Below are 121,582 nucleotides of genomic sequence, written 5' to 3'. Positions count from 1 at the left end.
CTGGGGACCTGGGCCCTGCGCTTTGACCGCTCTGTGGGGACAGCACTTGGTGGGGCTGGCAGTTGCTGTCCCTTGGCCTCCTGGGACCTGTGCCTCATTGATGAGGGGGCACTCTGGCTAGGCTTTCCTCTGCCACCTTCTGGATGTATGCATGGTCATCTTTGTGGTGGGCTGGCTAGGAATTTTGCTCTGGGGTGGTGGCTGGTCTCTTGGGTCCTGGAAGCCCCCTGATGTGCTTCTAACATATATGCTGATACATTCACTGTGTGGGTGTAGTCACGAATAACTGCATTTATGAAATGTTTCTTCTTTGTGCTGCTGATGTTTGTATTGTACGGAGCCCCCTGAGGGACATGTGGGGGTGTTAAAATTAATCGTTTCTACAAAACATCGTGATGCAGATTTGGACGATTCTGCATCGATGCAGCAACAAAACATAATTGATTATAAGTAATGTCATGTATTTATTCTGCTGCCGCTTCTGTGTGTGGCCTGATCTAGCCTGCTGAACAGTTTTGCTGATCAAGGCTGAATCCGTTTTAAAACCTTCACTTAGGTAAACTTTAAAACTAAGCAAACATACAGAAAATATATCAGTATTACAGGAAATACATTCATTGTCTCTGGGAAAGCCCGTAAAATTACACATGAAAATATGTAAAACCCTTAAGACTAACATCTATGGAATTGGCAAGCTAGCGGTAAGCTTATTCGAATGGACTAAAGGTATTCAAACAACTTTGTCCATGAATAAATATTTACCTCAACAATATTCTCTGTGTTCAATTAGAAATTGACTAGAATACTTGCAGGTAAATGTTTTCTGGCTATAAAGGAGAACATCAAAAACATCTTAACTTCCATATTCTGTCTGAATTACTACAGAAAGACTGAAGGGACAAAACACATTGCTTTCCCGCAAGAAATTTTGATAACAATGTCACATTTAGGTAATGTTTCTAGATTTTCTGGCAATGGAAAAGTAAAGGTCAATAATGAAGTTGAAAATAACATCATTGTTTACATGTGTATGATGTTTGTCAATATCAGGACATTCAGACTGATTTTTGAAATCATTTTAAATAAACAGGGAGTTTATAATTTTCTAACAGCTTGTACAGTAATTAATGATAAAGAAAGTAGCAATGTGCAGCAATAAAGAAAACTGAGACTGCAACACAGTGATGCATCATGATGCATCATCATGATGCATCACTGAATCAAATCAAATCAAATCGTTGACAAGATAATCTTAATCATAATCAAATTGAATTGTGAGACCAGTTAAGATGCACAGCCCAAGGGACATGGGAATTTTTTATTTATTTATTTTTAATGTGTTACCTCACATTCCCTCTGCAGTAATCCCCACCCCACTGCAGACAAAACTTCTAGTGGAGTATGAGTTGACCAAAACAAACAAACAACAAATTGAACAAAATAAATTTTTTTTTTTTCTTGTTCTTGCGGCCTCGAGAACAAGGACAAAGGCCTTGCTTTTTGCATAGTATTTAATAAGTTTAACAAGGCTAGAGTGTGAACAGCCTGTTAAAGCTGTGAGATACTTCACAGTAATGAAAATGTATGGAAATTGGAGTTCATTTAATAAATCACCAATAAATCATGTCAACAGCACTTTACAGTCTAAACACAAGAAGCCAAAACAGTAAACCAGCAATGCTTGATACTAGCTTTGTCCCAATTCAGGGTCTGCTCACTTCGAAGTGCAGGTTCGTAGGCTAGTGGTGCGCCAAGCACTGTCCCATTTGGAAGATGCCTCTGAAACCACCCTAGAAACCCAGACTCCTTTTGGCCCGTAAGACTACTTGTGGTAGATCCTTCATGGCCTCTTTTCTTTTCTCCCCAATTTAATTTTGCATAAGGTGACAGCAAATGAGCAACAAAGCTCCGAAGAGTACTTTTTCGTTTACCTCACTTTAGTAGAAATGGGACAAAACCAAATATATTAAAAATGTGTTTGTTAAACAGTGGCATTAAAATTGTGTGAGTTTTATTTATCTGGACCTAGTCTAATGCAGTATAGTTTCCCAAAGACAAATCAGTGGAAATGCCTTTTATGCATATCAGTGAATCTGTGCACATGGATTGCAAAACAGAGCACAGTTAAACTGTGTGCATGCATTTCAAAACATAGAGCACAATTTAGTAATCCATGCGCACGGATTTCCACCTCCTTTTTTTTTTCCCCCACTGACACTTGATGGGCTCCGTACTCAATGGGCTCTGTAGTATTGCTTAGTAACACAAAAGAAAAAAGTAAATGTACCTGTGTCCCCTAGGGGGCTTCATAGTGTTTTTGTTTTGTTTTGTTTTTTAACCTTGTTTAGTTTTTATAGGTGCTCCTGATGATTGTCAGCTTTGTTTATCATGCTGATGTTCCAGGTGGATTTCTGTTTCCTTTCAAGTGTAGCAGCTGGTTGTCTGTTTTTTCTTTTTTTTTTCTGTTTAGACTGAACAGCTGATGCTGTTGCTGCAGTCTGGGGTATCCTTGTCTCCTTTTTCTCCTCTTCACTCTCCTTTCTTTTACCACTAACCCCCTTGTCAGGTCCAGCATTAATATGTAAATTCAGCAATAGACTAATTTAAAAATAAAGAAAAATATTTATTATCAAGAGGGGCCTTTTATCTATAAAGCTCCTCTTGTCAAAGCAAATTTTTTCGGCACAACACAGCAGCCAGACCATCATTCAGCTTGCTATGATGCTGAGCAGCACACGTTTTTTAAAAAAGTATAACTTTATCAAAACATTGAACCTTCAACCAAAATTAAGACAAAATTAAGTCTTGCAACCTGCAAAGGCTGAGTAGCAGAAATCCATAGATTTTTTTATGTTTCAATATCTGCAATAGGCAAGGATATTGAACCTTATATATAACCAGCAGCCTTGGATTTTATGAATGATCTGAAAATAGCATATTTTGCAGCTATTCCCTACTCAATTTCTTTTTCTGATTAGCTAATTACTTGCGCATGGAGTCTTTCATAATAATTTTAAAAATCTAAATTACATTTTCCAAACTTTTGGGGAAGTTTTAAAAACTGATTTGCATCATGTTATGCATATTTATAAAAGAAATCAAAGCCCTATACAGTGTCTGTATATTAGATGTCTGGCTCAAAATGAAGAACTATGTGCTGTTTCTGTGGACTCCTTGGCCACGCTGACGTTATTGTTGTTGTGAAGCTGTCAACATTAAATATGGAATTGTTTAGCTGACAATTACATATTGTAGGAGGTTAGAGTAATAAATAGCTTGTATTCATGAGCCCCTCTCTAGACTAGAGAGCCACAGGCGCAGTCAAGCATATTTACTTACTGAAAAATGGAAAACTGGGAAATGGAAAAAAGAGAAAGAGTTTTGTTCTTTTTTATGTTGAAAAAAGATGAAAAGACAAAGGGATCACTGTTGATAGAATTTATAAATACAGCTTGTAAGCAACATCAGTAGCTATAACTGGATATCATAGTTGCTCTTTAAATGTAATCTATTCTCAATTGTACTGAAGCTTTACTAAAAGAAAACAGTAGTTCCTGTGTTTTAATATATTAAGACACAAGTCCATTTGTAATTGTAATAGCTGTATTGATAAATCAATATTGGTGCTGAGATTCTGGACCTGCTTTTGAGGATAATGGTCCGTTTTTAAAGGTATTCAGTCATGTTCTTCTTATATATAAAAAATACTTAAAGGTGAAACATTTGGCACATTCAGCAACTTATATGTTTTTTTTTTTATTTTTTTTTTTATCAATCTACAGCCAACAAACCTCCTTGCACAAAGTGATAAGAACTGGACAATTTGATACTGTAGAGCAGGACTATTCAATTCGGTCCTACGAGGGCCGCAATCCAGCAGGTTTTCCATGTATCCCTGCTTCAGCACATGTGCATCAAATTAAATGGATCTAACAGCCAATCAAGTTCTGCACAATGACTAATTAATTTGAGTCAGACAAGTCTCAAATGCAATGTGCACGCCTATTCTCATCTTTAAGACTGCAGAGATTATAATTGCAAATATCATTAATCTACTGAGATTTCTTTGTGTTCAGTCATATCATTTTACCAAAGGCTATGGTCATCAGCAAAATAAATCAAACCTTGCTACATGGGGAATCCAATGCAATGGAGGTTAATCTTGCTGGCAACTGTGTTTTGCTGATTTTAGTTGAGCAAAAACTCTACCTAGTGTTTTAATTAACTTGTGAAGCTTTACATTTAATCTCTCTCCAGTCTATTTATAACTGTCTTTTTTTTGTCATAGTAGGATCATATACAGAAGAAATTTGGTGAGCTTTCTCATTTCAGTCGCTGTGTCACTTGATATATGAGACATCCCCAGGCAGCACCCCAGCCTTTCCAGTCAATCAGATATGTATGCAGGAGATCATAGCTTGTTGTGGTGTGCTTCAAAAAGGCCAGCCTTTCAGACCTGTCACGTTGTTCAGTACTGTTCACTTCTGTTTTTCAAGACTGGCAGCAGGAACTGTCTCATATCAGTTCTGCCACTGAAAATATATATATCCTTTTTTTTTTGCTTTGAAACTGAATTGTAGAAATGGTATTCAAGGCTGCACACACACAACATTCAATCCATGTCTAAACTGAGATGTCACATTATTTGCTAACCATCTCGTTCATTACTTTGCTACAATTTCCTGTTTTGTGTGTAAAATGACATGCCAGTTTTTGACTGTTTATCACGGTACCTCAGAAACGATGGGGAGGGAGGCCGTGAGTTCTGCGCGGGGCGGGGCTGCGGAGATGTCCCACCCCGCTCACTGCACAGCGAACACGGAACTACTGTTAGCGCTCCATCTCTGTACAGAGAAGAGGCGTGAACGTATTCTGGAAAACCAAACACCTAATCATTTCTGGGCTGACTGGTGTTTTATTCGTCGTTAATGTAAGTAAACACGTAGCTTCAATAACTATAAAATAGCTTTCTAACTGAGTAATGTCAAAGTAGTCCGTGAAATAACAGCACCGAGACCTATCAGCTGTCATGTATCCTAACGTTGACTGACTAGCTAGCTAGCTAGCGAGCCGTAGCTGTCCTGCGGAGCAGCTGCTGGGCTTGATAGCTAAGAATTAACACTAACAACAAGGTATACAACTTGTGAACTGACGTGGGAAAGGTAGAATATTACTGGTTATTAAAGAGGTAACCGCTAACCTTGTATTACTGCTGGCTCCTGGCAACGTTCTGCTAAAAACAAAACACTGGGGTCACTGTGTATCATTGGGAAAAGTTCAAGGGTTCACTTTTCTATTGCAGTTTATCATATCTAACATTAACGTTACACTAAGAATCATATTATTATTATTATTATTATTATTATTATTATTAAATGATCTTTCTTAACCTTCGTCAGCGTTAGCTTGCACTTGTCAATGCTTATGACCCCGACATGTGGCAACTTGGACATCAGCTACACCTCACATGGATAAGGACAGTATCCCTCCTTTTTGCCTAATTGAGGTGCTTTCTGCGTTAGATGCACAGATAGTAAGTAATAACTTAACGATTAAGTATTTTTTTTTTTTTTTTTCACAGAAAACTTACTAGGGAGTCTTTGGCCATCATTAGTTTATGTCGTCGATGTTGTAATTTTGCATCTGGCAGAACTCGTCTCTCATTACCTCTTAGTAACAACATTTTAAACATTTGTGTTTATAAGATAATTATCCCTGTTGGACCATAACAAATAGCTTTCTTGTGAGTCATTACACTGTCACTATGGACAGGCTTTGTATTATTATTTTCCAGAATCTGCCCATTGTATTTGATGGTGGGAAAACTTTGTGGTAATAATGCATGCCATGTGGTAATGGCACATTCCTAACTATTTTTAACTGTCAGGTTTAATTCATCAATCACTTTGTGAGTTGTGAAATTCATAACAGCTCATCATCTCAATTTATTTAGATTATAACACTTTCTAATGTTGTGTGTTCCAACATACCAGATGGTGTTTTATAAAAATCATTTGGAAAAAATTGCTTTCAAAACTTACTTGGAATGTTACTGAATGAACCATCCATTTATCACAGTCTACCTTTAAACAATAAGATCAGTAGAATAAAACGAGGTTCTTTTTTAATTAAAAATTTTAATTTTAAATTTGCCATACCCACTTTGGAGGAGCGAAAAACTATCTTTCCTCTAAAATTGTCCTCACTGTCATTGACAACTGTTAACTTGATGATTATTGGATTTTGTTGTCTTTTAAAGACATAGCTCACAGACCAGTGTTGGACATTAATCTTAAAAAAATAAACATTGGCAAACCATGAGCGGGTAGTAATTAAATTCGCCATTCATGCAATTGTTAATATTTTTATTTGGTTTCTAATAGCTGTCAGCTAGCCATATATATATATTTTTTGCCTTTTGGAGGCCTTTTCCAGTCATACCACACAAAATTCTATCCATCTGACCCTAAAATCCCTATTCATATGTGTTTTGCTTATTACCCATCAATATTTAATTTCATTGTGCTGTGTAATATTACATCCCATTTGCTATCATCTCTGTGGATTGTCACGATCTGACACAATTACATCTAGGCCTCTTTGTCTGTTTTCATTGCTGTGATATGATAAAGTAGTTTTTCAGCCTTTCTCATTCATTATTTGTTGTAGCCACATTCTTGCACAATCCATTATCTTGTGCAAAATGTAGAATTTAAGGCAATCAAAAAAGGCTTCTGCACTATAGTTGACAGGTTGGTGTAGTTGCCTGCACTTATTATGACAAATGTGCCTCCTCATTGAGGGAATATTATACTGCATATCTGAGTGCAAAAAGTGGTTTGGTGTCATGTGAATAAAATCATAAGTGGATGTGTGTGATGCTCTGTGTATAACTATCTACCAGACAGTTTGTTGTGACTACCTGGACTTATCCTTGATTTGTGATTCAAATGCTCTAAATTCCTCTTGCTGTTTATGTCAGTTTACTGTGCCTTCATGGAAGATGCCCTGCAAGGGACTACTGTAATGAAAACCACAGACAACTTGTGTTGTTCATTACTGTGTTTGGGTTTCTGAGATTAGATTGAATTTATCTGACTTTTAGTCATACCAAACTTTTCTTGGTGAAACAGTTATATCTCATGGACTGTGGTGTTGAGTGAGTGTTGAGAGGAAATACAATGATTAAGTTGCATCATACCATTCAGGAGCTTACTTGTCTAGCAAGCTCACAAAGTAACATGAAAAGTCTCACTTATTACAGTTCTCAGATGCATTGCATGTGTCGCATTATGTGGTACTTACTCAGTTTGCAGAGGTGTTGAATCATTGTTGAATCATTGTTTGTTTCTCTCTCTGTTTTAAAGAAAGTTTACACAAAATCTGCCCAGATTTTAAACAAAGTTGATGAATAGAATAAAAAAATTTAGGTGTGGATCGGATCATTTTTGTTAAAACTATGAAACATACAGTTGGTGTTGTTGGAGGAGGCATTGAGTGAGCTTATATAACTGTGCTACTTAGTTATCTGACCGAATGATAAACAGTACTTTTTAAAACCGTTCTTAAACCAACAGGTATTTATAGAGCACTCCACAATGCTGAAACAGAACTAAGAAAATAAGTTTGGATGAGCATTGCCACTGATTTATGAAATTGATTCAGTTCAGATTCACAAGGTCACAGGGGTTGACTTGATTGTTTGTAGTTAAGCATACATCTGTCAGAATATCTGTTTTGCTTTGATATCAAATAGAAGACCTACAGGCTTGCATGACCACTTGAGACTAATGGGAGAAAGGTTTCACTCATGTCCATAAAAATGCATATTATTAAAGATAGAGCTGAGGATTTAATATATGAATGTTATTACATTTAAGAATAACCATGTTAGATTTTTTTTCAGTGTTACTGCCCCATTAAATGAAGAGACTGGTGCTGCACCAAGAGTGTTTCTTACTTTCTCTTTACAGTCCAACACTCCCAAAAGGACATTTTTGCACACCTTAGATAACTTTTCGATAATTAATTTCATCCCCTTAGACTTTGTTTCAAAGCTCGTGACAAACGTTAAATACTTTAGCTTTATTTAGCTTCAGCAGCTGGTAGGTAAGATTTTAAGAAAATAAGAAAAACGGTTCTGTGTTTTATGTTTGTCCCTCTGCATATTGTGTCTTATTTTAGCTCATCTGGTATATGTGTGTATGCATTTTTGTTTGGGAAGAGATGAAGAAACTATTTACCATTAAAAATAAAACTTTTAACCATCAATTAGATGTTACATCACATATAGAAAACAAATTATCTTAAGTTGTTATTGAGGGGGAGAAATATCTAAAAAACAGCCATAATTCTTTATTTTAATTTGTAGAATGAAATGTCACATTGGAAGACCTTATAACATAGGTCACAGTGATTTAATTTCAGCATGTCATTTCCAAATTATTTATATCACACTGTACCTTATACTTCTAAAATGTGATATGTATTCTATTCTATTTTATTCTATTCTATTCTATTCTACAGTCATTTAGCAGACGCTTTTATCCAAAGCGACTTACATTTGAGAGTAAGAACAACACAAGCATGAATTCAAACAAGATGGGACGTCATAATTTAGTGATAGTCAGACTGCTTTGAGTCCAGTTGGACCCAGGTGCTGTCATGTATATGTCAAAGAGACGTTAAGAAATATTTATGTATTTACTACATAATCAAGTAAAATGTTTGGTAGGTACTGTATTTCAGAGAAAATAGATTCTGCTCAAGCCTGTTGTTTAGAACATAACTATACTAGCTGTATCTTATACTTGCAATTTTCATTTAGATAGTTGCATAAGTTTTCTTCTTGCAGGATTATGTAAAATATTTGTTAACAATCATTTTGCATCAAGCTACAAAAAGAATGTGCATGCTAATTGTTCTTTCAAGTCCCCGTTGTCATGGGCTGCTGGACACTCCAATTAGCATGTGCCTTGTCTTCTTTTTTCTTCCTGCTGAGTCCTTTTGACAGTTGGTGCCTGAATTGTTAATAGGTCATCAAGTGTTGGAAGAAATTGAGGCCTTGGTGATTTGAACCCTTCCGTCCTATAGTTTGAAAGGTGCACACATGGGAACTACAGATACACACCAGTAGCCATCTGCTTAATTGTTAATCATATTTCCGTGACACTTAGGAATTAAGTGGCATTATCGTTGAAAAAGAAGTTCTGGAGCTTAGCTGCACCGTTGGAAATTGGTTTTAGCTTTGCTGGATTCCAGGACTTATGCACTGATTTATTAGTGTAGTTTTACCTGTTAAGTTTGAAGACAGAAATCAGAAGTGTTCTTAGTGTTACCTCCTGCTTTTAAATTTTTATCTATCTCAGATTGGCTGGGAAATTAGTAAGCAGTAGTTGTTCGCATGCTGGATTCATTATGTTCACATTATGCACTTTATGTGTTTGTGGTTTGCATTGACTTTTTATTTGTAGCATAAGCTATAACAGTTCAGTAGATGAGATATATTGATTAAAGTAGTTCATTTTGTGGCATGTAAAGCTGAAGCCACCATTTTTTCCATATAATCATATTTAATCATGAATTATTTTAATGAATTTTGTGTTGTGATTGTAAACTTGAAGTAAATATTTCTGAAAGAGAACTAGACTTCACATTATGCTAAAATGTATAATTTGTGAAAACCTATATGTTCAAAAATGTTACTGCAGGAAGCTCCTTTACTTATTTTATTTAGAAAAACATCATTTGCAGCATCAAGTTTGCAAATTAAATAATGAACAAAAAATTAAGCCATATTAAATCTGAAGTGAAAAAAATGGAATTATTAATTCAATAAGTATTCAATTGGCCAAAAATGCAGCAAAACACACTTTTAAATAAAGCAAATTTTATTATTTCAAATTAGAATCTTCTACAGAGATTTAAGGCTGGCAGAGGAGCTAAAATAGTTTCATATACAGTGAGTTGTCCTCAGCAGAACACATCTCAGCTGAGCACGTGCAAACAGCTTCATGTAGCTTGGATGGACTTGACATACCTGTATTGTTTTGAACCTTAAGCTAGTGATAGTGAAGTATACCAGTTGCCTGATTTACTGAGGTGAGTAGCCTTTGTTGTTGCTCACATATCCAAAATTTGGTTTTGTTACGTTTCGGGTTCACACTGTGTACAAATGATGAATTTCAACTGTTTTATCATACCTATGCTCTTCTTCCTATAGGATGTTCCGCTTGCGGGTGTTGTCCGCAGTTTCGGTGGGGTTGGTGCAGGCGTCCCGCCGTTACCACAGTGGTGCAGTGCGAGGGACCAGCAGGAGGAGGCTGATGCTGGCAGCCTTGGCTGGGGTAACTGGTGTGTCTGCTAGCGCTGGACTTCTTTGGACAAGGTACCCTTGTGCTTCTTTACACTGCTGAGAGGGTAATAATGGCCTTTGTACACTGAGCTTAAAAATACTATATTTGTCTCTCAACAGGCAAATTTCAAGCAGGCTGGTTTGTAAATAGCCCTGTTACAGACTAATGACCTGCCCAGCTTGTAGCCTGCTTGTTGCTCAATATCAGCTGTGATAGTATCTGTGTCTATTTAGCAGTTAACTAGTAAATAGTTAATAATAGTTAATATTTGACAAAAGAAATGAAAATTTCTTTTGTCTTTAAACTCATGTTTGTGTAGATTTCTCATCCTATTAAAAATATTCTTGTGAGTGTTCTTGAACAGGTGTTTCCCCCATTAGAATAACAAATATGAGCTGCACTCAAATAAAATTTGGCTTTTTAACACATGCCAACTTTGATACATCATTTCCCAGCGTTTTTCAGGCTCTCTGTTGGTAAGAGGGCTGGTGTTTAGCTAAAGCACAGTGTTAGAGAAAGTGCCAAAGGCAGAACCCTTTGGGGATAGAATAACTGGGCTGCAGGATGCAGAGTGATGGATGGTGCCTAAAGGCATTTTAGATTGATGGGATGAGACTGTTCCAGGCCTTAACCTTAGGCTTCATTTTCCTTGTGTCGCATTACACTGAATTATTCAGCCTTACTCAGACAAACCCTGCTATTTATTATTATTATTATTATTATTATTATTACAATTGAGTCAGTAATATAGTCAAGGGGAAATTTGTCAGGATAAACCTCTCAGCATTGTTCATTAGAGCTAAACATAGGGTACAACATGATCTCTCTCATCTTTTGTTTGTTTTAGCTCAGTTTTTGTATTAATCTACAGCCAGGGTGTCTAGCTCCAGTCTTCAGTCCTTCAGGTTTTAGATGTCTCCCTTCTCTAACACACCTGATTTAAATCAAATGCTGCCCAAGCGTTGTAACATACCTCTTTAATTCTCATTGACAGCGCAAAGCACGGAGACAGATTGCAATACTTGACAATCTTCTGTTAGAGTTAACAATCTAAAACTTTACCTAAGGTATTGATTTGTTTCTTATATATATGTTTTTTCCTCTTTAAACCAGAGCATACGCTGATGCAGGACCCTCTGTTCAACACTCTGAGCAAGCAAGTCGAGGGGAAGCTGATTTTGTGAAAGATACAGACCCAGAGACAGACTCAGAGAAATCGTTGGAGTCCAGCTGTGGAGATGAAGATTCAAAAGATGAAGGTGGAGAGGGAAGAAAAAAGAAGCCACGCTTAGGATTCCGTGACCGCAAGGTAATCAATAAACAATAAACCTACAGCTATTCAGTCAGTCACAAGAACGAGGTTTTGAAAGCCCACCACAATCAATGTCCAATATGCAAACGCTAGTTTATTTTGACTGAATATTTAGAAGGACACACAGAGGTAATCAGCATTTATTTATGTTGTCATAAACAATGGAAATGTACCTCTCTGAGGATTTTATTGCTGAAAATTAGGCTGAAGATGACAAAGGACAAACAGAAGAGAAAACAACAGTACTAGATATAAAATCAAATAAAAAGTTGAGCTCAGTGTCATTACATGATCACTGCGGAGAGGATTTGAATAAAAATATTCCATTTTTCAAAATGAAATGTGGGACATTGTTGATGATAAAATTGCGCACTTACTCTTGCCTCAGCAGCAGGCGTAGTCTGTTAAAGGCACCATGTCAAGAGAGCAAATTTATGCTCTGTGTCCCTGAAGGGATGTACTGTCTGTTGAACTCTATAGTGTTTGTAGTGGAAAATACTAACTTTTAACTTAGTCTTTTTTCCCACCTTTTTTAAAAAGATAATTAATACATATTAAAAAAGTTAAAACATGCAAATTTATATGACAGCAGGGAACATTGATTTTGCATTAACATTTTGTGCATTGATCTTTTTACTTTTAAACTGATCACTTCAATCACAGATGTGGCCTAACATTCTCTGAAAATCAGAGGAAGAAGAAAACAAAGAAAAAAAAATATTGATTTTGCCCCCCAGTTGTGAATGTTTTTGAAAGAGCTTAAATAACTCAAAACTCACAGTAGCACTTTATTAAAGGTGGATTGCTCGCTGTTCTGTCAAATTTTATTTTGTCAAGATAATTGTCTTTTATGTTATTATTGATACTGTCAGCGTCAGTTGAAGCAAAATTTCCTATTGTGAATAGTTAGTTTAGTAGTAGATCAAGTGAATTCTGAAAAGCAAGAAGTCAGAGTATTTCAGGTTCATTTCAGATGAAGGAAAAAAGTACGAGTGCTGTGCTTATGTTTGGTACTCCAAGATATTTGAATCCATAGACAAATTTTACCAGTTTACACCTAAATTGGTTTGTTATGGTTTGTTCTGTCATAATTAAAAAAGACCAAGTGTTTTAAGGTTCAAAACCTTATACATACTCTTTACTTCTTGCAAAAACTATAAGTTGTAATTGTCCCTAAGCAGCTTCTTAGCCTTCTAACATTGAAATACTTGATGTCCATAAAACAGTGGATGGCCACATGAAAATAGAAAAGTGTTTTTCTCATAGGTCTATTTTAAAAGAGTCAAAATCTCATAAGAAGAGCACCTCTAGCTGTAAAGCATGAGGTCAGCCATTCATGCAGTGGGCTTGTTTTGCAGCCAGTGGAACATGGAGAACCTCATCTATAGAGGGAAGATTTATTTAAATACCAGCACATTCTGATAGCCAATAAATCAGGGCCTTTTCTTCCATCTACCAGAATAGGTAGATGGAAAGATTTAATCTCTGATACAAAGTTCTGATAATATAAAATGCCGAAACTTTTCCTTTGGGTTATTGTTGTTTAAAGCTTCCAGAAATGGAAACCAAAAAAGAAAATCTTGCATTAAATAATAAATTAATGTTAACTTTTTTTTCCTTTGAAGACCAGCACATCTACTGCTCAACTCTTAACAGTATCAGAACTGTTGAGAACATTTTACATGTTTTTGAAGATGCTTGCCTCTGCTGAGGGCACATTCCCTACGATTTCCCCATAGACTGTTTTGGTTTGCATGTAATCATGGCGACATTCCTGAAAAGAAATTGTCATTGGATTGGATTCTGTAGCTCTCTTGATTATCATACTCAACTTTATGACAGCCTTAAAACATTGAAGTTTACAAGGCATTTTACTTTTTTCTTAGGGAGTTGCTGTAGTATATATGATCCCTCTGTGTCACTGAAATAACACCCTGCATGAATAAGCTCTTAAACATATAATGCTCTGTCAGTTTCCTAGCTATGCAGCATCTGCTGGAAATATTCTGCTGAAAAGCGGATGGTCTTGTCCAAACAAATATTGAGATAGTTAATGTGTGTAACAGAGCTGAATAAATTAGTTTTCTCCTTCCTAAAACAGCTTGACATGCTACTGATGCCATGCAGTTTTATTTATGCTGTATATAGTGTACAGCTGTGATAACCCTGCAGTCTTCCTCCAATCAGAGTCACCCTGAAAACACCTGACTTCCTGTTTTGATTATGTGGTATATCAGTCAGAAGGTTAACATACCTCTTCATCAAAGCTGACAACTTACTTTCCTCTTACTCTAATCATCGCTTCACTCTGTTTACACTGAGCTTTGCTTTGGAGAGGGTGAAATGAGTTGCTACATGAATGGTCGAAATCTTGCTGGTTCCTTGATCTTGATGCCTTTTTTTTTTTAGACTTATGCTCAGGCCTAATGTGTGATGCTGGTGTCATTAATCTGCTTCCTGTCCACTTGGCAGGTGATGGAGTATGAGAACAGAATAAGGGCTTATTCAACTCCAGACAAGATTTTCCGTTACTTTGCCACACTGAAAGTCATCAGCGAGCATGGGGATGCTGAGGTCTACATGACACCCCAGGACTTCATACGCTCCATCACACCCAATGAGAAGCAACCTGAGAGTAAGTTTCTTTCCTCCCTCTTGCATCACTTCTGCTTCATCTTTTAAGATTTATTTTTTATGATTTTACTCATTATTTATCACTGAAGTATATAGATGCTAGATTTGAATGTATGGTAAATATAATCCTGTACTTGATCTAAAATTTATACCCAAATATAGCCTGAACATGTTGTACAGTATGTGACTGTACTCTACATGTATGCAGATTGTTTATTATCTATGAAATTACCAGTTCTAATACTTGCTCCCTCTGCCAACCGTCCAGCTACAGGATTCCAAAACACACACTTGGCAATTCTAGACTTTATGATGTTTCGTGGTGTATTAATATCACTAAGTATGGATGTATGAGGGAAGGGGAGGGGGACAGGCTGCCCAATCATGCTGAGTTGACCCTGAGCAGATTTCAAGCGTCACACATAGAGGCAGCAAGAGATATTTGATCTTCAGCCATGGGAGGTGTGCAAAGGCTGGGAGCTTAACTTGGCATAAATGTCTTCCAGCACTGCTCTTGCAATTATTATTCAACAGCAAAATGGAGTTAGATTTCTGTGACAGCTTATTGGATGGAAATGCATTAGTCTCTATTATAGACTTGCTGTTGAATTCTCAGTGTGGGAGGTTTGTTACTTCTGTATCATTCATTGAAAGTAAAAGAGCAGAGACTGCAGTTAACACTTAATAATGACTTATCCTGGCCTGTCACGTTGATGCTGGCTTTCCTGCTCACCCTAGCACTTCCATCTGTTAATCATGTTGAAGGCTTGTAGCTCAGCCCCTACTAGTCCTTTACTCCTGTGACCCTCTACTTTTCTTCCCCACTTTCTCTTTTATTTTTTGCCCCCAAACTAGAGGTTATAGTTCTTTTTCTACTAGACAATCATTTCTCTCATCTTAACCCAAGTGAGTGTAACCAGTCGAACTGTTAAAGAAAGGACAGTGGGCTCTCAGCTGCCGATAACAAACCGATGCATTAATCTGCTTTTACCATTTTTAATGCTCAGCAGACTTTCTGGCTCATAGGTGTTGAATTACCTCTAGAGGCACAGAGATGAAATAGATAGAAAACCTGCACCCCATTTTAAAGATTGGAACCTTTGAAGATCACAGTATAATAGAAATCCCCACAGTTAGGATTTCACATCAGCTGACGCTCAAACAACACTTCCTGGGGTGATTCAGTGGCTGCGTGGTTAGGGTGCATACAGTTTGACTAGGATGTTGCCATGAAAATAATAGCTGCTGAGTAAAACTGTTAGTTTATTTAAAAAAATTGGCCTATAATTTTTTTTTCTTTTTACAGTTTTATTTTAATCACCCTTATGTAGCTCTACTTGGTTGAAACAAAATCTCAAATAAAAGATTAATTGTATTCAGCAACAAAATCAGCTGGTAACACTTGCAAAGAAATTTCTGACATTTGTTCACAAAGTGTGATAAACCTGCAGAGCAGGCCACAGTGAAAGCTTATCTTTTTTAATTGTGTGTGGTTCAGAGAAGTTGTTACCAGGTATGTAAGGATGTTTAATGTTTTTTTTATTTAAATAAACCCAGTCAACTTTAAAAAGTCATTTTGAATGACCATTTGAATAAATCCAAATAGTTCACATTGTTGATCTTGGTATATGCTGCTTACCGTGACCTATAAAATGAATCAAAGCTTCAGAGCTGTGTCATAACTGATGATTATGACAGTCAAAGTTGACTGCTGATGACTGTTAATGTTGAAGGACTGGCAAAATGGAAATGGCCTGTTAATGACTGTTATTAATCTCAAGCATGATTATCAGAGGTTCAGTAAGGACACACAGTGAATATAATTTGCTCAACTTCATGATCACTATAAATCTCAGTGCCCCGTGCATGTGACTAGTGTTACTCACATTGACTTTTACAACATTTCAGTTTAATATTCATGTTTCTGTTGATTTTCTCCTCTTCAGATCTAGGCCTGGATCAGTTCATTGTGAAGCGCTATGATGGGAAGGTAAGAAATGGGTGTCTTGTTTGTGTAAAAGCCAGAGGAACATATTAGGTAACACAAAAGTCTGCAGTAGGAAATTGTCTATTTACTTTTATAGTAAAGTCTTGTCAGGTTTTTAATTCATTTCAAAATGATGTGGGGGGAAAAATGGTCCCCCCCAAAGGTTGTATTTGGACAAGATGTTATTAGAGTTTATTTCTTATCCCACTGCACCACCTGCCAGTAAACCAGAGGGGCTTATTCACCAACATGACCAAAAAAATTACTTTAAGTATCAGTTTATTCAAAACAGAAAAAAAACACAGTTCTCCTCTACCATGCAGAGAACTTCAGTTTTATGTTCTGACATTTTAAAAGCTACTTCTTAAACTTTTAGTGCAGTATGACGGGGATGTTTGTGCACCTTGTGGCACTTAAAGATGATTTATAGAACATATCTTCTCAGTGAAAATGAATTACTTACTGTGGATTACACATTACTCTTAAGCATTTTACATTGGGTTCTTCTTCTTTGCTAAATAGTAGTTCCAAAAAGCTCAACAAGTCATTAAAAAGCTTAAACTAATTGATACTTTCTAAGAAAGATTAACAGTAAAAGATGAAAACAGTAAGTTGAAAACATATCTGTAATGAATTTAGCTGTATGCTGAGTCCTTCTAGTCTGCACAATTGTACATTTCTTTGCTTTTTAAGTTTTATGTTCAAAGATAGGTTTCAAGGGCATTGAATGTTAAATATGTTTTAAAATGAAAGCAGACTTATTTCTGTATCTCCATAGTCGTAAAGCATTCAGTTATTTAAACCTAGAAAAGCCTGTCTCTTTTACGCAGAACTAAACTTGAGAGAAACTACTGCTAGATAGAAGCAGTTAGTGACTGTGCTCTAAATTATTACATTTCTCTGTTTACCATAAAAAAGAAACCATAAATATAAAGCACCATCATCATTATTACCATTAATGTTTTCCTTGATATTGATTTTAGGTTCCAGTGAGCATTTTTTATACCCAGTCACTAACCATTCTTATTTATTTCATATTAGCAAATCACAAGTGTGATAATTTCACTTTCTTTTATTATTATTAAAAACAAATCAGTCCTAAGGTTGGTATGAGTTTGGACCTCATCTCCATATTGATAAACCACACCATGTGCAAGAAGCTTAAGAGTCAGCTTAAGAGTACTAAACTTTGTCAAGTTTCTCACTCCGTTTTCTTCATTTGCATTTCAGTTTTTTGTCTAATATCTAGTGGCCAATTCTCCAGAACTTTTAATCACTTATACTTAAAGTCTATTAATTAAATAGCTTGGCCTACATGCTAATGAAAAATAAATGTAAGATTCTACGTCAGCCCAAAATCAAAATTGTGCACTCCTCCTTTATGGCCCTTGTCTGCTTATGTAAATGTAATTCTTATCTGTTGGCCACATGTTTCTTTATTTGCCTAGTAAATCTCTGGAAACATGGCTTTTTTCCTCTCTGCATTGCATTTATTTTTGGATGTCTCTGGAGATTCTCCTGTCATGGCCAGAGGGGCACGAGTGCTGCCCAAACTCTCTTTGCCCAGACACACATGCCCCCTTCTACGTTGGTTTAATGGGCTTATTTAGCTAGTTGGAAACAGAATAAATCATAACTGTTTCCTGCCAAATAGCCATTAAATCTAGATCACACAAAGCTGAATACTGCAAGGAGTTAGCTTCAAATGAAATGGTCACCACATTTAGCTGCACAGCCTCAGCGGTGTAAATGTTAAAGTAGTTGGAGTGTGTTGAAAGTGTAAAAAGGAGTGTTTGAGCTGTGAATGGGGTGGTAATGGAAGCTAAATGTTAATGATAGAAGAGTGCAGTATTGTGAGTATAACACGAGAGTTGTTTAAAAAGACCCGTGTCTCAGTTTTGATTTTCATGTACATTTGAACGCAGTTAAATGGATTCCAATATACAAGTGTAGTCATTGGAAATTACTCACTAGCCCTTACCTGCCAACACTAGTTTTCAGGATCAGTCTGTATGTAAGACCATCATCACATGCCTTGTATAGTTGTCAGTATTGACTCAACTTGTTTTTGTTCTCCTGAATTTTGTAGGTTTAGAGCTCTGTTAATGGGATTGTTCAATGTAATCAAAAATTATTACACTGCATTTGTTCTCTGCTGATAATTTACTACATCTCTGTGATTTCTCCTCCCACCGTCATCAAGTGTGCATGCTTTTAGCTGTAATAAATGTTAATGTGACCTCATCTTGCCATTGTTAACTGTTGATTACTTTCCCGTGCTCTTATCTGCCATCAGCTCATTCCCAAATCAAGTAATCCCTCCATTTTCTCTCTCCTCTCCCCCCATGACAAACCATCTTCCTCCACTCCCCGTCTCTCAACATTCCCAACTTTTTCTTTGTCTCCTCCCCAAATCATTCTTTCTACTGCTCCCGTTTCTCCACCCATAAACTCCCCGTCCCTCCTTCTTGTCCATGTCTCTTCTAATCCTCCTCTGTCTCCCTCCTTCCTCGTCTCCTTGCCGTTCTGCCCTCCCTCCCTTTCTGCAGGACTTCTGGCAGGTATGGGGTGTGTGCCGAGCAGCATGTGTGCACCTGAATGAAAAACTGCACTTTTGTAGCCACCACTTTTTCTCTCTTACTCCTCTTTCTCTTTACTCTGCTTATCCTGACACCTATTTTTTTAGAACACACCTCCATAGTTATAAAGGGCATAGTTGTTCGCTTTAGTTAGTTCAGGGGAATGGCTGAATATGTTTTTTTTTCCTTTTCTTCATTTTATTTATTTATTTTTAATCACATCTCAGCTTAAGCAAGTATGAAGCCACTTTTAATTGTGGCATCAGATAAGTTTATGACTACTTTGGAAATACAGCAGCCAGCTGTACATTTAAATGTATAGATTTTCTGAAAAGAAATCATGGACTGCTATGTAAGTGCAGTCAGAGGATGGAAGTAGGAAAAAGAGTACCATTAATGTATTCATAGATAATAAAAAGCATTTTTTTGCAAGGTTATGTAAATTATTGGGTTTTTTTATTAGCTTGTCAACAATTTACCAAGCTGCAACAGTTCATTAAACTGAACGTGATCTAAAAGTAGTTGTCTTGCAAATTTGAATATACCCCTGCTTAATTAACTTTTTTAACTAAAATTGAATAAAAAAGGTGGTGAAATTAGTGCATATTTATCTGTCATTCATACAGTTACTGAGATGTCTTTGTATGGAAAGAACACATTTCTTTGAGGAAAAACCTCTTCTGTTGTTGTCATGGACCTCCCCACTTCTGCGCTTTCTGTTATTTGAATTGCTCATATTACATAAAAGTTCATTAATGGTGTCCTAGTTTCCAGTAACACACCGATCTATGAGCTTCATCTACTCAATGATTAAACCTGTAAGCAGGTCTGAATGCATCTGTCAATCAGAATAATGAAAAGATAAGCCAAGCGCTGCAAAGGGCAGGTTAAAACCTGCTCACCCTAAAAGGAATGGGGAGTGTCATAAAGTGAAGTAAGCATACACCCCAGTGTGTATTTATGTGAGAGACTTGAACTCTGTATTGTTAGCTGACATTTGTTGGATATCTTCCAAGTGTCCTTTGTATAGCTTGTTGACAGCAGCTGTGTGCTATACTTTCCCTGCTGAATTATTGAAAGTGAAGACTTTAAGGGATTATTAATTGCTGCAGCACTGCTACATCATTTACGCTATTGTAGTTAGTCCCCCAAAGTTAAAATACAACTATGTTTTATGTTTAAATTTAGATTATTCACTGATATCAGGTTTTGAAAGCTGAAATACAAACCAGTTAAAATTGGCCAATCCTAAATTACAGCAGTGCTCTTCCCCTGCACTCTCTTTGTCTTGCTTTACAAGGACACCTTTTCTCCTCATGCTTTCATTTCTTCAAAGAAATATCAGCTATAGCTTTCCACATGCTTTGATGCTCTAGTTGTTTTCCCAGCATGCAACTGCTCTATTGCTTGTGCCTCAAAGAGAAAGTAGTTGGTGGGGGCGCCCCCTCTCTGCGCATGGTGGCATCACAGGGTGGGTTTGGACTTGGGAAATAGATCTCTTAGCAAATGTCAAGGCTGTATTGGTGTGCTTGATAACTTTCACAAATCCATCTTCTAGACTGTAAAGATGTTGATGCTGCATGATCTTTGTAAAGCATGGTTTAGAGTTATGGAAAGCAGGACTTGTCTGTACAACTGACATAAATCCTAACTGTTCTACAAGCTGTGGCCCTCTTTCTTTGCCACACAAGCTTTTTTTTTTTTTTTTTTTGTGTGTGTGTGTGTGTGTGTGTGAGCAATCTGCTAAGATGGAGACTGCTCACCTGTCACTCAGAGAGAGTGTGGAGGAGGCTGCACTGATGGAAACAAGTCTCTTTTCACACCAACGGATGCCATGTTCACCCTTTCTGATTTCACAGGAAGCTCCCTTGGGCAGCTGTTGGAACTGTCACTGCTGTTTTTCTAAATATTTTCACACAGTCTCCAATTCTCACTTACTTTCTTTGACCTTTGTCTGTTTTGATGCTTTTAAGAAATATGGATATACATATGCTCTGATCACTTAATCTCTCTTTGCCCTTCTTATCTCTCAGAGGTTGGTTTTACTGTAAGCCCCGCTACCTAATTTGGCTCATCTGTTCCTGGTATGAGGCAGATGCTATTTTTCAATGAACAAGATTTATTTATTGAGTGTTCCAGATTAGAAGCCATTTTTTTGTAATGTGCTGCCTGCATAATTGCAAGCTATTAACAGCACACCTGCTTTGTGGTTACCCGTGGGACTCGAGGTGGAAAGCTAATAATTAATGTTCTAAACACCCACACACGTGGCTGCCCACCTTCACACTGTGGTATTTTGGACCCCAGGTTTACTCTACTGGCAAGCACTTCATTATGAATTCTATTTCCCATTAAATTAATTTTTTATTCTACCTGCCAAAGTGATAACCCCCCCCTAAGCTGTCACATTTCACAAAGTGCCACAGAGGACACTGGTCGATTCATTTCATGTATGCCAACATGCCCCATATCTTTCACTCATTCTACACTGCTGCATACATGCCCCTTTAATTATTTCCTATTATGTGCATACTTTCCAGTTGACCAAAGTCTTTTGACATGTGCAAACATAAGAGACTCATCAAGGGCAGGCATCACTCAAGCATTCTCTCAGACAACACAGATTCATGGACAAATCAAGTAGGAGCAAACTCCCTCTCTTTAGAATGAGTTTTTCAGCAGTTCTCAGCATATACTCAGAAATTTATCTCTTTTCTGTGGCACCCAGAGGAGAAGTCATACTAATATATTGTGATTGATAATAAAGTGATAGAGTAAGAGCATAGAGTATATAGCTTTATCCATTCAGACCATCACTCACCTCCTTCTTTGTCCTAACAAGGACAAAGAAGGAAGTGTAGTTGCGGGAAAACTGGCAGCTGCAGTGTTAGCTGGGGTCACAGATCTTATCTTCAACACAGCACTACAGCCTATACAGAGACGACTAAGTTTAAGCCGCCATCATCTCACAAGCAAGCTCTCTGGATGCACAGAGATGGTGGGGGATTGTATCTAGTGGGCTAGTGGTGGATGGGTAGTGGATATTTTGTTTTAGATGTCTAGCAAAATAATGTGTCTTCAGCAGCTGCTGCCTTTTGTTTATCATGACATAATAGTGCTGGATGTCAGAAAAATGAGCCTTTTAAAATATATTACTGCTGCAATGTAACTGAACTTGTCAGTTATTTGTTATTTGGTTCATATTACATACATTTGACTGGAAGTAACAGGAAATTAAATTTAAGCAAAGACCATTTGTTCAGTCAGGAATGATGATGGAAGCTATAGATATATAAAACAAAAAAAATCTAAAGAACATTTGAAGCAGCTGAAGCATTTAACAACATTTGTGTGCTTCACAAGTCTCAAATCATCCATGTGGAGTGAACAGGAAGAAATGTGGCCCTTCATGTACATGCTTGGCTGTGCTTAATTTGACTTGTAATTCATTTGCTTCCGTTCTGAGTTAAAATTTGGATGTGGGATCTAATTAGCCTTGTGCGGTGTAGAGATTAGCCCTGACCAAAACTTTAAGCCCATCTCTGTGTGCAAAGGAAAGTCGTACATTTCACAGTTCAGCCAGCAGCTCTGTCAGCACTGTGTTTCTGCATCAGCTCACAGAATAGTGGGCTTGAGCAGCTTGTAATCTGGATAAAGCCGGTGGACTTGGCCATAACACGGCTGACACGTGAAGAGGCATATAAGCACATCACTATCCCCAAGGTGGAGAATTATAAAGACATCAGGCTCACATACAGATGTATGTATTCACAGCTGATACTCATTAAAAGACACACAAGAGGAAGGAGATGCTAGTTTACTTAAGTACTGCAGTAATTTATGTTTTCAGTTTGTTTTGGGGAAAAAATTACAATGTGCATTACATACTGACTAAAATGTATTCAGGCTCATTTCAGTAATTGCAGCAGTAGGTTAAAAAGGTGTTATCTCCTCAGGGGGAGATTAATCAAATAAAAAAGAGGATGCTAGTGAGATATAGTCATCAAGAAAATTACAGTGGCGCTTAAGAGGTTGGGAATCCCTCATTTTCTATATTTTTTCATAGATATCACGTAAAACTTAATTAAATTTTCATTACTCAGTCTTAAAAGTTAAACAGAATTTTATTTTATACTTTTATTATTTATTTATTAATAATATTTATTACTTTATTTTTAATAATAAATGAGTAATTAAATTTATTGTTTTATAAATTTTATATTTATTTAGTCATTTTTTGATCAAGTGATATATTCCTTTTGCCAAGCAAAAATATTTGATCAGATTATTTGAAGTTTTTATTAGATTTAGGTGTTTTAAATCATTCAGATGGGAATTAAGTGTGACTGGGCATTCTGTTTTATTTAATGAAAGGAGATTTGCCAGGTTAATTTTCAGAATACACATTTGTTGAAGTGAAATATTGCACAAACAAAATAGAAGATAATAATAGTGGTATGAATGGCATGGTTGCAAGGAAAATGAAACTACTCCAGAAAAAGAACTTGCTACCATCTGCAGTTTACTAATGGTCATGTGTGCATACCAGAATGCTTTTGGAAACATAGTTTGTTGACGAATGAGTCTAAAATAGATTCTTTTGCTGCATGTGGGCCAAAAAGGCTCACCAGCACTGATGGAACTGTGAGTTCTGACTTATATAAGCAAAGTCTAAAGTAAAATATCTGGAGATTAACTACATTTATGAACAAAATAAAAAAGTGGATCATGCAGCTACTCCAAATATGCATGTCTTTTTAAAATAAGTGTTAAAAGAGTATTGTAAAATGGTCAGGTCTTATAAGGAAACCCACCAAGTTCTATACAGAAGGATTTGCACAACTGACAATGGTTTTCTAAAATCTTTATTTAGTTATTGTTGCATAAGTAGGCCACTTCAGATGCTAAAAGTAAGAGTTCCCAAAGCTTGATATAGTACACATCATTACACCTACAGTATGTCTGACTCATCACACATTTAGTTGAGATATTTGCGGCATGATAGCTCTCTGTGAATGACAGAAAAAACAAAAAATATTATCAGCGTATTGTCTGTGAATAAAGTGGGATCTTACAGAAAGGAGAAACATGTTTTTTTTTTTTTGTTTTTTTTTTTTTTTTACAAACTAAGAAAATAATCATGGTTTTATTGGTTCATTATCCTATGCTCTCATTAATATTCCTTTTTATTATCAGACGAATGTGCCATTTGGCTCTTTCCATTATATTTGCACTTGTTTTCCTTCAAGGTGATACAGGCTATTCTCTGTTAGTTTTTGTCCTTTATTCAGGCCAGTGGAACAAGTGAGCTATTATGCCTAATGTGTTCTGTGCCTCAGCTCTGATCATTATAATGAAGCCAGTGTGTTCATGTCTCTTGGTGAGTGTAGCTATGTGTGTGGAGGGCATAGTGCATGCTTACTGAAGTACACACATGCACATGTTTGTGTGCCTTTTTGGTTTCATGGGCTGGCATTAGTACTTTGTCTCACTTAAGCCCAAGAGGACTTACTACATTCATCATTATTCCAAAACCCAGGGGCCAGAACCAACCTCTCACTACTCTTCCTCTTTTTTCTTTTTATCTTTATATATATATGCAAAAATCTGGAAACCTCTAACTCTAAACGCACCAAGAGTTCAGATTTTTCCCTTTGCTTTCTCACTTTGTTGTCCATCCTCTCTTCCAAAACCAGAGCTCAAAAATAAACTATTTTTTTTTCTCTGAACTCCCTGCTGCCCCCCACTCCCTTCTCTTCTTATACCATTAATGCAGACACCATCAATAATAAATGTCACAGTAGAAATCACTACTCTCCATCTTTGCATCCCTGACTTGTAAGATTCAGGATGGAAATAAATTAAGGATACTAATATATTTTATGACTTATTAGTTGTTTTTAGTAATCATCTTACATTCAATGTGTTATGAGGAGGGAGTCGGTTCTTTGGGAAATAATCTAAAAGAACTGTTATGCCATGAAAGGAGTGCCACCCAATTTTTGTATTCATTTATGTTTTTCCCATTTGAGTATATGTGAAAATGTTGAACTTTCTTTCATCCATAGAATACAGCTTTGGAAATAAAACTTAATGGAGTGCAAAAGAAGCTACACATATATAGTACTGGTCAAAAGTTTGGACGCACTTCCAGTTTCAAAGTGAATGGAAGGAAGATGTGCTGCCCTCTATTTAAAATTTATCTGGGCATTATACATGTACACTAATTGAAATTGCAAACTGTAAAAATTCAAGACATAATTGAATTCTTAATTTGGAGTGGCTTCCTCAGGATCTTTTCTGAATGTGTGTGTTTTTTGACTCAAAATGAATGCACATGAGTGTCCTTGTCATTTAAGGCCCTGCTGAAGAAAGCAGAGCCCGCGATGTTGTCTAATAGTTGTTTCTCCCCTCTCCTCCTACTCTGAAATGGACCTCTTTACAGACGGAGGTAACTCCACGTGGGCTCAGAGTGGCCTAGCTCCCACCCCTCCTACCCTCCTTATCTAGGCATGCTTTGTCTTTCTGTTTGGTGGAGTGTCCTTCTACTGCGACGCTGTCTTTCAAATCTTTCCCTGAGTGTGTAGTACGCATGTGATTAAGTTACACTTTCATGCAATGCTGTGAATATACACATGCTAACAGTAAAAGATAAAGTCAACCATGTGTTTGTATGTGTATGTATAGGAAGCTAAATCTCATATGGTTTTCTTTTATGATCAATACATCAGGTTGTGTTTCAGATATGGTTAATCAATAGTGTGTGTGTTTGTGCTACAGTCTTTCATGATGTTTCCCCTCTTTTTATGTCAGTTTCACACTGTGAGTACAGCCTCTGGTGGATAAAATGTTTTACACAAACTAATCACAGACTAATTGTTCTTCACTGCCATCCTCACCTGCCTGTACGGCTTCATGTGTATGCAGCAGTTGCATGACCGTGATAACCTGTCTATATATAATTAATTAATATAATTAACCATATTCACTGGGACTATTTTTAAATTGTGTGTGTAAGAACAATGTGTGTGTTTCTACAATTGGCTGTGGCCACTTTCTGATTTAACTAAATTCTGAGACTCACACACATGTACTTACACACAAACAACATCATAGCTGTAGAAACTCTAAGGCTTGTGCTGAATAATGAGAAATATTTTAATACAAAAATTTCCTTTCTGTGTCCTGGCCTGGATGAGCAGAAAATTGCCCAGGAGAGGGAGAAGTTTGCAGATGAGGACAGCATATTTTACTCACTGGGAGAATGTGGCCTTATCTCCTTTTCTGACTACATCTTCCTCACCACTGTGCTCTCAAGTAAGTTTTTTTTTTTCTTTAGCTGTGCAGACTTTCTTTGTCAACACAAAAAGGAGTGGCCTTTTTTGATGTTGTGTTCGTAGCTAGCTTATGAAGCATGTGGCTTGTTCACTATGATGAGTGGCTCTACCAAAGTTAATGTGTTTCCAACAAGCCGGCTTCTCCAGGGGTGTATCTGAATCATTAGCTGAATCTATGGGCAAAAGGTGTAAATTGCACATTAATGCTTCTGCTCCGAATGTGTCAGTGTTAATGGAAATGAAAATCTAGCTTGACTCCTTCCTCTTTCATAGTTTGAGACCATTCTTCATGCTCTGTTCATATGGAGAGCCTCTTTTAGCTAGACGGACGAGGATTGTTCAAATCTTTTTAACGCTGCTATAAATGTAAGACAATAGAGGTGTTCTTTGCCTTCCAATTGCACGTTTTGACAAATCACCTTGAGCATGTTAAATTGCATGCTTTTTAATTAAGAAAAAATTCCTCCATTGTTTCATTTAAAAGGTGTTGAATATTTGAGTATGTCCCAAACAGTAATGCTCGCGTGGTGCTGGCAGTTAGCTGTTATGAGTTTCTACCAACAAAGGTCTGGAGCAGGTCAAATCACAATCTCTGAGTATTAGGTTTCTGTAACTAGACTTCCGTGGTTTAAACCAAACAGCGTCTTTTGCTGGCAGTTTCAGGCAGCTTTTAGATGTAATGATCAACAGCAGAATAATCAGTTATGCTCATTATTTTTTGCCTTTTACAAAATAATTTAGTTTAAGTCAGTTTAAGTATGTAAAAATTAAAACTTAACAAAAACCTTAAGATTTAATTAAAATAATTTGTTGCAGGAGTTTGGCAGGGGTTGTTGCCAAAGTTCAGAAAGTGATGTGCAGACACATAAATTGGATGAAAGACAGACTTGTGGGGATGTTGCATAGCAGATTATTTCATATAGAAAGTCTGGAGCTTCGCTGTTGGCAAGTGTGAGAATGCCAATGCAGTTATTGTTGCGCAGCCTGAGGGATACTAATTTTCCCTTAGTGGGGCCTTAAGCTCATCCTCTGTGGTGTCAACGCTGAAGATTGTGTGCAGCAAATGTGTAATGACTGAGTCAGTATTGAACTCTTCAGCTGTGTTCCGGGTCGATCCACTGTTACTGTTCTTTCCATATTGTTATGTATTGATTTAAGAATGTGTCTCTGTGTGGATTCATTTGCTGTGGTATCCAGCTCCCCAAAGGAACTTTGAGATTGCATTCAAGATGTTTGATCTGAATGGCGATGGAGAGGTGGACCTGGAAGAGTTTGAACAGGTCAGCAAACCCATTAAAATGTACCAAACACACACAAAGAATGAACATGTGTAAGGTGATTTAATTGAGGAAACCCACATATTTAGTTTGTACTCTTAACATAAAAAAGAAAAGCTTCTGATAGTATTACAGTAACAAGTAATTAATAAGGTACTACTGCTTTTCTCAAAGTGAACAGATGAGCATTGCCATTATGTGAACAACAACCCTATGTCTACATTTTCATCCTGGCTGACATGACAACTCCTTTATCTGTAGGTCCAAAGCATCATTCGATCCCAGACCAGCATGGGTATGCGCCACCGTGACCGGTCCACCACAGGCAACACCTTGAAGACAGCCGGCTGCAGCTCTGCACTCACCACCTACTTCTTTGGAGTGGACTTGAAGGGAAAACTTACTATTGGCAGCTTTCTGGAGTTTCAAAGGAAACTTCAGCATGACGTGCTCAAACTAGAGGTAATGAAAAAAAAAATGTGGATGTTACAGCCTTGCCATATTCTTAAATCATTGCCTTAACTTCACTGTATCTGCTATGGTTGTGTAAAATGTGCAACTGGCAGATGGGAGCAGCTAAAATATCACTTTTCTGTTAAATGGTTCTTACTGACTTAAAGGCCTGTGATTTACTACCACAGCAACTAAGAAGTAAACCCAAAACTTGTTTGTTAGCAGAGGCAAAAAGCCTCATTGGATCCACAACACATTTATTTAGAAATTATTGTAACAGAAGCAGTTCTCTGCGAATTAGACAGTAACATTTTACTCGATTGCTTTGTGATATATCATAGACATATAAAAAATAACAGCGTACTCGTTATAGTAATAATTGATGGTAATTAATGTTTACAGTTGATATCTGTTGAATGTGACTTTTCTGGTGTTACAAGAGGGCCACTTTCTATTGTCTTCACTTTTTGAGTCATGTCAAACATAAATCACAAAACACTCTGAATATCCATCGCCATTACCAGAGGCTTCCCTGTGGTATAAAAAATTATTGAGGCAGTTGCTTTGCTGCAGCCGTGCTGCAGCAGAAAGGTTGTTGCTGCGATGCAGCAGTTCAGCAAAGCATATGCAGGAACATACCACGTTCCCAGGGTGAAGTTAGTCTTAAGAACTGATCTAAGGAAAACGAGAGCATGCAATTAGAATTTTTTCTGTAAATGGTGAGTCAGTGCTGGTCAAACGTTTGAAAATTAATTGTATAAACAATCTCATTTTAAGAGCTACTCTACAGAAACAACTGAGATCTGGAACATTTCATTAGAGAATAAGATCATTCTTAAATTTATTACCACAATAATAATAAGGGTCTTCGTAGCATATGTTAGAATTTGTTTGTCATATCTTAATGGCTCCACAGTGCCTGGAATAAAATAACTTCACAGGTTTATCTAACTACTGAGGCTGTAGCTCACCTAGGGCTATATTTTACCATTCCCTTACTTGTTTTTCTTATGTCTGTTACTTTTATAACATATTAGATTTTTGACAGGTTGTTGTATCTAAGGCAAGATGCTGATCTCCCATCCTAAACAGGACTTCAACTTTACTAAAGTTACTTGATGGTTTCCTGAATCATCCCATCACATGAAATGCCCTCTCTAGAGGTTGACACATTCAAAGAGGGAGGGAGCACTTTGACTGTGAAACATCCTAAGACATACATCTGCTGTATTGACCTGACGCAGCCAAAGCCCACTGTTGTTAAGTCACCCTCCAGCAAAGCATTGTAAAAAATGCACATGCAGATTTAATGTCACCAATGGCAGCTCCATGCAAAATTCAGCTAGAAGCCTGACACCAGTATTTACTGTTTTCCATCTCCCCGTGCAGTCCTTCTCATATTAATTTGTTTGTCCCACTGCATAGCACTTAATCCCTGTCTTTCTCTCCCCCCACAGTTTGAGAGGAACGATCCTATGGATGGCAGAATCACAGAGAGACAGTTTGGGGGTATGCTGCTGGCCTACAGTGGCGTCCAATCTCGTAAACTCAAGCAGATGCAGAAGGGCTTGAAGAAAATGTTTAAGGATGCACAGGTAGATAAATCTGTTTTCGTTCACGCTTGAATGGAAGCTTTCAACAAATTATGGAGTCTCTTTGGTTATATATGATGTTTGATGAATGTTTCAACTATAACTGGCCTATATGGTGGACTGTGTGCCTGAAGGGAAAAGGAGACTGTGCTGGCAAATTGTGTTTGCAATAGCCAGGATAAGAGGTCATACATCATTGAGAGCAGATAGCACATTCAGTGCCCAACATCTTCCACCTGACCAGAGCTCACTAGCACCCAGCAGTCACTGCTTTGTAGAAGAACAGAAGTTAGCCCTACATCCTTATTTAAGCCTCTCTTTTTTTGTCTTTATTGCTCAGACTTTGTCCACCTCCTCCTTTACTCCTCCATCAGCTTCTTTTGGTTTAGTCAAGAATGGTTGCAAAAAACAGCATAGCTCACTTTTCTTTGCAAACAAGCTCATCAGCAGTGCAGCAGCTGTAGGATAGTGAGTCTGTTGTCATGTGTATTTGTGCAGATGTGTTAAACACAGTCTGTTCCTCTCTTCGTTTGTGACGCTGTTCTTCCATGTGTGTAAAAAGTTTCTTCCTCCTTTCTCTTGTCATTTGTGTCAAACTGCTGGGTTCTCAAAAATGCCACTAAGCTGCTCTTGAGATGATAATTAGGAGATTCTTCACAGGACTACAGTTCTATAATGGCCCAGTTGAATTAAGTGGAATCTCTTTTTCTGGGTTGTCACAGATTTTCACACTTGGTTTTTCCATCCATATTTTCCCTTTTTGTTCAGGGAATCACATTTGAGGAGGTGGAGAACTTCTTTACTTTCCTAAAGAATGTGAATGACGTGGACACAGCTCTGAGTTTCTACCACATGGCTGGAGCGTCGATAGATAAAGGTAAACTCACACTTTTTCCTTTAGACATTCTCATTTTCTCCTAATTATTTCCTTTTAGACTAAACTTTTGTCACTATCATCCTCTGCCTCTCAGAGCTGGTAAAGCCCTGCTAACCAGATCTGCTTTCAACATCTATCTTTGCTTGGCTTTGCTCCCAATCCTAAGTCAGCTGTTTGTCATCTGTTTGTCCATCCGTCCAGTCTCCTCTCCCCTTAGGCTTGCAGTAGTGTGCAGATTTAAATTTAAGACCAGCTTATGGATACATGACTGATGACTTCCTACTTGCAGTACAGACTACTGATGCCCTCTGACACATGTCAGCATCATCACATGGCCAGTGAGTGGATGGTGGCAACTGTACTGACCCATTATGCAATGACTGCCCCCTCCCTACAAAATTTAAGACAAACTCTTTTTATCCTTTTCGTATATCTGGTTGATTTGGAGGTGCCCCACAGTATGGGATGATACAAAAACAAAGTTTAAGGCTTGCTACATAGGCATCTGTGTTTTTATATGCAACTGACCCGGTGATTTCATACTTAACGAGAAAATTCTATCCCTGTTTTGACTCCCATAACAGAGCTGGGACACACAGCGAATCCAGCTCAGAATCCTGTCCATCAAACTGAAGAAGGAAATCTTGACGACTCATTTTATTTTCAATTACTTGCATTTTCCATGTCTCCAGTACAGCCACAGATAGCTGTAGTGACCTCTTTTAGGTACAATGTTGTCACAAGTCATGGTTGAACTGGACCAGTTAAATCAGTGTACCACAAAATCTAACAGCCAGCCAGCAGGTTTATACTCCAGTCAAATCTCACATCATAGTTCCTCCAAAACACATCTAATGTGTGACTACGCTGTCTTGTTTCCCATTCATGGTGGGGCTGCTAAAGGATAAAAAGGAATTTTCAGCTAAAAACCTGTCAGAAAAGAATGGCAGATTTATTGGTGAAGTGTTTTAACTTCTCAGTTCTACTTGACAGCAAATGCAACATGGTTTGAAAAAATGAGGGTGGATATTACTAGTCTGATCTAAGTGTGATCTTGAAATCTGCTTCAAATCTAAACTTCTCTGAATGACGCTTTAAAACATGTGGAGGCCCAAACAACTCCCTCTTTCTTTCTTTCTTTCTTTCTTTCTTTCTTTCTTTCTTTCTTTCTTTCTTTCTTTCTTTCTTTTTAATTTTTGCATCGGCAGTAACTGAAGACGTTTATATATTTTCTTAAATCACAGAAACCCATAAACAGATCATGATTTGTATTAATTGAAAACCAGAAAATGTCCTGCTCAGTTTTCAATTCGAATGCTTTTTTCTGGGTATAAAATAAGTTGAATGAGTGATTCTTTATTCATCCCTTGAGGGAAATTACTAAATAAATAGTAACTAAATTACTTGTATTTTCTTCATCTGCCTGAATTAATTAGACTGAATTAATTTTCCTGTCAGATTCCAAACCTATTTAATGTGATAGCCGCACATGAATAAAAACCACTGTAGCATTTGTAGTAAGGGAAATTCTTTGTCTCCTTCATTTATTGCAATGACTTGGCTCAGCTGTAGGCCTCCATATGCTTTCTATCTCCATATTTTCACTGCTGAAACAGCTGCTGTAAGACAGAAGGGTTACTCTGAGGTGATAGTTTCCAGATTTTAGTTTCAGCTGCATGTTGACGCACTAACATGCCATGTTTGTGTGACAGCATGTTTCTGAGTGGCTGTTGAAAACATCAGGCTGCTGAGGGTTCATGGAAAGCTGCCAGGAATGAGTCTGCAAATTATCTGCAACTGTCGTCCGCGCACCGAAACAAGCTTTCTACTCTTCCAGTCTGAAGGAGCTGTTGCATTATTTTGCCGCTCTTTGTTCCTCTCCTTTCATCTTTTTCATCTCATCTCAAATCCAATAATTTCACACCCTTTCAGTGTAGTTTCTCATATGTGGGTGTGCTGTGTGGAGCTGCACAGTCTTTCTGAAAGGTACAAAAGAAGGCCTCTGATGATTTTCTTGGTGTGATTTGGCTCATTTTTTCTCACCACTTGGTCAGACATTTTTAAAAATCATCCAGACTTGTTTTTCATATCTTGCTTCACCCACTTATGCCTGTTGAATTCTTATAATAAAGGCTTCTTATTGAACCTAGCTACGTTTTCAGCAGTTTGTGTTAACTCAGTGTCTGTCTCTCTTTCTTACATTGTACACAAGACCCTTCAATTCTTCCATCTTTCTCTCTTTCCTTTCAGTCAGTCTTGTTCTCAGCTTGATGCCCTGATGCTCCTTCTGCTCCTATCAGCCTCTCTCTTACATTTCCCTGGTGAATGGAAACCCTGCCTCGTATCGATCCAGTGTAGTTTGACTTGTGCACACAATCTGCTGTTAGTGAGTGGACTCGAACGTGTTTGTTCCCACTCACACTTTCATTACTCATAAACAGTGAATTCTCCATCTGTGGTTCTGTCTCTCAGCTACCATGAAGCAGGTGGCCCGCACTGTAGCCAAAGTGGAGCTGTCGGATCACGTGTGTGACGTGGTGTTTGCTCTGTTCGACTGTGATGGTAAGCAGGTGGCAGGTTCATCATTATCTCTCAACTGTAAATAATTATGGACAGCAAATGTGATGCATCTGCAGGTGAAAATTAATTGAAGTCATATCCTCATCTTATTCTTCCTTTCTGTATTATTTCATCATCTCCCTCGCTTGTCTGCCCCCCGTCATCTGTCTGCTCCAGGGAATGGAGAGCTCAGTAATAAGGAGTTCATAGCCATCATGAAGCAGCGACTGATGCGTGGGCTGGAGAAACCTAAGGACATGGGCTTCACTCGCTTGGTGCGTGCCATGTGGAAGTGCGCCCAGGATACGGCCTGGGACTTTGTCTCACCAAAAACGTAATGGAGAGCAGAGACAACACGTGAGAGAGAGAGAGAGAGAGATGGGCGCTTTCATTCTGCAGGTTTCAACAATTCAAACAAAATAACTAATTAAGACTGCAACTGGGAGTGGCGTAATTAATCATTTTTGCATGTCCCTGTAGTTCATGCCATCATTATAGTGAGGCATAATGTGAGGGAAGCATCCTGACTCAGTCTCCTGTCTAAGGCATTATTATGGGTATTTGTATATTTTACAATATACAGTGTATGTTTATTTTTCCATGTTCTGGAAAAGAATGCAGCATCAGCTCTTTAACCATGCAGCTGTTTGGAAAACACTAAAAACACTAGTGTCTGTTTGTACAACAGCAAAATGCAAAACTGGAAGAGGAGTCGGTCTTAATAAAGCTGCATCTGACTGTTTAATACTGACTGCAGACCCTCTGTGATGTTTGTTTTGAGACAGAATGGGCTGCACCTCTTCCTCCAGTCTTTAGCTCCACATCCCTCTGTAGTCCTCTCTCTGTCCCATAAAAGATCAGTAATGCTCATCTTATCCTGCAGTGTTCAAAGTGTGTATTCTAATTATTATTGCTCACTGAAATACTTTATATAAGATGTATGTTCAAAGAAATGTTCTATTAAAGATGTTTTAATATTACGAAGAACTGATGAAGCTTTGTTTCTTAATGACTGTTCGGCTTGACTGGTAAGTTGGTTTGTTGTGCTGCCAAGTTCTCATTTTCACTCTCTAACACAAAGAAAAGAGCACTGAGGGATTAGCTAAACTAATCCATGGGGACATCAAGGAAGCAATTTGTCATGTTTAATGAAATGTGATGTAACATGTTTAGGGAAAAATACACACTTGATTGTATCTATTGGCTCAGAGTTTGTGTGTGAGGGGAAAATTATGGCTCTGTGTGTGTGCAAGAGCAGTCAGCAGTTTTGTCTAATTGAAATGGACAGGATGGGCAGTCCTCTGCCTCTGGTGCCCATTAAAAGATTGTCCTGCAGTCCCCCTCATACACACACTGCTGCACTGGCCTGAAACAAGCTCTCTTGCACATATTACAACTGACAGACGGAAGTAGTGCTCAGGAGTGATAGCTAGGCAGGAGATAAGGTTGAAGGAGCTCTCAACAGCAGTCTTCACCCATGTTTTCTCAAAGCTTATGTATGGCATTACAATAACAGGTTAAAATGATAAGCAGCTTTACATAACTGGTTATTAATTTGATATCATTCCCCATTATACATAGACTAAAAAACAAACACTTTGTATCAAGGCTGGTGGAAATGCAACAAAGAAAATAATTTCTCTGCTTTCAGCAAAACTTAATAAGGCTCTTATGACTGAGTGCAGCTTCACGCTCTACAGCGTACAGCCTCCAGGAGCAACAACAGTTGCATCGTCACTAAAAAATTGCCCAGCAACAGTTCTGCAGTACCGGTTTCTCCAACATCTCATCCATGTAAACCCTAAGCAGGCATACTCTGTCAGATCTGTGCTTGGTGAGCACTGAAGCAGATCTCAATGGGTAACTTGTCAGACTTGAGAGGAAGGCTATGTTTGGGACTGCAGGGCTCCCCACCCCCCTCACAAGTCAACAGATCCTTTTTGTGTAATCAGATTGTGTTTAATCAGAAATATATCCAGCATTCCCTCAATGTGTACACGCATGAATTGTACAGACTGTGTATGAAATGTTCTTATGTAAAATGGAAATAGCACAAATTTTTAATACAATCCTCCCAATTTTCCCAGCTGCAGCCTTTAACAGTGACCATGTCTAAAGTTGAACTGCTTATCCTTAGTGAGAACAGTGACAGGACCAGGTAAAAAAATGCTAAATGTTCTACTAAATCCATAATTAAGTATCCCAGAGGGAAGACTATCTAAATGTAAGTCATTACTGTGAAATGTGTTTACAGATTAATACGTCTAAAACATGGTACAGCTAAAAGGAATAGTGTTTTGCCCCTACATGTGATTTAAAGGTAATCTATATTTAATAGAATATGACATGAACATTTTATTTGAGGTCCATCAACAACTGCTAATATTTTCCAGCTCACTAACAGTACCAATGAGTTTTATGTTTACCTGAGCTGTACATCACATAGAACCCAGCTTTTTTATCTTTTTGGACCAAAAGTAATTTCAGGGCCTTCAAGTAAAGATTATTTCAGTGTCTTTATGCTTTCCAATTTCTATTGTATTTTTACTCCACCTGCAAATTTTAGACAACTTCACTGAAGTTAGTGAAAGTCAATCCTGTTTCAGGAACATGTTAAGATCCTAAAAATAGATGGCATGCAAAATAGGAACCTCTCGAGAACTGCCCCATGACACGAAGGAATCGGGTAACAGTTTGCATACTGTACTTTCTGTTCCACATTCACTGCTGAAACTGTACTTCTGATGAGGTGCACCACTGCCATCTGGTGGCTTTGATATCAGCTCTGCTGTCTGGCTTAGTTCCAGCATCTTTGTTCAGTCTGGATTCCCACAGTGTCCACAATGCCACATATGGTCTGATGACCAGAAATAATAGATTTGATGTCTTTCCTGGAAAACCTCATGTTACTCAAAAGAACACTGAATTCCTTTCCATTTCTGTGCATGTGAAACGGATGCAGTAAACTGAAGATAAACAGAGTCTCAACTTGAAATCAGATCAAAGCTGATCACTTTTGTTAAATCTTTATTTACAATTACAAGCATTAAAAAAAATTATTGTACACAGAAATCCATACCGTAATTTTAAACATGGCTCTTGGTTCTGATTACTTAGATGCCACTGATGAACAAAACAGGAAGGGTTAACATGGGCATCCCAACACCAAAACAAACAAAAATGTCCTTAAGAAATCAATTGAGAACACATCTGAGGTCCTAAAGGGTGAAATGGAATAAAAATGAATAAATGTGGTATAAAACTGTTCTACTTGCAACATTTAGAGAAAAGCCCAAACATTCCCTCTCCCTACGTTAATGTGGCCAAATAAAATTAGACTAACAATGCATGAGATCCATTTCATAAAAAAGAAAGAACTGCTTTTTAACACACAAAGAAGCTGTCAGGATGGATTAAAGTTAAACTATAATAACAGGGCATTCATCACATGATAACCAGGTAAAAGCTAACAAAGGGCAGACATGTTGACCCTGTACCATGACTTGGGGGCCTGCAGCCACCTAGTGGCTATAAGTAATAATTTCACATGAATGTCAACCAGTACAGTCTGATGTTACCACTGTAAACATATTTGTTGCTGCCACAGCTCCACCTAACTGTTTCCTCAAATAATTAGTCTTCACTATGTACTAACAGAAGTTAAATAAATCTCAGCTCATGTTTTCTGATAGTGTGATGTGACAGATTGTTTACAGGTTGGAGAGCATACAACCGGCTCCTGATCACATTGGGTACAGTACAGTTAAAGTCAGGAGGATCAGAGTGAGAGGGTCCTCAGTCACTGTCAAACTTAATAGAGTTGACTGTAGTGGAAATGGCTCCGCCTCGGTAGCTCCCCCTCTTTTTCTTCGTCTTTTCATGGCGGAACGACTTGCCTTTAGTGAACTTCAGCACTTCGTTAGCTTTTTGGCCCCAGTCTCCGTTAGCTCCACGCTAGAATTACAAAGATGAAATGAACATATTTGATAGGGAATTACCTCCACAACCATTAAATTAAGTGCTGCTTATGAAATATTTAAACTAAGCTCACCTTGGCTTCAAACGAATTGTCTGTCAGACGAGGATCCACATCAATGTGATCCTCCATGATTCTACGGAAGGGTACGTTTGAAGACTGAAAGACAACAGAATTACAATTCAATATAAATAAATTGTTTAATGATCTTTCAAGTTGTTTTATAAAATATGGCAAGCCATGGAGGTCTTACCTTTTTATTCGCTTTTGGAAAAGTTTGCGGTGTGGTTGTTACTTTCTTGCTTTTTGGCGTTTTTGATTGTGTTTCTTCCTCTTCACTGTCAGATGATTCTTCATCTCTTTTTCTCTTTCCATTGGTATCTAAGTCCATTAATGGAAACAGATATTTAGTAATATTCAACAACGGTGTACCAATAAACACTTAAAACAGTTCCACAAATTTAGCAAGCATAAAATGCCAAAGTACAATAAGTAACTCTTTCAACGTATGTTTTACATATAAATACATACAACTGACTATAAAATAGCCACATCGTGTTTGAATCATACTTATTGTGGGGGTGGTAGGTGCAGTGGCTGCTTTACTTGGTGCGTCTTCCTCATCTGATGAACTGTCTGAAGAGCTGCTACTTTTCTCTTTAGGTTTAACTGCTGGGGTTGTCTTGGCTGCTACAACTGGGGTAGCAGGTTTTGTTTTACTTTTACTAGTCTCTTCCTCCTCATCAGAGCTGTCGTCGCTGGATGAAGACTGTGTTGGCTTTGCTGCAACCTTTGCTGTGTTTGTCTTGGGAGTTGATGCCTTGCCATTGGTGACTGCAGGCTTAGCTGGGGGGGCTTCAGCTTCAGAATCTGAGCTATCAGAGGAGTCAGAACTGTCCTCTTCTGCCTTTTTTGTTGATGTTGTTGCAGCCTTTGTGGCCCTGGCAGCTGCAGGCTTCTTGACCGCTGCTGTGGCTTGTTTCTTCACTGCAGGCTTGGCTACTTCATCCTCAGAGTCTGAGCTGTCAGATTCAGAGCTGCTTTGTGGTACTGCTCCAGCTTTTCCAGCAGGAGTAGCAGGCTTTGAAGTTGGTGTAGCAGTTTTAGCTGCTGTCGGTTTGGCCGCTGTTGGTTTAGCCTTGGCCGTTTCTTCCTCTTCAGAGGAGGAGTCTGAGTCAGAACTGCTTTCTGCTGCAGCAGATGGTTTAGCTGCAGGTGTGGTGGGTTTTGATGGTGGGATAGCTTTCTTTGCTGTTGTTGGCTTAGCCTTAGCTGGCTCTTCTTCTTCAGAGGAAGAGTCAGAGTCTGAGCTGCTTTCTGCTTTTCCAGCAGCAGGTTTAACAGCAGTTTTCACTGCAGGTGTAGCAGGCTTTGAAGCCGGGGTAGCTGCTTTAGATGCTGCAGGTTTAGCCTTGGCTGGTTCTTCATCTTCAGAAGAGGAGTCAGAATCTGAGCTGCTCTCAGCGGCAGCAGCAGACTTTGCAGCAGGTGTAGCAGGCTTTGAAGCCGGGGTGGCTGCTTTGGCTGCTGCAGGTTTAGCCTTGGCTGGTTCTTCATCTTCAGAGGAGGAGTCAGAATCTGAGCTGCTCTCAGCAGCAGCAGACTTTGCAGCAGCAGACTTTGCAGCAGGTGTCGCAGGCTTTGAAGCCGGGGTAGCTGCTTTGGCTGCTGCAGGTTTAGCCTTGGCTGGTTCTTCATCTTCAGAGGAGGAGTCAGAATCTGAGCTGCTCTCAGCAGCAGCAGACTTTGCAGCAGCAGACTTTGCAGCAGGTGTCGCAGGCTTTGAAGCCGGGGTAGCTGCTTTAGCTGCTGCAGGTTTAGCCTTGGCTGGTTCTTCATCTTCAGAGGAGGAGTCAGAATCTGAGCTGCTCTCAGCGGCAGCAGCAGACTTTGCAGCAGGTGTAGCAGGTTTTGAGGCCAGGGTAGCCGTTTTCACTGCTGTTGGCTTAGCCTTAGTTGTCTCTTCTTCATCCTCTGAGGAGGAGTCAGAATCTGAGCTGCTTTCTGCTGCAGCAGGCTTAGCTGCAGGAGTAGCAGGCTTTGTAGCTGGTTTAGACGTTTTTGTTGCAGCAGGTTTAGCCTTTACTGGTTCTTCATCCTCTGAGGAGGAGTCAGAATCTGAGCTGCTTTCTGCTGCAGCAGGCTTAGCTGCAGGAGTAGCGGGCTTTGTAGCTGGTTTAGACGTTTTTGTTGCAGCAGGTTTAGCCTTTACTGGTTCTTCATCTTCTGATGATGAGTCAGAGTCAGAACTACTCTCAGCTGCTGCAGCAGGTTTAGCTGTAGGAGTGGTGGGCTTTGATGCTGGAGCCATTTTGGTTACTATAGGCTTAGTTTTAGCTGGTTCCTCCTCATCTTCAGAAGAGTCAGCATCTGAGCTGCTCTCTGCTGCTGCTGGAGGCTTTGAAACAGGAGCAGTAGGCCTTGAAGCACCGACAGGTGATTTAGCGGCTGGCTTAGCTTTCATTGGTACTTGATCATCAGTGGAGTCGTCCGACTCAGAGCTAGACTCCGTTGCCTTAGCTGGTTTTGAGGCAGCAACGGGTGCCTTTGGGGCTGCAGTTTTAGTTGAGGGTTTTGCTGGAGCCTCATCTTCAGAGCTGCTTTCTGAATAAAGATCAAAGATGTTGTTTAGACAAAACCCATATTTTTACCATAATAGCTAGGTGAGAAAAATTACATCACTACTGACAAATTTTGAATAATAACTTCAATCAAACTATAATTTGGTTTAAAAAAAGTTCTATAAATAGCATTTCTGCAGTGGTTAAAACCTACTAATACCTACTGAAATGTAGCTTTTAAATGCAAAGGTAAATAAAAGGTATTATTCAGTGGCACCTAAAATGATCCTGTTGTTTCAAGTTTACCTTGGTTTCAGCTCTGACCAGAGCATACACTAGTGCACATGTTGATGAGGGTGCTGCAGTTGCTGCTACAATTCACTTTTACTTTGCAGAAACAATTTTATATCTCAATCTCAAACTGAGAGCAACATCTTGTAGACAAAGACATTTTTCTTGACTGCACAGTTGGCAGTTCATTCTCCGTCCTGTTGTATAAAGCTATGGCCCAATCAAAAATAAACCAATTATCTTAGAAAAAAATCATGTGAATCACAAATACTGTCAAACACACCCTTCAGGAGACAATCCTCTAAAGCCATGGCTTCAGCTTCATCGAGTTAGTAGTAGTTCTATACTGCATCTGAATAAACTGTAGCCCCAGATCACTCAGGGTAAACACGCTACTACTGGTGATGCGAAAGGTTTTAACCCGTTTGGACGGATTTACCAATGCTTAAAAAAACCTGTGAAAAACAACTCTGCTGTAAAAACAGCAAATGAAAGCAGATACACAACTACCAAAATTTTGGTTTATATATTAACTTCTGATATCTCCTAGGGATGTCACATTTATTTAATTTTACAGTAATCGTGGTATTAAACGCTGCGATTAATAATCGTAAAAATCCCTCAGTATTGTTCCTTGTTTTGGTTCCGTGAGGGTTGCAGAAGAGGCTGCCTGAGTAGGACAGAGGATGAGTTTTTCCCTCCAAACAAACGGATTAAGACATCCTGGTCAGACTTTTTAAATTTTGTTTTTGGGCTAAAAGACATAAATGACCAAGGTTTCATTGTGGAGGACGGCTCACCAGCCTGTAAATCAGGACATAAAAAGTTGCATAGAAAGGAGGACATACAGCCAATACGTTTCACCACCTGCAGGATAACCAGCAGCTTTTTTTATGCTACAGTAAAGGTAAATGCACAATAGTTTGGACACTAATATTTATCTAATGTAACACGGAAGTGAAATGTTATTGTGTCATTGGCTGTTTTGTAATTATGTACGACTCAGGTTTGTCTTACAGCGTAACGTGATGTGCTCACTAAACGTTTTGTTATACAGATGAGAAAAAATAACTCTTTTGTGACAGATAGTTTAAGATTTAATTCATTTAATGCATTTAATTCCAGATAATCTTATTGATTTTCACTATTGCAGTATTTATGTCCCTAACAAACAGCAGCTATTCGGCTAAAGGACAGCTGGAAGTCAAAGCTAGCTAGATGTTTTTCCTGTGTTTTTAAAATCTGTCCTCAGGTTGAAAAGAAACTATTTTTATAATGTGGTTTACAGAAAGAAAGTGTTTTCTATTAGAGAAATCCTGCGTTAATATGTAGGATTTATATATTCTTTACACAGGAGAGGAGACTTAGCTGGAAGACTCATTAGTTACTTTGTTGTTATTAGTCATTTTGGCTTGAAAGGATGGAAATAAATACAACTAATAGACATATAAAAAGAAGTGTTTAGATTTTTTACAGTTTTGGGAAATTAATTTATGCATGATAATCGTGCTAACTGTAAAACCATGATTATTTCTTTGACAATAATCGTACCAAGAACATCTGTAATAGTAACGTCCCAGTCTTACCTGAGCTTGAGGACTCATCTTTTTGAGCTGGAGCTGTCTTGGCAGGTTGAGGTTTAGCTGTGGGCTTCTTTGTCTTCTCCTTCTCTAAAGCAGGCGTTGCAGCAGCTGGTTTAGCTGGGGCAGATTTAGCCGGAGTCACTTTTGCTGCAGGCTTCTTAACTTCCTCTTCTGAACTTGATGACTCTTCATCAGAGTCTTTATTGGTAGCAGGTGCTGCCTTAGCTGGGGCAGGTTTGGCTTTGACTGCTTTAGCTGGGGTAACTTTGGCTGCAGGCTTCTTGGCCTCTTCTTCCTCTGAACTTGAATCTGAGAAGGAGGGGAAAAAAAAAGCATGTTTATTTATAAAATATAAAAAATAAAAACACACTTGTTTGACTTTGCTTCTAACTAGGAAGAAAATAAGTGGCTGGGATTCCCGACTTTTACCTGAGCTGTCTGAGCTGGAGTCCTGCTTTTTTGCTGCAGGTTTAGCCATGCCAGGTTTGGTATTGGCTTTCTTTACAGGTGCAGGTTTTGCTGCAACAATTCAAACATAGTCAGTCATGCCATTAAAAAACACAAGCAGCTCAAGATGAGAATGGTGGGAAACCTACTGGCCACTTTGTCCTCTTCATCACTGCTGTCATCACTGCTGTCTGAAGACTCACTGGCCTTGGCCTTGCTGGCAGCTGGCGCAGCAGGAGCTTTCTGGATTGAAGCAGGAGGTGGGACTGCACTGTAAGCTCCTACCAAAATAAAGAAGAGATCAACATCAAGTAACTGAATCTAATCATGCAGTTCTACAAATGGAGTATTTGTTATATCTCTTCATAACTGTCTTTAATGATTTTAATGATCTAACATGACTTTGTGAGGAGGTATTCTAAGACTTTTTAATGCTTTTGATTTTGTTGATGTTTTTGAATGTATTGCATTTTTATTCTTCTCCTGCTGTGAGTGTCTTGAAAAGAGCTTCATAAATAAAATGAATTATTATTATTATTATTAATATGGAGTCTCCATGACTTGCTGGTTTCTGTGACAGTCATCAGGCTCTCCAGCTTTCAAGATGATTCACCACAATTTTGACAAAGTAGGGAAGATTTATTGTGAGTTTAACATGCACATAAGCCAGTAATCAGAATGGAAACTCCAGGGAGTGTTAAAAAGACTGGCAGGAGCACCAATTGCAACATGCTGCAACTCTAAAACAGCAGCTGGAGCCATTCTAAAATCATCCATCCATCAATTTTCTGTACCTACTTAAAATCAAATGCTGGGCTGTGTGTGTGTGTGTGTGTGTGTATGTATGTGTGTGTATGGAGTCTCTCATTTAGAAAGTTATTTTTTATAATGGTGAGGGGGAAAAAGGTTTTGAAAAAAAGTTAAAAAAAAGAAAGAAAAATCCTTACTCCACCCATCTAAAAATGTGTAATAAAACAAAGATAATAAGAAAACCACACCTGCTTTGGGTTTTTTGCTTGGCGGAGCTTCATCCTCAGACGAAGAATCTTCACTGCTTGACTCAGCTGCAGCTGCTTTTGTTACTGCGGCAGGTTTAGCTGGAGTCTTCTAGAAACATGAAAACTTTAGAGCCAACTGTCCACATTTGACTACTACATGTCAGTCAGTTGTACTTGACAGAGTTAGCTCGCCGTCAATTGAAACTGTAAAATAAAATCAGTATGTAATAACACATAGTTCTGGCATACCTTGGCAGGTTGCTCATCTTCGGAGTCTGAGGAGCTGTCTTCACTGCTGCTGCTCTCCTGCTTCTTCTGAGCTGCACCTCTGGTAGGAACAGCTGCTTTGGGTGTGGTGACAGCACCAGTACTTGTTTCTATTTTACAAAAACAAACCCCCCAAAATTTAAAAAAGTATAGTTACAGTATGAGCTTGGTTTATGTTCACAATTACACACACACACACACACATATTTATAGACAGACAGACAGACAGACAGAGTTGCTGACATCGGCCTATAAACCCACTCGGTGCAGGAGCTTTGGCTGGCTGTTCATCGTCAGAGTCAGATTCTTCACTGCTCGAGCTGCTGTCCTTTTTCCTTGTCGTGCCTGTTGCTGCAGGAGGTGGTGGTCCTTTAACAGGTGCCTTTATGAAGAAATGACATTTTAAGGAATATTCATTATGTTTCTGGCAATGACTAGATATGGTCTGAATGTTTAGACGCAGATGTTTCCTCCTACCTTTGCAGGAGCTTTTGCAGCAGTCTTCTCCTCCTCAGAGTCACTTGAGTCTTCGCTGCTACTGGATGCTGCTTTAGCAGCTCCAGGTTTTGCAGACACTGCGCTGGCTACTGAAACGATAAAAAAAAACAAAAAAAAAAAAACAGACTCAAATCTGATAATAAGGTCAAAGGCTGCAGAATTTAGTCACATCAACCCTCTGTGGAAATCATACTGTTGCTACCTGCTGCTGGTTTGATCTGTTTTTCATCAACTTCTTCATCACTGCTCGATTCCTCACTGCTGGAGCTTTCTGCACCAGGCTTTGCTTTTTTGGCTGAAGGACCATTAACAGCGTCAGGTGCTTTTCGTTTCTTGGCCTGAGGTGACCTAGTCAAGAAAAGAAAATTCTGCTATTATATACAAATTTAACAAATCACTTATGAATCTGCAAAGCAAATGACCCTAACCCAGGGGTTAATTTGTTATTCAAATTCCTGAAAAACAGGTTTTTAGGATTAGCAAAGACAATGTCACCCATCCCCCTTCAAATAACAACTGGCAAAAATCTGAATGTCTTGGAAAAAAACAGAAATGCCAGGCAAAGTCAAAATTCAACACAGAGGTGTGTAGAATCAGCTTTTTAAATTCTTGATCAGCTGTTGAGTAGAAGCAAACAGAAGTTCCACACTGCCCATTTGGGACCGTATGTGTCTCTTTTTGTAGGTCTCAAATCTAACAAAAAACCTGACATCAACTGCAACATCTAATTCTTTTGCTTTTTGTATCCATTTCAAGTCCATCCGAGTGATTTGTGATTCAACACAGGAACGTGGAGAGACTGACCTGTGGTCCTCAGTTTATTCCGTTTTTTTTTTTTGTTTTTTTTTGTCAATATCTAGTGATCATTTAAAGGGATTAAACAAATGTATTTTTTGTATTGCAAGTTTTTTTCTTCCTTTTTTTAAACATCTCACTCTTTAATGACACTTGCCTCGCTGAGGAGCTGCATCAAAGTATGAACAGCACACAAACCCACAATTTAAAATCTTCTATGCCTTCTATTCTTGGCATTAAAGCAAGCAATAAAAATAAATAAACGAGTCGTGAAGACAAGAAACTCACTTCACCCAGAAGTTGTAGATGCTGACAAGGCTCTCTTCATTTTGATCTTGCGCATTCTGTAGAGAAACAAATTAGTTAAAATAATCTACCACTTAGACAAAAGAAATGTGTCTCCTTTAATAATATAACTAATTAACATTAATTGTAACAGGTAGCACCAGATGCACAACGTGCTGCCACACGTGCTAATTTCGCCGGGACAGTACGTTGTCTGAACGCTGGTATTTAACCCTCGTGCAAAAAGTAATTGGACGTAGACAGCGCCAACGAATAGCTACTCAACACTCAACGTAGACTACTTACAACTTTGGTCTGTTTCAGGAACTCGTTAGCCGCCTTGGTGAACTTGTTCTCCAACAGAAAGGAATATACGCATTTGAAAAGATCACTCGGCACCGAGTTTTCCGCCGCCATCTTCACCACGCTCCTTCTAGAAAGGAAGGAAGCGCTCAAAAATACGTAATGACGTGAACACACGCCTCAAATGTTGATGGTTTACTCCGTTTGAAAATAGGATTTACTTGCTTTGAAATCGATTAACATAACAGATAAATACTTAATTATGACTTTTATCGATCTGTTATGTTGAATCTAATATTTTTCTAAGAATACTGAGTATTGGTTTGACCTGCAGTCCTGCATATATTAAAAATCTAGTTTCGTAAAATTTAGACAGAGTGAGACCTCTTTAGCTAACGCATTTTCTGGAATTTAGTTTTTCACACGTAATATATTCATATTATGAAAATTAAATTATTGAAGTTGTTAATTTGATATCAAATTTATTTGCGCAAATATCCTATATATTTTTTTTATATATTTATTATTAGTCATGTAGTCAACATAGGCGCATGCTTTACACGTCATCGCAAAAGACCTTCCTTGTCCCTCATGGTTGCTACTGAGCTGAGAACTGTGGTAATGACACCAAGCTAGCGCTAACTGCATTTAAAGTGCGAAACAAAGACGACTCCAGCGGAGCCATGCCACGTTATGAACTGGCCCTGATCCTGAGGGCTATGCAGCGGCCAGAGACGGCAGCTGTTCTTCGGCGGACGGTGGAGGCTTTGATGGAACGGGGCGCTGTGGTGAGAGACTTGGAGAACCTAGGAGATAGACTGCTGCCCTACAAGATAACCAAACACAATCATAAGCACAGCAGAGGGACATACTTTCTAGTTGACTTCTACGCGGCTCCCAGTATTCTCGATGGCTTGTTGGGCCACCTGCACCGAGACGTGGACGTGGTGAGGCCCACTGTGCTGAAGAAAGACGACCAGGTCCCCCAAAGTAACTGCTGTGGTCCTCAGCAGTGAATGAATGTAAGGAATGACAGAGAAGGAAAAATTATACCACAGCTGGTCTAGAACAAAGAATGTTATGGAATACATCTATTCACAAGTGTCCAATTCTAACTGTGGCATGGAGGGATTTAGTGCTAAAACAAAACACGTTTTTTTGGCATTAATGTGTATTTTTAAGACAAGACATACTACTTTGACATTTCAAAGTGATGCTACACATCTGATGATAGAGATCAACTAGCTCAACCATCTCTTAATATTTACAGAGCTGTTTACACAAACTGAAAAGCAGACTGATCAATCTCTGGATTTTAACATAATGAAAAAATTGTTTTTAAACAGAGAATTATTTTAATGGTTTAGTAGTGTTACAAGTTATAAATGCTTGGCATTCACAGTCCTACATGTCAATAGTACTACCTGCAGTGCAGTAGGGTGTAGGAGTGTAAATTTAGTTTTTTAAATAAGCAAAGGCTGTTTTATTAGTTTTACCAGGAGTACTAGAAAAATGAGTGTTAATTACAGTCGGTTGGTAATGGATGCTTGTATTAAGAGTCTAAAATCTAACGTTTGGCTCATTTTTGGCATCCAAAAACTTAATTAACTAAAAGTAATATACTCAGACTTAACTTCAAAGTCATTATAAAGACACAATAATAGAGACTATCAGATTCTGACATTATTTTAAACTCTTTCAATAAAAGTTTATTTAATTAAATAAACAAAAGTACATTGTTGTATTTTATGTATACAACCATGCCTTGAAATGGCTTGGGTATGACAATACATTATTTTCCTTATTCAGTTGATATGCCTGTATGAATATGAATAATATGCCCCTATCCACCAGCAACAACCAGAGTGCGAACCATACCGTGGGCTTAGGGGGAGCCGCTTTTTTGCATTTCCTATCTTTTTTCGGCAAGTAAGAACATGATGCCAGCTGATATTACAGCTTGCCCCACAGAACATAAGCGTACCAATACATAATGGTTAACAACTCTTATGCAACAATAATACATAACAGGTGCAAATGTCCCTTGCAAAAAACAATTTTACCACTACTTTTGCGAAGATCAACTTACATAGTTAATATTCCCCACATATCACACACGTACACAGCGATGCTTGCCATACACAATATAATGAGCAATGATAGTTTCCCATATTGTAAATAGTTAAAGCAGGTCTTACCTTACCTTTTACGCATTTACTTCTTTTATTTTGTATTTAACGTAGATCTACAGGAAGTTTAACTTGGAGCGCCGCCACGCTTCAGTGGTCACAATAATTATAGCATCCATAGTCATACTTTAGGCTACAGTGAATTTGTGAGCAATCAGCATACATTTTATTATCAGTATTATATAGCTCCCCCAACATTTCATAAATCCTGTTTCTAGGGGAGCTCATGTTTCATTAAGGGGAGCTATAGCTCCCCCAGCTCCCCTGTGGTTCGCACCCTGGCAACAACTAGCACAAAATAGTGGTTCGGCTCCATCCTCCAACCTAAGTTGGAGACTGTAGGTGGTTCTCAGCAGACTCCTGCAGGTATTGGAAGTTTCACTGCAACAACACACCTGATTCAAATGAAGGGGTCGTTAACAAACTTGTGCAAAACTTGAAAATAAACTTTTGGAGATCCATTTTATTTAAATCAGGTGTGTTGCAGTAGAGAAACATTCAGTACCTGCAGGACCGGAGTTTGTGACCCCTGTCCTATAAGGTTGATGATTGATTTTACTTATGATATTTCTTCTAATACATATAAAACACTCTATAGTTGTTTTAACAGGGTTAAAAACAAGTATAAAATTACTTTTAGAGAAACAAAACTTACAATACTTTAGTTCTGTGTCAAAAAGAAAAGCCTGTACATTCTGACTGAGTCTCTCTTCAGTATTTTGAGCAGAAACTCAAATCAGACCTACAAAGTATTACACCACAGGGTTAAAGAGCTAAGCCCATTATAACCTCTAATAACTGGAATCACAAAAATGAAAAAACATTCACTTATGTGATGATAAAATGCACATGCCAGTACTGCAGATATTTCTATCAGCATGGATGAAATTAATGCATTAATGTGCCACAACAGTTTGTTAGCATGACAATAATATTGTAATAAATCTACTTTACAGTGGAAACATCATTAGAGGCTAGTTTATAGTGTTATGGGAAACTTTTCATCTAAATGAGATCATATGGGAAGTGAAAACAAGAGACCACAAAGGCCCTTACAAGTATTTTGCAATACATTTTTTATTTCAGTTCACTTTAAGGACGGTCTTAAACATCAATGTTGGATTTTTAAAGCTCATTCATCAGTCAGGCTTAAAATGTTGAGATATGTATTTTTCCCTTGTGTAGCATAATTTTGTGCTGTGTGTACTGTAATTCGACCTCGTGTAATCATTTTCTATTTGTTTTACAGGTTTTCACCGTTCATGTCCAGCCAGTGCAGCTTGATGCTTCCCTTCATTAACACTTTCCTTGGCTGTTTGCTTAAGTTTGGGTGTAATATGTTATAATAATAAAATACTTTTTTTTAAAAAAAAAAAAAATCTTCTTTTTGCAAGTTTTCTTGACTTCCTGTCAGCTCTCTGAATATATTTATATATGTTCCATGTGATGTTTTGTCATGTGATGGCAATTTCTCTTCTTGTTTTCATTCCAGTTAGATGAGGTTTATGTAGTTTAAAATGTTTGTAACCATCCACACTTAATCACTTCCCCCTGAGAAAAATAACACTACCAAATACGCTAAAATTCTATATTGTCCTCATAAGGTCAAATTGCCTGATTTAAATCTGTATTTTCGAGGCACTTTCTTAGGCAGCCAACTGACTTGGCCAGAACTTTCACAAGATAAATGTCAGTGTTTTATGATGCGTTCAAGTAGGTCAACTTTGTAACTCAATGACTTTAGTAGGGACAGTTCAAATCTGTAGTTGTAATAAACATTTTCTATCTTTTTAAAAATGTCTGTTTGAACAAAGGAACGTAACGGACTGACAAAAATAATTATTAGTATAGGTTTATGAGCTTACATTAAGGCTGCACGGTAATAAACGTAAAGTTTCCACCCATACAACCACTCACTGCGCTGCTGGTTGAATTTTTAACAGTTACCTTGTTTGTAAAACGAGAGATAATGTATGTGTCCCTAAAAACGGATTTCAGATACATTTTTGAAGTCTTGATCTTTGACACTATAAATGTTGCTAATCAAAGCTAATAGTCACATGCCTTGCTGAGTAGTCAGCTGACTGAGCCATCATAAAGGCGTCAACACACCACAGCCTGCATTGCAGCACCACCATTCTTCAGGCGACTTCAGAAACCAACTGACACCAACAAGATACTGGAAACAGCGCAGTCATGCTGATTTTCACTCTGCTTTTCGTGTCTTCAGGTAGTATCGACTTTCGTGATAATAATTAGCGGTGTTTTGTGTATTTTAGGATACTTGGTTTCGATAGTTGTCAGGCCAAAAAAAAACAAGGTCTCTGGTTGTATAACTAAGTGCGTTTCATTATCAATACACGGAAGCTTTTCAATGGCGTTAGCTGTGGTAAACAAGTTAACTCAAACGGCGAATACCCGGCTTCCTCAGTGTTTTTTGTCTTTTTTTTCAATTATTTCTTTTAAAAAGCCACACGGTTGTCTGAATTTGTCACATGTCATTAATAACGTTTAATTATTTTTTTTTGTCTATAACCATTTGCCTTTTGAGGATTACTGTTTGCCAGCTGGCCTTTCAGAAATGGCTTTGCTAACATTAGCATCGCTAGCTAACTCAAGTTGGTTTAGCCGTTTCAACGGTATCCCACATTATTTTGGAGGTTATTCGGGCAATGTCGAGATAAACGTAGTCTTTCGGAAAGCAAGCTTACTAATAATTTTAAATTCTTTTTCATGGTGTTTAGTCTGTGTAGCGAAATATTTTCATAATAGACAAATCGGTCATGGACGACCAACCATCCTGTCCTTTGATCAGGACAGGTTGTATTAAGCCCTTTTTTTCTTTTTTTTTTTCCATTGAATGTTATCATGGGCTCTGCTTTCATTTCTGGTTTTCAGTGAGCTGGCGGCGACATCGAAACTTTATTTTCTGTTTTTGTTCGTTTTCCACCCTTTTGAAAGACATGCAATTATCTTCACGGTCACTTCAGCAACTTTTTAAAATGAACTTGTCATATATGTAGTTTCAAATAAAACTGGGTCAGTAAAACATTTCTGCAGCGAAGCTAACAATAACTTAAAATAAACAAGGCTATGTCTATATTATCTAATGTTAATTTAGTCTTGTGGCATTTGGAGTATGGCTCTGAAATGTCATCTGTTTACTTCTTATCGGGGCAAAAGCTGTTTTTTTTTTTTTTTTCACCAGCCAACTGACAATATTATTCTTAGATAATCACGTTTGTGCTTATCTTCAATTTGACTTCTAGTTGAAAATATTCAACTTTTTATTTGCAGTTCACATTTTTTATTGTGGTTATTGCATTTATTGCATTCTTTCCCTAGATGTAATGCTTAACAATTTTAGAGCTTTCTCATATTGGTCATGCTGTGCACTTTGTACCAGCTTTTTGTTGTTAAGACTCCCAACTGTTTAGGCTCTTGCTTCACTTTTCCTGTGATTTAAACGAGTCACGTCAGGTATCAGAAGTTTGCAAGCATACTAAGTGAATCATATGGGCCTGTAGATGTTGCAGCAGCTTATTCCGGGTTCATGCAAAATGTTGTTTTTTTTTATTTTGGATTATTTTTGTGCTGCTGACTATGAAAGCCCAATTAAACGTATAACATGTTACTGTTCCCTGTTGGCTGTAAACCAGGTTACTGTAATCCTAAAACCTATGCAGTGATGTCATCGTTGGAACAACCTGTTTACATGAACATTTCTTAACTTGACTGCTCATGTGACTCAAGTGGAGGGTGGGAGTGCTCTGCCTCCTGGTTGAAGGTTTTGTCTATGTAGCCCTGGCTGCATTAGAAATGCTATCCACAAAGTCCACTCACTAGCTTTTTTTTTAATTTTTTTTATTCGCTCTCCAATCCTGACAAGTTAGTATTCTGAGTTAACTTATTTGATTGAGTTCACTTTTTATTTCCCACAAGATGACATTTAAGTCATGTGTTCAGAATTAGTTAATGAGATGTGAAGATTGTTCCCCACACCTTTTTTTTTTTTTTTTTTTTTTTTTTTTTTTTTTTTTTTTTGGGTCCATTAAAATTATGAGGAAGTGTTGGCGTGGGCTGGTTGGTGCTTTCCCACAACTTTGTTTTCACTTCAGTAAAATGAGTTATCTCTTCCTGTATCAACTGAACACTTTTGTTGTCTCAACCTCAAACTCCTATTTCAATTTCAAATGTTGTGCTCAGTACAGTATAACTTGTATTTACAGGCAGGATTTTGGTGCCTGGTGGTGACAAAATGAGTCCAGATGAGGGAAATGCTAATTCAACGTAACAATAACTTCTAATAGGATTTGGTGCGTGGTTTGCTTGGTAGACATTTACAAGCAGTTGGGCAAGGTATTTACCCACAATGCCTAAAGTGAGGCTCATATTTTTCTTGGGTTGCAAGACTGAAATGGATTTTTATTATTATTTATTTAAAAGGGACTTTCTAAATGGTGTCTGGATTAGTTTCTATTGTTGAGAACTTTTGCCTGTAAACCTAAATAAACCTTTTTTCTAAAACTGGAAAGCTGTAATCAAACAAAATCATACTTGACTGTACGGAAGCAGTTAAAGGCATTTGAGTCTTTCATTCTGTTTAACATTTATAATATATGTGCCTCTGAGGTACTAAACTAGGTTTGATAACTGACAGCATGTCATCTAAAAAAGCAGTATCAGACTTAAAAGAATTTCTGACAAACGTCTTCTTGGAATGGTTTGAGGAAGTTTGAATTTGGCTTTTTGTCTACCTTGCAGCTGTGGCGACCCCTCTGCTGGGCACTGAGCAGTGTGCCCGTGGCCCCCCCTACTGGTGTCAGAATGTAAAGACAGCATCGCTGTGTGGAGCTGTTCCTCATTGTCAGCAGACTGTGTGGAGTAAGCCCCAGATGGTGAGACTAATTTTGATGTTTTCTCTGATGTGTATAATTTCTACCCTTTATACTCCTTTTTAAATGGGGGGGAAAAAAAGTTTCTCCATTGAAATACATTACTAATAGCACCCACATACTTACTGTAATAATGGTTATCTGCATAATCTTGTTGATAAATGTGTAGCAAATGTTATATTTACACCCCAATTGTCTTGCTTCAGAAATCAGTGCCATGTGACTTGTGTAAAGAAGTGCTGATGGTGGTGGAGCAGTTACTGAAGGACAATGCAACTCAGGTAAGATTTAGAAAAAAGATGTTGAAATATTTGCCAATCAAACAAGTTAATTACAACTATACTGAGATTTTAAATGCTGTTGGAGGGTGTTTTCCTGATATGTCTGTGATTGCAGGCTGAGGTTCTTCAGTACTTGGAGAAGGCTTGCCAGCTCATTCCTGATCAAGGTTTGACTGAAGAGTGCAAGGAGATTGTAGATAGCTACTACCCCATCCTCATTGGGATTATCACTGGGGAACTGGTGAGCAATTTTAAAGATGATGAAATATCCAGTTAAGCTAGTATGAGTTTAGCTTGGTTTATCTTTCTGCTTAATTTTGGACTGTCGCATTTATGACCCTTCTGATCTCTGATGGAGAAGGAGAGTAAAAGTGGGGGGACAGAAGTGGCTGTGTGAACAAAGTGCAGCCAGCTGAAAAAGAGCTATTGATGGGGAAGTGCATCTTAGTCTAAATGAGAACAGAGTAGCCATTGTGCAATACTTAATCCCATGATGAGGAGTTTCTTGATTTAGTTCTGTCTCAACTCCTACCTGCTACAGCAATATTGGAAACAAAAGTAACAATTATTTACAGATAAAATAACAAATGTTCCCTTACTATGTTGTGTTTGGATGACTTTAAGGTACCTGGAGTAAAAATAAAAGGCATATTGACTTTTTTTTTTTTTTTTCTTTCTTTCTTTAGGAGGATCCCAGTGTGGTGTGTGGAGCCATGGGAATTTGTAAGTCTCAGCAGGAATTCCTGGCCAAGGTTCAGGCCAAGGAGCAGCTTGTATCCAATGAAATTCCACAGATTGACCTCTCCCATCAAGTGGCTCCTTTCCTCCTCAATGTCCCTGAGCTTCTGTATCCTCAGGAGAACCTCAAACAGAACTCCCCCAAAGAAGAGACTCCACAGCAGGTTCATGGTTTAACTGGCCCTCTCCATCCTTAACAAACAAGATTTTTCTTTAAAAAGTTCTTGTTGAATATTTTCCAAATTTGGTTCTTTGCCACCTGTAGGAAAACGATGACGTTTGCCAGGACTGCATCAAGTTCCTGACTGATGCTCAAGCAGAAGCCAAGGCCAACACCTCCTTTATTGACTCTCTTATTCAGAATATTGAGAAGCAGTGTGACCTGTTGGGGCCAGGCTTGTCGGACATGGTGAGTGCTCCACAGAAATACCTGCAGTTGTAACTGCCCGTTATTTTTTTTGTCTAACTAAAGCAAATGCTAAACATTGACTGTATTGTCTCTGCAGTGCAAACAGTATGTTGGCCAGTATGGAGCCGTTGTTGTTCAGCAGCTCATGTCCATGGTGAGTTGTCTTACTTCACTGATGAAAGAATATCCAGGAAAATGTGTTTTTTGCATATATAAGCCATATTGTAAATGGAATGGTCATTGAAATCTAATAGTTAATGGCAAGCTTAACATACTCTGGTCATCAAAACTAATGGCTCTGTGTTAAATTTTGATGGTGCTCTAGCACCACTTGGCCTGCTGACTTTTCAGTTTATTCACTGCTTTAAATTGCCTACTTATTTTAATTCTTCTTCATTTGTGTCTTCTTCACCTGTATTTTTTTTTTCTTTCATCCTTGTCATCTTGCTCCTTTTTTATTTTTCTTCCTTCCCTCCTCTGGGTTTTGTATGCTGCTCCCAGGAACAGGTAGGTCATTCTGTGTTCAGCCTGTAGCTTTTTAACCCTTAGTCCTTTTTACTCTTGCTGTCCACTTCTAGCCTGAAACATCTGCCACTGATGCGTGATTAACAACCTAATAAGTGAGACTGTACTTTAGTACATTTGAACACCCCCCCCCCCCCCCCTTTTTTTTTTTTTTTTTTTTTTAAACCTTACAAAAGTGGGTGAATATGAAGGCCTTATTTACTAAATAACTGAAGGAATATAACGGGAAAGATTGTCTTTTGTTGCCTTTCATCACATAAAGCATGCAGCTGATAATGATGTACTTGGTTTAAACAGTAAGTTTGGATGCACTGGTATTAATACCACAAAGGTGCCTGCCTCTTTTTATTTAATTCTTTTAAGCTAAGGCTAATCTTAGAGCTTAAATCATTAACTATTTTAGTTTGCCACTCTGAATGTGTGTTGCTGTGTTTTGATGCTGGTAAGATGGCTGCAATATTTTTTTTTTTTTTTTTTTTTTTTTTTTTTTTTCCCTCTGCATAGAAACATTTGCATATCGCATGGGTGGTAATGTGTAATGGCATGCAGAGGACACATTTTTGTATTGCTAACAGCATGCCATAAGACATTTCCAATCCCTCAGACCTGTGCCTTCATATCTTGTAACTGTTTGTCCTCAGCAACCCAAAGAGATCTGCATCCTTGCCGGTTTCTGTTCTGCTATGAAGAAGTCCGTTCCCATGCTGAATCTTCAGCCTGCCAAGACTATTTCTGCTGCAAAAGCTATACCTGCTGCCAAACTTTTCCCTGCCACCAGTGTGGATTCTGCTCCTAAGGTAAATGGTGAAACCAGGGTATTTTGATACAAATGGAAAGTATTTGGAACACAGCATTGCTCATTAGGCTTTGCCTTATTTTATTTTATTTATTTATTTTTAAGGCAATGATGCGTGTCCATGATTCCCCAACATGTGCCATCTGTGAGTTTGTGATGAAACAGCTGGAGACGATGATTGAGGATCAAACAACTGAGGTGGGGTTTGTGCTGAAACATGTATAACCATGAAATGAACTACAGAACTGCTGCTGACATACTGTCAGTGTATTTAACACGACTTCCTAGCTGACCTGTCTATCTGCAATCAGGAGGAGGTTATTCAAGCTGTGGAGAAGGTGTGCACACTTTTGCCCTCCTCCCTGACTGCCCAGTGTAAGGACTTGATTGAGACATACGGCCAGGCCATCATTGAGCTGCTGGTGCAGCAGGCAGATCCCAAGACTATCTGTACGGTGCTGGCACTCTGCAATGATGCCAGTCGTGCTTATGTTGGTATGTTCTCACTCTCTTAAACATCTTAAACACACGAAAAACATCTTGAATTGGTGGTACATTTTTGTCTCTGTGTGAATTGTCTGCTTATCTCTGTATAATAACTCTTTATAGCTCCACTTGACCAGTCTCGGTTCAAGGCAGGTGGCTTCTGTGAAGTTTGTAAAATGGCTGTTAACTACATGGATGGCATTTTGGAGCAGAACGCTACAGAGGAGGAGATTAAGGAGGTTGTGAAGAAAGTGTGTAGCTTCTTGCCTGACGCTTACAAAACTGAGGTGTGTGGGGTTTTTTTTTTTAATTTTTTTTTTTTTGTGTGTAATGACCATATCTTGTGTACAGTATAATGACATCTTATGTATCTGTTCAACAGTGTGACCAGTTGATTGCACAGTATGAGCCGATACTTGTCCAGTTAATGCTCCAGATGCTTGATCCAGACTTTGTGTGCACAGTAAGTAGTAAATTATGTCACACTTTAAAGACTCATTATGTAAATTTCAACCTTTTATTTTTTTAAAACTCTGCATTCCTGACTTGTTTGTTAGCACAGTGAAATTTTTTTGTGTAAAATTTCGCTGCCTGGCTGTGTCCCAAGCCTGAGAAACCTCCACAGCTTTTGCTTACTGGACATCGTGTGATGTTATAGCTGAGTGTCACCTTACACACAGCGTAACACACTACTGTTTTTTTTTTTTTTTTTTTTTTTTTTTTTTTTTTTTGTTTTGAATGCCCACATTTAGCAAAGTAAAGAGACATTATTATTATTATTATTATTATTATTATTAGAAAGGAGGGGCAGTAAATGGCAGAAAATACCTTTTTTTTTTTTTTATATTTTTAAAAAGGCAAAGCTTTAAGGGTTGTCAGCAACTGTGGTCCTGAGTTAGTGTCTGAACTTTTTTTGTGTGTGCTTTCCAGAAACTAGGAGCATGTCCGGAAGCTGCACGGAGACTCCTTGGAGCAGAACAATGCACCTGGGGACCCAAATTCTGGTGCAAGAACATGGAAACAGCTACCCGGTGCAATGTGAGTAGATGAGTCTTAAACCCTAGAATGTTTCACTGGAATCGCTTTTTGGAAAATGTCTGTAAAGCCGTAACTATTATGTGGCACAACAGCAAACATCAGTGACTAATGTAGCAATAAGTGACTGTTGAAATTGACACTTTAAAGCAGATTGTGTAAGTTCAGGTCTGGTGAGAGGCCTATCTAATTAATTATTTCTGTTTTTCAGGCTGTGGCTCACTGCAAACGCCATGTGTGGGTATAGAGGATTTCCACAAACTGACCTGTAGGGAATTAAAAGAAATACTGTAGTGCTGCTTCCCTCATTTAATTTCTGTCTGCCTCAAACATCTGCCATGTGTGATTAAATTAACTTTGGTATTTTGGATTATGTTGGAAAGGGACTGGATGTGTGCTTTTTTTTTTTTTTTTTTCTCTCCCCTCTTGTGGGGTGGGGGGTTGGGCTTGGATGTTTGGAAGAGAAGGAGCAATTACATGTATGGTAGGCTGAAACTTGACCTGCTACTGCTTCAGTGAACTGGAGTCAGAGCCTCATTGTTGGGACTTGCATAATTTGAGTTGTTTTTTGTTTTTTTCCTTATTGCTTACTGGAAATGACAAGTTGGAACATAAATTTAATTTTTTTTTTTTTATAGAGGATAACAGACCATCTGGTTGGCTGTTCTGACTGCTCTTTAGATTGCTGCCAGCTTAAAATTTCTTCCTTGTTGGAGAAACTGACTGCAATTCAGTGAATTAATGGCTTTTAGAAATATGTGTGACCCTGGAACAAACTCACATTTTGTAGACTTTTTGTTTTTATGAGCTAATATGGAGGTTACCTCCCATTGTTTGCACTCTTCTTACTGTTTATGAATCTGTGTTTCTAATGCACAAATCTTATTCAGATGTTTTCTTCAATCCTGTGGCCAATTGTCAGTTGATCAATAAAAATTAAAGTGATCCCAAACCACTTGTTTTCTTTACCTCCTTTTATTTAGTGGATCATTATGCTTGCCATGCAAACCTTTCAGATATTTGATATAAAATGAGTTTCCTTGTTTGCAGACTTTTTAAGGAATAATTTTTCATTACATTTTTAACTCTATGTGAATCTTATACCCCTGTAATGCCCAGCACTGAATTAGTACAAATAAAACGGTTGGCTTTCTAAATCAGTTTGGAGTTGCATTGATTTACAGATAGCAGATCAGCCCAACTGTATTAGTTCAAACTCAAATACACAAACATGTCTTCACCACCCTCATATTTAATTCAGTTTGAAACAAAACTACATGTAATACCCTCTGCAAAGTAACTTATGTGAAATTATCTCCAATTACAATTAGACCGGAACAGGTTTTGCTATGTAAGAAATTATGTATAAAAGCAACTTTTTGGTGCATCTTAAAGCATCTATTAATGGAACGCATTGATTTCCAAATGGCTTTTTCATTGTAAACACAGTGTATTGAGGTACACAGGAAATGAGGCTTGCTGGTCCAGTGAAAACTGATTGCACTGTCCCTCCCTGCAGACAACTGCCTGTGCTGGTACATAATTCTCTGCACAGGGTGCACTGACTGATGAAACGTGCACAGCTGTTTATGACGAGGTAATGGTTATAAACTCAAATACAGTGTACAATAAGCACGGAGAATGCAGATCCAACAGCCAATCCCAGAGTGAGAAAGAATGACATGACCACTCCTGTGGCCTCTGCCAGCTCTCTTGGAACCACCTTTGGGCCATAAATCATTGGCAATGTCCCAAGATACCCATTAGAAAGACCTAGTAGGCAGTTAAAGACCACAGGGTACACATCATGGGCAAACAGAACTGTATGAAGGTGGTCCCGTGGTTGGTAGTTACAGAACATTAGAAGTGGCACCATGACAGTGCGACACAGCACCAATGCAGGCAGAACTCGACTAGTAGGACCGGGTACCTGTACCCAGGCTGTCGCCAGCCTGCCACAGAAGTCTGCTACATTATACAGGAGGAAACTGGTAAAAGGCACAAAGTAAGTGGTTGTCCAGGGGCTGCCACTGTCCATGTTGACAGACTGGATCCCTGATGATACCGCAGGGAACACCGAGATGGAGATGAAGAAGACGTAGAAGACACTCAGACCAAGTACCCATGCCTTCTTAATGATTGGCTGGAGTGGTGGTATTACAGCTGCAGAACCTTGGGCCTCATTGATCACTCCAGGACTGATGTGTGTTGTGGCCAGCATGTAGTGTCTAGAGAGGAGAGAGATATCTTTGACCTGTCTCGTAAACTGTCCTTTTATTACTGAACTATGTTCATTTATGAGTACAGAGGGGACTGAATATGTGTTTCTGCTACTGACCTGGAATATGCCAGCCTGGGCAAAAATAAATAGGAGATGATGCAGACCAGGATGAAGATGTCAGCTGTCAGAAAGTAAATCAACGCGTTGTTTGTCACATCTTCAGCCACAGCTAGGTTCACTATTGATGCTACTGCACTCAGTGTGCCTCCCATAGCTTGACCTAAGAGAAAAATGACCTTAGCTTAAGTTTTGTTCATACAGTAACCACACACTTTCAATGCATAATAACATTATCACTTATCCAAACAAAGCCTGGAAAAATAAATAAAATACAGTGCAAATTCTCTGTGGCATCATTCCAGTTATTTATGCAAAATCAGCTATTTTCACCCAAAGAAGCATTTACTTATTTATTTTGCCAAGAACATCCTTTGTTGTTCAGAGACTAGAATCATTGTGCAATATCTTAACCACATAACAAAGATTCTTACTGGGGCTATGAGCTGGATTCAGTGGATATCAACCTATGTGTAAAAGTGTGTCTCATGCTCCCTCAACTGCCTTTCACAATTTAGAACCCATGAAGAAGAAGAAAAAAAAAATTCTATTGATTGATGGACCAGATAGCTGACCTCATTTTTAAGGTAGATAAAGTTACTGAACCTAGACCTGACCAACTATAGCAACCCAGATCATAATGCTGCCCCCAAAGGCTTTTACTGTTGGCACTAGGCATGATGGACGGATCTACTTAAGATTTTTTTTCCATTGCTCCAGAGTCCAATCTTTATGCTTCCCAGCTAACTGCAGCATTTTGATTTTCCACTGAGCCTCACTGATAAATGGATTGTTTTAAGGTTGCACAGCTGTGCAGTCTAAATAACCTGTCTGTGGAAGTGATTCACTAGTGCTGCCATGAGTTATTGTTGATTTACTTGGATTTTACTTGGATATATTTTCAGTTTTGACCATTCAAGATTTCACCAATTTACCACTAGCTCTTTGAGGTTGTACAAATGCGACAGTTTTAATCTGATTTAAATAGTTCCAGCACTCTTCTTAATTGTTTTGTTTGCTTGATGCAGCTCGACGATTTGATTAATCTGCAATGGAGCAAATTCTTTCCACAACCTCAGGATGTGTATTCCAACATGGCTGTTCAAGAGTCGAGAAGCTGCTCATTCAGGGTCGTAGAGAAGCTGGAGCCCATACCAGCAATTAGCAGGCGAGACAGGTTGCCAGTCCATCACAGGGCCAACACATAGAGACAAACAACCATTCACGCTCACACTTACTACTAGGGAGAACAGTGACCTTCTTGCTGTGAGGCCGCAGTGCTAACCACCGTGCAGCCCCCTAACTGCAGCAGTTAGGATTAAATAGCCTGTTGCCAGCTAAAACATCTTACTCATTGTAATACTTCTTTATAGGGAAGCTGCTATGTTTAAAATTTGTAGTAGTTGATGACTTCTTGCCATGCAGTGCAACCATAAACATTTTTTATACAAGTTCAATGAGAATACAGTTGAATGCAGAGTATAAACAGGTCAAAATACTGATAAAATACATTGGGGTTCACATACACTACTCACAAAAAGATAGGGATATCTATAGCGTTTACATCCCAATTACATCCCCTGTTAATGACCCGTCAATCGAAGTCAGGTGTGTTAAGCAGGAAATATTTTATGGACTTTGGGCCCTAGTGGACAATCCCGAATTTACCCAAGGATTTCCCGCTCAATTGTTTTTTATTGTGTTTGGCGCGTTCTGGTGGCAGACAGTTTATACAATAGAGAAATTACAAAATATGACCTTTAGAATTTTTTATGAAGTTGCAGCCCCTTTTAATTTTTTAATCTATGTTTTTGTTCAAGTTTTGGGGTTAAAAAATAATTTTTTTTTTCTTCATATTTTTCCATATATCATTTGGCTTGTGGGGAAAGATATGTACTTGTCTACATGGGCTCTATTAGTTTCGCAGGTTTCATTGTAATTTTTTAATCAGCTGTTTGTACCCAAAAAGAGTCAAGATGCATTTTGCAAGTAAGTTATATTCCTTTTTAAATTTTTGTTACACCTTTCTTTAAAAAGTAGCAATGACCTCATAGCAACTGGTATATGGATTTTCTTATTTAGTTTTTACCAATGGAAAAAACATAAGATCACCACATTTAAATAAATTTAGAAAAGAAGAAGAAGAAAAAAGAAAATCATCTACACACAACACTGTATAGATGTCACAGTGCCACACCTGACTAAAATAAGAATCTACCTGATATTAAAGCCTGAGAGATCCTCATAGGAAAATGGCCACTGATCCCAAACATGCTTCCAGAGAAGATGTTGGAGGCTCCGCTGACGACAGCCACACTGGCAAGTGTGCCGACAAAGAACTCCATCCTGTGGTCTGAAACATCCACCTTCACCAGGACCGTGGTCACCACAAACACCAACAGGATCACAAAAAGAGACGATAGGATTCGAATGTTCGGAGATAACCTATCAACACAAAGACATACAAGCAGGTACTTCGATTAGACCGACTTTCAGATCAGTTTGAATCAACACAATGTCAGAGCAAATGTTTCTGCATTATGCTGTTAAGTAGTCAATTGGTAACATATAGCAACATACAATCCTGACTAAATTCATGCAAAGTCTAAAGAGTGTGAAAGAAATGACAGAGTGCAAACAGACACAGTATTTAAGCTCCAGAAGTACATGATCACAATTCAGGCATTCAAGCTGCTAGATAAAACAAATGTGGCATTGAACCATGCAAATATCTGGAGGCAGAACAAGGTCACAGAACATAATCTATGTGTATGTGTGAGTCTATAAAGGAAAAAGAAAAGTATCAATAAAAAGGACTCAACCTGTTAACAAGGACATAGTTCAGAATCAAGCACAGGACAGAGGGCACTGTAGAGGCAATGGCCAGATAACTTTCAAAGTAGTCCTGTGAACCGATAGAGAGGAAAAAAAAACATTTGCTTTCAAGGATTCACTTAAGCAAAAGAGAGAACATGCATGTGCTCATACAGTGTCACAGACAAAATAAGTTTTTCTGATATGTGATCACCCCTTCCTTCTTTTCAGTTGACTATATTAAATTAATGTCAACCTTGTGACACTCTTACCTAGTTTGAAAAAAGATCTACTTAAATGAGTAACTCTTCCAGGCTACCTACATCTCATTCACCACAAACAAGCCCCAAGGCATCCCTAATAGCATTATTGTGCTGTCAGGGGATTTCTCTAAAATGTGAAAGGACACTTCATCCTAAAGATTGCCACAGTACCATGTCAGAAGCATACAGAATCCCACAAATTAGCATTCTTCTTGTACGCACACACCAAATACAGTATATTTAATAGCCCTTCTACTTACACTGAGGTCTGAACGCTGCTCCTCTTCTCCAGTCTGAGTATTGTTACTAAGTTTGTATTGCCAGTAGTACTTGGCTGTTATAAAGAAATTCCAGGGCAGCAAGGAGCCGATGCCCATCAGAAAAAAGATGATGTAGACCAGACAGTATGAGTCCTCTGGACTGTAGCGCACAGCCAGAGGCGGTGGGGAAAGTTTGGGGAGGAGAGATGCAGAGGGGCTATGGTCCTCAAGCGCTTCATCATCAGTTGCACTTTGGTCACCAAACAAAGTTGGAACGTACGAGGAGTTGACGCTGGGCTGCACCGCTTCTGTATGGGCCATTTTTCCCCCTCACAGACAGGTTTCAGGATACTCAAAGTGAAGATAAGAGACAGAAAATAAAAAAAGCTGTGAAGAGATAAAAGATTTTTTTAAGTATCAGTGACTTAATACTGTTATTGCAATAAACAGACTGTGGATGACACTTACTTTTACTTTTACTTGTGCTTGTCAGAAACAAAAAACACCTTTGTTTGTTTGGTAGCCATTGTCTGGTGACATCTTGTTACTCTAGCTTGTCGAGGTCAGCACAGTGATCATCAATTTGTGAAGCTGCGGGGACATGTCACATTCAAATCCCACTGAGTGCTAACAATCATATGGTATTTTCCACATAAAACCCTTTCTACAATGTGTGAAATAAACATTTAAGATAGACCTTAGACAGAGACATTGTGTTCCCACTCAAATCTCATTTAGCATGAAATATAGTGTATAAATAAACATGGCTAAATATTGTCATCTAGATGTGGAATGCCTCATGAGCATACAATGCTTTTCTTACCGTGCCGCTGTTGCACTAATAAATGTAAACTTTAGCATCCAACTGTTTCGCATCACAAGATTTCAATGCAAAGTTAATGCATAGTTCTGAACCTGCTCTTTACTTAAATTAAGCAACTAAGATCATGACAACAACTTAAATGTTTCATTTCAGCTTTTGTCAGAACTGTTTTAGGTAATGTGATTGATTAATTACATTGACTTTGAGTAATGCCTTATCGCACCTCTGTGCAGCCTGCGCAATTACATAAAAAATGTCAACAAAAATAGTGATTGAGGATGACAGCCCTTGTATAAAACGAGGTCATCCCTTGGACTGTTTAAAGGCTAAAGGAGTACTCTGTGTATTATAAAGCTGACTCTGCATGTCAACAATGAGGAACTAGTCTTCACATGATGCTTACCTAAGGAAAAGCAATTTTACGCTGCAAATAAGTTTCCTTCGCTAATTTAACCGTTTACTGAAAAACCCTGTCTGTTATGCCGTGGTTTATGTGTAATCGTCTTTTATGGTTTTATTTGTGTAATGCAAACATAGTTAAAAACTGTAAAGCTAAACACGGAAGATTAGCTAAGTTGCTAAAAACACATGTAGCTAGCCAAGCCAAGCGATGCCAGATATTGTTGTCAATAAATAAATAAACCTACCACATTGGAGGGGACTCCGCTGATACTGCTAAAGTGTTTTCTTGAAGTGCTGCGCTGACACAGAACTCCATTCCAAAGCAAACTTCGTTTCTGGTCAGGTGAGAATTCGCATAGTTCCTGATAATTATCCGTGTTAACAACACACTAACTTCCGGTGGAATACCTTCAAAATTTAACAGTAGCCTTACGACAAAACAAAATTTTAAAAAGTAACATTCCATCATTACATAATTATTATTCCAAAACTCACGAAAGGTACATTTTTTGTTAAAAATATTCAAAAGATAAAATCTTAGTATAATATCTAAGAGAAAAAATATAGATCTGCTTTTATCTTGATAGCTATAAGAGCGGAAGTTACGGGAAAAAAGGTTTCTGGTCCAACTTTGTGTAATGCCTGAAATACAATTAGATAATAAGAACCTCATGTACACAATCTTTTCCACGGAAAGCACACAGCTGTTAACAGATTTACTGACGAGTTTATTGCTATGAAACATTTTACATTAACACATTAGAAAGTCACTTAACCATACTAACTTAAACTTGCAATATCAAGCACAGCATACGGGATATATAAAGCAACATGCATTTCCCCTTTTTCTGTAATCAAACTTCATAAGGTTTCAACATCTCCAGTGGTTAGATTACCAAAGTAAAAAGCATTCAAATCAATTATAACGTGGGACTTGATGTTGTAATATGATTGTGGAAGAAACAGAAGCCTAGAAAATTATAAAATGAAAGAGCAAAATTTAAAGTGAACTTTATCAAAGGAATGAAATGGAGATTTTTTTAAGAGTATTTCATTTTCAAGTTTTTAAGAATAAAAAGCGAAAACAATCAAAACAACATTTAAACCCTTTTCCCTTACCCACCGACTAACAATTTAAGAGGCATAATATTAATTATAATAAAATGCATTACTGATGACAAAGGCTAATTCAAACAATTATTCCACAAGTTATCCACAATTGTGATTGGTAAAGTGTCCATGTGTATCAAATAAGGCTGCCAAACCTCTACAAAAAATGATAGTCTTTTCTAAATGTATATGTAATCTTTTCAAGAGTAATACAGCTATTAATTTCTAAAATCAAACTTGCTACAGAAACTTCGGAGTCAGACTTTCATGTGATGGCTATATACTTCCTGGCTGCACACAAGGCTAATGCTAATAATTTCATCTAAGCTTTTGTAAGTTGTGCGTCAGTTGTTGTAAACTCTCCTTACAAAAAGACCTGAGGATCTAGTGGAAGATACAGTCTTAATAGTTGTGCCATAATATCAGGTAACTCCTGACAGAAGGTACAGAGTTTTAAACATGTCCAGGTACAGTGCAGAAATGAGCCTTCTTCTATACCACATCTAAAACACAAGTTTGACATTTCTGAATTATATTTGTGAAATTTCTGTGGTGTAATATAGGTCTGATGAAGGAAATCATAATGGATAAGTCTGTATCTAGAATTGATAGCATTAGTTGAACTTCTTTGACATAGTTTGGACTAGAGTTCAAAATAAGACAAGGTGTGTCCCCCTCATAAAGCTCCCAGTTTATATTCCCTTGTAAATTTCTCTAGAGATTGATGGAGAAATTAAATTAAATTCAACTGAATGGTTCTCCAATCACTTTTCAAATTCTGCACCAATTAATGACCCATTCATCAGGTGTGTTGAAGAAAAATATGTAAAATAGGGGTGGGGAACCCTGGTCCTCTAGAGCAGCTGTCCAGAAGGTTTTAGAATCTAAAACAGGGGTGTCCTGCTCGGGTCCTCAAGTGCCACAATCCTACAGAATTTCAGTGTTTCCATGATCCAACACACCTGACTCAAATTAATGATTAAGTGTGCAGAACTTCACAAGCTGTTAGATCAATTTAACTTGAGTCAGATGTGTTAAAACACAAATATGTTAAAAGTCTACTGGACAGCAACCTTCAAAGACTGACTTTAGACACCTTTGATCTACAACCTGCAGGACAGTGGTCCTTCAGGTCCAGAGTTATTGATCCCTGCTATAACCTCTTAAGACTCCCTCTGACAAACGCAAGGATGGGGGCAGAGTGGTGGCCTAGGGAGGCCCGGGCCCGGGCCACTCCTAAAATTTGATTGGTTTCCAGGTCCCACCCTTAAGAACAATCAAATTCTAGAAAATATTCACTGTAAACCAGAGATCTCAAACTCCAGTCCTAAAGGGCCACTGTTCTACAAGTTTTAGATATCTCTCTGCTTCAACACACCTAACTAAAATTAAATGGATCCAACAGATTGTGAACTCATCAATTTGAGTCAGGTGTGTTGAAGCAGGGAAACATCTAAAACCTGCAGTACAGTGACCTTCAAAGACAGTTGTTTGAGATCCTTGGTGCAAGCTGACCTTTACTTGGGTGAAGGCCATTTGCCAGTAATTTGGTCATTTGCCATTTGAATAGGTTGGGGATTTCACTTGGATATCTTTTCCAGAAGATGGCACTATAGGGCAGCATATCCAGGGATGTGTTTTTTGTCATGAGTACAAAAATAATTCTTAACACTTTATAAAGAAACAATGCTAAATATCATCTCAGTTAAATATGAAAATATGTGATTTTGTTTGGCTCTTAATAGAAACACTGGATTGAATTTATCTTTAACAAATGAATCACTGTTAAAACTAACATCTAATTAACAGTGCAGAATTAGCTTGCACAAATAATACAACTCAAGCTTCAATGCTATAAATCTTTTGTAATTTTATTATATTAGCTAATGCAGAGGAGGAAAACGTTTCTTGTCTATAGGCATGCACATGCAGTAGGTTCTCAATTTTACATGTATTCAATATAATGTTGAACTGTCAATCCTTACCCATAATAGTAACAAAAACATTATGTGTTGGGATACAGGGGTTGTTAAGTTGAGGATGAAGTCAGCTGTTACCCCACCGTTTTACAAATTACAAAAGGTTCAGTTAGCTCATGCACTGAAGGGTGCCAAGTCAGTCCCTAATTAGCAGTGCATTTAATTAATAAAACAGGTGCACAGCATTGCCTGCCATTACAATCATGCTGCACTGCACAATCACTATGGATGACTCACTTTGTTCTTGATAGAAGAGCCTAATCCAACAATTCCCCAAACCAAGGTTACAACCCTCGATGTAAATGCCCAACTCAATCCTTGAAGGCCACTATTAGTGTCTCCAAGACCTTGTTAATGTGAGGGCCTGTCAGACTGCCAGTTAAAAGCTTTCAAAGCTAAATGGACCTAAAGGGAATTTCCCATTGAGGTGTGAAGTAACAGGTTGAGCATTTTCAATAAAATGAGGTGTAAGTGACCAAACAAATGCCAGTTAGGAGCAATTTTGTCCTGTAGTATTGAGTGTCATGTCCCAGACGAGATTTTTAATTTATGAAAACACAAAACACACAAACAGTGCTGTTAAACTAAGAAATATAATTTATTGCATAAAAATTATATTTAGTTACAGGTAAGAAGGCTAGACATTTATTTACAATTGGTACTTGACAGAGACAAAATAATGTCACTGAATCCATTTTGTTTTCTGTAAAAATGTCTGACTTCTTGAACAAAGGCTGAGTTTATCTCTTTGAAGGGAGCAAGTTCAAATCCAGTACAGCTCCAGCATAAGTTTTCCAGCAATATGGCCAAAAATCCAGTGGACACTGAAGTGAACTGTATGAATAAACACTGTAATCTAAAGCTAGCCAGTCTCTGTAAAAAGAAGTTAGAGAAGTGTTCAGGCATCCAAAGCACCGAACTGGTTGTGTTTAGGTATTTCTTCATGGCAAAGACCTGCAGGGTACAAGTTCACAATGTTAGTCACAACATGTGCTGAAGCTTTTGACTCCTTTAGCTTCCACGGACAGTGATCCAAGTTTCCCAGTCCAGATGGAGACTTCCAACACAGACAAACATCTCCAGGTGTGTTAAACCACTTTAGGATACAAAATCAAAACCCTGTCAATGTCCTTATCTGTAAAAATAGAGTTACTCTTCCAAGAAACAAAAGAAGTGGAAATGCTTCACTTTTCCTTTGTACTTGCATAGCACTTACACAGAGAAATGACAGATCTTAAGAATGTGCACATGTTGTATGTGCACACCCACCTGCCCACACATACCCATTCACACACACACACACACACACACATATGCGCACAAATGCTCAGTTCATTCACACAAAACAGTGACATGACTCACTGCTGAAGAGGTGGGATACTGCCAGTGTTTTGGTTTTTGTCATTTAAAGATGTGAACACTTTTTTTTCTTTTGCTTTGGGGGAAAAAAGACTCAATAACAGAATAGAAATGATGATGATGCTGCAATGACAGAATTTCAGTTCCTATCTGACAACAGTGATAATGCAAACAGCTTGAGGACCCTGATCACAAAGCAGGCAGCTTAGGAAGAAGATCAACACTATATTTCAATCTGAGTAAAAAGAGGCATGGCATAGTTACATGTGTCATCAACTAATTAAACTATAATTCAGTTTGTGTTGAGGTACATTTCTGTATATGGTCCCTTGCTGCACAACTGTCTCAAAATAAGGCAAATTTATTCAATAGTTATCACTTAACAGTGGGAACTGTTTTTAAGTTACAGTAAAGCAAAATGCCTCCATGATTAAACTTTCAATAAATTCACCGGGATCATCTCTAATTGAGTATTACATCTTATTTTTTACATTTTCAATAGATGCACAATGTAAAAAAAACAACATAAAAATAAAAAATGGTTTTGTTACTCACAACAAAGACATCAACTGTGCGCCTAAATTTCCCATTTGCCTCACTCTACTAGGATGAAAAAAAAAAAAGCAGCTCAGTAGCCTACACAAACAAGCACAAAGGATAAAATTGGCTCTATATGATCATAATGTTCATGACAATGAAAAAGCAATCCACAAATATGGATAATAAATTAAAGAGCGTTCCCCAAAGGAAACTTTTAAGGGATGATGCAGTTTATTCTCAGCAGATAGGAGTGTGGCAGAGCGATAGAGGAATGCAAGGAGAGATGAAAGAGAAACACCCCTGTGAGTCAGAATGATATGCCAAAGCTTTGAGGCATTTGTTGGTACAATATAAAGAGTCAGTCAAGTTATCTGCCAATTCTGAAACTAACTTTGCAATTCAATCTCCCACCAGAAAGAAGAGGCAGCTTTTCTCCAGCCAGAAGCGATATGACTCAAACCTGGAGGGTTTGATCTTTTTACGAAGCAGTTAGACAAGTAATCCTTGTCCGTGTGTCTCAGAGCTGATTAATGACCACTTTGTCCATGTGTGTCTTGGAGTGTGTGTGCAGCCTCAGGAGATTACAGGCAGGTAGGTGCTGCCTCTCATTCCATGCAAAGGAAAAAAGAAAGAAAGCCACTGCCATGAGGCGAGATGTTAAATTATACAGTTTTAAGCTGCTATGGAAATATGGGCAATTTCATGTTAGGAATGGTGTTATTGTGAGTGTTGAATACATAGATGACTGTTTTTCCCAAAGCATTGTTGTCAGTAATCAAGAATAATTTCTTTTTCAGAAATCAAAGACAGTTGACATCACATTTGTCAGATGACTTTACACCAGTTTTACGCCTTGGTACACTCTAACTAGTTTTCCATCTTTCGGATGCAGCATTACTTCTGAAATTTCAAGCTGAATCAAGTTAGGAGTGGAGTGGTCCGCATGGGAATGGGTTATGGTTGATATGTAGCTACAGTTGTCCATCATGGATTAGCAAAACAAGAGGTGAGGCAGAGGAGTACAGAGGGTATGTGTTAAACAACCCAAATGCTCTGTGGATTAAAGATTTGTGTCAGCATGTGCATATTCATAGGCAGGTATTCTCATTTTCATCCAATGATGGAAAGAAAAATGTCTTGCTTGCTCATTTGTTCCTTGCCCAATCAACAATCCCCATCTGTTGTCATGACAACTAGCACCTCACTTTTGCCCATCTCCTCCAGCGCGGTTGCCAGAGAGACCAGGTCTGCGTCACCTTGGTGACATGCTTCCCATAAGTCCAGTAGAACACCTGTGGGGCTTGGCTTTGTGGCAAAGTAGTTCAAATACCTGAGAACAAGAAAGATGAGGCAATATGTGAGAAGGAAGAGGTGCTCCATTACTGATTATAAAAAAAAATTAAATCATTAATAATGCCATTTGTTCCAAAAACTGTTGGCAAAACTTTATCTTGACAACTTCATTTTTGAATTCAGTATTCATAATGATGAAGCTCTCACCTGTCAAAGCCCAGACTGCGAGCCAGTAATCTCCAGTCACACCCTCGGGCACTGGGCACATCCAAACTGGCACAGATTTTCTGGCGGATGGATTCAGGCAGGCGAAAGGCGTAGGGTCCCACTTGAGAAGAAGGTAGGCAGGTACCTCCCGAGGGAAGAGGCGAGTGTGGTGGTTGAGTCTGTTTTTTTTTGAGAAGTTAAGAGTCATTGAGATTAACCTTTGAGTAAACATTTCAATATTTATCACAACTTTATAAGTGCTTGGCAAAGGAGCTTTCAGCTGTCGCCATTACCTCCTGGATATCTGTATGCAGCTGGAATATCTGTCCCTCCCCTTCCACCTGCCGGACACAGATCTTGCAGGCGAGCTGTGACACAGCCAGGCTGCCTCGCTCCAGGCTGAAGGTGCAATGGAGGGGTCTCTGACTACCACTCCAAATGTGGTAGAAAGGTATTTCCTGTCACACAAATGCACATGCTCAGGAAGAAAGCCAGAGGGAAAGTCTCAAAACTAAATGAAAGTGGCTTTGTTCTCAGCAGCACAATCGTGAATCATCTAGAACGCAGTTTCCATTTGAAGAGTAGAAAACGTGCTATAGTTAGATACTGGATATTGTGTGTATCTGTGTGTGTGTGGGAGCACAGATTTATTTCTAAAGCACAATGTCCATAAATTAGGTCCACCATCAGATTTCCTGTTTGTTTATTCAGAACAGGTTCAGACTGTAATCTCAGTGCTGCAGCGGAGAGAACACAGTGGAGTTTCAGTGTTTACGGCAGCAGTGAATAGTATTAAGTCCACAGGTTGTATTCTTACAGAAAACAACCAATATACTTTAGAGTTTATCATAAATCGTGAGTTTTCTAAGCCATTATTTTTCTTTATGTAGTCTTTCTCATTAACAACACTGACATTTTTCACTACTTTCACACCTTAAGCTTTAGATACATAACATATAGCAATTTAAAATGTGTCACCTGGTACTTGGCCAAAAGTTTGCTTCTCCAGTAAGTGTGAGGGATGTCGTGGATGGACAGGCGAAGATTGTGGTAGCTATCCTTGAAGAGCAGTGGCTTGGGATCTTCTAGTAAAACTCCACCAAGACTCCTCTCCAAGTCCAGCACCTCCTGCACAGACGCAGAGAACAGAGAGGACAAGCTATTTATTTTAACACCTTAATGAATTCCACAAATCTTGCTTCCAGATTAAAATGTGTTGTGCATTTTGCAGGTTCTCCAAGCGGAAATGTGTGAAAGCCAACAGTGTGAAAGCTGTTTGAACTTTAGCAGCCAGAAATCGTCCAATGTGATGTCAGCAAACCGCATGCTCATGCATACTATCCTAGCTGGTCTGCTAACATTTCATCCAATTTTTCCTCCAAAGAAGAAAAATATTCAACCACAGAGTTCAGTCACTTGATTGTTTAGTACAGGATTTGTGTTAGTTCCTACTATTCTGAGTTGTTGTTTCTTTTGGGACAAGAAGATTCAATATACTGTCCTAAAATTTCATTTGGAGAGGTAAGGTAGATCTAAAGGGTTGAGAGGCAACAGTGCGCCTCTATTGCCCAGAGCCACTATGGAAATAACTTATATTAACTTTATTATTTTATGACATGCCTCAATATAGCACACACTCTTTCTATCTGTTATATTCCATTCATACAGTTTTAAATTCACTTTATTATGTTTCTTGACTTTGCATGTCAAGTCCTATTATTCTGATGGTTATGCTTTTCGCTTGTGACTTTTAAATACATTTTTTGCTTAATAAAAGAAAAAAAAACAATCTGTTATAATTATACTTCAAGGATTCTTTTTTATGGGAGCACTAGTGAAAATGTGTGAAGTTAATGTAGACATGAGGTTTTAACAAAGAAGGTCAAATTACGGGATTAAAAAAAACTATGACATATCTGGATTTGCTTAAATAACTTGGACCAATTTGACTATTCAAAGAAAGAGAAATCACATACAATGCCATGCTAAGTCATAGAAATACTTTTAATATTCAAACTATAATTTTTAATATTTTCAGGAAACATGAAAATAATATTTGAGAGGGCTTTCAAGGAAATCTTTTTGCAAATGTTCTAAAAATTATTTCATGGTGAGAATTGAAAAAAAAAAATTTAGTTCAAGCTGAGTTACAACTTTATGCACTGGCAAAAACAGTCCTCTTCAGAGCGAAATTACCAGCATGGCAGTGTTCAGCAAATGCAGAATGACTGCAAGCAGCTGGTGCCATGTACATGAAGCTTCCTGGTACAAAGGGCTCATACTCTTAAGATTTTGTTAAAATTCATAGAAATATGACATTTTCCAAGGATTTCCCCTTAAGGCTAGATCACTGTGAAGATAAAAGTTACTCACAAACCATCTCAACCCTAAAGAAAGTTCCAAAGAAGTAGGAAGCAGAGAGGTGGGCTTTTAAAAGGCTTAAGAGTCTCATAAGTAGAGGAAAAAATGTCTCACAGAAATAGAGTTTGGAAGAGTGTTGTCCAAATGCTGAGTTATTCTAAATTCCTGAAACACTACAGAGGAGATCATGCAATTTCAATTTCATTAGAGATGCAATGCAGTATACCATAACATGATAAAAATGAAAGCTACGAGAAGAAACATACCATGTGCTGCAAATAAAAAAAATGCAACATTGACTCATGTGATTAATCTCCTTTGAAGCTAAAAGGTGCAGATATGCAGACACACATGTATCCACACAGATAAAAGGAGGCGTATGAAAACACAAGAGGTACCTTGAGTGCATGTGGAGTGTCATGGATACAGTAGATCCGGAGACTGTAGTCCAGAGAGAGACATGGTGCTCGAGGGGCAAACAGAGCCAGCTGCAGGCGTTTGCAGGCAGGTTGTGGAGGGCAGGACTGGCCTACGAGGCCGTACGTTCCCAGCTGCTCCATAAGGATGTGACAACATTCCTCCTCTAGCTGCAGGTAGCACGGTGATGACAAAGTCTCTTCTCCTACTGTCAGTACCTCCTGAGAAAAGACAAAAAGTGCTTTTAATGATACATCCGCCTCTAAGAAGAAATTCACCATTTGATACAAGTTTAACGATTCTCACCTCCCAAGCACCTTGGTGTGTTTGTGTTTTGAGTGTAAGGGTCCAGTCAGGTGTAGGAGTGTCTAGCTGGGCACAGTGGGGCATAGTAAGGACCACAGGTCGATTCAGTAGCATACCAGAAGGGCCACAGCTCACCACGGGACTAAGTACGGTCTGACTGCCCTCAGATGGTAACCTGTAATATTGCCCACAATGAGTTTGCAACAAAATACTGCTCTTCCTTTTTAAAAGCTAATTGCCATGACTATATTTGGAATTTGTTCAAATTTCTGTCCTCAGGAAAAATGACAAAATCACCAAATAAACTTCACAGTAGCGAGAATTGCATTAGAAGAGTAACTGATTGAGGTGAGAATGAGGTCTATTCTGCCTCCCGGCTGCAGAGACAGAAGGAGAAATAAAGGAGTAAAGAAGGACACTCACGTTGTTTTGTCCCACTTGTTAATAATGAGGTACATCTCATAAAACTTCCCCTGGGGGATTGTGCCAGGCGGGACCAACAAACTCACACCTGAGGGAGAAGATGTCAAGTTTAGTTTTAAATGTAATCAACATAAGAGGACACTGATTCACCGTATAGGTAAATGAATTCAGGCTTCACTGTAAAAATAGCTTCATGCGATGTGTATTACCTGTATTGGGGATGGTAAGGCGTCCTCCCAGGTTTCCCAGGGTGGCACTAGTGCTCAACCCTGGCTCTCTGGACAGAGTGTGGCTGTGAAACTCCCGTTCTCTACAAACAGTCCCCACCGATTTCAGGCTGAGGATCTCTCCATCACCTGAACCAATGTCAGCTGGGAGCTCCAGAGAGGAAAGAGTGGAGGAGTTGTACACCTTGATTTTCAGGCTGGGAATAGGGTCCAGCAAGGGAGAGGTGGTCATAGGAATTTTGTGGGGGCTGTCGTTGACCCCTTGCTGCAAGGAGAAGAGTGGCCCTCGGAAAGTGCCTGCTGTGGCTGTCAGATCAGGAGGAGCTGAGGGATGCAGGGGGTGTGGGTTATCTGTGGACAAAGGGAGGAGAGGGAAGAAGCTGTTTTCTTATCTCCAGAAATGACAAAAGCAGGGCTGAAACTGCTAAAAGTGAAGCGAGTGAAATGGATTAATGTTGATATAATTAATTAATTAATTAATTAATATTTGATGGCAAGACCAAGAGGAGGGACACCATGAAAAATGCTTAAAATGTGAAAAATGCAATGCAGCAAAGAACGGAGAGCTGACTGAGAAGAGATAATGGCACAATTAATTCATGGGGTGATAAAAATAGCAATGAGATAGTGAACTGAATTCTGACAAAAAGCTTCTGTGAAAGTGTCTAAAAACACAAGTGGGTCAGAAAATAAACAATGACAAAAAGATAAACTGAAAACAAATGTGTAGCCTGTGCACATTGTGTGAGAACTCACCCTGTCTGGGAGGCTTGTAGTTGCCTGGGTGGAACGCAGCCGTGAGAGCAGATGAAGAATCGGTTATGTCTCCGTGGAGATGGCGACATCGGCGGCGATATGCCAGCACTCCCACGCACAGTGCCATGACCACACTCAGCAACAAAGCCACCACCAAACCAGTGTAGACTGCTACACCCATACCTTGAGCCATGGCTGAAAGGAGAGCCGACAGGCAGCCAGTCAATGCATCATCAGCAAATGAGGAATCATCTTATTTTCTACGTATTGTAGTGTAAATAGAATGAATGAATTATTATAGTTTATGTTACTACTGAAACTGCTTATTTGTCTTCAACAATCAATTATCAGACTAGAAAAGTGCAGATCTGACTCATTTTTGTTTAACTCTCATCAGTGTTTAAACCACATTTTTTAAGTTGGACCATTTATTTAAAAAAAAGCTATGATAACTGGTCTTGAGTTTCAGTGACTGTACACTGGACTAAATTCACTTAAGCCCCACTTAAATTTAAGAAAATCCTATAAACAAGTGATGAACAGGAGGAGAAAGTCATGAAACACAACACTATCAGTGCTCATTAAGTATTTTTGTGAATAATGTGGTATGACATTGTTAATGCCCTGTCTTGGTCGTCAACAGCAAAGTCTTTCTTTGTTTTAAAAAGAGTTAAAATCTTTAATAACTGCTAACAGGGTTTTTACGTGTCTCCACTCCTGTTTGGCAATAGTCTCCAGGTCTTTTTCTGGCTTTTCTGGCAGATTCTTAATGGTACTTGGGTCTGGACTCAGGTCTGGAGTGGACTATGATCAGACTGCTTCAGAATATTGATGTTATTCTGTTAACTATTTGTACACCACTCCATCTAAAGCAGGTGAGTGTCTAGTTGGAAGGTTAAAAACTGCCCAAATCGAAGACCACCTGATGTTTTCCTCCAGAATTTAATGTTAATATTAAGATTTTTTTCACTTAGAAATATATTGTAGTTACAAATGTGTAATTAGTACCTCCAACACAATTAATGACTGTGTGTTGACACTTTTATGTCTTTTCTCACCAGAAAAATTTGGCATTGATATAAATTATTTGGGGAATAACTGCATAATATAAACAGAATTCGGACAACATTATTAATCAAATTAATAAACAAGGGCATAGTCATTGCTGAATTCTTTCATTAACTTTGATATCTACCTAAAACAATACTGGCAAACCCATCTGTGCATGAATACACTTACTTCAGTTGCTCCTCTTCAATACTGGGCTTAAACTGGTCAGACCCTGACGCTATTACAATGCAACAGATTGAGGATGATATCGACAGTCCTAAGGGCAACCTGGCAGCTGAATGGTTAGAGGGAAGATCACTGGGTCTAAAATGCCCTCAACAGCAGAGTCCCTGCCAGTCACACCCTCAGTGCACATCATTCTCATGCTCTCTGCCCACATTCCCCGTCTGTCTTTGCTGTGCTGTACGTGAGCAAAAAATATCCCAAAAAAATCATTAAAAGTCCTCCCTCTGTGTAAAAATGCAGCTCCTTTGTTCAGTTGAAGCTGACATGTGTCATTTTAGTGCTTACTCCCCCACTAATGTTACCTTTGAAGTATTACAGCTCAACATGGAGACATTGTCTAGTAAACAAATAGAAGGGATTAAGCATTAAATAGACTGGAAGTTCTGAAGATGTTAGATCAGATTCAGTAAAGCAGTATTGGAACGGAGACTGATGCGAAGCAAATCAGTAGCATGATGTGAAAAATCCAAATCACCTACAGAGTTTGTCAGTGTCATTATTAAATTTACTGCTTCACCAGTGAGCAATGTTAATTCAGTCACAGCAAGTCACTAACTGGTTTACACTAGCATCGCATTACCCCAGATAATATGATGCTAAAAAGCTCCACGTAGCAAAACAGATGCTGGTCTGTGAGCATCTGCAGATGCATCAAGTTAATTGTGGTTTTAGGTTTAATTCAAACTTGAAATGCATTTTTACACAGAATAATGTAGATAGCTTTTGTTGCCCATCTGTAACATTTAAAATTAACTCCCAGTGTACCCAGAGTCTCATTAAGAGTTTCTACTAACCAAGAGGGGGCGTACTGGACAGCAAAAGTAGAATGGGTGGGTTGGGGTGGGGGGTGGCCCTAACTTCACCTGCTCCCTCCTTCATTCTTCCACAGAAATCCTGTGCTGTGGAAAACATCCTGCCTTGTTCCAAAAAATATCCCAAAAAATACCAACCAACTGAACCAAATGGCTACAAACCAGTCATCCTAGCATCTCATATCTTGAAATTCCTCCAGAGACTGTTATTGGCTCACCTCAATAAGCAAGTGATCACATTTCAGGACCCATTACAGTTAGCATGTTGTAATGGGCTTGGGTTTGAAGACGCCATCATCTACCTGCTTCAGAGAGCCCACTCTCATCTGGTCCAATTAGGCAACACTTTGAGGATCTTGTTCTTTGATTTCTCAAGTGTTTTCATACAATTCAGTCTGCTCTATTATGTGAGAATCTTCATAAATTCCATGGGAAACATCTAGGTACAATCACCTGGATTTATGACTAGCTAAGAAACAGACCACAGTTTGTGAGACTAAAAGGTCGTGTGTCTGAGATGGTGGTCAGAAGCACAGGAGCACCACAAGGGACTGTACTCTCACCACTACTCTTCACACTGTACACCTCAGACTTCTAATACAACTCTGAGTCCAGTCATCTACAGAAATACTCTGACGAATCTGCAGTTGTGGGTGTATTAGTGATGGAAAAGAAGCTGAGCACAGAAAACTTGTCAATTTGTGAAATGGTGCAAAAAAAATAACCTCATCTTGAACACAAACAAAACAAAAGAGATGACTGAGGACTTCAGGAGGCACAGAAGTAAACAAAACACTGTCTACATCCTGGGAGAAGAGGTGGAGGTGGTGGTGGAGGTGTACCTTGGAGTTCAACTAAAAATACTGGACAGGGAAACACAACACAGGCCATCTACAAGAAGGGACAGAGCAGCTTCTTAAGGAAGCTAAAATCATTCAATGTCTGCACCAATGTTGTAAATTTTGATTCTTCACATTGTCTACACAGCACAGTGAATAAACAGTGCATTAAGTGTAATAATAATAATAATGGATTAGATTTATATAGCGCTTTTCAAGGCACCCAAAGCGCTTTACATTGTGTGAATCCATTATTCATCCACTCCTCACTCATACCTGGTGATGGTAAGCTACGTGTGTAGCCACAGCTGCCCTGGGGCAAGCTGACGGAAACGTGGCTGCCAGTCTGCGCCTACGGCCTCTCCGACCATCACCGAACATTCATCCACACATTCATACACCAGCGATGCCAACACTGGAGGCAAGGGAGGGTTAAGTGTCTTGCCCAAGGACACAACGACAGATGACTGCGGGAGCTGGAATCGAACCGCCGACCTTCCGATCATTGGACGACCTGCTCTACCGCCTGAGCCACTGTGAGGCTTCATTAAATTCAATGCAACACAAAAGGTACCGGAGATCATTCCTGCTAGATCACCCTCCAGAACAAGTCACTATCTCCTTCATCTTCATCTTATTATTGATTTTATTTGAAAAAAAAAATCACAATTTTCCCCTGGGATTAATTTATTTTCATTCTTTCCTGCTGTGGGATTGGTTTTGACTGGTCAGCAGGTTCTTCACCCCATGCTTAGCCCTGACTTCCCAATGCTAGCAGAGCCAGACCCAACCCGGACACGTGAGCCAGTCACACCACAGCAGAGAAGAGGCAAGAAGATGAGGAGCAAAGTTGGCAGGCAACAACAAAAGGAGAAAAGAAAAAAACAAGAAGGAAAAGCCAAGCTGGATATAGTGAGGAAGAGAGAACTAGATGAGAAGCAATTTGGCAAAAAAAGGACAGGAAGGAGGAAGATAAGGTTTTGATTTGTTGAGAGGACAAAGGGATTATAAGTGTGTTGAGGAGAGGAGAGGAGATAAGGATAGCCAAAGACACTGCAGAGCAGTAGGGAGACTAACAAAATGTGTGGAGGAGAAGAAAGCCGGAGGCAGGCGGGCTGGCAGAAGGGAGCTCCCATGCTCACGTGGAGCGACTGAACCGAATCTGACAGCCGTCCGCACTTATTATCAGAAACTGAACAATAGCAAATTAGGTGCATTACTGGGGCTACTCTCCCCTGAGTCCACATCACATTGAACTAAAGGAATTACCATCACTTAGATGTACACTAAATCACAGAGGAACTGAAAGTCAGTGAGAAATCAAATGTTTTTCATCCCCCCAACCCCAAACAAAGAAAACAAAAAATACTAAGCTTCAGAACTAAGGTTGTGTCCGAATGTGCACCCTACTCTCTATTTAGAGCCCTATATAGGGGTCACACCTTTTTGTCGGAGCGTCAGAATGTCCAGAGAGAAAAAAGTAGGGCACTCAAAATTACCCACAGTGCATCTTGAAAAGTAGTGAGCATCGATGGTCACTAGACAGGTCAATATAGACCACAATGCATTGCAGGGAGAAGCTCAACATGGTGCAAAAATTGAGCTGCGCGAAATTACCTATAAGCAAACAAACAAAGAATAAAATACAACATAAGGAATAAAAATAAAAATATTTACACACAACTTTGGATTGGATTTGGAATGACATCTTGACGCGGGTTGTGGTTGCCGTGGTGACGGCGGTAGTCACGTGGTGTGCAGCGAGGGAAAAAAAAGGCAGCTTTGTGTCCGAATCGCCAAGAGAATGAGTCACTATGTAGTGTGCTATGTAGTGCAGCCCTTTGTAGTGAACGAGGGGTTAGGAAGTGGGGTGGACATTCGGACACAGCCTATGAGTATGGGTGGAGGAGGTGCATCGCATAAACATTGAACCAGCTTTAAAACCTCAATTATGCTTTGTCAACACCGTACATGAGAGGAAGATGACACTCACAAACAGGTAGGACAGGAAGGTGACACCTGTTTTATCCTAACTTCATCTGAGATGACACAAAATGCTAGACACACTGAACTCCACTGCAACAGATGATAGGACTCCAAACTAGTATGAACACACACATACACACACACTTGTACAGTAACTAAACAGTATGAATTAGTGAAAGAGTAAAGTCATGGATGGTGAACTTACGATGGCTTGTATGTTCAATAGAGATCTTTTTATCTGTTTGAACAGGAGAAAAAACAAGAGAAGAAGAAAAGAAAGCAAACAAAAATATAAAAATGGATGGACTGATTGTTATGCAAATGAAATATATGATCATTTAATACAGGAAAAAAATATGAAAGCAATAATTCATCAACAATGAAAATATAAATTGAAACAAAAATACATACTACTATTAAAGAAAAATATTAACACTGAAGATATAATAGTAATAATAAGAAGAAACTGTAGAATGAAGTTGAACAGAATAGTTTATATTTTATGAAAGAAAAAAACAGTCTATTTCAAACTGACTGGATGAGAACAGCCAATTTACTATTTTAGAGATGAACAAGGGCAGTGGTGTTTGTGTGGTACACACCATAGATTAAAACCATGTCTCTGTAAACCCCGCAGGGTATGTTATCACCTTCTTCCTATGAAAACAAAAATCTGTCCCAATGGGAGCAGTCATTTCAAAGATAACACCAATGTGAATCATCCCTAAGCAGTTTGAAGAAAATCAAAACCATCTTTCAGGATTGTGCCACTTAGTGGATCTCAAATCAAATAACCTTCTCTCCATAGCATCATCAAAAGACCAAATGGCTTTCCTAAGTTTGCCATTCATCCAACATCAATTAGAATCTACAACGACACAGTGAATATGACGGGTCATGATGTCTCAGAGGACTTTACATTTATGACTGGGGTATTACACAAAGCTATTGGAGTGAGGTTTTAATATTTGGTTGTCTGAATTTAATCAGGGCAGCTTGTGACCACAGAAAAACTGGATTAGCATTCAGGGAAAATATAGATGTCAGTTAGTGATCTGTAGTTTGCCAAGGTACACACTTGAAGACTGTCTATAGAAAAGAGCTTCCCATCCTTCCTCTCTGTCAGAACTACTTCTGTACTCATTTTCCTGATGGCCTCCTGAGAATGCTTTTCTCCGTATGGCCAAATCAAACAGTGTATTTGTCTTGTCTCACAGCCGCACAGAAGTCTGTTTATGGTCTTGCGTGTGTGTCTGACAGATTTAAAGCAGTGTTGCTTTGAGTGTGGATGTGATTACCCACACTGCACACACATTCAGGAGGCTTGCTTTGAGTCTTGCGTGACTTTTAAAAGTGTGTTCTTGAATGTATCTCACTGCCTTTGTGGATGTGCAACTTTAAGATTCTAATGCACTGTCAGCTGGATTCCTCCCAGCTCATCACAGGCTGCACATCGGGTGTCAGTGTGAGTCTGACTCACTCTCATATGCTCTTCCCCGTGCTAATTTTTGACTTGGCCGTGTCATGCTCACTTCCCACTCGATCCGCTCTCTTAGCCTGCACTTGTGCTTTCATTCTTTGTCTCCTTCTTTCCGTCTGTGCTCTTTAGATGGGGATCAGTTTCCTTCTTTCTTTGTGAAGCTAAATTTTCCCTCATGAATCATCTTTTTGTGACTTGGCTCTTTTAACTTTCATCTCTCCACACATTCACACTTTAGCGGCGCTGCGATTGCTAAACACCTCAGGAATACGGCTCTATACAAAATAGCTTTGAAATGCTATTCACTTTATAAAACTGTGAACCAGGAGCAAAGAAATCACTGCGGGCAAGATTTTCTATTATCAACTGAACAACCACCTGAAGCAGCAAACATGCTGTCAGGGAATTTACCCCTATGGCTACATTTGGAATTTTCTTTCAGATTTTACACAGTTGAACTATTTGCATTAGTAAACTGAATTTGCCAAATGCTAATGAAGGCAGTGAAGGGCAGAGGGAAGAATATTTATCTCACATCAAACTAAATATTTACCTTGACTTGACATTTACGTAACCACTAAGTCACTTCAAACAAAGTGGAGACTTACTTCTTGCACACAGCCCCTCAGTGCAATTTTTGCTCTCCATCATGCTGCCGCTGCAGTGCTTTCCTCCATTGATGGGTGGGGGGGCTTGACACTCACGGCTGCGCCAGTGGGTGCACTCAGTCCCGCAGGCGGACCACTTTGCCCACTCTGTCCAGCCTCCGTCCACTGGAATGACAACATAGATATGAGTCCTTTTACAGTCCTTTTACATGGCTCCAGGTAGAAGGAGATTGTACATGACATTATTATGGTGGATGATGTAATTGCTGGAAGTGTCTTTGTTTTGCAGTTTGCTGCTTTGGAGTCAGGATAATGTGACACATGGCAAAATCAACACAGTTGGAATGGAGTTTGACAGTAAAACATTTCTGGGAGCTATATGAAAATTGTTAAAGTTGATTTTCAGGTCTGAGGGCTAAACACTCGGTTTAATGTAAAAAAAAAAAACAAACAAAAAAAAACACATTGATTTTTTAAAAGTTGGCAAAAGCTTCACAATTATTCTGGTTTTTGCTGGAATTTGCACCTATTTTGGAAATATTCTGATATTACAGTGCATGACTATTTTTAAAGGAAAATGTTATTAAAATTCTATCCTGACTTCTGTACCTGGGCACAGTGTGGTGCAGGTTACTCTCTGCACTGGTGGGCCCTCACAGAAGGCTCCTCCATTCAGAGGGGCGGGATTGGTGCAGCTCCGAGTTCGACGCTGCCAGCCCCGCCCACACTGGGCGTTACACTCTGACCATTCAGTCCAAGAAGACCAGCCTCCACTCACTGAAACAGACACACAGAGACAAGGAAAGACCTTCAATTGCACAGTCTTGTATTTACCACATTCATTTGCTTTCTTACTGCCTACCATATTTTATGCGTATAGAAAATAGCTACAAACTTTATGAAGTTTCTTCAGTTATTTAAAACTTGCATTTATGCACAGAGCTGCTAAAATGTCACATTTTCTCATTTGCATGTTATGCTATCACTCAGAGTAATACATGCAAAACCAAGGGAAAACCCCTCCAAAATTAGCATTTTATGTTCCGAATATATGCTAGAATCTTCCATAAATTGGAAGAGGTAGTCTCATTGTGAGACTTGAGAAATGAATAAAAAAAGAAGATCTGGAGTATACTTTACCATAAACAATTAGAGTTGCTGTGCTGCTGCGTCTTTTGGCCACCACGTTTCGAGCCACGCACGTGTAGTTAGCTGTGTCTGAGAGTCTGGCCTGCTTGATGATCAGATCATGATCAATGGTGATCAGGAAGTTGGAGTCCTGCGACGGATCTATAACATCCTCATTCTTCAGCCAGTCCACCTACCAGGATACAAGAGAAGACAGTCACATACCGCTGACATCAAACTCCACAAGATGACAAAGAGAGGGATCTACTAAGGAACAAGAAATAATAATGTTATAATTAATCAACAGAACAACAAACAAATAATGTACTAATTAAAAGATGAGCAATAATGTAGCCCTAAAAGTTTTATCCCTTTGTGTTATTCAACATGAATCATTGTACAAATCAGCAGGTGTTTATGCATAAACATGAGTCAGCACGCTACGCACAGGGCCATTCAGTAAACACCATAAACCTGCAGAGTATTAAACCATCACAACTCACGGCAATAATCAAACACTTCTGAAATTTTATCATTCTTCACACACATAAAAAAAAAGACAACACATCCTCCTTAATAGTGAGCATTACATCATAGCTAACTACCACAAGCAACACAAGTGGCATTTATTGTCTAACATCAGAGATTCCATTTTTATGCTCATAAATGATTACATGACCTTATTTTTGTTTTATTATCCTTTCATGCTATGAGCTTTTTGTGTCATACTGTAATCATGTTTTTAAGTCACTAAAAAGCAGCACAGCTTGGCAAAACAGGCATTCTTAATCATATTCACGAATCATTTTGTTTTCCATAATGATGTATTATGTTGCTTTTTTCTGTCAAAATGAGCCCATTTGACATTCTGTTGTACAGTCAGAACAGCTCAGTGTTAACGTGCGACATAATGTTGATTTAAGCATTTGTAGCTGTTTTGCTGAATTAACAGAGGATATATTGACTGATATTTATGTGTTCTAGTAGTTTTTTTTACTGATGGTGTCAAAACATCAGTGGCTTGGCCTTTACTTCCTTTATGTGTGAACATTTATGTCTGATTAGTTAGACTTCTGCTTTGATGTGTAAGAAATCTTGCAGCAAGTAGCTGTACCCTATAATAAAAACGTGCCCAGCAAAATAGACAACGCAAGACCAAAAATAACGAAGAAAAAAAAAATAAGACATGAGAATGGTGACGAAGAGAGAAACATCTACCTCAGCGGCAGGCATGCCCTCTGGGGGCCGACACTGCAGCAGCACCTCCTGCTCGAGTCGTACCTCCCTCCCCAGAGGCTCCTGCTCAAAGTTCTTTCTCAAGTCTGCAGGGGGGCAACACACAAGTTGGCAGTTAGTGAAAGCTGCCCAGTGACAGCAGACTGACATACTGCTCATCTCAGTGGCAGCGGCCACCACATAAACACGCACATATACATGCATTCACACAATGCAAAAAAAAAAGAGATGATTCTGTCACTCTGTTGTATTTTTCAATCCAAACCCTCATAAACATGCAACATGTCAATCACCCTGTGCCTCACATTACCTTGAGGGACTAAGATGGAGTGCTACAGCAAAATTATTTGCATATATACTTAAGCTGACACATGAGCCAAGAAAAAGTCAGAAACATTTCCTTTTCCACTGTCTCCCCTCCTGTCTTCCTTTCTCTCTGCCTCATTCACAAACAGCCTTGATACTGACATGCAATGCGAACATAGGCACGGTTGCTCTTGGTGGTGCCGGCTGAACTCCAGGCCACACACTGGCACCAGTAGTCCTCGAGTCCAAACAGCTCCTCCACCTGGGTCCTCGACACTGAGATGTCTACTTCCCGCACTACCAGACCTGTGCAGAGAGAGCAGGAGGGAGGGATGAGTGAGGCATATTTTCACACTGCATATAAATAATGCATTGGCCAGATGCCGAAATCAGTTAACGTGCACATAAAATCCTAAAGGACCTAATAGATTATGTAGTTGAAAATGATGTTGGCAATTACATATGATGTTTATATCTGCAAAAAACAAGGTGACATTACTATATGTGTGTGTACTTGTGTTTAGAGGACTTCTCTGTGCATGTGTGTGTGTGCGTGTGTATGTATGCACCTGTGATCTGGTCTAGGCTTTCTCTGGTGATGTGATCGTTCTGATTGACCCATTCTCCGTTACATTTGAAGTAGATTTGGGTGGCTGGTGACGCTCGACACCGCAGCTGAACTGGGCGGTTTTTTACGATGAAAGCATCCTCTGGTTCCAGCAGGAATTCTGGGAGGGGCTCTGCTGGTGCTGATGGGAATGAGTCAGGGAGAACCTCTGTCTCGCTGTAGTCACTTTCTGGAAACACACAACACAGAAGTGATTAAGGTGTCTGTTCTTCGGTAGAAAGATCAGTGCAGCAAGCCTGTCAGTATAAGAATGACAGCTTTGTTGCTCATTCTAGACTTGGACATCCAGAAACAGGAAAAATGACAGATTTGTCCAAAATGTGTGGAGGTGACAGGTTGTCATATGTGTCTAAATCCAGCTTCAGGGCATTAAGTGTATCTCAAGAGGCATTAAAGGGGTTGACAGTGTGCACCATTAGTGGAGGAGCTCTGTGACATTTTTGCCCCCATGTACTGCCACTAATCTGTTCAATAAAGGCCTACAGCTTTGGTCTCTGTGGAAGAGTCCACACTTCTTAGCTTTAAGGAAGAGCGGCTGACCTTCCACATATAGGTCCTGTTGATCACACATTATCCCCTGACATTTCAAATGTGACACATTCTGCCTGACAGTGCTGTCAAGCGTCTCCTGGCAGGAGGGAGATGGAATTTTTGGCCTCTTCAGGTAAACTTTTTGATCTAATAATCAGGAGTAGATTCCATATAGACTATCAATGCTGCAGTGTTAATGGCTAATTCTAGATTTTACAGTTCACACATTAAAATACCAACTCTGATAACTTTGCTGTCTTCAGTGCTTCAAGAAATTCCAAGATTACCAAGTTTGACACAGAAAACAGTGCTAACATTTGTATAACAGAGGGAATATATATATATATATATATATATATATATATATATATATATTACACACATTTTCATATATGTTTCAAAAGGTGCTATAAGTCAGCAGGTGGTAGAAAGGCTCTCTTTCTTTTTATGTTTTAACATGAGGTTTCTTTGAACTTTTCTCATCACTTTCCCTTTAGGGTAATCCAGGTTCTTATAATTTTTAATAGCTCTGACCTTCCAATGAAAAACTTGCTCCTGCTTATGAAAATGATCTGAGTTCAATAAGCATTAAGTAGAAGACTAGAGCAGAGTGCAGAGGATTGACAATACTGGCTCTGTGCAGGAGATTAAAAAAAACTACAGGCATAGCCTGGCACGCTTTCCTCCCCCGTCATATGCACATATACATGCATGCGTGTGAAACCACAGAAATAGCTGTGCCTTCCTTACAGCAGTCTCACAATTTTAAAATATCATTGACTGTATTCAGTGGATAAAGAAAGAGATGTGAAAAACAAAACTAAACAAACAAACAAACAAACAAAAAAAACTACAAAACAAACACATTTACTTTTTGACATTGAGTTTTTAAAAGCACAAATTTGCAGCACTCTGCTTTCAAAATGTGTCAAGCTAAAGCTGATCAGTTATTCCACTACCAGGGGACAAGAGAAAGTACTTAGTAAGTAAGATACCATCTTCTAATATGGGAAACTGAGCATTTCCCCATTGTCATCCCGCTATTCCATCAACAAATTCTGCCTGGCGGTGCTAGAAGAAGCTGGAGGAGTGCTGCTAATAGGTCATCTACACTGCTGTCAGCACAGGACACACAAAGCAGGAAACAGCCTTTCTGGTTTTAACCTAGGATGGACCCCCCATCTTGTATCTGCTCTTGCTATTCTCTTTTCTAGTGATCACATTATTGCTCTTCTCCAGCCAGTTCTTCCACTCATTACTTCATATATTCATGTACTTCCTTGCACCGTTCTTCAACAAACAGACCCCAGTTCTGTGCAACAATAGCCAATTTAGAACCACAAATCCCATGAAAGGACAGGAGGCAATAAAAAATCACAAAACAATATGTTTGATCATTTCCTTATTCAATACATTTACAGAGAAAACTCTCTGTGACATGATAGATCATTGACTTTGGCCTGCGCTAAGAGAAGCATATCAGGAATACAACGATGACTACAACAGATTTGGGGTATTCCTAAAGCTAAAGAATGAATGATTTGCAATCAAAGAATTCAGAGCATGAAATCACGTTTCACAGAAAAAACTTCATTCACCTCATTCCAAACACAAAAACCTCGTAAGTTTTCAAAAATGCAGCTACAACTTGAATCTGTTAACTAAAATATAATTTGACAGCAAAGTTTATAGAATACATATAAAAGCAGGGGTCATGAGAATCATTGATCAGCTGAAAAAAATTCTCAATGCAAAAATTACAAAGAACTTTTAACATTTACGGCGTGTTATACCATGAACAGATTCAGAGAATCTGGGGAGATTTTAGATTAAAGGTCAAGGTCAAGGAGGCCCTGCATGAGTAAACCACCATGTAGACAAAATAATTATAGCTAAATAGGTTCAGGAGTACATAGGAAAAACTATTGTCACTCAACACCTCAACAAAGTACATCACTGCACCCAGAAATGCAACCTGACACTGTGTTATTTATTGGAATTTTTGAGAAACATATGCTACCATCTAGTTGATGACAGGACAACGTCAGACCTAATTTTGCATGGCATTGCAACAACATGGCTTCATAGCCGCAGATCGTGAGTATGCTAGACTGTCCTGCCTGCAGTCCAGCTCTATCTGCCATTGAAAATGCATCACACATCATGGAGAAGGTAATCAGACATCAAGTACAAAGTACTGAGTAATTGAAATCATGTATTCAGTAAGAAAGGGCAGATTTTCCATCAAAACTGCAACAATTTTTTAATCAGTTTCCAAATAATTTAAAAGTGTGTTAAAAAGGAAATGTGATGTAATGCAATGAAAAGCATGCCTCTAGCCCAACTTCTTTTTGACTTTGTGGCAGACATCAAATTATAGATTTCTTTCAATTTTATGATTCCAATGACATTGCTGAGGGAACACACTGAAAATCATTTTGTTTGTACTTGTATCTGGTAGACATAAACTTATGTAGCCTTACTACACAAAGATTTTACAGCAGCACGACACCAAGACATAAATATGCAAAGAAGACCGTGAAGCTTTACTCTCACATACACTTTTGGCTCCACGCTGATATACACTCACGAAATCAAGTATGCATAACACTCAACGTAGGTAGACTTGCAGGTAAAACAAATACAGCAGAATAAGTTAACACATCTAAAAGTGATGCTTAACAATGCACATAAATTGCAATCATCATTGTGCCTCTCACAATGCCCTCCTCTGCTTTCTCTTTACTAAGCCATCGCCTCCACTCTTTCAGACTCTGAATTCTTTGTCAATAACCAATTGTGTTGCCCCTCCCTGCCCCTCACTCCTGCTCTTTCCCTTTGTCCGGCATTGATCGGTCTGTGTTCAAACATCGGCTGAAAACACAGCCTGTCACTCTTCAGGCATGACGAGAGGGTGAACGGAGAGGCAAACAGGGAAAGACAGCAGTTTAGACAGAGACAGAATAGGAGGCCTAAGTATTTGAAGAAATCTCTCTCTCTTACTCTCTGCGCAGTATGCATGCTTATGTTCTGAGGCCTGTAGGAAAGCACGGTTTAATTAAAAAAACAACAACAAATAAAAAAAAAACTTTTGGATGACAGAAGAGACAGACAGACAGCTTATTTTTTCTGTCCCTTGTCTTTCTCTGACATAATGGAGCTGGGGTTCAAAGTAGAACCTGTGTTTTTGGGCCAGCATAAAAACATCCATCAGAGCTTAGCAGCTGGCAATTTGTGCGAAATGGAAGAGTCTTAAAGATGAGAACTCTTTGCTGTGCAGCACACCAAGTCTTTTATTACTCTAATGACAGACAGCAGACAGCTAGACAGCAAACACAAGCTTCTGGGTATTCTTTTCCTGGGTACACAATCGTGTGAACAAACACACACATCTCCATCCAGAAACTAGATGACAACCTATGCTTATACAGTACATTCGCACCAACTTTTCTTTATGTACACTGAATTGAACAGTAGGTGAAGGAGACTGTGTTTAGTAACACAGCAGTGGGAGACAGCTGTTGTGAGAAATCTGCAAAATAAAGAAATCTGAAGAATCAAATGATAGTAGCATTGTACAGGTTTTATTCCTAGCAAGGCGGTCAGTACATCTGCAGGGAGCTGTATACCATCTACACAGAGTAAGACCAAGTACTATTCTGCAAAGAGCACAAAAGGAGAGTCAAGTCATTTGATCCAATCCAAAGGACAGATTATGTTAGCTCAAAGGAATTATATCTTCCACAGTATCGTCCCAGCAAGGATACACTCGTTTATGTTATGTGATTCTGTATTTATTGTGCTTTTGTATTATCACAGATTAGTGTTTTTCTCATTTTTCCGGCAAACAGGTTGTAGCAGCGTCACTACTTTAGGGATTCACCCAGCAGACGTGGTTCTGGTTAAACAGGATTTTACTGTGATGTATTTGAGAAAAACCAGGACAGCCAGCCTGGCTGTCTGCTCCCAGCTCTGCATCTTCTACCGGGGCCTCAGCACACTACTGCAGATAACGACAGATCATGATTAGACATGCAGTGCAACTGTGTCAACCTGCCTCACCTGTCGCTACTCCCTGAACCACAGCTTCACCCCTCCTCCCCACAGGCGAGCCGGAGCCACACCCACCACACAGGTGTCTTAATATCAGCAGTTTATAAACCCTGCAACCAGGGTCATTACACGTTTTTTACAAACTACGTTAAACTGGATCTAGAAACACTAGCTGGCAATAATAAAACACCTGCCAATGGTTACAAAAAAGTGGCTGCAAACAGGGTTTTAAATAGAATTTGCAAACAATGACTATAAATGCTGCTCTACTTAGCACATTGGCCTGAGTTCCCAAACACAACTGATGATATTAAACCTTTAAATGACAGGAAGGAGAATGAGGAGAATGCTGAGTTCTTGTGTGAACACTGTTGCTCCCACATATTTGCTTAGTTTTCCTATTTTCTCTCGAATGAAGCAGTGTAGATGCTCTGAATTTTAAATCATGGTGATCACCACATTTTAGATGGTATGTCTGGTCTTTATAATCACATTCCCATCAACCAATATAAACAGTTCTTTGTTCAGGCCCAGGACAGGAGGGCTTTTTTTTTTTTTTTGGAAAATGGAGACAGTTCTTGGGTGGTCAAAACAAGGAGAAGAGGTTCAAAGGAAGGTTCTGAACCTGTACCAGCAATTGGAACCCCTTTGGTGTAAAAACCTTTATGATAGTAACAGTGGTGGAGCAAGTATGACGGCGGGTATGAGTGGGAGACACATGGAAGCAAAATGGTCAAAGGTGACAAGATGGGAAAACAAGAGGGCAAGACTAAGAAAGGTAAAAGGACACTTAAAGACAAGTGAGAAGACAGACGATGAATTACATGACACCCAATACCGGATTGTTATATTACCTGGAAAATAAATAAGAGTAAAATCTGTCTTTGTCTCTTTCCAGACTAAAACTGTCTGTGTTGTTCTTTCTGCCCTCTGCCTCTCATTTTCACACACACAGACACACGGATGACTGTAATTTTCTTAGCCCCTGCGCCTCTAGCCAGAGTGGAGTCTAAAGCATCTGTACTTTATCATTACCTTTACAGAGTTAGTCATTACTGTCCCCTCCAGTGCCCTCTCTATCCCAACGCTGCACTCAGAAGCGAGGGTGGGGGGTGGGAATAAGGCATAGGAAGAACAACATTTTAAAGCAAACAACAGAGACAGACCATAAAAGACATGGGGTCAAGTTGTGTTTAGCAAGCTCAAGAGTTTCTGTTTTTTCTTTCAAGCATCCTATAAGGTCAAAACAAACAAACAACAACACAGCTTCCCATCTCCCTCTTCCATCTCCTCCCTCGGCCTTCCAGTTGAGTCTATGACACTGGAGAGCTTTTCTTCTTGAGCTACCTCAGACTCCAGTCCTCCTTCCATCCTGCCTGCTGGATTCAAAGCACTTTGAGCAGCTTGACTTCAAATGACATCCACACACACATAAAGATGGAACTGTAGCCCACAGCTATGAAGCACAACTGCCTGGCTGAGCCCACTAAGGACAAACAGCTGTGAGGACAGACAGTCAAATATGACACTGCTTCTGGTGACATTGCCAACAAGACCAATTAATATAGTGATCAGCAGCCATTATGTAACATTGATTGGCTGAGCATATACATCATCCTCATCCAATCTACCTCATTACCATCATTCTTACGAGGATGCCCCAGGGTACGAGTTGCACATGCCACACACAGAGCCAGCTCGGAAGAGACAGAGATAGATGGAGGGAGACAGTCTCTCCTTGTATTCCTTAAAGGACAATTAAACTGAGTGATTGATATTCAGACTGACCTCATCTTCATCAGCCGAAAAGAAGAAGAAGAAGAAAAAAACCCTCATCACAGCAGCGGAGAGAAGAAACCAGCAGGGGGAAAGATAAAGGGAGGACATGTGAAGACTGAAAAAATCAAGTGTCAAGATTTAGACACAAGTTTTGAGGGAAAATCACTGCATGTGTAAGGGTGACAGTTTTAAGTGTGTGTGCGTGAGTGTGAGTGTGCGTGTGCGCGTGTTGGCATCAGGTGACAGGAGTGCAGGTTGGAGCGACACAGCATCACTTCTCACATCAACAAAGGCAGACGTAGTGTGAGGAGACATGCAGTTCATCCATCTGACCACACACAAACACACACACACACACACACACACACGCACACACACACACACAACCCCACACGAACACACACACACACACACACAACCCCACACGAACACACACACACACATTCTAATCAACACTTGCAATTCAAAGCATCCCTTTAGAGTGGAGACAGGGGGCAAAACTGGTCATCTTTTAATAGGAAATGTCATTAATTCACAAGTGACTAATAGACATGCCACTATTTTTATTCCATCACTAAGGCTGTGGGACGACAGGAGGCTGGAAGCAGAATTTGACTTCCTGCTAGGAGCAACATTAATTCAGCACTGTGTGCTGCCTTCAACACGTTGGTCCTGAAGGTTCTGGTTTGGGTATTTTGACACCACCAAGAATTGCATGTAGGGTGGCTTCACATGGCTCTGCAGTGTGTTTCCTCCTCACATCAGCGGGCACATACAGTATAGTCTAGTTTTTTAATGATTCTTACTTCTGCCTGTATTGCTTTTAAAGGCCACTTTCTGCTTTTTGGGTCTTCCCTTTTTAAACAGAATTTAACATGCCTTCCTGCGTTTGTGAAAGGTCTGCAGAGCAACAAAGGAAGTAATCCTCTCCCACAGAAGACACCGCACGGGAACAGCCAGTTTGTAAATTTAGTTTAGATTTTCTTCCTAACTTGTTGCCAAACATAATTGCATAAAGCATGCCTTCTGGCTTAATTGCAACTTACTCTAAGAATAACCAGCTGTTTTGCAGCCTTACATTTTTGAGCAATCACTGATTAATCAAGGTTCCTTCCATTTTGAGTTTTAGGCAGATTTAACTAGAGGTGATGCAGCAGAGCAAAATATGAAAGAAAAAACATGTTTCTTGGACCCTTAAATCTCCAAGCCACTTTTTTTTTTTTTTTTTTGCTATTTTTGGTCTAACTGGTTTTTAATCTAAAAATGCACGTAGAACCTCAACCTTTTTAAGCACAGTATATCTACAGACATAATTTTTTTCAGGAGAGCCTCAGTTCTTAGATTATGAGTGCTAAAATTATGTAAAATTAATGTGTCACAGAAATAACACACAGATAAACAGTGATCAAGTCTGATGCTGTTTGGAGATTAGCATCGAGAAAGCTATCTTACAAGTCGAAAGTTTGACAGGAAGGATATTAATTTCTTGGTCAAAATAGCAGTCTCTTAGCAACATATAATTGACAGTAATTTCTTTTAATTGTGATATTAGCATAAATAATCATGTCATCATGGATCACTAAGTGTGGATTTACCATAAAGAGTCCATGAATAAACACTACTTTTTGCAGCTGGATTGTTAACCTCATGGACAGGATATAAATGCCTGTGAAACTTCTGCTAATCACCTAAATGGTAAGCTATCGATCACAATTTACCCCACAGAGTAACACACATTCCTGAGAAACTGTTGATAATATAAGCATGATCACTCAGGGGCGCCGGTGATTTAGTGGAGTTTGAAAGATAAAAGAATGTAAATTTCTTTAATGTCCTTTTTTTTTTTTTAAAACTGTTTTACTTGCATTTTTCTATAAAACATTTTCTAATAGTTGCACATTGTATCTTATTGTTACCACCAAGTTTGGGAAAAAAGTCAGCTATCTGCTCTGCTTCTGCTAAACTTGCTTTTAGTGGAATTGTCACATTTCCTTTGTTAATTAAACAATTAGTGGCTGGTGTTGTGTGTAACTGAAAAATAGCGCTGTGCATCTTCACAGGTCTCACGGTTTGGTTTGATTCAATTCCACAATGCATCACTCCGGTTGCATCCTCAATTTTCTTTATCAATGATAAATGATCAAGCTGTCAGAAAATTATGAACTCCCTGTTTCTTTATAATTATTTCAGAAATCAGTCTGAATTTCCTGATATTGACAAACATTCACAAACATGTCAACACTGATTCCACTGCTAGAAAATAAAGAAGAATCATTACTGTACTTTGATGTTCTGTTATCAAAAATGGTTAAGCTGCCCTCTAGTAGCAGATTTCTTGCAGTAAAGCAGGGTTTTTTTCCCCTCAGTCTTTCCGTAATCAGTTCAGACAGAATATGGAAGTTTAGAAGGTATTTTTCATATTCTCATTTATGGCCAGAAAGAAAACATTTGCATCGCAATGCATTGTAGAAACAATTAAATTTAACGCCCCTACTGAAAAATACTTCTTTTTTTTAATCTAAATGTATGTATTCCTCTACTCAAAAACTTAAAAGATTAGATTCTCCAAGGTCATTTTTCACTCATAGTTGCTGTTATCCTTCACTGACTGTGCTAGGACAGAAAAAGGTGGGTGTCAGAGGGCTAGAGAGCCGACTGGCAGAATTGAGAAGGCCGAGCAGGTGACGAAGATGTACAGTGACAGAAATGCTTCGCTTGTCCATCCAGCATGTCCGGGTGGCAACAGAAAAGAGCCTGAGGACATGATAACACATGTGCACACGCATACACAACAAATGCAGAAACTTGCAAGACCTCATTTACAGATCTTCTTGTTAAGAGAGTTATCCCACGCTCTTTGCTGTAAGGTGTGTTTCCCTAGAAGCCTTTAATTGTAAATTAAGTGCGTCCTGCCCTTTTTCCAAAAGACTCACCCTCTGTCCCCCCCCCCCCACCCCATAAGCCTTTGGTGTCGTAATAACACTTAATCAGCCCTGTTGAAAGAGGTGCCATGGGGAAATGCAGACACACACATGTAAACATGTTATCAAACCTTATGTTTACAGACAGAAATAAGTCACAATGAAACAGTGGTAGCTGGTGGTGTTTTTCTCTGATAACTAGGTAAATGCTGCAGAATTTTATGGATGTTAAACATCGAAGTATGGCTGCAGTGTGTGTGAGAAACTATGGATTATATTTATCCACAGCACATGCAAGGGACAGCCTACTCCGAATGAGATTCAGTGTGTTTTTGAACATGTGGGTGAGTGTGACTGTGAGTGTAGGAGCACTAAGAGGATTTGGGCTTGTGTTGTAGCCGTGAGCCCACTGTTACTGCTGCTGCTACTGCTGCGTTAGAATAGACAGAAGGGGGTGGCCGCGTTGAAGCTGAACGTGTATTCTGTCACAGCTAGGGGGCGCCACCCCCCATCAAGCTCATTAATCATTGCCTATCAAAAAGTGGCCCTATGTTGTTTGTGTTTGCCCTGATGACCACCTACTGCATGGGAACACAGGCATACACAAGAGGTACTATCAATCACTATGAGAAGTGGAGACAGAGAGGGCAAGAGAGGGGTGAGGGCAGAGGGGGAGGAAGAGGAGGAAGAGTGGGTGAGACAATGATGTTTTCCTATTATCCTCTCCAAATTACAGAGCAATGTCACAACTATTATACTTGGAGGTCAAACTCATAAGCTACAATGACACTCTTCCTGCTTGTGCGTAAGTGTAGACAATACTGTATGTGTTGAGTGTAAGGCGCCAGTGCTTGTCTGCTCCACCGCTGTGTGGCTGCTTGATAAGAGTTTTGCAAATCTACCCATAGTGGCTAGTTGCCATGGTGGGTGTTCACATGGAGCCGGCTCCTCAAGAGGCATGCAGTCTACACATCCATTAACACACACGCAAATGCATATATTATCTTGTGCTACCTCACTTCCTCCATTTGGAAATCTTGTTGAAAATCTGATTGTGTGACTGTAAATGCAAGTATGGTGAAAAGGTGAGCAGTACAGTGGGATGAGTGTTTGGGAGCTGGGGCTGTTTAAATGGCCGTAATTACATGAGAAGATGAGCTGCATTCCTTCCTGAGGGCAGGCTGATTACAGGCCTCTTCTCCCTGGGCCCCTGTAATTACCCACCTATCCTGACTACCCCCCCAACCCCCTGCTTCACCTTCCATTCCACTGTACTTGCAAGAGTTCTGTTCGGTCTTGGCGGGGCAATAGACCACCCGCCCCCCCTCCCAGCCCCCTGTCCTCTGATCCACCTCTCTCCTGAATTCTGCAACACTTCAACACCCCCCCTTTCCCACACCAGGTCACTATTCTATCCTCTTTATAGCTCCTCGAACTGATTACTCGTAATACACACACACACACACACACACACCCACACACACACACACATATCTGAATGCTCAAGGGTATCTTTTCTTTGAATTAAATAATATAATATAAAAACATCACTTACAACCCATTATGGTTAATTTTTGAAGACCGCAAAAGAATTTCTGCAGTACAGGGTTATAAATGTGTGAAAGAAAATGGGCTACTGCCTGATGCCAATAAACATTTACAGCCACCTTTTGAGAAGAGACAGCTCCTGCCCTGAAGTTAAATCTCCGCACTTTCTTACCCCCATTTTTGTCTCTCACACACTTAAAATAAAGATGGGATTGCATACATGGCCTCACACATACACAAACCTCACAAAACCTGAAAGTCCACACCAGTTAGGATCTGTGATGAGACTGGAGAGACAGAGACAGCCAAATTACATGTTCCTCACCCAAACTCCTACAATTGTTGCAGTAAGCAGTCCCTGCTACTCTTTCATTTGTCCTTAAGTAGCCTGGATAATCAGCACAGAACTTGTTTACATTTTGCACAGGTTCCTTGCTTAAAAATGAAGATTCAGTTCAGGTTCGAGATGCAGTCTTTGGGTGGTGCCACAATCTAATGTGTTCAGTCACAAAGCATGAACTTTGTTTGTGAGAGGAGCTAAATGCGTCATAACATATGTGTTTTTTTATTATATGATATGACAAGTCAGCTCCCGGGAGACAGGAAGATGGCTGGATCAAACTTCCTTTACAAATCACATCAGACACCCTGAGCAGGTGATAATGAAGGAAGAGGAGAGTGTTAGGGGGTGCTTATAGAGCTGGAGAGAGAGAGAGAGAGAGAGAGAGAGAGAGAGAGAGAGAGAAACAGAGAACTAGAACATCACAGGGAGAAGACGGATGGATTAAAAATGAAAAGTCTCGATCTCTTCAAGCATTATGAAGACAGAAAGCAGAGGGAAGGGAGACCGAAATAGAGCTTGTCAGGGAATGAACTTCAAGAAAAGGGACAAGAAAATGGGAGAGATGGAGAGTGTGTGCATGTATCCTAGCTAAAGTAAGGCAATGATGGAGGAAAATGGGAGGAGGAGATAGAGATGAGAGGGAGATTAATGGTGAGGCAGATAGTTTGGCTCTAAGTGGGTAGACATGCAAGAAGGCAAAGGAAGGAAGAGAAAAAGAAGGAAGGAAGAAAGGAAGGAAGGAAAATGGGTGGATAGAAAGGTAGAAAGAGTTAAAGAGAGACATGGAAACCTGGGTGCAGAATGAACACAAGTCATGAATGGTGTGTGTAAGTATGAGGGTGTGTGCATGAGCTGTGGGCTTTGGCTATGGTTGCCATGATTGCCCGTACTATTAGAGATGCCTTCTGCTGTAATGTGTTCTGACAGGGGCTGATTCTTGTGACTAACTGCTTTGGCAGGAGAGCTACTCTGTCATGCTAATGAACATATGAGGAGATGAGCCGGATTGACAGCAGATCAACAGGCCACATGCGTGACCTCTAACACACACACACTGACAAACAGAGTCTGTGAGAACAGACCTTGCTGTCATAAATGTGTGCAGCAGCCCTGCACACGCTGATGCCCCAGATGTCTCCATTCTAACGTGTTTCCATGTGTGACAGGGGTGACAACACATGAGCATGAGCAAGCTGAAAACAAAGCACGATGAAACCCCATATAGCAGGGCTGGCGTCACTCTGTTCCTTCATTGCGTCCCCTTGCATCAGAGAAATCCCTAGATATGCAGTTGACAACTAGCAACATGTTACAGGATGGCGGTGTATGTCTGTGTGAGCATGTTGGAGGAAGATGTGGTTTGTGAGCTGCATAAAATTGCCAATAAAGCAATGTTTCATATCCTTGAAATGATGAAAGTACAGTCCTATTCCAAAAGAACTGTCAAGAAAAATATTTACTAAATAGACTTAAAATTAGTGACAATTGCATTAAATTGCTGCTTAAATGGATAATAAAGGTTTGGATTACATCATTAAAAAAAGTTTGACTTGAGGTAGAAACAGATGGATAACGAGGGCAGAGTGAAAGGTAGGAAAGGAACAGTAAAGATTAGGGCACTAATAGGCAGAAAATCCACGTTGGAGGAGATAGATGACGAGAAGTGATGTGGCGATAGCAGGGGAGGACAAATGGAGAGGCAGAAGATAGAGGTGAGATTCAATCTCCTTACTCTGCAGAATGTCACGGTCTTGCAGGCAAAAAGTATTCCTGTGCAGAGGCTAATGGTTGTTTTATCCTTCTGATCTTTTTCCTTCATTCCCTTTATACCTCGCTTCATCATTCGCTGAAAATAAATGTCCCTCCCTGTGCTCAGCCCAGACACAGTAGCTCGAACCAGGCCAGCGGAGAAAAGGAACAAGAGGAGATTTTTATCCAGACCTCTTGCTTCAGCGAACAAAATGTGGCTCTCCTATGCATCTTTGGCATCCTGTTTTTGATCTGAAGTCATTATTTTCATCATCATTTTTAAAAAGAAATGGACATTTTTGCATTTTCTTCTGTAGTTATTGTGGTTTGTTTAGCTCTTCCAATTCCACAGCAAGAAAGCTAAAAATAAAAAAAAATACAAAGGAAAACTTCAGAGGCGAATGCTGCTTTCCAATAGGAAGAGAAAAACCACAACATACTATTTTACTGCCAGGCAATCTCAGCGATATGCAGCAACAAAACATAAAACTTATAGGGGCAAACATCTTACAGACTCACTTTTGGCCAGATCGTCATTTCCACATCTGGCAATCTTACTTACGTCATGTCCAACAATAAAAACTGGCAACTCTTCAGGCAATTACCAAAACAGCTACATTGCTGCAACCTGTGCTTATCTCTGTACTATTTTACAAAAGTAAATCTTGTTATATTTAGGGTCAAAATACTGGTATTTTCCTCTATGTGATGACTCAGCAGCTGGGTATCAATCATTCATGAGGCTTTGATTCCTGAGCATGTTCTTCAAAACAGCTGCAGGAACGTCTCCTTGCCCCAAGGACATGACGGAGAGTGGGCTGGACTACTAAAGAGTACATCCCAGAGCCGTGAGCCACGACCAGTATGACTAGATTGGCAGGAATGGTGGTGATGGAGAGCAGTGGTGAAGAGAGCATGACAAAAATCCCCTTGGCATGGACAAATAAAGTAGGCTGCAGTAAGCGAGAGTGAAAACTTGCACGTGTATGTGTGTATAAACTAAATGAGGGAGAGATGGAGGAAGGAGAGGCAGACGGACACCCGCCAGACGCCCAGGGTCAGCACTGACTGATAGTGACTGTGTAGTGAAAGCATGTGACACTCTGACAATAATAATGAGAGACTCTTTCCCGATCTCTTTGGCTTCTCCTTCTCCTGTCCGTCTCTCCTCCCACTGCTGCCCCCTGCAGCGGCACGTTACTTTGATCATCAGCACCCTGACTGCATGTCCCCCTCTTGGTCTGGGTCAAATGGGATTGGCAAGCAGAGTCTTCTGATCATGCAAACCCAATATATGCTCATTTTGAATTCGATGCTGGCAACACATTTCAAAGAAGTAGTAAGAAGGGCATATTTACAGCTTGCACTGTTTTCTTCTACGTTTTTAGACATGCAAGTTGAAATTGCACATATGAAGAGCTTGATGAAAAAACGAACACTTCAAACACTTTTTTGCAAAGACATTTTAATATTTTTTTGGGGTGACTCCTCCCCCTCTTTTTTCCAAGAAAAAAAGTTGAGATCAAAACGATTACAGGAAATCAGTTTGGAAGTAATGAACAAGTTGTTATGGGAACAACCAGCTGATGCTTCTTACAGAAAATAAACGTGGTTAGAACTCAATGGCATAAAAGTATAATCATAACAAATCCATCTAAAACTTTTTTATTTTTCTCTCATATATGTCCAAAGAGACTAGATTTTATTTTGATCAGTGGCCAAAATTCTGTTTATTAAAGATTTGTGTAAAGGGGCCTTCATCAAAAAAAAAAAAAAAAAAAAAAAAAACCCAGAAAATCTACTGGATTAATATAAAACCCCAGCTACTGTATTATATACATGTTTCTAGTCTTTTCTAATTTTTTAGTCTGTCCCTACTCTGTTCTAGGTAGCGTTCGTTTCTTGCTCCCCTGTCACAGCTGGGCTTCAGATGCTGATTGCCTCACCTGCTCCTCGTTTGCAATTAGCTCCCTCTATAGAAACACTCCTTGGTTTTTGCTAGTCATTGCCAGATCACTGTTGTTTTGTTTGTTCTCTCTGTTAGTCATGTACTTTGTCCTACTTTTGGTTTATTATGTTTGGATTTAATACTTTGTCCAACCTGCTGTGGCAGTGCATTTTACTATCGAGCTCCACCATTTGCCTGACTACAGCTTTTAGTCCTGCTTTTTGGGTCCTTCCTCCTCATCAATCATCGCCTAATTAGCTGTGAGATGTGTTTTGTTTTTTTGTTTTTTTTTTAGGAAAAAACCGAGGAGGAATGACTGTGTTAACAGAATATAATGAAAAAACAATAATTTCCCATAACTACTGAGACATCTTTATGCAAACCAAAAAATGATGCCAGGCAGTGTCACTAGGTTTTATCAGAAACGGTATGTAAAAGCTTTTGGAGGAACACATGTGGTGGTTTCGAATAAAAAAAATGGAAATAATAGCAATAGAGTCAGCAATTCATGACTAAATTGGTGCCCTAATATCATTATCCCTAAGAAATATTTGGGGCAGTAATGGAGTAAAGCAAGGATCCTCAATCCTAGTCCTCGAAGACCAGTGCCCTGCAGGTTTTTAGAAGTTTCCCTGCTGAAACACACCTGATTCAGACTGAGACTTCTGCAGAGACTGATATCAAGTCCTCTAATTACCCACTGATCTGAGTCAGGTGCATCACAGCAGGGAGACTACTAAACCCTGCAGGACACCAGCTCTCGAGGATCCAAGATTGAGGATCCCTTGTGTAAAAGATATATTAGTAGACTTTGGTACCGGGATCATAGAGATATAACTGTATTGCTTGCTCGCAAGGCTCTATTGCTAAAATAGAGTTTACTCTGAAGTAAACAATCTGGCCGAAACTGAGCAACTTTCAGTTGTGAATGTGTTTTGACACAAGAGCACTGAAAATGTGCTGCTTTTAGAAAACCCCTTGTTAATTCAGGTGATGCTAACAAGAAATCAAATTAATTGGCACAATCAAAAGTATATGAGATATTGGAGGGGCTTTGCCCGCTTACCTTGGGTCTCTGCCAGAGAAGAGCTAGAGCACATGGCCATAGTTCCTGTGGACAGCAGGGCATTAACTCTGTCCCAGATCCTAATGGCCATGGCCCACTGAACCTGTCACAAATCAAAGGCTGGCCAGAGTCACGACTCCTCCACTGCAACTGACTCCCAGCAGCACTGTTTTGTTTACACTGTGCATTTTTTCTACGCTGTGCACTTGTGTATGTTCTCAGTGTGGTCCTTGGAGTGTGCGTGTGGCCCGGCCTTTTCACTCAGTGTTTTCTATTCCCCTCTCACTCTCAGCCTCTCTTCCCCTTCACCCAGCTGAAGCCAAGGCAGCAGTGCTGGTTAAGAGCTTTGTGTATCCCATTAGGATGATGAAGAGGCCTTTCATCAGTACACTCCCTCCGGCCAGGCGTTGACAGGAGCTTTACCTCGACAAGCCTCTCAAACACACGGCTCAACATGAGACAGCACCCAGCGAAGAGGTCTGCAGGCAGTGCTCATACTCACTGACAAACAATCACTGCTGCACACACACACACACACACACACACATTTATACAGATTCTGGGCACAGAAAAAAAGGTTAAGACTGGGACATTTTGTTACCAACTTTTCACTTTCAATTTTAAACCCATTTCTAGCCACTACCAGGAGGGGAGACAAGAGGAGGCGAAGATGGAGGAAAAGTCTTGACTAATTCTGACTCTTTTGTACTCGGATCTATTTTTAATCACAGTCACAAGAGGAGTAATAGCAGAATGGCCGTGTAGGGCTTAGTCCAGATGGGAAAAGTAATTTTTCAGGAGTGGAGGAAGATGGAACGTGAGGATAGAGGAACAAAAAAAGACACGGGAACAGAAACATTGACAGAGATTGATAGAGAAAGAAAAGGAGACAGACTAACCACAGGAGCTAAGATGGCCTGGATTCTTTGGACCAGTATTGATTACCTAGATATGAAAAGCCAAAGAAAGAACCTGTTGAAAAATGAACGTAGTAAAAACAACAGACAAAATGTACACGCCCAGAATCTGAGCATTGTAACTGCTTTGCTATAAACCTAATGATGCAGAAGCAAAACAAGTCAGTTGTTAAAAGAACTTCTGTGAGGGGGAAAAACATGCATGACATTTCAGGAATGGAACTGCTTGCATGTAGACCCACAAACAATTTTAACAAGTACTCCAGCCTATGGGACATTAACATGATCTGATGAGATTTGTTCTGCTTTATGGGGCGATATATGGAAGTGAATATGTATGTAACCACAGACAAACATACTCATTCAAATACACAGCACAGAGTCCCATCTTCTCTGTAGTAGTCTGGATTATTCCCCTCCACATAGATTAACTTTGTATAATCGCTTCTGAGAATTATGAGCTTAAAACTCTGATGCCAGCCAAAGATACGCTGCCAAACACACACAATAAAATTAAACACAGGTATAAGATAAACTCCTAGTAGAAAGTATTCTTCCTTCATTTTCAATTTCCTAAGGACCTAAATTACATTTATGGTCATGTACAAGCAACTTAGCAAAAAGTTGGCTTGACTACATTTTACTACATCATTATTGCACCTGATAAGTGCAAGTACTTTGCTCACTTAGCTTCACTTTAAATCAGAGCTAGCATTGGGAGTTTTTATATTAAAGCTAAGGACAGCATGATGCTGCAGCTGGAAACAATGCTAATGACAGTGTTTAGTGTAAAAACCAAAAAGAACTATCTTCCCCAGGATAACAGCATCATTGTGCTTTTGTTCAAGCAGTAATTTGTATCCACTGACGGTCATGTGAATGAGTATCTGAAATCTACAGACACTTCACCTGAAACCATAGAAAAATTAGCTGTCTAACACATCAACGTTTTGAAACAAACTCCATCAAAGTACTTTTGTGCCTAAACCTACCTCATCATTGTGATGCTCGACTTAATGCAGTGAGTGAAAGAAAAACTTAAAAGGCAAACCTAGCTGAATAAAACAAGATATAGATCGTACAAGAGTAATTGCTCTCAATCATGTCTTATAAATCACTAGAATAAAAGGTAGCCAGGGAGCTTAACTGGTTCACCGCCCAACCCAAAAAACAGGAAAAATTACGACCCGTGTCCCTTTAGTATAGGCCATCCAGCTCTTTCCTCTCTTTCATGTCACTCACCAGTTTGAAGTAAAGGCCACAAGAGCTGAGAAAATCTTTAAAAGTGAATTAAAAATAAATCAATAGAATTATGTGCTAGTGGGTTGCTCTGCAGGCACACTGCTCTGCTTGTACTTCCACTTCCCCTGTTTTGTCTTAGTTTACTTCTTATTCATACCCTTTGGGCAAAGTCAGTAAAGTCTGCAGCGTTACCAGGTACTAAAATAACACAGGGTAAATATTATGGACAAAAACTCATGGCAAACAGTTCAAAGACTCTTATCCAGATCTTTTACCTAACAATGACATGTCCAGGATGGCACCAATGGTGGTTAAAAAGCACTACAATCCCACCTCCCTTTAGCTTTCTACTGATTTTCTTTTTGTGGTCTGCTTGTACAGTCTTAAAAGAGTGTACATACACATTAGAGTACAGGATGTGTTCATACAACCAGGTCTCCGTAAAGCACATAATACTGCATCCTCTGCATTCTTTTTTAAAACCTTGTTAGCATTTCAAGCTCGTCCATTTTGTTAGCTAGCGATCTTGTGTTACCCATCAAAACAGTGGGAAGAAACAGTTTGAATTTCCACCATTTATCTCTCTGCCCTGTTCGTACCCTGCATCCTCTTCATTTCCTCTTCAACTCTTTTGGGATTTGTTGTTTTTTTTTTTTGTTGATCATCTTAGTTTTGGAGAGTTTAATCAGTCGATTCAGTAGGTAAACACCTCTAAAGTTGCCATAGAAACTCATCATAACAGTCTGAAAAGAGTCCAAAGTATACAGAGAAACCACTTGAGAAGCACAGCCTCCGGACCAGCACGAAAAAAATCGAAAAACTAACTTGATGGCGATTGTCTTGAAAAAAAAGTCGATTGTATCTGAATCTGATAAAATTACTATAGAATACGGCTAGAATGAAATGTGATGTTTATTCTCTGTAGGTTTTGATTGTGAAGACTTTCATGTATAATAATTTATTCACTATTTCTGCAACTAATGATTATGTGTGACCGATTACAAATGATGTAGATTTACCTATGCAGAAGTAGAGCATAAATTCAACCCTTTTCTCTCCCTGAGGCATATCTCAAGTCAGAGCAACAACAACCCACTTCTTGAATATCCACAGAGCCACTATGAAAATGATAACAGAACAGCTTGATCCTCATACAGCTGACATCAATTAGGTCATTTGTGACGCAAAGCGGCCGTCACAAAGCATAAAGGTGTTTATATTTTTTACCACAATTCAGTCTATTCACCATGACTGACTTTACTAGTTCTATTTTCCCAACAACAAAGGATTATCTTTAGTGTGTGTGACTTTGTGAGGTTCAAACATATGATGGGTGGAACAACATCTAGGTGAGGGCATAGGGGTCCAACTAGAACACAGAAACTATGGGGAATATACAGTATATGGAGTTCTGTTAATGGTATAAACTACACCATATCCAACAATAACACAGAGGCTTTTTGAATAGTTACAAAATAGAAAATCCACAAATGATTGATGTGAATGAAATGAGACACACTGTGTGCAATTTCTCTGCAAATATGCATGAAGCTAAATTTATACCAGACATAGTAGTTTTATCAGCTGTACTGCACACTGAAGCTGGCTGATGAAATCCAATATTCATGTGCTGTTGAAGTTTTTTTCTCATCTCATAGCTCACACTGGTGCAAACGGTTAGGTTAGGAGGTGCCTGTTAACTCAATATCCTAGTCAACATAATGGTTTGGTATCATTAAGGCAACATGACAATGATAAAAAATGGAGCTACCAGAACTTCAGCATGTGTGACTCAGCATTAACTTTCTGCAACTTACGGCTTTTCAACTTCCAATGGCATCTGTGATCCTGGTGTAATACAGAGAGTTTCTTTGCTGCACATGTACAGCTGTGAGCATTTGATTAGTTGAGTCAGTAGAAAATTAAGTAATGTACAAAGATGTAAAGTTAAATATTACATATTTCTTCAACATTATGTTGCTTTAAAAGATTTCCATCCCTTATAGTTGCCCCAAAAGACAGGGTATCATGTATGGTCAATACTTTGTATTGCCTCCTTTGATAAGCTTTTAAACTATTTTTGGAGCCAGCTAGGACTTATCTAAATCTTGTTAGGGGGGTTTTTGCTCATTCTTCCAGGAGAAAAAAAAAACTTCTGAAGATTTTTCAGCAATCTTGGTTGCACTGCTCTTTCGAAGACTATCACAGATTGTAGAGGTTTCGGCCTGAGGGCAAAACATTAAACTAGCACCTCTTTGGAGTGTGATTTGTATCATTATACTGAAGCAACCTTTAAATTCCCAACTTTTCCCAAAAATAATGTTGTGATTGCCTCCAAAGTTTGCTGGCATCCTTTCTTTCTTTCTTTTTTCTCTTTTTAATGAAACCAGGGATGATTTTCCTGCACCAGCAACTGTAACACAAGCCCAATGAAAGCCTGATGATAAGTGCTCACAGTAATAGAAAGCTTTCTTTCTCCATACATATCTCTTTTTTTATACATCCAACAGTGTTTCCCCTACTTTTCGTAGCTATGGTGGTACTGATCGACGAAAACTGACATTAGCTCTGTTGTCGGCTGGAAACAGACCAATCAGAGGATAATACACGTCAACCACAGTCTCCACTCCAGGAGTATCAAGAGTAAGGACTGTTTAGCCAGGTGTATGGTGACAGAATTTAGAGCGCGCTGGTCACCACCGCGAGAACATTGGACCACATATGTGTACGCAGTGGATTGATGGGCTCTCTCAAGGGTGATTCTCTGCTTGCAAATACAGTGTTATTTCCTTGCAGTGCAGAAACCTCCTCGCGATGTGTTTTTTCCACTCATGGGTACTAGTTTACTCACGCGTATCACATTCCCAGTGTTTACAGTGCTCGTACTTCATTTTCATGCGTGCGGCAGATTTTGAAGTGCGCGCCTTTTGGAAACGCCATAACTTGTAAAATGTAATCAAGTTGAATTAGTTCAAAGCACCTGATTATCATAGGCAGGTAAATATTCATTTAGTTTACAAAAAAAGTTTTCATTCTACTGAAATTAAGATTTGTAATAAGGAAACAACAAAGGTTTTGCACTTATTATTCATAATCCACGATGCTTATATTAAGGTGTGGCTGTGCAGTACTAGCACACCACCAATCCAAGGTTTGTTGTATCTTCCTGATACTTCTCGTACAGTAAAACCAAAGTTTCTATTCATCTTTCTGACAATCCTATGAGCATTTCTCTCATGGGCTTAAAGACCTCAACTTGACTTCTGCTGTTCCTTTAAGCTGCTGTTACATTAAAGGAATATGTAGATGCATCATACCGCTGATAAATTTTAACTTGCAATTCTACTGTTATAATCCCAAAATAACAAATATTTATGATGATGTGCCTCTTTTCTGAAGGGATAAGATGGTATTTGTAAAATAGTAATATATAGAGGCAGAACTGCTAGTGAAGATATATTGTGTCGTCACTGTGTGATGATGAATAGCAACAAAGACATTCTTTGAGAAAATGTTGTGAAAAAGTATACTATTATATCAAGAACAGATGACATTTGAGTTGTTTTAGATGGAAAGTGTGCTCTTTTGGTGTCTCACCTGGCAGCCTACCTCCGGACTTCTCCAAACTGAGAGCATGCTGACCTGTCTACTGTGGGTAACACTGACTACTTAGAAGCACTTAATTAGATAAAGGGAGAAAATCCCTGTAAGAACAATACTTTAGTATATTAAATAACTTTTGAGAATGATTGCTTTATATCTGCAGTGTGCTGGCAACTGCTCAGGGAAAAATGGCTTGCTAATGTTGGTTTAATAATTTTGCATTATTAAACATTAACAATATAACCCTAAAATGACACAGTTGTTTCATTCTGTCCCGTTAATTTTTTAACAAAGAAACAAAAACAAACAAATAACTATGAAACAATTATTTTTAAAATGTTGTAAACAATGTCTTGTTTATAACTTCAAACCTTTCAGAGATCATACAATCTACTAAAATATATCTACAGTAACAGAATCAGGGGTTCCCAAATTTTAGCACCGTAAGTAGAAAAACAAAAGATTAAAGTCTCAATTTAATTCCCTTGCACAGTAGCTTGCAACTGTTTTCTCCCAATGAAACATTAAAGCATGTACAGCTAAACTACTCTAAAAGTACAAGCACATTAATATACATTTCACAGTCTCCAATCATTTTAATGGCTGTGGAGACATTGAAAGCAATCAGTGAAGCAAATAAGGAGGAAAGAGAGACACATGGAAGCGAAGTGGATGTGATGAAGTGAAGCTACCTGTGTATTTAACGAGTGTGAAGATGAAAAAGAAAGTTAGCAGAGCAGAAGAGGCAATTTTGGGTAGTATGCGATTCATCATGCCATTTTGTTTTAGACTCATCATGTTCTGAGGTGTTCCATATAACAAGGTGTGGAGATCAATAGCATCCATTTACCGAGGTGAAGCTCATCTAATCGTCTGGTGCTCTGCTGCCCACAAAGGGAACTGCCACATACGCCTGGACCTCTGGAGGACATCAGAGTAATGAAATGTACACTCCAGTGCAGTCTATTGTCAGGTCCAAACAGCTAGCAGAAACATAGCTCCTGTGCCTCTACTGTCTAATTTCCTTTATCACGTCTACCTTCACATATTAGCCATAAATGCAACCCTCCCCCCCCTCTATCTTTGCATGCAAATGCACTGACTCTCATATTATTTGGATAAGCCTGCATGTCATTTGGTACATTAAGAGCACGATGGTGTGAGGGGACTAAAATATCAACAGCACTCTGTTTTTCTGTCTAAGTCATTGACTGTGTGCCTCAGGGTAACATTACAGTAAGCACTCCTTGTCCCCGTCTCCCATTGCATCTCTATAATTCATCTTAATTGGGAAAAACAACCATGAAAAAGGTTCACTAGGGGGATGTAAAGTACAGGACAGGTCATGTACTTCTGTCACTGAGGAACCTTCAATGTTTTGTGTTTATGAAAGGTGAATAATGGTATTCATTTAGCATTACAAAAATGTATTTTTTTTTAACTCATGACATGGCATAGAAAACATCACAAACAAGAGGACCTAACTTAAAGCAATGAAAGAAAGTGTAATTATTTGGAATATTTTGGGAAAAAACTACAATGAAGATTAGGTCCTCTGTGACAGAAACATAATGAATGACAGAATATATTTTCAGCTTCTTCATTTACTGTGATTTTATGCATAAACTGTTATCTTTTCAAGGGTTCTCCAGTTAAGATTACCAAGCTGAGAGACCGTTTTATAAAAATCAGATAGAGTTTAAACACTGTCTGGAAAATGAAAGCTAAACATGACATTTGAAAATTAAATAGATGAGCATCGCTGTGTCTGTGGCAGCTCAATCCCAAATGGAGACCAGTTTTAACTGCATAAACACAGTCTTGCTTTAGGTTACAAACAGGAAATTCTGTTTTTTTTTATCTCTGTTTCTGCAAAGTAAAACTTCTGGAAACTGGTACTCTTCTACACATTCATAGATAAGCATATTCCTGCTTCTCTCAGAACACAAAAAAATGCATGACAGAGGATGCCACTGTGCATAGCACGGGCTCCCACATTTCCATTATATGTTACATGTTTCTTATAAAATGCAAGATTGTATTATTTGTGTTTTATTTAATTTTCTTTATCCATTTTCCAGAGCCTGCATTATCTAGGGCAGTGGTCAGCAGTTTTAATCAATTTTCCAAAGGCAGGAGCACTAGGTCGGTCAGGAAATCCCTGCAGGACAGTAGGGAATGGACATGGCAATAATAATAACACAAAATCTAACCTGAATTATGCTCTAAAGAGATTTGGTCAAAATAATCCCCAGAATAAACACAAGCAGGGAGGAGGGGAAGCCTCTTGTTATCAAATGCTGGAATGGGAGCTGCGTCTCTTGTGAGTGGATGTCTTTATTCCTCATGGTGGGGATTTGTGTTAGGTTGTGTTTGATTCGAATGCTGATGGTGTTTATTTTGGGAAACAAGAGTACGTCTGAGGCTCGAAGTTGCTATTATTGAAGTATAATAAAATGCTGCTCAAACAAAGACTGATTCACTCAGTGTTATAGAATGTTGTATATAGAAAAAAATAATCACTCCTGGCAAAAAAGAAATGTAGAAAAAGGGTCAAAATTACAGATAAAATTTTAGAATTACAGTAAAGACTGACATGCAAGTTCATATAAAAGTGCTTCACATACCTGATGCCTCTATCAGAACGCAGACCAGAAAATTCCATTCAAATATCAAGAGAGAAATTTGAAAGAAATGTTCCTTAATTTACTGCCACTCAGTAATAGAAGCCATGTAGCATAATTCCATGGGGCTACAATTTCTCAAAGATGTGATATTTGTTGATTTTTCTCAGTTTATGGCAGGTTTCTGATGCAGGTCCCCCCTGTGCTGACTCTATGCAGAGGGGGGTCAGGGATCAAGAGTAGTGAGGGCCAGGTCACACCTCTAAGGTCGCCCCATTGCCTTTCTGCTGAGCAGGCTATTGTCCAGCAGCAGCACGGCTACACCACTCCAGGCCTATTCAGCAGCTCCAGTTAAGTGCAGCAGAAAACTTCAGTCTATTATCTGACACCAGATCTGTTTAAGCTGCAGAGGAACGCTCATTTGATTTCACATTGTATTCAGAGAAACAGTTAAATCTCCATGAATAGGGGTGGATTTAACACAAGTAAAAAGACATGAACACATTTAGGACAATTCAAGCTCCCTAGCAGGCTGCTCCTTGACCTCAGGCCACTTTGCAAAATTCAACTACAGACCAACCCTGATGGCGGAGTGTCTATCTAAACACAACAATCAAACTCACATTTAAAGCACAACATAAAAAAAAAAAAAACGTCTTTAAAATTGAGAATAAAAGTAAATCTTTAATTTAAAGCTTTTTTACTACATGCATTACAAAAGTCATAAAAGCTAGGTCTATTTGCATTCCCTTTTTTCTGCAAGTATGTAATAAGAGGCAATAAAGACAATATACTGCAGTGACCAGTGGTATTGTACCAAAGTAAGCAGTTCCCAAAGTAGTGGCTAAGTGTCTGATCATGCACACAAAATGGTCATATCACACTCTGTAAAAACGCCATCTGGAGGCATCAGCACTTCTATGAGCAGAATTAAGTCAGAGTGCAGTGACTTTCTCATTTACTGTGCCTCCAAAGAGCCCCATTATTAACTTCCCAGAATGCAAATGTGCTTTGGGCCAATTAGCGGTTGAGCCACTACCAGCATAACTCCATAAAAATCCACCCTTCCATGATCATTCAACAACATGACTCATGGGTAGGACTAGAACACCAGCCTGTAAATGTGTCATCATTATGACTCCATACTTAAAACGAATAGAGGAACAGTGTATTTCATTCCCACGGTGCTGGAGCTGAGCCATGCCTGTTAGCGTCAGGTTTTCTAATGAAATAAATGGACTTGTGCTAGTACTTATCAGGCCTCTATAAGTGGCAGGTAAAGACAACAGCCCTGTGATGGATCAAAGGCAGTTAAATGTCTCTTTTTAGATCTTCCCCTATCAAGAGGTATTTAAAAGGAGAAGGGGTGGCTTTTTTTTTGTTTGTGAAGACAGGCGCCCTCATCCAGGATGTCTCTGTGTAATTACACGCCACAGAAGACCTTCATTCCTCTCCTCTTCACAGAGTGAGATGAAAGACAAGAGAGGCAAAGGCATGTAATCGCTCCTCCAACTGAAAGAGGGGGAGAGGAGGTGAGGGACACAGAGAATGGAGGGACAAAAGGATGGTGAGTGCTAGTGGGGTTTTAATAAACCTCCTCTGTCTCTTGTTTAGAGTCTCCTAACTCTCTCTCTCTCACACACACACACACACACACACATATACGGAGTCTTCCTTTGACTGAGGCTTTCATTATTCTCAGAGCTGCCTCGGGACAGATGCGTAAATTGTTGTGCTAATGTTAGGACCACTACTGAGAGCTTAAGATGGCAGGAGACTTACACACTCCACACCACTGTATAACTGTCACTCACACTCATGAAAAGATAAAGACGGACGCCACGAGCGACAACAATTCATACACACTGACAAGACCATGTGCACATATGTAGGTAATACAAACTCACAAACACTCTGGCACTGACAGAAGTGTGGGTGGAGGCTGACATTCACTCATCAATGTTATATTTCCTTACACTATTCATGGACTTCTAACTTAAATAAAAAAAAAGAGAGAGAAAAAAGTCACCATCATCTCATCACAAAGGCCTTAACTTAAGAGCAGCAATGAAGTTGCAATCTGCAGCTATTTGGTTGTAAAAGTTAGATTTTTTTTTCGATCACAAGGATTAATTACTTGTGAGGAGATTTGGTACCAAACAACAGAAACACTTGTAAACGATTTCTCTGCTTCTGAGGTTAGGAGTCTGTGTTGTTTTTAATAGCTGCCATCTTTTAAACCTGTTTGACAAAAAAGGGGCCAACAGCTCACTTTGTTAAAAAAGAACAAAAACAACCAAAATCAGGAGAGGTAAAGACTCCTGTACGGTATCTGTGTAACAAAAAAACCCAAAACAAAACATATAGCTGCATCCAACCACGTGTGTGTGAGTCTACCTCTGTACCAGCTCTAACTCCAGCAGTGTGAATAAAGACTATTCTAAATGATGCAGACATCCATATTTGCCTCACGACTGGGTCTCATCAGCCGCTGTGCATCCTTCTTTGATTTATTATTCCTTTATCTTTCTCTGAAAAACAAAACAAAGCCATTCTCTTGACTACCTGTGGCTAGTTCAACATGAATAACAAATTACTGCCATGGTTAAGCTTGTGTTCTGCGTTAAGCAGCAGTTGTTTAATTAACATTTGCATTTTATCATGCAGCTGCCTACAAGCGCAGAAGTTCAGCTACAGCGACTTGTCCTGTGTGTGTTCATTGGTGTTGGTATGGATGGGAATTATTCTGGAAACAATGCTAACAACCTCGTCTGCACATTGATTGCTTTCCCCTTTAAAAGGCCATTTCAAATTCAAAAGCAATAAGTTTGTATGTAATGTAAGTGATTTCACGTGATTTGTAGTGTGAATGTGATTAATTCCTTTTTTCAACACAACACAAACTCGGTGCCAATTCAGTTTACGTTTTCAGAGGCACGAGAGTTAGAGCTGCATAATTTAATCTGTTCAAATACTTTTTTTTAACTTACATTTTGTTTTCTGAACTTCTGTCTATTGGTCTGCATTTTGTCTCTTTTTCCCTGCCTTTCCATGGTTTTAATCTGTTTAGAGGTATAAGTTTGTTTCCTAAAATGCCAATGGTATGTTGTTTTACACCACAGTTCTTTGGTTATGTTTGACCTTTTGATCGGACAATACAAACAACTTGAAACTCACCACTTCTGACACAGATAACATCATCAATAAAAGCTACATTCTCATTCAAAAAAGGATCATTAATTCAACAAATTTTCCCTGTTATTTTCTAATCGTCACACCTCTACTTCTCTGTGTGTCTGATGTTGTAGAGGCTTCTCAAGGGCTCCAAACAATCCATCTGTCTGGGATTCTGCTAGTCCGTCTGTCTGTCGGTCTGGCTCTCCACAGGTATGTCTGTCTGTCTCTACATGAGCCATGTTTCTTTCATTAAGCCACAGAAGACCAGAGCAGGAGCTGGCTGCAGCGTGAAGGTTGAAGCTATAGAAATGGAGACACTGCTCCGTGTTTAATGATCCACTATAACTACACCTATTCATCTCCCCAGCAGAGAGGTGGAATGCTGTGAATATAGTCCTCGGCTGAAGATGCTGCATCATGCAAAAGCAAAACTCTTCAACTGGCAAGTGATATGATTGTAAAAATCATGGTTCACCTACTACTTTTTATGTTTCTCTTACAACAACAAGGAATTCTTTATTATGAATTATTAAAAAAAAAAAAAAAAACTACAAGCAGCTTTATATGACTCCAGAACCAAAAAGTGTCAGTCACTGCATGGCAACCACATGAACCAGTCGAGCAGAAACATCTTTCAATGAACAAAACAATAAATATCTATTAGGCTTAATAAGACACACAGAATTACATATATCACGTCCTGTTGCTGAATCAGATGTGAAGTGAAGCTAACAGCAGCAGCAGAGTCAGAACACAGACAACCCGAGTTAATGAACCCTCACCAGTCAGCATGGCTGTCCATCTGCTTTCATAATCCCCATAAACAGCAGGCCATGCGGCACGCACACACACACACACGCACACACACACTCACAGAAACACTCACATTCAAACAGTTTATCGTCATCTGAATATCCTGCATGAAGAATGAGGTCTGTATATGTGCTCTGTATGTTTGCGTGTGCATGCGTGTTTGTAAGATTGGATGTTGCAGTGGGGGCGGAAAGCCTCATATGTCCATTATAATACCCATGTGCCTTTCTTCAGCTCACCAGCTAATCTAAGCAGAGTGGTGGGAAGAGGTGAGCGTGAGGTCGGCCGTTGAGCCCATCTGGTAAGCAGCAGGTAAGAGGCTTGAAACACACACCCGCTGACACACTTGATGTGTGTGAGCTCAGACACTTAAATCTAACCTTAATTACGTTCAGGTACATCTGCCACATTATATGAGCTCTCTCGTCCCTCTACTTCACACATTCCTAACTCTTGAGCGAACATCATGACACCTTGCCTGGCAAGAAAAAGAAAAAAAGAAAAAAAGAAGACAGAAACAAAACCGTGTTTTCTCGGGTGCAATCAGAATGGTTGCCAAAATAATGAGAGATGGGGATGTGAGGGGAGTGTGTTGACTGAGAGCGAGAGTGTGACCCCACTGTGACCCAAGCAAAAAAGGAGTAATACCTGACTAACACAGTTGGTTTCTCACCAGTTTCCAGCACACCCATCACATATACACATCAATGCCAAAAAAAAAACACAAGCCAAGCCAAGATGTGCTTGTCAGCCCTTGATTAAGACCTGCGTCCAAGCGAGAACAGAATCTTTACTATGTGCTTGGAGGCTACCAGTCAGAGCCCCAAGAGAAGTAAGAATTAAGTCCTAGAGCTGAAGAGGGGTGGAGGAATTAAAGGGTATATGAGGCTAAATCTCAATCTTTCACTCTTCTCTTTGCTCTTTGTTATGGTTACGGTCCAAGAGTGTACATAAGCAAAAACAGGGATTACTGCAGCAACTGTGGCTCTTTACATCTGCTCATGCTTTAAGGATGAAGATAGATTCTGTTTAGCAGACCTTTTTCTTAATCATGAGCTTAAAATATCAAACTCAAGTAGAGGGAGGAGAGGAAAAGAAAAAAAGAGGAATAAGGTACATTAAGGCAAGAAACAGAGAAAGGGGGGGTAGGGAAAAAGGAAGCCCAGGAGAGTCTGGATGTACACTTGCCGACCTCTGATTAAGTGGCCAATCACTGCCCCATTACTGACAGGGACAATTGGCTTAGGAGACAAACATGATGCTTTGGCTCCACAACAGGCACTACATTAAATCACAGTCAGAGCACCAGACCTCTGACATGCAGCCAATCACACAGAATCCTCCTCCCCCTTTTACACACCCACACTCACAAATACATTAATTAAACATCATTCATCTTGATTTAAAACCCGAAGGAGAAAAGAAAAAAAAAAAAAAGGAAAAAAAAGTTGTTTGAAAGTGCTGTTGCCTAGCTGCATGCCATACGAGCAGAAAGATGCAGGATCACTTCTGTTCTCCTTCTCAGTCAGAGATATGCACATGTATGCTCAATACGGTCATCTCTTCAGGGAGGTCCATGTGTCATTCCCCTACTTTAGACACACCAGCTGCTCATTGTGTGCTCTGAAGTGTTAAGAACCCCTTCCCACCTCACACAAGCTCCCAGTGGCATCCACATCCACTTACACACAGGCATGACAAAGCTCCCCCTTGCTCCCTTCCTTTACCCACCCCTGACAATCCAGACACCTCCCACATTCATAAGTACCTTGAGGGCAGATGGGACCCTAATAAGCGTTACACTCAGAGAAATGGGATTTTTCACAGTGCCTTCTAAAGAGCAATCCCCAAACTCTGCCAGAAAGCTGGCTAGAAAAAAGAAAATGATGGAGTGAGCGAGATATGGATGACAGAGGTTGGTATCTGTGAGACTATAAAGCTATTTATACGCCGGATGAGGCTATCAAGAAACTAAAGGAAGTAGGGAAGAGAAATAGGCACACGACAAGTGATAGCAATTTATTAATCTGGATGTAGAAGAATGCAGCTTTATATGCCAAATTCATTAAAGGAACTAACACTAACGGCCACCGCCTTCTCTAATGCAGCACATTTCCTCCACTAACACACTTCTAGCCGAATTTTCCTCCTGTTAGCCAAGCCCACGTCACATACAGATACAAACAGACACAAACACAAGCATTAACAGATTGGCTCTGGTCTGAGTGGACTTGGCTCAACTGTCTTTTGAAGACCAAAAAAGCCTCTGCTAGGAAGATGAGGGGAATCTATACAATCTAAAAACAAATCTCCCATTTTAGACAAGGACACACACAGAGAACTGGACCAAAACACAACCAATCAAAAGCTGACACAGCCTCTGATCTATGGACCTCATTCGAACCACTTTTACTATGTGTGTATATGTGTGTGCCTATCGAGGGGTAAAGGGGTTGCTCTGGATATGGCTTGACCCCCCATAGAGAATCCTGATCCTATTGGTCACGATGCTCAGTGTGCTGCTGAGATCTTAAATGAAAATTCCTCCACTAACTCCCTCTACTCTTCCAAGTGACCCAGCAGGTCTTCCAGTATAATACACACAGATGCTAACTCTTCATCAGAGGATGTGGCTCTGCTTTGCATAAGTGGGTGTGTGTGTGTGTCTGGGTGGGTACTGTCTTTTTGACATTTGATGTCACTGAGCTTGTCTTAGCTTATAAATATTTGGGAGAATCAGACTTTTTTTTAAGCTTAAACAAGCAGGTGTGATTTGCTTCCCATGAATGGTTATGCAACAGTAACATACCGCTCGTGCACACATTCATACAAGTAAAGCTCCTGTTGAAGTTCTGAATGAGTGTGTGTGTGTTCTCTAGCTGTCCCCCTTTACCCCACACAAAGGGGCAGAAAAAGCTTTTCGGAGTCTCCTATTCATCTAAAGCACAATGGAACCCCACAGAGGTTTTCTTCCTGTTTCCCTGTCTGCTCCACCCATCTGCCCCCACAGGGCAGGATGGACGGGTAGGGGGGTACCCTGTCCTGCCGGCAGAGCAGAAACTCAGCTCCCATCTGCTAGTAAAACTGTCCCTCCTCCACCCCTACTTTATCCATCTATTCACCCCCCACACTCACTTTATCATTAACTTTTTCAGTCCATTTATTGGCTTTTTCAGGACCCATGTCAACATCTTTGTATGCTATCTGGCAACATTACATCCAGAAGTCAATGACAGAATAGTTAAAATGGATATCACCAGTTTGACCTTGAGATGAACAACTCAGTGAAAGGTATTTTAAACATCTCAACTTATCAGCAACTTTAAAAGTTTGGATTAAACTGAGATTTTCCTGTATTTCATTGCAGTTTTATACACAGGCACAAGAGATCATCTGGTGTGAGGTAAACAAGACATTTTAAAACAGAATGATTATCTCATTACCCCAAACCTGTACTAGTTAAAGTTACTATCTTTGCAGATGAAAATAATGATGTGTCCTTAAGGCTATATACATCTCAAGCATGCCAATCTCTGCTCAGAGCTTTTCTTCTGCTCCTAATTCCTCTTACCATTCTTCATAGTCAGCTCCCTCCTCCATTTACCTCGCTGTTTTGCTCTCTTCCACAGCCCTCGCCGTTTGCAGAAGATTTATAGTCCCATCTAACATGCACAGTATTGGCAAAGCATTAAACATGTCTACTCTTAATACTGTGAGCTCTCTCCATCGATAAGAGCCTTAATAAAAACATCCCCCTGGTGGATTTGTGCGTCTCTTTTCACTTTCAATCCTCTACCTCCCTCCTCGACAATATCTTTCTTTTTTAACTACTGTTTCTTCTGTTATGTTGCTAGTCACAGTTCTGTTATACATTTCTTCTCCAGCTATTTTTTTTATCCCCCTCTCACCACCTCTGTGCCAGAGGTTTAATAATGCTTGAATGCCACTGTTAAAGAGTTTTCTTCTTCAGATTTTTCCCATAAAAGAAATTTAAACGCCATGCCCCGAGATCAGTCTATCACAATGTGTCACTGATGGATTCATTTATCAACCGACTCATCTTTCTGGTTTTTCCTCTTTGATTTCATATGGATAGCATTACTCCATGTAACCTTTTTCTTGTTTGGTTCATATGCATTATCTGCCATCGCTCCCTGCAGCAACTGCCACAGTTACTTAAAATGCTTATCAGTACCTTAAAATCCTTTTCTACCTTCCGTAGCCATCCATGTCAGTTACACTAAAGAGATTTCAGCAGCTGCTCCCCTCCCACCTCTGTCTTTTTTGCCATATCTCATGTCAAGATTTTGAGCATCATAAGCACTTTTAAAATATTAACAAAGACCACTTTGCACCTATGAATAATACAGAAGAGAGGGCAGCGACTAGCCAGCGATCCCATCCCTTGCCGCCTGACGGCCATAAAACTAATGCACTGCCTCGGGACAGAAAGTGGCCGGGTCTGGTCTGCAAACAGGACTACCCAGTGGAACTAGTCGGGCTCATGGGGGAGGTGTCTGTCTGCTTAACTACCACAGTGGCCAACCACCTGCCCAAACCTCTGCACATGCAACAGCCTGGCAGTACTTTTGTTATGACTACATAGCTCAGAGACACTAGAATCTAATCTGACATCTCAATCTGTTCAGTGTCTTTGAGACAAAATCTGCTTTACTGTTTGCAAGAGGTACGCTCTGTTGTCACCTTTTTTTTTTCTTTCAACTGTCTAAACCCCACTCTAGCGGTTTGAAAGTAGTAGAAATGATTCAACAAATATTTTAAGAGACTTTTCCTGGTTAACGTGTACTTTATATATTAAAAGAGTCTTATTATACTTAATTTTGTTTATTTACACACTTTACAGAAATGAGACAGCACATTCTAGAGGAGTGTCACTTTTCTCCAAGGCATCTATGGGAATGTCTGACACGCTTCCTAACCCTGAACACCAGACTGCCCCTTCAGTACCTCACACTCATTCTCCTCCTGTCTAAACCTCCTAGTTTGGACACCAGGCACTTGGTTTCTCCTCTATGTTCCTTCCAAGAATCTGCTCATCTCTTTCTTACAAACTGTGTTTAACCTCACTTCACTTATGTCTTTTGTTTTTATTCTAATGAATAAATAAAAGTCACAAGTATTGACACAAAAGCAGCAAGTAACTCCAGACTAGTGTTCCTGGAAGAGCTGGTAATTAATGTATGTGTCAACACAGAAAGAGGAGCACCAAAGCAGAAACGTGGGCTCAGCACATCTACAATATGGGCAGAAACACAGACAGAAGGTATTTTTGGGAAGATGCAGCAGAGGAAAGGTTTGCACACAATGGGAAAGAAGATAAATGCAATCTGTCTGTCCCATCATGCCTTCCCTAAATATATCTCTGCCTTCCTCGCTCCCAGACAGAAACTTTACTGGGGCACACTGTGCTATTGTCCCCTAGTGTCCCCCTCCTCCCGGTTTTGCTCCCCTAAAAGGACCTCATTGCAGTCCTCAACTGTTTTTTATCAACATTTCTCATTTCTCATGCAAGGATTTCCACAATTTTAATAAACATAAGCTGCTTTTCTTCTCTGCCTGTTCTGGGTATAACACACACAAGTACAACTGGAGGTATATGCCTGGGTTCTTATTGGTACTAAAGAAATAGCTGCATTCTTTCCAGACAGTCAATGCATCTAGAAATGGTTATTTCTGTCACTGAGTACAAAAGCTGACTTCTTCACCAGAGGGTCAGTTTTATCTATTAGAGTGGTCTTAAAGCAAAGCTAAGATTCTGCACACACAATGCTCTATGTTTTGTTCTTTTTTGTCTACTGTAAACCAAGTTTAATCCACAGCCCACTAAACCCTTGTTTTTCAGTCTGATCGGGCAAAGGGAGGGGAGGCAATATCCACACTTGCCTAAAATCAGGATACACAGACAGAAGAATCAGAGAAGGATCACTAATATTAAAGTATGACCTTGCTGTCCTGTCCCATCAGCCCACTTACACTGTCTGATGTGCCTAGTAAATACAGCAGCCTACTTCTCTCATAACACTTGGCAGTCCACTGATTGAAGTCTGCACTTCCCCTGTTGCGTCTGTGGAACTTTTCTCTAATCAGATAATGATTAAAACTGTATAAATGGTTCATGATAGTAAATTCAATATTTAAAAATGATTTGACACACAGACTTGGATGTCTAAATTGAGATATTAGCCTTTCGTGCATTGAGGGGAAAAATCTTCCCGTGAGGTTTGTCAAGTGTTTTTTCTTTTTTTGTGGCTTTGCTTTTTCTTTTTGGAGAGGCCAAAAAGGCATAGAGCAAAACTTTAATTACTCCCTGCGCGCCAGGGGAGTTTGATTTTTCCGCTCCAAGTAGAATAGAGAACTCTGAGCTCAGGTCTACTGTAAGACTGAGTGAGGTCTTTGGTGTTAAGAGAGAGCGAGAGAGAGAGAGAGAGAGAGAGAGAGAGAGAGAGAGAAGAAAAAAAAAAAAGAAAAAAGAAAAAGTGCTGGTCAGCAGGTGACCCCAGACCGTTTTCTTTTTCTCGCTTTAGCTACAAGAAATATTATTTATCCCCATAGACCACACTCTAACTGAACTAACTGTAACTTGGAAACTTCTTTTAAAATGTTAAGAATCTATTTCATTGGCAGGAGCAGTTCAAAATGAGTAAAGGACACGCACTCAGCACAGCTGTGTACTGCGTTTATGTTACACTATGTGTACTGTATTCCACGGTATTACAGTCAAAACGAATCTTTAATCCCAAAACTTACCAGTGCCAAACACATGTCCCCCGAGCAAGAGGAGAAGAACCAGCAGACCGAGATCTTGGCCACGCTGCACCCGAAGAGAGCGCATCTTTTTCGGCTACGCCGTTGCGAAACGTGTAAGGGTGTCCACGCCAAGGATCTCCACAGTCTTCGCCACGGGGTGGTTGAAAGAGTCGAGAAACTGGAAAAGATGAGTGAGCCGTAGTTTTGATAAATGGTTGGTCTGGTGCAAACAGTAGTTCTCAAAACACATCCATCACCAACCAGCGGGGAAATGAAAAAGACCGAAGGAGCGTTATTTCCGTTGGCAAAGTTTTTAGAGGTCCTTAAATATGACAGCCTTGCAAAAAAATCATTTGCCTACACAATTCCAGGTTGACCTGATTCCCAGCTGTTTTCTACTTGACTGCCAGCCGTGAGCGCAGAGGTGTAAAGATAGTCACCACAAAGTTTGACGCATTGCTGCGCTGTAGAGAAATTAAATCAAACGAGTGGATCCAGTTCACAGCAAAGAAAAAAAAAGTTTCTTTGTGGTCATAATCAAAGAGGAAAGCGCCACGGATTAATGCTGTCATATAGCAGCGAGAAACAGTTACTTTACTCCCGAGTTTGTTTTGGGGCCCCGGGAATCTTCTCTCGTACCCGTCCGCAAGGTGTAAACATGAACACGGGGAGCAGCGCCAGCCTCAGTGCCAACCTCTGGACTACCAGTCCCCGCCTGGCCAATCATATATCATTCTCCTCCTCCTCTCAGACTGAAGGCTGAACAAGTGAAGGTACACTAGAAGCAAGAGAGGAGGAAATAGATGTGAAGGGAGAAACAGAAAACCCGGACCACAGATCGCGCTGGATTCAGGACACAGCAAGGTTTCACTGCAGAGAGGATCTATCTATCTATCTATCTATCTATCTATCTATCTATCTATCTATCTATCTATCTATCTATCTATCTATCTATCTATCTATCTATCTATCTATCTATCTATCTATCTATCTATCTATCTATCTAATTTCTTTCACTACAATATGTAAATAAATAAATAAATAAATAAACTCTATCCTTACTTTTGTTGTTCAAACAAATCAAATAGCACCATTTTTGCTTTATGAGAGCTTTGTATGTTTTGTCAGTTCATCCTTTTCACATCCATGGGTCGTATTTTACTCCCAATGGCCACAAGAGAGCACCCTCCTATAAATGAGACCATCTGCAGTAGGGCTGAGAGGTGACTGGATTGTCTGCAGCTCACTTCATTGTGAAAGTCATCTCTTGTAAGACTGAATGGCAATGATTGTGTCTGATGTGGCCCCTATAAGGGAGGATGATAATGAGGATGAAGTGTACTAAAACTGTGTGTTTAATGTTTTTTTTCTTCTTTTTTTTTATCAAAACAGTACCTGAGCAGGTGGACACCTTCTTTCCCTCACAAGTGATGTTTCTCATTTCTTGTATTAGACCTGTTTTCTTTGTCTGTACAACAACGATTGCTGCAATGCTGTTCTTTTCCTTCTTCCCATTTTTAATTAAAGCATTTTTTGCTGATGGGTGCCCATTAAAAAGGGATGTGATGACTACCAGCAATGTACCATAAACTAATAAAGTTACTTTTTTTGCTTTGTGGTGAGGAAAATGTAAGTGATACACAGCCTTCACAGTCTCCAGATCTTATCCCAGATTTCAGAGGGATGTTTTAGTCTGTGTTCTCCTGTGTCATCATCAAAACACCAAATATCTTTTTGGAGCAATGGTGCTCCATCTCTCCACAAGAGCTCCAGAGACTCTGGGAATCTATGTCGAGGATCATTAGAGATTTTCTTAGTTCTGTGTTTTTCCTTTTAATTTCTCATCTGTTTGCAATATGATTCAATAATGAAAAGAATAAAACAGCAACTACTCTCTATAAAAAAATGTCTGTAAAACTCAGATTGTTGGCCATTGAGGAAAAAGTTTATTCCTGCATGACGTTTACCTTGAGACTGGACACA

General features: G+C 39.3%; 6 protein-coding genes across 15 annotated transcripts; 3 read left to right on the top strand and 3 right to left on the bottom strand.

Annotated features, from left to right (window-relative positions):
• The first annotated feature begins 4,800 nt into the window (after window positions 1-4,800).
• Window positions 4,801-33,942, top strand: micu1 (mitochondrial calcium uptake 1). Of its 3 annotated transcripts, XM_042009936.1 has the most exons (14): window positions 4,801-4,930; window positions 10,223-10,387; window positions 11,469-11,664; window positions 14,140-14,302; window positions 16,248-16,291; window positions 18,838-18,849; window positions 25,313-25,318; window positions 26,070-26,184; window positions 27,402-27,484; window positions 27,743-27,943; window positions 29,392-29,529; window positions 30,295-30,403; window positions 32,876-32,965; window positions 33,140-33,942. In XM_042009936.1, coding segments are annotated over exons 1-14 (1,485 nt in total). In that variant the 5' UTR covers window positions 4,801-4,928; the 3' UTR covers window positions 33,301-33,942. The 3 variants fall into 3 exon arrangements, with proteins under 3 accessions (XP_041865870.1, XP_041865871.1, XP_041865872.1); XM_042009937.1 differs by lacking the exon at window positions 18,838-18,849; XM_042009938.1 differs by lacking the exons at window positions 18,838-18,849; window positions 25,313-25,318.
• A 2,009-nt stretch (window positions 33,943-35,951) lies between these two features.
• Window positions 35,952-45,276, bottom strand: nolc1 (nucleolar and coiled-body phosphoprotein 1). Of its 5 annotated transcripts, XM_042011059.1 has the most exons (16): window positions 44,970-45,272; window positions 44,667-44,722; window positions 43,786-43,931; window positions 43,563-43,672; window positions 43,347-43,467; window positions 43,068-43,195; window positions 42,819-42,927; window positions 41,970-42,101; window positions 41,803-41,892; window positions 41,657-41,682; window positions 41,377-41,533; window positions 38,910-39,542; window positions 37,509-38,777; window positions 37,192-37,319; window positions 37,014-37,097; window positions 35,952-36,916 (listed from the first exon to the last, which is right to left on the bottom strand). In XM_042011059.1, exons 1-16 carry the CDS (start codon window positions 45,078-45,080, stop codon window positions 36,758-36,760), a joined length of 3,459 nt encoding a protein of 1,152 aa, XP_041866993.1. In that variant the 5' UTR covers window positions 45,081-45,272; the 3' UTR covers window positions 35,952-36,757. The 5 variants fall into 5 exon arrangements, with proteins under 5 accessions (XP_041866993.1, XP_041866992.1, XP_041866991.1 ...); XM_042011058.1 differs by having other exon boundaries at window positions 41,377-41,682; window positions 42,819-42,924; window positions 44,970-45,276; XM_042011057.1 differs by having other exon boundaries at window positions 41,377-41,682; window positions 43,563-43,669; window positions 44,970-45,276.
• A 229-nt stretch (window positions 45,277-45,505) lies between these two features.
• On the top strand, window positions 45,506-48,523 carry mrps6 (mitochondrial ribosomal protein S6). Its single transcript, XM_042011066.1, has 2 exons — window positions 45,506-45,988; window positions 48,405-48,523. The coding sequence occupies exon 1, from the start codon at window positions 45,650-45,652 to the stop codon at window positions 45,980-45,982; it is 333 nt and encodes a 110-aa protein (XP_041867000.1). The 5' UTR covers window positions 45,506-45,649; the 3' UTR covers window positions 45,983-45,988; window positions 48,405-48,523.
• A 713-nt stretch (window positions 48,524-49,236) lies between these two features.
• Window positions 49,237-56,602, top strand: LOC121656059 (prosaposin). Of its 2 annotated transcripts, XM_042011061.1 has the most exons (15): window positions 49,237-49,385; window positions 51,920-52,053; window positions 52,257-52,331; window positions 52,447-52,572; window positions 53,018-53,233; window positions 53,335-53,478; window positions 53,576-53,632; window positions 53,980-53,985; window positions 54,645-54,800; window positions 54,905-54,997; window positions 55,111-55,294; window positions 55,409-55,572; window positions 55,668-55,748; window positions 56,216-56,323; window positions 56,532-56,602. In XM_042011061.1, the coding sequence occupies exons 1-15, from the start codon at window positions 49,352-49,354 to the stop codon at window positions 56,565-56,567; spliced, it is 1,614 nt and encodes a 537-aa protein (XP_041866995.1). In that variant the 5' UTR covers window positions 49,237-49,351; the 3' UTR covers window positions 56,568-56,602. The 2 variants fall into 2 exon arrangements, with proteins under 2 accessions (XP_041866995.1, XP_041866997.1); XM_042011063.1 differs by lacking the exon at window positions 53,980-53,985.
• A 135-nt stretch (window positions 56,603-56,737) lies between these two features.
• slc29a3 (solute carrier family 29 member 3) lies at window positions 56,738-63,598 on the bottom strand. Of its 2 annotated transcripts, none has more exons than XM_042011064.1 (7): window positions 63,466-63,598; window positions 62,464-62,586; window positions 61,996-62,382; window positions 61,481-61,563; window positions 60,877-61,103; window positions 58,659-58,821; window positions 56,738-58,548 (listed from the first exon to the last, which is right to left on the bottom strand). In XM_042011064.1, exons 3-7 carry the CDS (start codon window positions 62,314-62,316, stop codon window positions 57,933-57,935), a joined length of 1,410 nt encoding a protein of 469 aa, XP_041866998.1. In that variant the 5' UTR covers window positions 62,317-62,382; window positions 62,464-62,586; window positions 63,466-63,598; the 3' UTR covers window positions 56,738-57,932. The 2 variants fall into 2 exon arrangements, with proteins under 2 accessions (XP_041866998.1, XP_041866999.1); XM_042011065.1 differs by having other exon boundaries at window positions 62,470-62,586.
• A 3,296-nt stretch (window positions 63,599-66,894) lies between these two features.
• unc5b (unc-5 netrin receptor B) lies at window positions 66,895-120,329 on the bottom strand. 2 transcript variants are annotated; one of them, XM_042010965.1, is made up of 18 exons: window positions 119,961-120,329; window positions 119,600-119,777; window positions 84,459-84,686; window positions 84,052-84,195; window positions 83,566-83,669; window positions 82,360-82,540; window positions 81,829-81,996; window positions 81,220-81,384; window positions 79,337-79,369; window positions 74,199-74,393; window positions 73,425-73,793; window positions 73,216-73,303; window positions 72,793-72,967; window positions 72,468-72,707; window positions 70,687-70,836; window positions 70,002-70,166; window positions 69,709-69,887; window positions 66,895-69,538 (listed from the first exon to the last, which is right to left on the bottom strand). In XM_042010965.1, exons 2-18 carry the CDS (start codon window positions 119,682-119,684, stop codon window positions 69,373-69,375), a joined length of 2,835 nt encoding a protein of 944 aa, XP_041866899.1. In that variant the 5' UTR covers window positions 119,685-119,777; window positions 119,961-120,329; the 3' UTR covers window positions 66,895-69,372. The 2 variants fall into 2 exon arrangements, with proteins under 2 accessions (XP_041866899.1, XP_041866901.1); XM_042010967.1 differs by lacking the exon at window positions 79,337-79,369 and having other exon boundaries at window positions 119,600-120,329.
• Window positions 120,330-121,582: the final 1,253 nt, after the last annotated feature.

This window comes from Melanotaenia boesemani, chromosome 16 (assembly GCF_017639745.1).
Source record: "Melanotaenia boesemani isolate fMelBoe1 chromosome 16, fMelBoe1.pri, whole genome shotgun sequence".
Taxonomy (NCBI): Eukaryota; Metazoa; Chordata; class Actinopteri; order Atheriniformes; family Melanotaeniidae; genus Melanotaenia; species Melanotaenia boesemani.
This window is presented reverse-complemented; position numbering and strand designations above follow the sequence as displayed.

Coding starts and splice junctions, on each gene's coding strand:
- mrps6 (XM_042011066.1), top strand. CDS start 45,650: ATGCCACGTTATGAACTGGCCCTGATCCTGAGGGCTATGCAGCGGCCA.
- LOC121656059 (XM_042011061.1), top strand. CDS start 49,352: ATGCTGATTTTCACTCTGCTTTTCGTGTCTTCAG. Junction 52,332..52,446: donor TGAAGGACAATGCAACTCAG/GTAAGATTTAGA, acceptor CTGTGATTGCAG/GCTGAGGTTCTTCAGTACTT. Junction 55,295..55,408: donor TGCCAGTCGTGCTTATGTTG/GTATGTTCTCAC, acceptor AACTCTTTATAG/CTCCACTTGACCAGTCTCGG.
- unc5b (XM_042010965.1), bottom strand. CDS start 119,684: ATGCGCTCTCTTCGGGTGCAGCGTGGCCAAGATCTCGGTCTGCTGGTT. Junction 83,670..84,051: donor TGCCTATGTTCGCATTGCAT/GTCAGTATCAAG, acceptor GCCCCCCTGCAG/ACTTGAGAAAGAACTTTGAG. Junction 81,385..81,828: donor CTGCACCACACTGTGCCCAG/GTACAGAAGTCA, acceptor TTGTCATTCCAG/TGGACGGAGGCTGGACAGAG.
- nolc1 (XM_042011056.1), bottom strand. CDS start 45,080: ATGGCGGCGGAAAACTCGGTGCCGAGTGATCTTTTCAAATGCGTATAT. Junction 42,928..43,067: donor AAGATGAGCAACCTGCCAAG/GTATGCCAGAAC, acceptor TCATGTTTCTAG/AAGACTCCAGCTAAACCTGC. Junction 38,778..38,909: donor TTCTGACTCCTCCTCAGAGG/ATGAAGAAGAGA, acceptor CCTCCTCTGAAG/ATGAAGAACCAGCCAAGGCT.
- slc29a3 (XM_042011064.1), bottom strand. CDS start 62,316: ATGGCCCATACAGAAGCGGTGCAGCCCAGCGTCAACTCCTCGTACGTT. Junction 61,104..61,480: donor AACTATGTCCTTGTTAACAG/GTTGAGTCCTTT, acceptor TTGTGTTGATAG/GTTATCTCCGAACATTCGAA. Junction 58,822..60,876: donor CTCTCAGGCTTTAATATCAG/GTAGATTCTTAT, acceptor TTTTTCTCTTAG/GTCAAGCTATGGGAGGCACA.
- micu1 (XM_042009936.1), top strand. Junction 10,388..11,468: donor GCTGGACTTCTTTGGACAAG/GTACCCTTGTGC, acceptor TCTTTAAACCAG/AGCATACGCTGATGCAGGAC. Junction 14,303..16,247: donor CAATGAGAAGCAACCTGAGA/GTAAGTTTCTTT, acceptor TCTCCTCTTCAG/ATCTAGGCCTGGATCAGTTC.